Here is a 144,179-nt window from a genome sequence, read left to right as displayed (position 1 = left end):
TTCCCAGTGTAAGAATTGGCTTTTGTAGTTTGGTTTGCCCTGTTCCCATCATGCACTGGGACAGGAACAGACTAATTTGCATACAGCCAGGTTCTGAAACTGGGATGGTGCAGTGAGCTAAAAAACGGTGTTGGATCTAGCCCTGATCTCTTGACTGGGTGAGAGCTTTCTGCTTAATTCAGAGACTCTGTCCCTCACCACCCCTTGTTGTAAATATTTTTGTCCACCCTAAGCGTGGAAGGGTATTCTCAGATGTGAGACCCTTGCTCATTGCACCATCAGGATTCAAGCAAACCGGGCCGAAGACGGCTGTAATGCCAGAAACCGGTCCCCGGGAGCTTGTTTCCTTCCCAGTGTAAGAATTGGCTTTTGTAGTTTGGTTTGCCCTGTTCCCATCATGCACTGGGACAGGAACAGACTAATTTGCATACAGCCAGGTTCTGAAACTGGGATGGTGCAGTGAGCTAAAAAACGGTGTTGGATCTAGCCCTGATCTCTTGACTGGGTGAGAGCTTTCTGCTTAATTCAGAGACTCTGTCCCTCACCACCCCTTGTTGTAAATATTTTTGTCCACCCTAAGCGTGGAAGGGTATTCTCAGATGTGAGACCCTTGCTCATTGCACCATCAGGATTCAAGCAAACCGGGCCGAAGACGGCTGTAATGCCAGAAACCGGTCCCCGGGAGCTTGTTTCCTTCCCAGTGTAAGAATTGGCTTTTGTAGTTTGGTTTGCCCTGTTCCCATCATGCACTGGGACAGGAACAGACTAATTTGCATACAGCCAGGTTCTGAAACTGGGATGGTGCAGTGAGCTAAAAAACGGTGTTGGATCTAGCCCTGATCTCTTGACTGGGTGAGAGCTTTCTGCTTAATTCAGAGACTCTGTCCCTCACCACCCCTTGTTGTAAATATTTTTGTCCACCCTAAGCGTGGAAGGGTATTCTCAGATGTGAGACCCTTGCTCATTGCACCATCAGGATTCAAGCAAACCGGGCCGAAGACGGCTGTAATGCCAGAAACCGGTCCCCGGGAGCTTGTTTCCTTCCCAGTGTAAGAATTGGCTTTTGTAGTTTGGTTTGCCCTGTTCCCATCATGCACTGGGACAGGAACAGACTAATTTGCATACAGCCAGGTTCTGAAACTGGGATGGTGCAGTGAGCTAAAAAACGGTGTTGGATCTAGCCCTGATCTCTTGACTGGGTGAGAGCTTTCTGCTTAATTCAGAGACTCTGTCCCTCACCACCCCTTGTTGTAAATATTTTTGTCCACCCTAAGCGTGGAAGGGTATTCTCAGATGTGAGACCCTTGCTCATTGCACCATCAGGATTCAAGCAAACCGGGCCGAAGACGGCTGTAATGCCAGAAACCGGTCCCCGGGAGCTTGTTTCCTTCCCAGTGTAAGAATTGGCTTTTGTAGTTTGGTTTGCCCTGTTCCCATCATGCACTGGGACAGGAACAGACTAATTTGCATACAGCCAGGTTCTGAAACTGGGATGGTGCAGTGAGCTAAAAAACGGTGTTGGATCTAGCCCTGATCTCTTGACTGGGTGAGAGCTTTCTGCTTAATTCAGAGACTCTGTCCCTCACCACCCCTTGTTGTAAATATTTTTGTCCACCCTAAGCGTGGAAGGGTATTCTCAGATGTGAGACCCTTGCTCATTGCACCATCAGGATTCAAGCAAACCGGGCCGAAGACGGCTGTAATGCCAGAAACCGGTCCCCGGGAGCTTGTTTCCTTCCCAGTGTAAGAATTGGCTTTTGTAGTTTGGTTTGCCCTGTTCCCATCATGCACTGGGACAGGAACAGACTAATTTGCATACAGCCAGGTTCTGAAACTGGGATGGTGCAGTGAGCTAAAAAACGGTGTTGGATCTAGCCCTGATCTCTTGACTGGGTGAGAGCTTTCTGCTTAATTCAGAGACTCTGTCCCTCACCACCCCTTGTTGTAAATACCTGTGTGTGGAAACGGCATCCTTCTGCAGCGGAATATGCAGGGAGTTGTTTGACGGCGATTTTGGAGATTTATGACACCAACTGAATGCTTTCTCTGTCAGGCTCCTGTGACGCTCGTTTCCATTACGGGCGGCCGCCATTTTCCCGCTTCTGACGCAGCTGGCATTTTCTCTTCAGAAGTGCCGCCTTGGATACATTATTGCCGGTGGTGGTGGCTGTCCAGGACATTTCTTCTACGATGCCTAAAGTTGGTAACATTTCTTTCTTTTTTCTGCTATTTTTTTGCTGCTTGGCTGGATATTAAGTTGCTCATGCGCTGTTTTTCTCAGTGCAGCTATTTCTTACTGGTGTAGATCTTTTTCTTCATAAGTCATTGCTAATCCCTCCTGCTCTATTTGGGGCTTTATCATTACTCTGATACCTGTCTGCCCTGCATATAAGTCCGCCGTTATTATTTAATTGGCGCCCATTGAGCTCAGTGTGCTGTATCTCTCTTTTTGGGTACAGACTACGCAGTTTTTTTTGTTCTCCTCTTCTCCTCAAGTGGCTGTGTATTTTTTCTTCAAGGCTGCTCCTTCATGGCTGCAAATATGGGTCGTTCCTTGAACAACAAAGACTCAAAAGATGTTGGCACTTCGCTTAAGAGACTTAAGTCATTGTCTCCTACGCCTGAGTCTACTCAGTCAGACACTAACTCCACTTTGGACACCATATTAACGCGCCTTAATGAAGTACATGATATTGCGCAGTCAACGAAAACCAATACAGATTTATTACAAGTGGAGGTGTCTGCTATTAGAAATGACTTTAAAGCCCTCTCTCTTCGTGTATCTGCTACAGAATCACGAATCAGTTGTGCAGAGGATGGTATGCAAAAACAATCCAGATCCCTCAGCCACTTGGAGCGCTCAATGGCGGCTTTGCGAAGAGATCTCACTGAGCAGGAGGACCGCAATCGTAGATCTAACCTACGCATTTTTGGTCTGCCGGAAGATGCAGAGAAATCATCTTCGTCTATGATTGAGTTCTTATCTCATTGGCTTCCGGACACCTTACAAATCACCTTACAAATCTCATTCCATAGTCAGAAGTTAACATCTTCAGCAAGTTCTATTTTGTTAAAATAGTACAACTTGCCTTCTAGTGGGATTATTGATTAGGGATACCCCTTTGTGAGCACGGCCCCACAAGACCTACAGTGCATAGTTCTGTTAGCTAAAAAGCAACGTGGAGGGCTGGAGGTCTCCCACCTACCTTGGGACCACTCTGAAGCTGCACTCAACGCTAAAAGAAGGGCATTGTAGTTCTTTATAACACTGCCAACTACACAACAGGGTTTCAAATGAAATGTACACCTACATGGAATGTGGGCCATTTGGCTGTGTGATTTGAACACTTCATTCACAGATCCTCTATAACCTTACCTCTGAGGCGGAAGCCGGAGGAAATGCGCGCTAATGTTTTAAAACTGTTATTTTGTGTTTGACATATTTTAAAACTTTGTTTCCTGCCCTGAGCTCTGTGCTGGGCTGCTTGCCATTAAAGTATTCCACTTTCAGCGGACTCTAGCGCTGCTTCGTGGAGATTGTTGTCATCTGCCGCCATCGCCAGCCGCGAGGCCACGCCCACCTGATAGGCCACGCCCACCCCTCCCGCCTATAAGAACGTGCTGAAACACGAGTGCGCTCTCTATAACCTTACCTCTGAGGCGGAAGCCGGAGGAAATACGCGCTAATGTTTTAAAACTGTTATTTTGTGTTTGACATATTTTAAAACTTTGTTTCCTGCCCTGAGCTCTGTGCTGGGCTGCTTGCCATTAAAGTATTCCACTTTCAGCGGACTCTAGCGCTGCTTCGTGGAGTTTGTTGTCATCTGCCGCCATCGCCAGCCGCGAGGCCACGCCCACCTGATAGGCCACGCCCACCCCTCCCGCCTATAAGAACGCGCTGAAACACGAGTGCGCTCTCTATAACCTTACCTCTGAGGCGGAAGCCGGAGGAAATACGCGCTAATGTTTTAAAACTGTTATTTTGTGTTTGACATATTTTAAAACTTTGTTTCCTGCCCTGAGCTCTGTGCTGGGCTGCTTGCCATTAAAGTATTCCACTTTCAGCGGACTCTAGCGCTGCTTCGTGGAGTTTGTTGTCATCTGCCGCCATCGCCAGCCGCGAGGCCACGCCCACCTGATAGGCCACGCCCACCCCTCCTCCCCCTAAATGTGCTTCCCACGCAAGCGCAGCGGACGAGCGCAGCGGACGAGCGCAGCGGGAGCGCCGTTTGCACGCTGAAGGCGCGCCTAAGGCAAGCCCGTCTGCGCCCGTCATCGCCAGACCATCGCCTCTCGCCAGTCCCCCTGCTCAACTCGTACCACCCAAACTGCAGTACGATAGAAAATCCCTCCTCGCACTTAAACCAGACTCAAGATGCAACAAACTTGAAGGCTGCCTAGGACAAACAGGTCTGTACTGCAAGTCGTGTTGTTTTTTGACACCCTCACCCGGGCTAGCTAGCCACAATACCACTGCTTATAAGCAATACACCCTTTCCATCCTCCAACTTAATGTTAGATCCCTTGTGAAACACCACGCCGAGGTGTTCACCCTTATAACAGAGGAACATCCTGACATCATGTTTATCTGTGAAACCTGGCTCCACGATGATCAAAACAGCATCCTAAATCTCTCGCTGCCCGAGGGCTTCTCCATAAAGACCATCAATAGAGACTCCAGGGGGGGGGGGGATAGCTGTTGTCTACAAATCGTCTTACAACTGCACTTTTGAAAAGGAAGCCATTTGGGGCTGTGAAAGCGCAAGATTTAAAATCTCCACTAGTCCCCAGTTCACCCTCTCCGGACTATATATCTACCGGCCCCCTGGCCCCACTGCCAGGTTCGTTGAGGAACTTCTAGATGTCGCTCACACTCTAGTGATATCCTCTCCCAATTTTACCATCCTGGGAGACCTTAACTTACATTTCGACTCCCTGACGGACCATACCATTAAGAACCTTCAGGCAGACCTTACAGCCCTTCAGCTACACCACCCACTCATCCAAACTCCCACTCACTCTGCCGGGCATTTACTGGACCCTGTGTTTTCCAACCTCTCAGATGCCTCGGCTGCCACCCCCAAACCCATGGGGTGGACTGACCACTCCCTTATCAAATTCTCCCTGAAGATCAGAGACTCGATTGTGAAAAACACCTCCAGTTCCCGATACAAGAGGCCTTGGCATAAACTGGCACCTAGTGACCTTACTAGTAAACTAGGTAACCTCCACCTTAACCTCTCAGACGGAGACATTAACTCCGCCTACGCGGCCTTTCAAAATTGGATTAACCTAGGACTAGACTCCCTAATACCAGCAAAATGGACTAAAACCCGTAACACGCCATCTAACCCATGGTACAACGAAAATCTTCTAACCATGCGGAAAGACTGCAAAAGGGCTGAACGCCAGTGGAGGAAAGAATACAAGGACACCGATAAAGCTGCCTACCTGCTAAAATTGAGGTCATACCACAAGGCGGTGCGCATCACCCGTGCATCCTTCTATGCGGAAGAAATCAGCTCCAGGGAGAATCCCTCTAAAACTATTTTTGAACTTGTTCAAAAACTTAAAGATAGTTCTAATCCTACCCCGGGCATAACCTCCGCACAACAATGCGATGAACTTGCCACCTTCTTTACGGAAAAGGTAAAGAAAATCTACACCTCCTTCCCTCAGAACCTCCCGGATACCTCCAAACCACGTGAGCCTTCGCCAGACAGTCCCAGTTTGTCTCTCATCCCCAGTTTAACATCTGACGAACTTGCCAAACTGTGCACCAAAGTCAAATCTGGCTCGCCCACAGACGCCATGAGACCCGCCAAATTCCTAGAATCTCTCGAGTTCTTCCTCCCTCCTCTGACTACCCTACTTAACCTATCATTCTCCTCAGCAGTGGTCCCCACATGTTGGAAGCAGGCCTGGGTCTCTCCAATTATAAAAAAACCCACCCTAGACCCATCACAACCAGGAAATTTCAGACCAATTTCATTGCTTCCATGGGCCTCTAAATTGGCAGAAGCCCATGTGAACAAGGTTCTAGCCAACTACATGACGCAACACCAAATTCTAGACCCATCACAAAATGGCTTCAGGCCAGGATTCAGCACCGAATCCGCCCTGCTGACCACCATTGAAAACTTACGGAACATCCTGGACGCCGGTCAAAGTGCTGCGCTGATTTTACTTGACCTCAGCGCAGCCTTTGATACGGTCTCCCACTCCATCCTACTAAAACGTCTCGAAGCCATAGGTATTAAAGACCTTGCTCTAGAATGGTTCCGATCATTCCTAACAGACAGATCTTTCCGGGTCTCTGCCCCCCCGTTCACATCCCAGCCTCACCCCATAGAGCAAGGTGTCCCCCAGGGATCGGCGCTCAGCCCGTCCCTATTCAATCTTTATGTCCAGCCTCTCGCCGAAATAGCTAAAGAATGGGACCTGACACTAGTGTCGTACGCTAACGACACCCAGCTCGTCATCTCCCTGACTGAGGGCCCCTCGATCTCAGCGGCGAGATTCAAGAACGGGCTAGAGGCAGTTGCTCGCTGGATGTCACACAACTGCCTCCAGCTGAACGCTGGCAAAACAGAGGTGTTGCTTTTGGGTAAAAACCCTGACTACTGGACTGATCACTGGTGGCCGTCCGCACTGGGCCCTATCCCCCCGCCCAAAACCGTGGTAAAAAACCTTGGTGTCTGGGTGGACGCATCTCTTAACTTCCAGACCCACACTAAGAAACTGGCTGCCACCTGTGTGGGCCTGTTGAGGAGCCTCCATCCTATCCTTGGCTTTTTTGATCACCATACGCGCCAACTGATAGTCCAATCCACCATCCTGGCTCGACTGGACTACGCCAATGTCCTCTTTCTTGGCCTTAATAAAGCTGAGATGGCGCGGCTACAACGTATTCAAACCTCTGCCGCCAGGGCAGTTGTAGGCCTCCCTCGGAGGTGCTCTGCAAGAAACACCATCCAGAAACTACACTGGCTGCGCATGGAAGCTCGAGTCCAGTTTAAAGCCCTCACTACGGTCTTCAAAATTCTCAAGACTGACTGTCCTGGTCTCTTGCGTCCACTCCTAGAGCCCTACACCCCTCAGCGGGCCCTACGCTCCTTGGGTCAAAACTTGGTTGTTACCCCACGTATAAGGCTAAGCAGAATGGGCGGTCGCTCTTTCAGAGTCCTGGGGGCATGGCTCTGGAACTCCCTTCCACTTCACATTCGCTCCATAACTAATCTGCTGGCCTTCCGCAAAGCGATCAAAACATTCCTATTCTCCCCATCCTAATCTCTTACGGCCCTTCCTTTCCTTCTCCCCCCTCAGGTTTTGTTATAGTTTAGCGCCGGGACGCCTCGTTGCTGGGGCAGCTGTTCGCGCTCAATAAAACGTTATAACATAACATAGAGAATTTGAGTTAGAAAGAGCACATCGTGTTCCAACGTTTCGATCTAAATCGGCAACCCAGCCAAGAGCGATAATTTTTAAGCCACTGCGACACCAACATACTGAACAGATTCTTTCTCATATGCGGAAAGCTAAACAGGTCGTCTGGGAAGGTCATCGAATCTCAATCTCTCAGGACTTTGCCAGAGATACGGTCATCAGGAGAAAGGGCTTCCTTAATCTTCGAAAGCGTCTTTCTGAGATGAATATTCCCTTTTCGTTTTCTGGTCCATCGAAGTTCCGCATTACTTACAAAGGACGTTCCAGAATTTTCGATGAGCCGGCCGACTTAGCTACATTCCTGGACAATCAGTTGGAGATAGAGATGGAGATTCAAAGAGCGACAACGCAAGATCCTGGTGCCTCGGGCACTTGAAATGTCTCCCTGTTTCTTCTGGATGTGGTTTTCTATATGCCTGTTTTTCTCCTATCTTCTGTTGAGCTTATATTCCGGTCTTAACCTCTAACTCCGTTATTGGAGTTTCTCTGTTCTCCTTGTGTCCGCACTGTCTTCTTTTTGTATCCCTCTTCCTTGGAGTTGTTCTCTTTGGATCTCTCTCTGTTGCTCTTTCCATTATCGTTCCTGTTTATTTCTCTATAGTTTTCTCGATCTTCTATTTTACTCTTCTCCTTACCATTTCTCCTTTCTCTATTCTTCTTCTCTTTCAGAGTCATGTCGTTTACTCTATTTTTACATATCATTTTCTTTTCTTTTTCTCTTGTCTCCAACCCTTGTAGTCTGTATTTCATGTCACTGCTTATTTCAGGTCAGTTTTTCTTTTCTTGATTTTTTTTCTATTACTAATAGTTACCTCTCTTTTTCTGCTATGGGTCATTTTCTATATTTCTTCTTTCTTTCTCTTCTCCTATTTTCTTCTTTTCTTTTCTTATATGTCCATATGTTTCTGCATTTTTAATTTCAGTTACATGCTGTTAACTCTATACAATTATAGATTGTTCATTAACTACATATTTATTTCTAGGTTATACATATTTATCTTCATGCATTCCTCTTTTGTTCATGCTTTACCACATTGTTTTGTTTCCTTATCAGATTGTCTAGTATTAGTATTTAGTATAGATATAACTCTTGATATTGTAGTACTAATTCACTGTGATTGTACGAATTTCTTGATTACATTTTGATTATTTACACTATTAAGCTGATTTTCGTTGCTACTTGTGATTGTTTCAGTTCTTATCTTAATGCCATCAGCTAAGTATATTTTTGGGGCTATTGATATCACTTATTTTTCCTCCTTGTACGAGTCCCTTGCTCGCCTTTCCACGTTCTCCCTAGTATGAATTTGGTCTTTTTTAGGCCTTCCCTCCTGCTTCTTCTCTCCCTTCTCTCTTTTCTCTTTTCTTCTTTTCTTTCTTTTTTTCTATTTCGGATTCCCCACATGGATTCTCCCTCTTCGTTTCTTATGTTTACTGGTTGATTCCTTGTCTCTGTGAGGTTGGTTGTTTCTCTGTCATCCATGGTGTCTTTTTTCTAATTTTTATGTACTTCCATGCCAGGTTTAAATGTCTTGTCCCTTAATGTTAAGGGTTTGAATCATCCGGTGAAGAGGTCAAAAATTTTAGATTATTGTAAATCTCTGTCTTCTGACCTGGTCCTTTTTCAAGAGACCAAGATCACTACTAGAGAAGTGTTGTTTTTGAAGAAGGAATGGGTTTCGGATGTTTGCTGTTCTGATGCCTCTGGCAAACGAAATGGGGTTGTTACGTTAATTTCAAAGAATTCTGGTTTATCTAAACTTTCTTCTGATCATGATTCTGAGGGTCGTTGGTTGTTATCTAAATTATCGGATGGACATCATGATCTTTATGTGATGACTATCTATGCTCCTAACGTTGATGATCCGAGTTTTTGGAAATCGGTTACCAAAAAATTGAATGACACCCTGCATTCTGGAAACCTTATTGTTGGCGGAGAATTTAATTTACCAATGGACCCTCTCTTAGATAGGAATTCTGCATTTCAGTTTCGCCCTCCTAAATCCCACAAACAAATGCTTAACATGTGTTCCTTTACTCAGCTTCAAGATATATGGCGTCTTCATAATCCCACTGGTAGTGACTTTTCTTTCTTTTCTTCGCCTCATTCTTCCTTTTCTCGTATTGATTATCTCCTTGTTCATTCTTCTCTTGTTTCATCTTCCTCTTCTCCGCTGATACATCCTATTTTGATTTCTGATCACGCTGCGGTTTCTTTTACGCTAGCATCCTTTGCCCCTAAAGCACGTGCTCGTTCCTGGAGATTGAATACCGAAGTTTTGCATGATGCTTCTCAGGTTAACGAATTCTCCAAGGTTATAGAAACCTCTTTCCATGAGAACGAAGGATCTGTCTCTTCCCCAATCGTCCTATGGGATTCGTTTAAATGCACTTTCCGTGGTCAAGTCATTAAATGTATGTCCAAACGGAATTCTGATCTTAAAAAGGAGCTTACAGATTTATCATCTGAAATTAAAACTCTGGAAGCCACCTTTAGGCAATCAAAGGATTCTTCTTGCTTACAGCTAATAAAACAACTAAAATACAAATATAATACTATTGTTACTAAAAGAGCCCATATTGGAGTACAAGCGCAAAAATCCAAAAAATTACTGTTAAAAAATCGAGCTGGGAAGATTTTGGCTGCTACATTGAAATTCCAGGATTTCTCCTTTAAGTCCTCGCAAATTTCTTCTATAAGTGACCACTCGGGTTCTAAAAAATTCCAAACTGGGGAAATACTTGAGGTCTTTCGTGATTTTTACAATAAATTATATACTCCTTCGAATCAATCCTCTTTTGATCAATGTCAGGATTTTTTAAAATCGGTCCCGGTTCAGTCGGTCTCTGAGGATGATCGTATTTTTTTAAATAAGCCAATCTCCCCTGAGGAAATTGTTACCGCAATTAAAGCTACTCGTTCTGGCAAGGCCCCAGGCCCTGATGGTTATCCTATTTTATCTGATAAAACTTTTCTCCCTGCGCTTGTTCCCAAATTGCAATCTGTCTTTGATTCTTTTGTTAAAGATGGGTCTGTTTCCGGTACTGCTGCTTAAGCTACTATAGTAGTCATCCCAAAAGAAGGGAAAGACCATTCGGATCCCAAAAACTTCCGTCCTATTTCTCTTCTTAACATGGAAGCTAAGATTTTTGCTAAATTCCTGGCCAAACAATTGGAATCCTTTATCCCTCATCTTGTTCATCCTTCTCAAACCGGTTTTGTGAAAGGTCGTCTTGCGCGAGACAATATACGCACTTTTTGTCATATTCTTGGTGCTGCCAAACGGTCTCAACTTCCTGCCGTGGCCTTGGCCCTTGACGAGGAAAAGGCCTTCGATAAGGTCTCTTGGCCGTTTCTTCGTGCTGTTTTATGCGCACATAACCTTGGCGACTCTTTCATTAACATGGTAATGTCCTTATATTCTCAACCTAGAGCTAACATTCGAGTTAATGGTGCTACGTCGTCTTTTTTTAATCTTCGTCAGGGCACTACACAAGGTTGTCCTTTATCCCCACTTTTATTTTTATTTTCTATTGATCCTCTTCTTCGATTAATTGAGATACACCCAGATATTAAAGGTTTTTCTTTCGGACCTCACTGTATAAAAACTGCTGCCTACGCAGATGATGTTCTTATTTTTTCAGATGATATCGCTTTGGCAATCCCTGCTATTTCCAGTACCATTTTCCTCTTCTCATCGGTTTCAGGCTATACCCTAAATAAAGATAAGACGGAAATGTTCCCTTTGAATGCATATTGTTTCCCTTCTCATATGGGCTCTGCGGGCTTTAAGTGGCAGTCTACACACCTGAAATACCTAGGGATTTATTTCTGTTCTACCCTTTATGCCACTACTGCCTATAATAAATCCCAGACTCTCCTTAAAGTGCGTCGTCTTTTGGATACATGGTCTCCGAAACATATTTCCTGGTGGGGTTGCCTCCAGACTCTCAAAATGATGATCACACCGATTATTAATTTTGTTTCCTCCATGCTTCCGGTTAAATTATCAGATTCCTTTTTTCGCAAAATTGATGTTCTGACATCTAAATTTCTGTGGAATGACAAACGTGCTAGACTTGCATACAAATTTATGGGAGGTTGCCATTTTCCTGATTGGGAAAAATACCAAACTGCCTTTTTGGCCTCTCAAGGTGCTTTGTGGTTTTCTCCTCCATCTCTGCATGTTCCTTCTTGGTTGCTCATAGAGCAGGACTTAGCATTTCCTTTGCCTACTGCCTCTTTTTGCACCGCATCTACTTTACATATCCTGTTTTCTCGTTCTATAATTCTTGACACAATTGCTGCGGTCAGGAAAATAGATAAGAAAGTAGCAATTCCTTTACATAAAACTAGGTGGTCGTCTATTTGGCGGAATTCTAAAATTAAACTCAACATTACTCCCAGCCTCATGTCTTATTGGGCAACTAAAGGAATATCTCTTGTTAAACATCATTATGGAGCTTCTGATGAACCATTACCTTTTTCTACCTTAGCTCAAAAACACTCTTTAAAAAATCTTGATTTTTATACTTTTCTTAAAATTAAAGTGGCCCTTGCTAAGGTACGTCTTCATCCTACCTCTTCTACCATCTCACTTTTCTATATCTGGATTAAATCTGGTCACGTAGCCTCCAAGATTTATAAATTTTTATCATCTGCCTCACTACCCGCACAGACGGTTGCTCAACAAAAATGGTTACACCATTTTGATCATGACATTACGGATCATATTTCCTCAGATACTTGGCAATTAATTGGTAAACTCTCTCTTCGCAATAAAATCGCCCCATCTTTAATGCAGTCTAAATTTTTCTCTATTAATCTCCTTCATTGGACGCCTGTACGTCTACATTCGCTCAATCTTAAAGATGACAATCTATGTTGGAGCTGTGGATTGTTGGCGGGCGATTTTCAACATATGTTTTTTAGTTGTTCCCTGCTTCAGCCTTTTTGGAACCTCATCCATAAACATCTCTCTCTTATCTTTGGTATTGAGTTCCAACTCTCTTTCCCTTTAATTTTATTGGGTCCATTGGCTGCCCCTACTCCTCTCCCCTTAGATCCAATGGAAATTCAGTTGATGGATCTTCTTCTGACTGTTGCGGTGAAAATCATACTTATGGAGTGGAAATCCTTCTCTTCGGTTTCCTATCATACATGGTGGGCTTGGGTCTCCTTTTTGCGCAGCGCTCACACTTCGGTTGATCAAGCTCATCTCTCTCCTATCTCTAGTGGGGTTTGGAAAGCTTTGGATGATTATATGGAATTGTCATCAAAAGGGTTGGTTGCTCAGTTTCCTTTTGATTTGTCTGTCTAACTGATGTCTTATGTTTTTTGTCTTTTTGTTGGGTTAGTCATGTGGGAATCCTTCTTTTTCCTTCTTTTTTCTTCTTCTTTTTTCTCTTTCCTGTCCTCTATCCCTTTTCATCTTTCCTATCGCTCTCTCTTTCTTTATTCTATTTCCTCCCCTGTCCCTACCTCAAATTTGATAGTGATACTTTTGTTTAGTGCATTGATGGTAGCCTTCACCTAATCGTCTTCTGTAATTTATAATAGGCTACTTTTACTTTTATATGCATTTACTTTGCTTACACCTCAATTTTAGCCCCTGATTGTGTATTGATCTTGTTTCAATTGTATCACTTTTATTGTATTTTGTTCCTTCTATTCTTTGTCACTTCTTTATAAATAAAATATTTTGAAATCCAAAAAAAAAAAATTAAATAAAATAACACACCAGAAAAAATAAGAAACTCAGGACGAAATTTACTATGTTTTTGCTGTGTTTGCGTCACAAAAGTGATGCAAAATGGCACAAAATCTTTTTTCTCAATTTACTTTCCAGCGCTAAACTTGTTTAGCGCTGGAAATATTGGAAAAATAACGTGAAGCAGCGGTATGGATTCCATTGTGCAGGGGTTGAGTTTTTTAGTAGATTGATGTTTCAACCAATTTTCTTGGATGATTTTTGGCTTTGTCTGGTTGAACTCTGAAGAAATTTACTTTGGAGTTTCTGATGTGAATATTGTAAATGTTCCTCAGTGATCTCAGGTGCTTGATGTGTTGTAGGGACGGCGAAAATCTCCACACTCGTTCGGCTGATCTCAAATTGCGTCTTTCTTCATTTCGGCTCCCTTTGTACCATGGTTTAGAGTCTCTAGTGGATAGTCTTTTTAGCTGTAACGGCGCAACGGTATCAAGAATGGTTGTCATGGAATTGTTGTAGTGGTTTGTAAGGTCATTGACATCAGACATGTCCGCTGGAGGAGGCAAAACGTTATTGCTGAGAGATTTCAAGTCATTAAGGTCTATGTTATGAGTGATCCTTTTCCATTGTTGGGTTTCTTAAGTTGCGGTTAGTGTGTCCTCACTAATTCAGTGATGAGAAAGGTGATGCAGTGGTGATCTGTCCAGTCACATGGGATGATAGACTCGAGTTGAATGGTGTTTGCTTTAGCTCTGATTAGGTCCAGGGTCTCACCCAGGTTGTGCGTAGGGCTGTCACAGATTTGGTTCAGGTTAAGGTCCACTAGAAAGGATTTTAGGCTGTTAACTGAGGGGTCATTAGGATCGTTCCAATGAAGGTTGATGTCTCCGAGGAAGATCTGGGAGCAGTGTTGACCTATGTTGGCAGTAATGATTTCCATGATTTGTTCGATGATTGAGAGGTTGTCACGTGGAGGGTGGTAGATCACATGTAGTGTACATAGTGGTTGTTGTTACTCGCAATGTTTAGGCGAAGGTATTCACAAGCGGATAACTCGACGGTTTGCAACTGGTTCACCTCAAAATCACTGTGGTATATATGGCAATGCCTCCACCTAGTCCATTCGGTCTGTCCAATCTTGTAATGTCTTAGCTAGGTGGAACTAATATGTCTAAGATTGGTGCAGAGGAGTCATTTAGCCACATTTCTGTTAGGAGTAAGAGGTCAAGCTTGTGGGCAAGGATGAGGTCAGCAATGTCCACTGCATGTTTCATGGCCGATCTGCAATTTAGAAGCATGCATTTCAGGTGTGGTTTGGTGTCTACTGAGGTTGTCGGTACAATGGGGACCTGCTTAAGGTTGGACTTATTTACTTCTCTGGAGTTAGGCCTGGGCTCTCTGTATGGGTTTGAGGAAATTGTTAGTATGGGAGTCAGGATGTCTGGGTTTTCATGGTGTGCCAAATTATATGTGAGGAGAAGGGAGTGTATGATAGCGAATTCTTAAGCCTGTCCGGCCTCGTGGGGGCGTTGTGGTAGGGTATTGTTTGCCAACTTGTGAGAGGGTGTGAGGAGATGGTTGCCAACCTGTTGAAAGGAGTGCCTGTTTGTGGTAGCCGTGAGTGGGATGTGTTGGGTTGTAGGTGGATGTGCCTATGACTTTCTGGAGTCCTTTTTGGCTATCCATTATAGGCCAGCTGTGACATTAGTCTCTTTAGGTCATACTTGAGTTGGTATAGGTCTTGTGTAATTTTGTCAAGTCTAGATTCTATTGAGGCGTGCGAGCATGTGGCTGTAGTTTGGGTCAGGGGGCCGGGAGGTAGAAGGGTGCTTTAGATTGTGTAGCTGGGTTGGTGCAGGTCTGAGGGTGATGGTAAGGGGGAAGTCTGGCTAGCGATGGTTTTAGGCTTGTATTCTGAAATCGGGGTGGGGCGAAGTGGAGGAGATATATTTGTTGCTGTGTGACTCGGTGGCAATTGTTGTCGCAGTGATTTGTGGGCACGTATTGGTTTGGTGATTCGATGGGAAAGACTCTGGACCATCATGGGGTATGGATGAGTTGGTATTGTGTGGGCTCATTGCTATGGTGGGGTGTGTAGGAGATAAGAGTTGACTGTTTAATGTGGCTAGCCTGGGCAAGGACAATATTTGGGGTGCATGTCGGTCGTCTATAGATACAGGATGATCTAGAGAGGGGGCTGAATCTTTATTAGATACTGCGTGTTTGATTATGGGGAAAAATGTGTTGAATGTATCTAGGTTGCGATCTAATGACTGGATGAGGATTATCCCATTATTATGAATTTAGATGGTTATTTTTGCAGTGAAGGTGGGTGAGGGAGAAATATATAGTCTTAAGCTGTGCAAGGTTTTCCTGGATGTAGAGATCAGGAGCGTCTACTAGATGGCTTTCCTCCATTGGGCTCTTTTCTTTGTGTAAAAGATTAGATCATTTATTATGGTTCCTTTAGATGCACAGTAGTAGGGGTCAGAGATAAGGGTTTCTGGGTGCAGATTGAGAAGTCTGTGGTTGAAGTTCTTGGAGGCCTTTTTGATTAGATTGGGCGGGTATTTAATTTTATACGCATTACAGCCTTCAAGTTCCAGGTAGGTGTCTATTGCATCGAGTGAAACGGGATCCATGTCTGATAGGGAGCTGGACGCAGATGGACAAATTAAAGAGCAACAGGAAGTATTCTGATTGGAGTGGAGTATAGCAACATACCGTTAGAGCCGGGAAAATGTCAGATAATGGATTAGATTAAGATCACAGGTTACTTGTATGGAGAGTTTTAGAGTCATTACTGTTTTGAGGATGGAGAATGTGAACCTGAAAATGGTAGTGCGGACCTTCCTGGTGTGAGAGAGGTACCATTAGGCATGTTCAAGTGTATAGGAAAAGGGGTGGGAGATGGGAGATGATCGTGATCGGATCAGCAATGAAGGAGTTCTGAGGAACAGTTCAGTTAAAATAATAATAATAATAATAATTCTCTCTATCGCAATTGCCTTCATTAAAGTTCACTAAGAACTGTTTTCTGTCATTTTTTTTTTATGAGCAAGGGGCAAGAAGGAGGCTCTATTACGATTACCTTGGTTTAGAAATGTTTATCTGGCAGATGTATAAAAAAAGGGCCAGAAGATGGAGCTGAATCTTCATTTTTCTATTCTTGCTTTCCTTTTCAACAGTGTGCACTGTTTTCGAAGCCATAGGAGCCAGAGTTTTTTGATGTTGGAATCACAGATGAAGTTACAAAGGATGACGCTCACAATTGGCAGACCAGCCGGAAATTTCCCGGTGTATTTTGATCCTCGAAGCAGAGTAGACAATTTGTGTTGCACTATGCAGCTCCCACGTAGTCTACCATTTGGATGAGGTGTGCCACTGTAGATTTTCGTTTATTTTGAAGAATTTCAATTTTTTTGTGCAATGGAAGACACTGGTGGTTGCAGAAAAGTTACTGCAGCGCAGAACTGTAGTTAGGGCTCTCCCCTTTCCTATTCCGCAGGAGTAGGAAAAGAGCCCTAATGCAGCCAAACCATACTTAAGGCCAAGGGATTTTGGGAAGTGCACGCCTCGTGCACGATCTTGCCTGAGCCTTCTGCCTATCAGCCTGCCAGTTCTCCTCTCCTAATTATTCACTTCACTGACTCTGGCTCTTCAAAGGCTCTGCTCCCCGCCCCCCGCCTGCACTTCACTGCCGCTTGTTGCATTCACAGCTCTCCACTTTCCTGCTTTGTCCATCTTGCTAAAAACACCTACTCCCCTCTTCCTCTCTCCCTGCTGTCTCCAGCTCACTAGGGCTGCACTCCCTGACCTTCCCTGCCCTCTCACCCCACCCGCACCCCTCTGCATTCTACTTGCCTCCCCACCTGTCCTCATCGCAGTGCTCTGTATAGCATAATTTCTTCATGTTCTCTCTCTGCCCACACTAATTACTGTGCAGCTGTAGATACTTTTCAATGCTGTCCACGTTCTGTGGTAATGGTGGCCCTTCCGGAAGGTGTGGCATGCGTGGGTTATTCTTCACTCGTGGCCAGGGATCCTACTGTACAGATAGACGCCTTCCAGGTTGGGAGTTAATTACATGGCCCCAGAGCTCTGCAATGTTTGTCATCCTTGATTTTTTGTGTGTACACAATTGTGCATGCAGGCCTCCATCCACAACTCTCGCATAACAAGAGTTTAAAATACTGCATCTGCTGTCAGGGGCACAATTAGACACAAACTTTAGTGGGGGACTAACAATTTGAACGGGGGCGGGCTTTCTTCAGAACCCATGGACAATTACTTGCGGGGTCCTTTCACTCTTGTGGCACACTGCATAATAAGGGACGTTCTTTCTGAGCTCATATTTAGTCAATAATGTACCACAAGCCACTAATGTTGGTGTCAGCTACATATTCTTTACAGGGGTTTAGGGTTTATCTAAAGGAGTTGTAACAGAATGGCCGAAAAACGCTTCATTTTAAACACACTGGGCCGGCGGACCAAGCAAAATTGGGAAATTCTGGTTCTTTTGTCAGGGACAATCAATGGCACATTCTTATGGTCTAAAAGACTCTAGGGGTTGTACAGCAATATTTTTACCTCTATGTGATTGTAGGTGCTCGGAAGGTATTTGTGTAAAACAGCCACATTACTGGAATTTGTTGCTGAAATAAACAGCACCCACATGCCGGCCACTGGTATTGTATTTGAACATTTAATCCTGTCGATATCTCAATATATACTCCATGCAGACATTTCAATGGCCAGAGTGTCAGGCTTTGGGCGAGAGGCACATAAAGCCCCACGTTAACAGTCTTTGAATTACCTCTGTGATGTTAGTTCTCCCCTGCATGTGTGATTCCATAGCCAGCATTGCAGTTGTGTTTGCTTTTTCTGGACCATGTATTGATGCCAGTTCACATAGTGCATGAAAGCACTTCACCATATGTGAGTTCAGATGCCAGTTTTACAAAAACAAAACTTTATATTAGTACTACTTAATGCAGTTCTGTGATATGCCTAGTTTATTATCTCTTCCTCCGCATCGCTGGCTCGCTCTGCCTCTGTCTTGCTCGCTCGTCCCCCTCCACCGAGAGTCTTGCGGTCCTTATTGTCACCGCGGCTTGCATTCACCCCTCCTTTCTCCCCTTTCGGCCGCTTTGATCTTCTCAGTGAGCCGTGCGCAAATGCTTGTGTGTGATTACATGCCGGAGACTCTGGGCCGGAGCAGGCGCCTGCTTCAAGACTCCGCTTGCCTCGCCTCTCTGTGTTAATTTGTTAGGTCACCACTTCTCAGCATCCCTCCTCGCCGTGCCACAGCGCAAAATGTAAAAGTAATCTTCAGGACTATTGATGTCTTCAAATGGCTCAAACTGAGCTATAAAACATGGTACTTCGCTTTTCCGTAACACCTAGAACTGCCAGAATTAAACGAAGGCACTAAAGTATAAGAAGCTATCTGTGCGTTTGGCATAGCGTCACTTACATGCCGGCATACTGGTCTCCTGATTTGTTAATAGATAAGAAGTACAATCGCAATTATTTTTACTAGCCGGGGAAATAAAACAAAAGCGAAATTGAAACTTCTACTAAAGCTTTCCAGTTCTTGGGTGCTTCATAAACTGCAGGGCAGGGAGGTATGCGCTCTGCTGGCAAGGTTGCTCCCAATTGAACCTCAATAGCTGGGTTTTAACCGTGGCTTTGGCATTTGATCAAATATTGTGAACTTCTTTACAAATGTTACAATCCGCATTCACGAGTCACCAACCTGTCTGGCTGGCCGGTAATGTGCCACGCAAACGCCTCTGCGTGAAGCAGTCACGACCACGGGCCACAGCTGGCCTGGGACACACGCATAACCTAGCTGCCCAGAGCCCTTACTAGATTCTGTGAGCGTGGTCCCTGGTTGCAGCAAGTACTGAGCTGCACCCACGCAGAGATGGCACCCGACTATGACCTGCTCTTTCCAGGTTGTGGCCACGGCCTGCATGCAGGAATACTGGAGGTGCAGCTCACTGTAATTAGCCATATTCACATTCTAGGACGAGGCCCTTGGTACTTGTGCTTTTGATTCCTGCATGGGAATCAAAGTTGCCCCAACTGCTTGCACATCTGCTGCATTTTTTTTCTTGCATGCTATAAACAGGGCTCCCGGTTTTATGGCATTTTTTAAAAATAATTTCCCAATGTATTTATCCATAGTTATTTTCTGGCCATCTTACTGGTATTTATCCATATTTATTATGTGTTTTGTGAATTAATGAAGGTGTAAAATGTTATATTTCGGCATTTAACTGATAAACATGCACACTTACTTTGGTGCCTGTTGTGTTTTACCAAAATAAGCAGCCAAATATACCATTACAACACATAACAATAAACCCACAGGTACATTTTTTACCACCAGGCACACACACCACGAGCTAGCAGTGCACACTTCCACCAGGCCCACACACCACCAGCCATCAGTGCACGCTTTCACCAGGCACACACCACCAGCCGTCAGTGCACTCTTTCACCGGGCACAAACGCCACCAGCCGTCAGTGCAAGCTCCCACCACACACACACTACCAGACGTCAGTGCACGTTTCCAGACACACACACCACCGGCCGTCAGTGCACGCTTTGCCACCAGGCACACACACCACCAGCCGTCAGTGCACGTTTTCAACAGGCACACACACAGCACCAGCCGTCAGTGCACGCTTCTACCAGGCACACACACCACCAGCCTTCAGTGCACACTTCCAGACACACACACCACCAGCCGACAGTGCACGCTTTCAACAGGCACACACACACCTCCAGCCATCAGGGCACGCTTTCATCAGGCATACACACCACCGGCCGTCACTGTACACTTTCACCAGGCACTGACACCATCAGTCGTCAGTGCACGCTTTCACCGGGCACAAACACCACCAGCCATCAGTGCACGCTTTCACTGGGCACAAACACCGCCGGCCGTCAGTGCACGCTTCCACTAGGCACACACCACCAGACGTCAGCACCACCACATTATCACTCAGCACCACCACAGCACCACTCAGCACTACCACAGCATCACTCAGCACCACCACAGCATCACTCAGCACCACTACAGCATCACTCAGCACCACCACAGCACCACTCAGCACCGCCACAGCATCACTCAATGCCACCCCAGCATCACTCAGCACCACCACAGCACCACTCAGCACCACCACAGCACCACTCAGCACCACCAGAGCATCACTCGGCGCCACTCCAGCATCACTCAGCACCACCACAGCACCACTTAGCATCACCACATCATCACTCAGCGCTACCCCAGCATCACTCAGCACCACCACATTATCACTCAGCACCACCGCATTATCACTCAGCACCACCACAGCACCACTCAGCACCACCACAGCATCACTCGTCGCCACCACAGCATCACTCGTCGCCACCACAACATCACTCCACGCCATCACAGCATCAATCTGTGCAACCATTCAACAACAACTGGTTCAAATATGTTCTCTCAATGTTTCAAGCTTTATTACAAATGTCACAAAAAGATGTTAATATTTCACTTCTGTTCTTGGATTTTCATTACAATAAAATACACCGAACATAATCTTCACAAAAAGTTATTTACAAAAGTTTAAGCTATTGCCGTTTTAAATTACAATCACTTTTATTTAAGTATTAATTATTTAAAAAAATTAAAAGCCATTGTTATTTGTAATATCAATACATCTAAGTCACGTAAATACAAAACATGTTGCATTACAAATGCTATAGGTGTCACATATGCGAAAGTTATAACTATTGGCATTGTAAATGACAAAGCTATTAATTTAGCGATTTTCAAAATCAACACATAAATAAAAAAATTGTCATTTACAAGACCAATAGCTCAAACTTTCCTAATGCGAGACCTATTGCATTGCAAATGCTTGTTTAAGATTGCGCCTAACGACCTCGCCTAACGAAATTAATGTGTTCCTCTGTAATGCAAATGGTGCTCATGTAAAGCGCTTTGATACCTTCGAGTGGAGTTCACGCTATATAAAACTAAAAAAACAAAAATACGTTTTTACTCGGGTTTTAACCCGCGCTTAGCCCTTTTGGTAGGAATTTGTGAATAATGTCTGAAATGTTACTGATCAATGAGCAAGCGAGGGTTTATCGGTCTTTCTCTCTGATCCTCATCATGGGTCTGTTGAATGTGGGACGGAAGATGCACAGGTTGCTTATTAGAAGTTGCCCTGACCCAATGAACAAGCAAGTTTGTCGGATTCCTTTCTGGTCGTGAACTCACGAGCCTCACTGTTCCGTCAATCGTCAACAATAATAATTTTTTTGTACATAAGTAAGACTGCCACTCTCGCCTGCAACTTTGAATTGGCATAAAGGTCCGTAATTGGAGGCGGCTCTTGGCCAATGAGTAGATTCGCTTCATTCTACCTTTCCACCCTGTATTTACCGAGTTTGACATACTTAGACACTGTATGGAGGGGACCTATTGAATGGTACTTTTGTCCAATGAGAAGGCCTCGTTGGTCACCCTCATGGCCGTTTCAGGAAGTGTGGATGATACAGAGGCTTGCTATTGGAAGATTTCTTGATCCAATGAGTACACTGTCAGTCTTTTTCCTCTCTGGTCGGTGTCTTTCGCTTGTGGACAATATTGTGGGTTATAAACAGACGAGTTCTGAGGTTTTCTCACCGGTCCGCACCAATCCTGTATGTTCACAACTTTGATTAGAAATTTGTGATTGGAGGCGGCTCTTGGCTAATGAGTGGGCTAGCTTTGTGCACTTTTCGTGGTGAAAATAACGAGTTTTTTCACACTTAGACACCTTCTAAAGGCGTGCTACTTCATGGCATTTTTAGGTTGAGCCTAGACAGTGCATCATGCGCTGCTGCTCTGCATGGGAGATAATGGGACAAATGCATCAAGGTAGGCAATTTCGATTATTAACCCCTCCCCTGCTGATGACGGAACCGGTCCGTCATCAGCTGCGGTGGCGCTGTGCTGATGACGGAGCGGTTCCGTCATGGCCCGCCCGACGCTCCTGCGCGGCGCGAATTCCGCGCCTGTGTAATGGTACAGGTTTCTCTTAAATCATGACAGGACACTGCTTTGTTGATACGCTGCTTTATTGTACTCTACACACTCAGAGAGCGCCGAGCCGGTAACGTCTGTGCTCCTGCACTCGCGCCTATCCTCTGGGGATGCGCGCGCATCCCTCAAAATGGCCGCCAGCACGTCGCGTTGTGACACGACGTGCGTACACTAGAACGCCAACATTACATATCTCCCTTTTTTCCAAACAATGGAAATTTATTAACTTACAGTCCGCTGCTCATATCAAAGTCTTGAAACCTGGCTGGTCTCATCACTATTCTTCCCCTCCGGGTCAGTCTTACCGGGGTAGCCGTGGTCTCTCTCTCATGAGTCTCTGCACAGCTTCCTTCACTGCTCAGCGCGGCAGAGCTCTCCATAGATCTCTTCGTGTTCATCCCTCGCTCCGTCCCGGGGCTGCCATTGTCGCTTTGCTCCTCACTAATTTCTCTTCTCTCCATGTCCATTTCCTCATCGAATTGTTCATGTCCTGCATTGGTTTCCCCCGCACCTTCCGGATTCAGTCCACCTTGGTTCCATTGTAATACTTTATTGCATCTCACCATGCGGTCCTGAGACCACACATTGCCGTCACTCAACAAGGCTGCTATGTCATACACCTCCTTGACCTGCAGAGGTTTACTGTGTTTGCTGTCCCCTTTCCTTTGCATTGTCGCCACCTTGACTCACACCCACCCGCCTTCTTCTAGTCCGGTGTCCCTCACGTTCCTACGCTTGTTGTAGTATTTAGTGTATACTGCCTGTGCTTTCTCCAAATTCGCTTGTACCACTGCAGGGGACCATTTGCTCATTATGGTTTTCTCTTTCCATACTCAATTGTCCTTCGTGAAGGGGTCACGGCCCCTCAATATTTGGAAGGGGCTGTATCCGGTTCCCGTGGGGGTGATTCTGTACCCCCATATCATGTTCCATATTTCTTTCTCCCAGTCCTTGTTGTTTGATATCGCTGCTTGCACTGACCCCATCACCACTCTATTGAAACGTTCTACCAGTCCATTTCCGGCCGGGTGATAGATTGAGGTGTGTTTGGAGAGGATGCCATTTCTTTCCATAAAGCTGGTCCACTTGTCTGATGTTGAACTGGGGGCCATTATCACTTAGGATGGCTTTGGGAATGCCCTCTCTCACGAACGTGTCATTCAAAAACCTTAAGATAGTCTCTGTGTCCATTACTTCCTCCACTTTCATTTCAGGCCATTTCAAGTATCGGTCGATGAGGACACACACATACTTTTGGATGCCTTGTCCGTCTAAGATCGGGCCCAATATGTCTATGGACAACTCCTCCCAGGGGTCCTGTGGGGGGTCAAATCTTCCTAGCGCCGGTCGCAGCGTTTTGAGTGTTTTGTCCGCTCCCTGGCACTGTGAGCAATCCCTGACATACCGTTCAGCCCGTAGGTCCATGCCTGGCCACCAGTATCCTTGCTTGGTCCTCAATTTCATCTTACCTATCCCCAAATGGCCTTCATGGAGTATCGCTAATAGTTTTGGAATTATTCCTGCTGGGGGAATGACCTTGTCTCCCCTATAAACAAACACTCCTTGATCGTCCATTGACAACTCTTCCCTGACCTCGTAGTACAGCCTTAGGTTTTCGCAGGTGTGTTTCTTTTCTGGCCAGCCCTTTACTATGCATTTTTTCACCTCTTGCATGGCCTGATCTTTGCTGTAGGCTTCGTTCCACTCCTGGTTGCTGATGACCTTTTCCTGGTCGTCCGTCAGGGCCACCATTTCTTCCCCACCTGTCTGGTCCTCTTCTCTGGGTTCCATGGCGGGCGCCCTGCTTAAGTAGTCTGCCACTTTGTTCCGACTGCCTGGAATGTTCTCTACGTCATATCTAAATTCCAGTAGCTTCAATGTCATTTTCGAAATCCTGGGGGTGGCACTCGCGTGCCCACTTGACGTTAGTACCTTCACCAAGGGTTTGTGGTCCGTCTTTAACTGAAATCAGGTGCCCCACAAGAATTTGCGAAACCTTGTCGTTGCCCACACCACAGCTAGCATCTCCTTTTTAATGACGCTGTACTTCTTTTCTGTTTCGCTCAATGTGCGAGAGGCAAAACTGAGTGTTTCCATCACGCCTTGCCCTCGGTCCTGCATCAACACCGCGCCCAATCCTTTATCGCTGGCGTCTGTCGTGAGTACAGTCCTACCCTGAGGATCGTATCCTTGCAGGGGTATGGCTCCTACAACGTCTTTCTTTATGCTCTCAAATTCCCCCTGTGCTTCTTCCATCCAGCAGAACACTGAGCTCTTTCTTGTCAATTTTCTCATGTGGTGCGTCTTTGTTGCAAAATGCTGCACGAATTTACTGTAGTATTCTGCCATTCCTAAGAAGGACCTGACATCTTCTTTGCTGGCGGGTGGTGGTGCATCACAGATCGCTTTTACATTTTCAGCCTTTGGTGTGATCCCTTGCACTCCAATTTCATGCCCTAAGTAGGTCACTGATTCCATGCCCAGGCGGCACTTTGCCCACTCCGCTGTGAGGCCTTTTCCTTCCAACACTCTCAGCACTTTGGTTAGTTTTGCATCGTGGTCTAACCTGTCTCGCCCCATCACCAGGATGTCATCCTGGAAATACTGAATGCCATCCATGTTCTTAAATAGTTGGTGCATCAATTTCTGAAACACTGCTGCCGCCGATGCTAGTCCGAACGGCATGCGATGGAACTGGTAGCACCCGAAGGGGGTAATGAATGATGTCAACTTCCTGCTCTCCGGGTGCAATGCGATTTGATGGTATGCTGAGGCAGAGTACCACTTGATTCCTCTCGTCTTGGCCAACATCTCTTCGATCCTTGGTAAGGGGAGCTTCTCCACCACAATGTTCTTATTCAATTCGCGCAGGTCCACGCATAATCTGACCTTCCCGCTGGGTTTCATGACCACCACCAATGGCGCCAGCCACTCAGCGCACGTGATCGGTTCAATGATTCCCTTCCTTTCTAATTCTTGCAGCTCTTCTTGCACCGCCTCTCTCACTACGAGGGGTATGGCTTCTGCTTTGAGAACAATTTTGTGCGCAAACTTTTCGAGTCTCCCCACAGTGCCTCCGAATACCTTGGGGTACTCTCTCTTCCACTTGTCCAGGTCTGGCCAAACTTCGGGTTCAGTGAGTAGGAGCTGCTCTTTCCCTCCTGGGTCCAGTTTGATGCCTAGGTCGCCCTGATCTAGCCATCCCAGCATCGATGGTCCCCTTTCGGATATGTACAGTTTGCAGTTGGCGCTGCGTCCTCTGAATTTAAACTTTAATGGCCTGAATCCTACCCTGGGTATGCGATCACCATTGTACGTGACTTGCCGTATGTCCAGTCTCTCCAGGTCCGGGCCCAAATGTGGCTTAAAGGTTTCATTCCACACCGATCTCTGGACTATTGTATAAGGTGACCCGGTATCTGCCACTATACTTATTGGTACTCCTCCGATTGTCATGTCCAGCACCAGCTTGGTTGATCTTTTGTTGTCTACACTTAACACGTGGTCGTAGATGCAGAGTATGGTGTCATCATCTCCATCATCATTCTCCTCCCGGTCCTCTTGTCCTTGGTCGATGTATTTCGCCATGTTCTTGGAGGATTTTCCTGCGGCACACTTTCTCGTAGTGCCCTACGATCCCACAGTACATACATTTGGCACGAAACGCCGGGCACTTCCTGTCATGGGCTTCGTGTGCCCAGCTTCCACATCTATAGCAGGCCTTCTTGTTGCTTCCGGTCTGTTTCCCCGGTGGTCCTGGATTACCTAGCCACCTGCTCGGTCCCTTCGATGAGGATCCTTTGTTTCTGCTGTCCTTACGGGGCTCCTCTTCTTCTACCCTGTTCACCATCGGACTTGCTACGGTCTCTCTCTTTGCCGCCTCCGTGCACCTTCGCGCCAATTCCGCCCTCTTGACTATTACCATCACCTCTTTCAGCGTGGCGTTGCCGCTAGCCCACAGCTTATCTTGCACGGCCGTGCTCGTGGTGTGCATCACGATTTGATCCTTGATGAATTCGTCTTGGAAAGTATCATATTTACACGTGGACGCCAGCTTCCTCAACGCCTCCACCTACTCTTCCACTAATTCCCCTGGTCGTTGCTTCCTTTGCTGAAAGTTGAATCTGTCGATCGAGACACAAACCGCTGGTTTGTAGTGTTCGTTTAAGTCTTCAATAGCGTGGGCATACACGTCATCATCTGTGCTCCCCCGTTGTTTGGGTACCAGATTTTTGAAGATTCTGAGCCCCTCCGGGCCTAGATTATGTAACAGTATCACCTCTTCCTCTTACTGGTGAACTTTTCATCGTTCTCATCCTCAAGCACTTCGATGAAGTTGTCAATATAGTCTCTCCAATCTTCCCACTTCATGAGGGGTTCCCCTGGTTTGGGTAAGAATTGCACTGGAGCTGTCGCATACGCTGCTTGTGCGCACATCTTTTCGCGCCTTTCTGTGGGTGGGGTACCACCGTGGCTTCTGGGGCTGCCAGGTGCACTGTTTTCCTGCTGTTTCTCGGTTTGTAGCTGGGGGCTCTCTGTGTCTGCCCCTTCACTCTTCCCTGAGGTAGCCAGTGCTGTGGCCCTAGTTGTGTGGTGGTATGAGGTGTCTTGGGTGCTTTTCCCTTCTGCGCGCTCTTTTGCTTCCTCCCCAGTGCTCAGTTTGGCTCCTCAGTGGGGGTGTGGGCTCTGCCGTGCTCTCTGGTGTCCAATAGTTTATGTGTGGTCGCTTACTTGCAGGTTGACGCTTCAATGGTTGTGTCTGGTGTCTGGTTTAGACTGGCCTGTCTTCTCTGTCCTGTCCGTTTTTTTTTTTTCTTATGGATGTTTCTCTGGTCTTTGTCCCGACCTCGTCGCCATTGTAATGGTACAGGTTTCCCTTAAATCATGACAGGACACTGCTTCGTTGATACGCTGCTTTATTGTACTCTACACACTCAGAGAGCGCCGAGCCGGTAACGTACGTGCTCCTGCGCTCGCGACTATCCTCTGGGGATGCACGCGCATCCCTCAAAATGGCCACCAGCAAGTCGCGTCGTGACGCGACGTGCGTATACTAGAACACCAACATTACAGCCTGCGCTGAGCGTTCTATTGAGCGGGCGGGGCCATGATGGAACCGCTCCGTCATAAGCACAGAGCAACCGACGCTGGTGACGGAGCGGTTCCGTCACCAGTATGCGCCCGCCGCATTTCTGCCCCACCCCCTTAGCACTGCGGCGGAATAGCCGCCGCAGTGAAGGGGTTAAGTAATCGCAATTATAGAATCAAAATTGCCTATGCATGTAGGTTTTCGCAAAAATATTAGCGATTCCTACATATTCCTTAATTGAGAATAGAAAATTGCGATTCACAATTAGGAATAGCTTCCCATTCATTCTACGCAAATTGCTAGTACCAAATAGGTACTCTCAAATTGCGCATGCATTTTCAATGTTGCAAGGGGGCCAAAAGTCCACCCTGATGCACCACCGAAATTGGCATGTGTGCACGTGGCGCACACACATGCCCCAAGGGCTTGTGTGTGTGCCACAAGGCACTTTGAAAAATGCACTTTTGTGCATTTTCAAAGTATTTGCAAATTACCATCAACTTGTTGATGGTAATTAGCGTTTCCTAAATGTGAAGTCGCATTTAGAAAAGGCTTGTTGCATCCCAAATAGAGAATTGCAATTTGCGATTCCCTAAATGCATTCGCAATTTAGGTAATCACAAATTTTGCGACCAGTATTTTGGTTGATGCATGTGCCCTAATGTTATTTCCATGGCTTCTGACAATGCTGGCTAGGAAGGTCGTGTAGGTGTTGAATAGATTAGGGCATAAGGATAAACCAAGAGGTAGCACCACAGAGGCTGTTCTTAAGCTCCGATGTGAATGGTGGGAGGCAGATCCTCTGTGTTCTTCCAGTGAGGAAGTATGCAATACATTTGAGGATGTCCTCTTTAATTCTGATTTGTTGAAGTCTCTTGTTCAGGGTGTGATGGGAGACCATGTCAGAGGCTGCTGAGTTGTCCAGGAGGATAGGTGAAACCACTTCTCCCCGGTGAAGGAAGGTTCTGATATCATCAATGGCTGCGAACAGGACAGTTTTGTTGCTGTGGTTGGAGTGGAATCTTGATCAAGAAGATCGGTGCTCTTAAGGTATTATGTGAGCTGGTGGTTGATGGCCTTTCAAGGACTGACAAGAAAGGGAAGCAGGGAGATGGGCCAGTAGGTTTCGAGCTTGTCGAGTTCTGCGTCTGGTTTCTTGATGAGGGGTTTGACTTGAGCATACTTCCACTCATCTGGGAAGGTGATGGATGATGGATGTGCTGAAGATGACTGTAAGCTTGTTGCTGGTGGTCTTGTTTCTGATGTTGAACATGTGGTGGGGACACGGGTCCATGGGTGCTCCTGAGTGGACATAGAGCTTGATGTCAGTGGTGCTCTGTGTGATGAATTGGTCCCAGGCGGTGATCCGGTAGTTAGAGGTTACGACTTGGAGGGTGAGGAGGCTGAGGATGTTGTCGTCGTCGGGCTGGGGATCAAAGTTTTTGTAGATGGTGGGGATTATGTCATGGAAGAAGTCTTCCAGGGTGTCGCAGAGTTCCTGATAGGAGCTAATCTTCTTTTATCTTGCTGAAGTGTCGGAGTACTGCTTGATGATACTGAAAAGCTCTTTGCTCTGGTTGGAGCTGGCTTTGATGGAATCGACTAAGGCATTCCTTCTCTTTTCTTACAGCAGTTGGTGGTACTGGTTGAGCGATGTCTTGAAGGTAGTCTGGTCGGTGGGCTCCTTGCTGGCGCTCCATTACCTCTCCAGTTGCTTGCATTTGCGTTTAGTGGTTCTCAGTTCCGGGGCGTACCAGTTGGTATGTTTGATGGATCTTGGGAGTTTGGTGTGTTTGATACACAGATTACAGCAAACGCCATCAGAGTGCAAGCTGCTCACTCACACAAAATACGGCTACAGCACCAGCAGTTCACACAGAGTAAACGGGCACAGTGCAGGATCAGACATGTTGTTATATCCTGATCATCTCCTTCCCTGCTGCTCAGCCTGTGTGTGTGTGATGTCATTGGAATGTTCCTGTGTGCATGGTTTGAATGTGTGGTCAGTTTGATTGAGAGGGCTGAGCAGCTGGATGCTGCTCCCGGTGGGGCCTCCTTCCTTCCTCCTTCTTACCTTCCTTTTACCTATTTTACCCAATAAATACCAACTTAAGAATACCAACGTCTACTGGATCTATTTACATAATTAAGTACTTTTTTGAATGCAATAATGGCGACGAGGCAGAAAGAACTACGTGTGCAGGAACTACACTTGAAAAATGGAACTACAAAGATTGAAAGTAAAGCTTTTAAAAGAAGACAAGCAACGCTTTTGATGCCCCACCGGTGTCATGTCACATCTGACAGCCTACAGGAAACATCAATAAAGGTATGTTTCAAGCGTTGGTCTTTGTGGAGATTATTGAATTTTAAACTGGGAGATTTATTGGCAAGAGCGTCAAAATTTCAAGTTATGACTGTTGTCAGAGTGAAACGGTGGAAAACTTAAATATATTTCGTCAAGATTTTCAGAGCCCAACTTTAAATGACTATTTATATTTTAAGGGCAAAGATGTGAACCTTTCAGCAATCTAAAATGACTATTTATAATTCAAGGGCAAAGATGTGAACTTTTAAGCAATTTAATTGAGGCGGCTGCTTTCATTTTGTCTATAACCTGTGAAGATAATTGTGACAGATATCTGGATTATTTAAAAGTAAATTGCAGCTGTGAAACAAATGAGCGGCGCGTTCATGGAAAGATAACTGCCTTTTCTACTCATTGTCTGCAAGCATGGTGTACAAGCTTCTTCCAATCTCGTTAAATGAAGAAGAAAATCAGAGCAGTGTTTAGAGATAACTGTGTGCCAGCGCGCTCAACTTAACGGAGCATTTCATGTAAAACTCTGACTTTTTCAAGTAAAACTCTGACACTCACCGTCCTGTCTGGGGATGACGGTTGAGTTGTCAGTTGGTCTCCAGCGATCCTTGCCCTTTCCCTGCTTCAGGCTGTTTGATGACGTCTTCCGAGGGTACCGAGGAGTTGGTGAAGTGAAGCCCTCCTCGCGTTCTGCTGCTGATGTCAGTCGATGAGTCACCGCCTCTGTTCAAGCTGCTGCTTATGTCAGCCTATGAGTCACCGCCTTTATTTCCGTGATGTCAGCCTATGAGTCACTGCCTTTCTTCAAGCACATTTTCGCCGTGAGCCCTCTGGCGAAGACGTGACAGCGTGATGCTTGCTGCTTGCTGTCGTCATAAATCAAACGCTTTCATTTCCACAGCGTTTCCACAGCGTTTCTGTCCTAATGCTTTGCCTTTCTAGGGTCTGCCATCGTATTTCATTTTCGTGTCACAGCAAATGGCACGCTATGTTATTTTGAAACCCTGCAAGTCTCCTGGATGTTTTCGTTTATTTTCAAAGAGACAAGGTACTGTTTATTTTTTTTTTCAGGTCTCGCAATTCACAACGTCTAGCATGACAACGGTGACTACTTTTATTATTTTAGTTTCTTATTTTCTATCAGTCGCTACATAATATATGTTTTGATGTACATGTTGTGTTCTGAATGATTTATGGAACTGTTATCTGCTGAAATTGATGGATTAATTTATTTGTGTTCTGAGTGATTTTCTTATTTACTGTTACTGCAGGAACTGTTATGTCCTGAAATTTATGAATTAATTTATTTACACTTTGCTGTAAAGGTCGATTTTAATGGTCAAGTTTTGATATGCTGAGTTCTGGCAATGTTTGAATTTATTTATGGAAATGAACCACATTTGTGCTCAATTAATTTGAGGTGTTCATTTGGTTGTTGATATTCATATATGCTGATTTTTGATGAACCACTTATTTAATAGTGCTCTATTTTAAATAGAGGAGTTCACACTTTACTGGGATTAGTTGTGCAGAGTCTACATTTATTGCTGAACTTTGAGGAGTTCAATGTTGGTGTGTATTTTCTTGAACTTTGAGGAGTTCAATGCTAGTGTGTATTTTGATGAACTTTGAGGAGTTCAATGCTAGTGTGTATTTCGGATTTGTTGCGGAGCCACATAAGTGCTCATTATTGAGGTGCTCCATTTATTTTAGATCAAATTGTTTGAGGTTGCAGAGTCATCAGTTCTGTTTATTCATGTTTATTTTCCTGAACCACGCAAGTGCTCTTTTCAGTTAGAGGTGTTCAGTTACAGAGAGTCGTTAGGTAGCCATGTACCCATGCATTAGGTGTTATGCGCTTTGTTCTTTATACTTTATTTAAGTGTGTTTTGGATAGCGTGGTAACTCCTACGTCCTAAATTGGTTATTCTATTGGGACGCCATTTTGTTTAGTTTGATTCCCTTTTATTGCTTTTCGTGACAGTCTGGCCAACTGCCATGATTGGTGATATTTTGGGTTTTTCTTTGAGATGGGGGATGGTTGTATGTGATTTCTCTCTGGTTTTGTGCGAGAAGATATTATTCCTGGTTTTGTGCGAGAAGATATTATTCCTCTCTTCATCTTTCATGATGATATATTGCTATTTCATGATATTATTTACAGTTATTCATTTTCTATGTTGACTGCTCATTTCATGATATTATTTACAGTTATTCATTTTCTATGTTGACTGCTTATTCGTAATCCTGATTTTGTCACCATCAGGACATACTGTATTTAGTTTCACTTTCTCTCTTTTGTTTTCATTGTTCTAAAAGAGGGAGATGTGTTATATCCTGATCATCTCCTTCCCTGCTGCTCAGCCTGTGTGTGTGTGATGTCATTGGAATGTTCCTGTGTGCATGGTTTGAATGTGTGGTCAGTTTGATTGAGTGGGCTGAGCAGCAGGATGCTGCTCCCGGTGGGGCCTCCTTCCTTCCTCCTTCTTACCTTCCTTTTACCTATTTTACCCAAGAAATACCAACTTAAGAATACCAACGTCTACTGGATCTAATTACATAATTAAGTACTTTTTTGAATGCAATACATGTACAGACAGATCAAGCTTACTTAACACACAGGATTGTAGTAGTGCTTACACATGGAAGAGGCACAGTGTCAGGTCATATAGGTAGAGGTAGATCATGCTTCCTCCGCACACAGGATGAGCACAGCAGCAGCGCAAACTTCTCTTATGCACGGAACAGTCAGGACACAGCCATACCTGCCCATGTTTGGTAAAACGCAAGAGGGGGACTTTGAAACCCAAGGCACATTAAATCTGCCCTTGGCTAAATTTGAGAAAGTAATAACATGCAGGTGAAAAAAATATGACTACAAACTTCCTCACACTCATAAAACAGTACGAACAGCACAAGCAACGGCACACAGAAGCGATGCAGTCCAGACACAAGCGGTGCACGCTTCCGTCACACAGTAGAGATGTAGCACAGATCGCATCAGTGCAAGCTTCACTCACACAGAAGAGGTGTAGCACAGACACCAACAGTACAAGCTTCCCTCATACAGAAGAGGTGCAGCACAGACACCAGCAGTACAAGCTTCCCTCATACAGAAGAGGTGCAGCACAGACACCAGCAGTACAAGCTTCCCTCACACAGAAGGGTGCAGCACAGATAACAGCTGCTTGAGCTCCCCTCACACTAAAGTACCAAAGACAGTGATGGATGAAACACTTGAAATATTCTCAGTCTCTGGAAATCACTTGGTGCTGCATTCCCGTACGTTATTAGTTTGCACATCACGCCGCCACAGTATGGACTTAGCTGCATGAAATTATTCTTAAGTCTGTTCCAGCCCAAAGATACCCCCTAAAACAACAAAATCAACTCAGGACTGGTATTACCCCTTCTTATTGGCTCATCAGCCGGATAGTGCTTTGTTCAAGTGACACAGTGTGCAAGGGACCCATGTCTGGTCATCCCTGTTCCAGTTAGGGTGACACACTATAGAATATAAATAAGCGATGGATAGAATGATTGAATTAATCTCAGCCACTGACAATTACTCGGGCCACATCCCAATCCATTGCTATTCTGCACACAACGCCACCTCAGGTGCAAACAGAACAGCAGTAGCACAAGCAACAGCGGTGCAAGCTTCCCTCACACACAGAACAGAAGTAGCACAAGCAACAGCAGTTTAAGATTCCCTCACACAAAGAGTGCAACACAAGCAAAAACGTGCAAGCTTCCCTCACACACAGAGACAAGGGACAGCACAAACAACAGTAGTGTCAACTTCCTTCACATACAGAACAGATACCTAACAGACAGCAGCAGTGCAAGGTTCCCTTACACAGAAAAGGTGCAGCACAAGCAAAGGGAGGTCAAAGTTCCCTCCCACAGCGAAAAGATATAGCGCAGACAACAGCAGTGCAAGCTTTCTTCACACACAGAACAGGTTCATTATAGACAATAGCTTGGCTCTGATGAGGTGCAATACAGGGAACCATTCAAGCTTTTTTCACACAGAACAGGTGCAGCACAGTCAAAAACAAGTGAAAGGTTTACTTACAAAAAAGTTCAGAACAGGCACTGTGTTTCCCTCTCACACACGCCAGGTACATCAGGCAGCAGCAGTGAAAGCTTCCCCCAAACCCAGAACAGGTACATCAGGGCATCAGCAATGCACTCTACCCTCATTCATAGAACAAGTACATCGGCATCAGCAGTGCAAGCTTCCCTCACACACAGAACAGGTACAACAGGACATCTGAAGTTCAAGTTTCTGTCACAAAGAAAAGGTACATCAGACAACAGCAGGGCACGCTTCCCTCACACACAGCCCACGAGCATCACAAGAAACAGCTGTGCAGGCTGTCGTGACGGAGAGGTTGGGATCCGACAGTGTGGGCGACTGACAGTAGGGCATTAGGACCCTGTGGGTCCTCAGGCAGAGTGACCAGGTCACCGGACACCAGATCCGGTGACGGGACAGGAAGGGGACAGACGATGACTAGGACAGGGACGTGGACGGACGTGGGGACGAGCAGCTGCACGATGCGTGAATAAAGAAATGGTTAACTAACCTGCGTCCTGTGTGTGGTGTACATCCCTGCTCACAGCATGAACACGACAACTGGCGACGAGGGAAAGTGACGAACGACGCGTGGATAACAGAGCGGAAAATAGATGGCTGGAGACACACCAGGAGCCCACCCTGGAAGTGTAGAAGACAAAAAGAAAGAATGCCCATTGAGCAGCGACGTGGGAGCACACCCCGACTATCACCGGTGAAGACGAGCGCGGATGCGGTAAGCGCTGAGAAAAAAGGGGAGTGTGTTGAAGAGGCTGGCGCGAGCCGTCGCGAGAGTATCCAGAGCCTCGGCAGCCATATTTGAATGGGGCGAGTTGAGAGAATAGCATTGAGAACAGCAGTGGGCCGGCCCCAGCGAAAGGGGTGCAGAGATGCTGACTCTTCACTAGTGGTTGGCTGTGCTTTGGGGGAGACCTACGTAAACACGGCCAAGTGATCTCGTATGTCTGTGTCAGCCAGGGCCCAGAATTGAGGGCATCTAGAAGACCGCAGTGGCTGGATTATCGCTGAGAGCATAATTGACTGTTTTATCCGAAATGGGAAAAAAAAAAAAATAGAAGAGGAATTACATTTGAAGTGCCGGCCATCTTATGAACAGGCAATGCGATTGTGACCGTGAAATTGCGTGAAAATAGCGGCGGCCATTTTAGATGAGGAAAGAAGGACAAAAAAATTTGGAGCGGCCATTTTAAGGCCAAATAACGTCGGAAAGGAAAGACAACTAGAAAATAGAAATAAAGAAAACAAAGACAAAATAAGGAAAATAAAGAGGCATAATAAGGACAGAAAGATCAAAGATCATACAAGTATTGTGAGAACGACGGCGGACATTTTGAATGGGGCATTCGAGAAAAGAGCAGAGGAAACAGCAGAGCAGCCATTTCGAAGCCAGGCAAAGGGCAAATAAGAAGAATAGCATAAGACAAGGTGAATTAAGGAGAACGCGAATAATAAAAAGGAATAGAGAAGAAAAGACAGAAAGAAAAAGAAAATAAGAATGGAAAAGGTCTGAAAAGAGAAAGAAAGGAAAATAAAAGTTTTGAGGGAAGAATAAAGGATAAATAAAGAGCAAAAGGGCGCACAAGTGAAAAAAGAGCAATAAGGCAAGGAAGAAGATGGTGCATTAAGAAAAGAGAAAAATAAAGAATAATGAGTGGAAAAAAAGAGAAAGGACATAGAGAAAAAGAGACAAGGAAGAAATATATATATACAAGAAAGAAGCAAAAGCGAGTGGAAGAAGCCAGAGAAGGCTTAATAAAAGACAGGAAGAGAAATAACAAAGAAAAGAAGAGAGAAGAAAGAGAAGTAAAATAACGAGGAAAGAAGAGACAAAGACAACCAAAGAAAAAGAAAGAGAAAAGGAGAACACGAAAGAAAAGAAAACAAAAGGAAAGACATAAATATAAGAATAAGTCGCAGGAAGGATGCAAATATAAGAAAAAAGGAAATAAAGAAGAAGAAGACTAGGAAAGCCCAGAAGAGGCCGAATAAGAAAAGAAGGAAGGACAAACAATAAAGAAGTAAAAAAATAAATAAAGAAAAAGCCAGAGATAAGGCCAAATAGAGGACAGAAAAGAGAAATAACAAAGAAAAGAGTGACAAAGATCACCAAAGAAACAGGAAAGAGAAAAGGAGAACATAGAAGAAAAGAAAACAAAAGGAAAGACACATAGACAAAGGAAATAAAATGGCTAAAAAGGAGTAACGTGACAGGACTTTGGCGCAGGAGAAACAGCAGCAAAAGGAAAGGACAAAGACATACAATGAGCAGAGCGGACAGGCGCCACCAAAGAAGATCAAGGCAAGAGACACCGCAAGGCCAGGACCAAAGGTGGTGAGACAGAAAGAAACAATATCGATATTCAGACAACAGGGTCTCCAAAGATTCACTGGCGGTGACGAAAGTGAAAGGATCGATGATAACGGCTGTCTCCGACGACAACGAACAACAAGGAAAAGATCGCGTTTCAAGGAGCTAAAGGCGGATGAAGAAGAAATGGCAGCGGCAACTGCAGCCACATGGAAGGAGGAAGATAGAGGACAAGGAAGCGATGGAGACACTAGATCACAAAGGACATTCAGTAAATAACAGAGACTCATTGAAGAGATGTAGAGTGACAAGTACTCTCTCTCTCTCTTCTCTCTCTCTCTCATTCTTTCACCTTCATCAATATAACTATGAATGAGGACTATGATAAATTTGTCACGAACATTTGTTTGCAACAAGGGGGGAGATGTCGTGACGGAGAGGTTGGGATCCGACAGTGTGGGCGACTGACAGTAGGGCATTAGGACCCTGTGGGTCCTCAGGCAGAGTGACCAGGTCACCGGACACCAGATCCGGTGACGGGACAGGAAGGGGACAGACGATGACCAGGACAGGGACGTGGACGGACGTGGGGACGAGCAGCTGCATGATGCGTGAATAAAGAAATGGTAAACTAACCTGCGTCCTGTGTGTGGTGTACATCCCTGCGCACAGCATGAACACGACAACTGCTTTCCTCACACTCAGCACAGGTTCATTATAGACAACAGCAGTTGCAAGTTCCACTAAACAGGTGTGGTTCAGGCAACTGACAGGCAGCAAGGGTGCAAGCTTCTCCCTCCCAACAGGCACTGTGTTTCCCTCTCACACACGCCAGGTACATCAGGCAGCAGCAGTGAAAGCTTCCCCCAAACCCAGAACAGGTACATCAGGGCATCAGCAATGCACTCTACCCTCATTCATAGAACAAGTACATCGGCATCAGCAGTGCAAGCTTCCCTCACACACAGAACAGGTACAACAGGACATCTGAAGTTCAAGTTTCTGTCACAAAGAAAAGGTACATCAGACAACAGCAGGGCACGCTTCCCTCACACACAGCCCACGAGCATCACAAGAAACAGCTGTGCAGGCTGTCGTGACGGAGAGGTTGGGATCCGACAGTGTGGGCGACTGACAGTAGGGCATTAGGACCCTGTGGGTCCTCAGGCAGAGTGACCAGGTCACCGGACACCAGATCCTGTGACGGGACAGGAAGGGGACAGACGATGACTAGGACAGGGACGTGGACGGACGTGGGGACGAGCAGCTGCACGATGCGTGAATAAAGAAATGGTTAACTAACCTGCGTCCTGTGTGTGGTGTACATCCCTGCGCACAGCATGAACACGACAACTGGCGACGAGGGAAAGTGACGAACGACGCGTGGATAACAGAGCGGAAAATAGATGGCTGGAGACACACCAGGAGCCCACCCTGGAAGTGTAGAAGACAAAAAGAAAGAATGCCCATTGAGCAGCGACGTGGGAGCACACCCCGACTATCACCGGTGAAGACGAGCGCGGATGCGGTAAGCGCTGAGAAAAAAGGGGAGTGTGTTGAAGAGGCTGGCGCGAGCCGTCGCGAGAGTATCCAGAGCCTCGGCAGCCATATTTGAATGGGGCGAGTTGAGAGAATAGCATTGAGAACAGCAGTGGGCCGGCCCCAGCGAAAGGGGTGCAGAGATGCTGACTCTTCACTAGTGGTTGGCTGTGCTTTGGGGGAGACCTACGTAAACACGGCCAAGTGATCTCGTATGTCTGTGTCAGCCAGGGCCCAGAATTGAGGGCATCTAGAAGACCGCAGTGGCTGGATTATCGCTGAGAGCATAATTGACTGTTTTATCCGAAATGGGAAAAAAAAAAAAAATAGAAGAGGAATTACATTTGAAGTGCCGGCCATCTTATGAACAGGCAATGCGATTGTGACCGTGAAATTGCGTGAAAATAGCGGCGGCCATTTTAGATGAGGAAAGAAGGACAAAAAAATTTGGAGCGGCCATTTTAAGGCCAAATAACGTCGGAAAGGAAAGACAACTAGAAAATAAAAATAAAGAAAACAAAGACAAAATAAGGAAAATAAAGAGGCATAATAAGGACAGAAAGATCAAAGATCATACAAGTATTGTGAGAACGACGGCGGACATTTTGAATGGGGCATTCGAGAAAAGAGCAGAGGAAACAGCAGAGCAGCCATTTCGAAGCCAGGCAAAGGGCAAATAAGAAGAATAGCATAAGACAAGGTGAATTAAGGAGAACGCGAATAATAAAAAGGAATAGAGAAGAAAAGACAGAAAGAAAAAGAAAATAAGAATGGAAAAGGTCTGAAAAGAGAAAGAAAGGAAAATAAAAGTTTTGAGGGAAGAATAAAGGATAAATAAAGAGCAAAAGGGCGCACAAGTGAAAAAAGAGCAATAAGGCAAGGAAGAAGATGGTGCATTAAGAAAAGAGAAAAATAAAGAATAATGAGTGGAAAAAAAGAGAAAGGACATAAAGAAAAAGAACAAAGAGAAAAAGAGACAAGGAAGAAATATATATATACAAGAAAGAAGCAAAAGCGAGTGGAAGAAGCCAGAGAAGGCTTAATAAAAGACAGGAAGAGAAATAACAAAGAAAAGAAGAGAGAAGAAAGAGAAGTAAAATAACGAGGAAAGAAGAGACAAAGACAACCAAAGAAAAAGAAAGAGAAAAGGAGAACACGAAAGAAAAGAAAACAAAAGGAAAGACATAAATATAAGAATAAGTCGCAGGAAGGATGCAAATATAAGAAAAAAGGAAATAAAGAAGAAGAAGACTAGGAAAGCCCAGAAGAGGCCGAATAAGAAAAGAAGGAAGGACAAACAATAAAGAAGTAAAAAAATAAATAAAGAAAAAGCCAGAGATAAGGCCAAATAGAGGACAGAAAAGAGAAATAACAAAGAAAAGAGTGACAAAGATCACCAAAGAAACAGGAAAGAGAAAAGGAGAACATAGAAGAAAAGAAAACAAAAGGAAAGACACATAGACAAAGGAAATAAAATGGCTAAAAAGGAGTAACGTGACAGGACTTTGGCGCAGGAGAAACAGCAGCAAAAGGAAAGGACAAAGACATACAATGAGCAGAGCGGACAGGCGCCACCAAAGAAGATCAAGGCAAGAGACACCGCAAGGCCAGGACCAAAGGTGGTGAGACAGAAAGAAACAATATCGATATTCAGACAACAGGGTCTCCAAAGATTCACTGGCGGTGACGAAAGTGAAAGGATCGATGATAACGGCTGTCTCCGACGACAACGAACAACAAGGAAAAGATCGCGTTTCAAGGAGCTAAAGGCGGATGAAGAAGAAATGGCAGCGGCAACTGCAGCCACATGGAAGGAGGAAGATAGAGGACAAGGAAGCGATGGAGACACTAGATCACAAAGGACATTCAGTAAATAACAGAGACTCATTGAAGAGATGTAGAGTGACAAGTACTCTCTCTCTCTCTTCTCTCTCTCTCTCATTCTTTCACCTTCATCAATATAACTATGAATGAGGACTATGATAAATTTGTCACGAACATTTGTTTGCAACAAGGGGGGAGATGTCGTGACGGAGAGGTTGGGATCCGACAGTGTGGGCGACTGACAGTAGGGCATTAGGACCCTGTGGGTCCTCAGGCAGAGTGACCAGGTCACCGGACACCAGATCCGGTGACGGGACAGGAAGGGGACAGACGATGACCAGGACAGGGACGTGGACGGACGTGGGGACGAGCAGCTGCATGATGCGTGAATAAAGAAATGGTAAACTAACCTGCGTCCTGTGTGTGGTGTACATCCCTGCGCACAGCATGAACACGACAACTGCTTTCCTCACACTCAGCACAGGTTCATTATAGACAACAGCAGTTCACAGTTCCACTAAACAGGTGTGGTTCAGGCAACTGACAGGCAGCAAGGGTGCAAGCTTCTCCCACCCACAGAACAGGTCATCACAGGCAGCAGCAGTGCAAGCTACCACCACTCACAGAACAGGTAATCAGAGGCAGCAGAAATGCATGCCTCCCTCATACAGAGAACAATTAATCACAGGCAGCAGTAGAGCAAGCTTCACTCACGCACAGAACAGGTAATCACAGGCAGCAGCAGTGCAAGCCTCCCTCACACACAGAACAGGTAATCACAGGCAGCAAAAGTGCAAGCCTCCCTCATAATTAATTAATTAATCACAGGCAGCAGTAGAGCAAGCTTCACTCACACACAGAACAGGTAATCACAGGCAGCAGTAGAGCAAGCTTCACTCACACACAGAACAGGTAATCAGAGGCTGCAAAAGTGCAAGCCTCCCTCATAATTAATTAATTAATCAATCACAGGCAGCAGTAGAGCAAGCTTCCCTCACACACAAAAGAGCAAATCACAGGAACTTGAGTGTAAGCCTTCCTCACACACAGAACAGATAATCGTATTCACAGGCAGCATCAGTGCAAGCTTCCCTCACACACAGAACAGGTAATCACAGGTAGCAGCAGTGAAAGCTTCCTTCATACAAAGGACCGTTAATCACAGACAGCAGCACAATCTTCTCTTAAACACAAAACTGGCCTGACTAGTATTTGTATGAAAGGCAGGAACAGATTAAAAAAATGCGGCAAAACAGGTTTTTTACAGGCGTTGAAACATAAAAAGGTAAACGCAGGAAGAAATTACGTCAAAAATATTTTACAGGTATCTGTACAATTCTTAAACAAATATTATAATCAACAGATGCAGACTTGACAGAGGAGTTTCCATAAAATTGGTCCTGTCACTTACAGAATCTGAGAGAAAAATCAAGAGACACAAAATTTAGCTGAGAAAGGATCCAATCCTAGAGTCAAAGCACAGGCTGCAGAGGAGTCAGTTTTCTGCTCTGTGACTGTAAGATGATCCCAGAAGTCCCAGCGAAGCCAGAGGGGGACAGACACACAGACACACCCGCTGCACACAGAGAGGGGCAGAGGCACAGACACACCCACTGCACACAGAGAGGGACAGACGCACAGACACACCCACTGCACAGAGAGAGAGAAAATAAAACTTACGTTTACTTCCTGCATTTCTGCATCATGGCGGCGGCAGCTCAGCTCGAGAACCTCAAGGAAGAGGCCACTTGTTCCATCTGTCTGGAATATTTTAAGGATCCGGTGTCCATAGAGTGTGGACACAACTTCTGCCGCTCCTGCATCACCCAGAGCTGGGAGGGAAGAGATGAAAACTTCCCCTGTCCAGAGTGCAGGGAGATATCTCCTAGGAAAAAATTCCGACCCAACAGACAACTGGGGAACATGGTGGAAATTGCAAAACAGTTTCATCTGCCCCCCGTGAAGCCCCAAGGGGAACATCTGTGCGAGAAGCATGATGAGGAACTGAGGCTGTTCTGTGCAGAGGACCACAGGATGATATGCTGGGTCTGCCGGGAGTCCAAGGAGCATACAACTCACTCAGCAAGTCCTGAAGAGGAGGCTGCAGAGGAGTACAAGGTACGTGTGTTAGCATTCGGGGATCACAAAGTTCAATGTGAAGAACTTGCAAAGCAAAGGGGTACAAGGTGTGTGTGTGGGTGCTCTGGAACTATAAGTGAAGATCACAGGGTATGTCTGTGGTCGGGCATTATAGAAGTGGCTGAAAGAGGCAGGATACGTCTGTGATCATTCGGGGATCATTCGGGGATCACAAAGTCGCACTGAGCCCCAATGAGGAACCTACAAAGGAGCGCAAGGTGTGTGTGGGTGTTCTGGAATGACATGTGACGAGCACAAGGCATGTCGGTGAAAACTGAGGGATCACAAAGTCACTTGATATTTTTCACCAAGGGGCAGGCGAAGAGCAGAAGCGACGGACATGAGTGTTCATATATCACAAGTCACCCTTTGTATAGGGTGGCCAGATGGCTCAGTGTCACAGGGACACCACTTTTCCATTTCAGGTCTTTGCTTTTTCATATCGATGTGTTGAAGGCATAGGGTCATGTAAAATTAACCAAGACCACAACTCCCAGAATGCACTGATATGTTGACTGAAAAATCCAGAATTTGAAACGTTGTGTCCCGTGGCATGGAGTCATCTGGTCACCCTCCCTGTGTTATGCCATTGAGGAGACTTCAGAAGAGAACAGGGTGTGTCTGTGGGTGTTCAGGGAATCACAAGGCACCGAAGAGTCAGTAGAGGAGGCTTCTGAAGAGAACAGGGTATGTGTGTGGATGTTTTTTGGTCATAATGCACCCATGGGCCCCAAACAGAAGTCTTTGCAAGGTGTGTGTATGTGGGTGTTCAGGGTCTACAAGTAAACTCATTTGTTAAGTCTTGAAGAGGATACAAAATTAGTTTTGGGGTGTTTCACCCTGCAGGTCCCCAAACGAGGAGTGCCCAGTGTATGTTAGTGGGTTCCAAATAAGAATAGCGCCTAAGAGCACATAGTATGTATGTGGGTGGTCAGGCTCTACATGTGATGAGACTCAGAAGATCTTTATACAGTTGAAAATATAACCACAAATGAAACAAGCAATAGTAGAGCAGCACATTTCTTAAGAGCCCCTGAACAACGACATCCTTACAAACAGATGGTAATGGAGAAAATATTCAGCATAATGAGAACATGCTGTATTATTAAAATTACTCAACATGCTGAAAAGTCTCATCATAAAAACATAACAAACAATACAATTATAAAATGCAAAATTAAGCGATTGTGCAATACTGTTATTTTTTGTAATGTACTCCATGTTCCAAGTGTAACCAGGCGCTATACAAGATGCTTTTATTATTATTATTATTATTATTATTATTATTATTATTATTACTCCAATATAGGCCTGACCAATACTTTCAGCGACATTTTCTCTGCCATTGAACTACATGACGGTTTTTGGTATTGACCTTTTACCTAGTTAGGTGCTGCATAAATGTTGTGTGCTTTTTGAAAACTAGCCTCATTTATTATGCATGAGGGTTCTCAGAATCACAGCAGGATTGCAATCTTCTGCACAATACCTATGTATAAGGGTCATCCCTTCCTCATACTCGCCAGACATGACACAGCAAGGTAGAACCCCTGAGGCTACCTTTTTTGGGTATAAAAACATAATATCTTTGCTGGGGCAGTCAGAGGAGAAAGACTTCCATGCTGACACTCTGACGCAAGAGGCTGAGGTTCCTGCACGCACACACTGCAGCTCGCAGTGGTCTGACATCCCTTGCGGGGTGTCCATCTCGAGACCAAGACCAGGTCCGACAGTCGCTCACTTCAGGTAACAGGGTTGGCTTTATCCTAGGGGGATTCTTGGCTTACACCTACATACATGCTAGGTACACTTGGGTACATCTAGTTAGGGTCGCATAGTAGGAGCACGCATTATTAGTGTCATGTATTTATATACCTGCCTATATTCATTGTTTTAGGACTACGGTAGGATCTACCATCCATTTACTCTGATAGGTACAATTGCTGGTTTCATAAGAATCTTTCCCAATATGCACCATCACATTTACCCACAGGCAAATAATGGATGAAACCCTTTGATACATCAGCCCTCTTTTCTAGCGAGTCAGTATTGATAGCAGGTGAATTGCCAAACACCCCAGACTTTACAAATTCAATGCAAGGTGTTGTGACAGGTATATGTGAAAAGGGTGCTTTCACCAAGCATCTTGAATAGTGGTTAAAACATGCACCAGACGTTTGGAAAACAAGTAACGCTGTTGGAAAGAATTCTTACCAAGTTCAACAAAGATTGGAGTGATATTGTTTGTATTTGAAATGATTCAGCTACATATATGAATACATTGTGTGTTGACCTGCAAAAAATGGATACCTGAGCTGAAGTGCTACCCTGTAAAGGATCCTTGCTACTTGCTAGATGGTAGGCTGAAAGCATCTTTACAATCTTCTGAGTTAATGAAGAATTCTATTGACTTTGTAGTCCATTCTGATCATCCAAACTGTGGCATTAAGCCAATAGTTCTCAGTCCTAGAAGCTGTGAATGGTATATTATCCATGTGGCAACTGTTTACATAATTTTTGCTTAGTGATGATGCCAAAGGCAAGAAATGTGAGGATCTTATTTTGTATATTGATAGTACAGGAAAGCATGACTGATTTAGTGGATATAATAAAAAAATTAGAGTCTGAAAACACCCTTGTCTACCTAGTATTCAGGGTAATTGGTGTAGATGTGAAACTTCTCCTTGAGAGAAGTCTGGACAACACTTTTAGTGACTTTGGCACATCAACATGTTCCATGGTTGAATGCTTGCCAGTTGGTAAGCAAAGAAATGCTGAGGTGCAATTCAGGAAATTTTATTTTAAAATGCATGAAAATGGCTTGCAAAGACGCATAGTAAAGTCCCTTCACCGGCCATGTCATTTGAAGTCCATGAAGCCTAACTGCGGTACACTGTACAAGTTCCATAAAGGGGAATTTTCTCCATACTGCTTCATTTTTGACTGCTTCAGTAACTCTGAGGGAATATGCGCCCAGTTCAATGCATACGTTGCAGAAGCTGTCCCAGAGAATTGCTATCTTTAGGTGCACCAGTATTGACATGGAAAGCTATGTCAGTGGCCAGAGTTAGCAAGTTATGTACTGGCTGTCTTGGCATTGCCCGTCTCTAGTGCCAACGTTGAGAGGGCCTGATAAAATCTTACGTGGGAAGGAAAGAGCAAGCCGCACGACTAAAAACTCACCGAAGAAATATTGTATGGAATACTACATAAGTTTGATTTGTAAATATGTATTCGGACCTCATATACACTGTACATACACTGTCAATAAACCACGCTCTATCAATGCAGAAGGAAAGCAATGATAAAAGGAACCTGTTCCATAAACACCGGAAAAACACTGTTTCTGTTGATTTTAATGGCTCAAAAATGTGTAACACTTGGTAACCAATGTTTTTTAAGGTATTGATATCACTGAGAAAACCCCACCAGAATTAACCAGAAATAGAATATGAAAACAGGAAAGCCTAATTATAGTGGATGAAACTATATTAGGAGGCTCCCATCACTGCAGAGGTCCGAATACCTGTATTCCAGACGTTAAATACAGAGGTTTCATGGGAAGAACCCAATTTCCATTTGTCACTCTAGCTATGCTCTCAGTGAGTGTGATGTCATCTGCAGGTCTTTTAAAATGTTTCCTCTATGGATGGAACTCATTCATGAGTTCTAATATTTTGGGAAATCGTCCATGTGCTGAGTCATGTGACACAGATTAGAATAGGGCAGACAATACAGGGTCATCAACCCTAGCACTAGGTTTGAATTGCTTTATTTTAACATAGCTCTGTTAGTTTTTAAAATTTAATATTACCCTCTTTTGCCATTGCTGCTGAATCTGAATTGTGAGCTGCACTTCTGTACTTTTGACAATTCCGGCGAGGTGGGAGCAGCTGAAAATGCGCTTTGCCTAAAAATCGTTTTTTTGTATATTTAGACAACTAGAGGCATCATATTAGGGCAGTATGTGCTCTATTTGTTTCCGACCACATGAATAAAACAGGGCGAGATGCAAGCCCGTCTGCACCCATCTGTGCCCACCTGCTGCCGGCAGCATCCTGGAAGTGGCCAGCACCAGTTATGCTGCCCAGTCTGTTAGAAGGTAATCCACTGAAAGGTTACAGCAGAGACCTTGTCTGGAGTCTCGCCCCTGTGAATAAATGTGATGTTCAATTGTATTTATTCCCAAGCACAGTGATCATTCCTGGCCTCTATGTGGCTGTCAGTTTACTCCCTCATCCTGGGGTAGGGACCTTGCCCCTATGAAGGCACATAAGAAAGGCAAGGTCCAGTTCTCTGCAGCCCTGATTAATGTCCGTACATTGCAGAAACATGCAGGTAACATCCTTGACCTGAATGAGGATACTCTTGATCCACTATTACTTATGGAGACTTACCTCTCTGAAACCTCTAATCCCTCCATTTATATGGCCACTAAAATATAACAGAATCAACAGACCGGCAGGGAAGGAGGGCTAGCTTTGATTCTCAAGGCTGATTCAGACAGGCTTTTGTGTCACTTTGTCACATCGGCAATCTGTGGCAGGTGTGTTAATTTACAGACCTCCATGGGCAGAGGGCCCATTTCTGAAATCTTTATTGAAATGCTGCAGCATACTTAGTGCTGAGTTATGCACACGTTATTCTCTTAAGGGACTTCAATCTCCCCACCAATAAGGTGCACGAAAGTGAGGCAAAGGAATTATAAGAATTGATGGCATCCTTGGATCTCATTCAACAAATATTCAATCCCACTCACCAAACTGGTCATGTGTTGGACCAGGTGTTATCTAATATTACTTTGCAAGCAGAAGATCCCACACCTCAGGTCTGGTCACATCACTCTCTAATTGGATTTTTTTGACAGGTCCTTAACCGCATTGCGGCGGCTGCTTTTACCGCTGTGTGCGGCGTTTTTGAAAATCCCGTGTTACATGACGAGCTCAGCTCTTCATCAGCATACGAGCGCCGTAGCTGATGACGAGCTGAGCTCGTCATCAGCATCGAAGGTGTTAATAAAACACACCTTCCTTCAACTAGCTCTCTACGCATATTGAAAGCATTTCATAAAAAACTGCTTGTGGAATTCACACGTACCCTGGAAGTTAGTACCCCCTTTCTGTTAGGCCACATGAAGAAGGATGATATAAGGCTATATCATCAGATTAGAGACTCCAAGGATAAACTGGCACCACCTCTCACTCAAAGATCGAATAGAATTATGGCCTCCAGTCCTTGGTTTTCTAATAGTCTCAAGGTAGAAAATAAAAGGTGTAAAGTCTTAGAAAGATGTAGTAAAGGAAGATGCACAGCCCAACTGTGTAAGTAGATAATCCTTTATTGTAGATTGCTTCTAGGATAGGTAAGTAGGAGAAGATAGGAAGTATAGATAAAACCCCACCAGGAGCAAGGTCCAAGCAGCTCAGCCTGAGTTGACCAACTGAGACTGTTAGCCAGAGGGTCACCCAGGCATTCCATGATGTCATGGTACATTCTAATTAGTGGAGAACAGTAGAGAATTAAGTTACTACAAAAGACAGTGGAGGAAAGCCTATAATATGAATGAAAGGGAAAGCTACACACTAGCACTCAAGAAATATCAGGCTGAAATTAAATCTGCTAAGTGGTACTTGGCGGATATGATTGCAAGAGCAGGGAACAAACCCAGGGACATTTTTATAATTGTTAAAACTTTTATGGCCCCTGCAGCTTGCGCTAGGTCGCACCATCCTTCGATTGACTGGTGTGAACAGCTGGCAACTTACTTCCAGTCTAAGATCCTTACCATTCAAAGCCAGTGTGTCCTCCGGCCCTCGGCCTGATGATGGGTTACTGGATATGATACAGACCAGCATGGTTTTTTTTTTAACTTATGCAATTTTCTCCAACTTTCATCCTATTTGGCTCTAGTGGTCTTTGATAGCCTTGAGTAACATTAAATCTGGCTCTCCATTTGACCCCTGCCCGCCTAACCTGCCAGCTTTCGGGGCTTGCGTAATTAACCCTTTAGCGTATAATGTGCTTAATTTGTCATTAACAACAGCCACGTGCCAAAATCTTGGGAGCAAGCTAAAATTCTGCACTTGTTGAAGAAACCATATGCTGATATGGTATAATTATATTCCTATTTGTTTGCTACCAGCGCTAGCCAAGATATTGGAGAAGCATGTGAATCCGCAGCTCCGTGTATAACTGGGATCCAAAAACCTGCTCCACCCTAGCCAGTCCGGCTTCACACCCAACTTTAGCACTCAGATAGCACTTGTGGAGGTTGCCGAATAAATCAAAGACACCTTAGATGTCGGTGGAAAACTTGTGCTATTCATGTTCTCCCATTCTAGTCTCCTGGCATGACTACAGTCCATTGGCATAGTGGGTCCTGCTATGGACAGACTTGTCTCTTTTTTGGAAGGCAGAAGTCGATAGGTTTGGGTTCCACCCTTCTCCTCAGAGCACGTGAGTGGACAGTGAGAGTTCCCCAGGGCTCTGCCTTGAGTCCAACAATATTTAATATATATATCTCACCCTCTTGCTCATGTCGCAGAAGCCCTGGGAGTGAAAGTTATATCTTATGCTGATGATACTCAGCTGTTGTTCTCATGTGGCAAAGGAGAAGAGTTTCCAGGGTGTCTGATTAACAGCTGCCTCAGGGCAGTCTTTAGCTGATTAGCGAAACATCACGTCAAGTGCAATGCCGAAAAAACGGAGATTCTTTTTTTGGGCAATACTTCTCCAGAAACCTGGCAGACTTTCTGGCCCGAAAATGCCCCCCTCCCCAGGCCTCCGCTCCAGGCCCACAAAGAGGCATTGCCAAGAACTTAGGGGTCAAATTTGATGATAGCCTGTCCTTTAGGCCCACATGAAGTCAGTGGTTGGCACTTGCTTTGGTGTAATGTGTTCTTTGAAAATGTTCTTCCTTGCAAAAAAAACAGTTATCCAGGCCTTGATAACCTCGAGGTTGGGCTATGGTAATGCTCTCAATTTTGGTCTTCCTGAGTACCTTCTGGAGAAGCTTCAGGTGCCCCGAAATGCAGCGTTTTCTTTTGAGTTTGCCACTTAGAGCGCGTTTGTCCCCTCATCTGTGCACTCTTCACGGGCTTTCTCTCAGGCAAGAAATCCTGTTCACGGCAATAAATGCTAGTTGACAGAGCACTGTATCAGACCGGTGCGGTCTACCTCAGAACAAGGTTCAGTTTCCATGTTCCATCAAGAAACCTGAGGTCTGCCAAAAACCTACTAGCAGTGACTCCCAGAATTTGGCATGCTAGAGCGGGAGGTAGATCACTGGTCCATCTTACACCTTCCGCTTGGAACAAGCTCCCTCCTGAGCCCCACGCTCTAAGCATCGTTGCAGAGTTTAAAGAAAGGCTGAAAGCCTGCCCTTTGTGCAGGATTGAAACGACTGGACCTATTTTCACTTCAGACTTGTGGAGAGCGACGGGACAGACCTTGGAGTAGCTGCGCGCGTTACAAGTCGCATTCAACATCAATCAAAATATCACACACTGTGTCGTGTGAACTCATTCAGAAAATTGCACACTGCACTGGTTCATGTGATAACATTCAGAATATCACAGATTGTGTCGTGTGAACTCACTCATATTACCAACTGCTGTGACATGTGACCAAGGACCCTGATTCGACAAATTGCCAGAGGTATTGGAAGTGACACCACACACTCTTTGAAGTGAATGGCATCACAGGAAATGATATCATATGACCTTTGACCCTAAATGTCCATTGGAAGTTGTGTCACATGACCTTAACCCTGAAGGCATTACAATAATTGACATCACTGAAGTTCAATAATAACTGCAGGCTAGTAATACACAGCACAGACAGGTGGCCATATTAGAAACCACCTGTGTTAGGGAGGTGACCTGATCTTTGGAAATGGTGGTATATTATACTTGTCCTATATTTTAGTGAGACAGAACTCTTCTAGTGGGCTCGGCGGGAGGGAAGGGGAAGGAGAGTTCCCAGCAATAAATGTTTTTAAAAATCGGAGCTAATAGTGTATTACAAAGCACAATTTAAACTTAAGTTTCACTAAAGCCAGCGGTTCTGAAAGGGTACTCATTTATATTCAACTACTTTCAAGGTGTGTCAAGCCAAAGAAACCTGACCCTCCCAAGTAGTTAAGCCCTTTGTTTTCAGGATGTGCTATGGATGCCCCCTGAGGTCAAAGATCAGCTTCATTGTGCCAGGGGCATCATTTTATCAGGGGTGCCCCTCATATGCCATACATGTCCCTTCATGCCACATATTACCTACAATATCCCAGTATCAGAATTTAGCAATTAATGCCATCACATACCTTAGGTTACCCTTAGGTCAAATGACATCTTGGTCATCAGGGATATAAGTCATGGTTGCCCCCCATATGACATGGTTTCCTCCCTTATGTCTAAAAGCATCTGCAATTAGCTAGTGCCAGCCTTTTGCCATGGGTGCCCCCATGCCAACAATTTCTTTAAGTGTGCCAGTATTTTTCAATGGCATCCCATCATGCCATGAATTACCTCCAGCATGCCAGAAGCAGTAGTTTTCACATGTGCCTGTCATGCTAACAATTCCCTCCAGTGTGCCAGCATTTTTCAGTTGGTTCCCATTATGCCATGAATTGCCTCCAGCATGCCTGCACCAGTATTTTTCACAGGTTCCTGTCTTGCTATCAGGCCCGGACTGGCCGTTGCGGGCACCGGGCAATCCCCCGGTGCGCCCGGTTTTGGGCCCAGGGGGCCGTTTTTGTAACAGGGCCGTTTTTGGAGCATAGTTGCAAAACGGCCCTGTAACAAAATCGGCCGAAAACCGGCCCCGCCAAAGAGCTCGGTCGCACCCTCAGGGGGCCGGCCGAGAACTTTGCCAGGGCCGGTTTTGGTTCTCAGTCCGACCCTGCTTGCTATCAATTGCCTCCAGGATGCCAGCAGTAGAAATTTTCCACGGGTCCCTCTATAAACTACAAATTACTTTTAATATGTAAGGGCCAATGGCAGACCAGCAAGCATAACATCACATTCTTACTCACATTTACTTACATTCACTCAACCACACTCATTCCCACTCACACTCAATCATTCATTCTCAATTACACTAATTTATTCTCACACACTCTAACTCACTCTCACTCATTCCAACTCTGACTCCAACATACTTACTCATCCTCACACACACTAACTCAGTCATTCTCACACACTCTCACTGACTCATTCTCACTAACATTCACTCTAACTCATACTTTCTCACTCATGTGCACTCACTCTTATTGTCACTCATTGTGACTCACTCATACTCAATGACACTTAAGCTAATGTATTCTCACTCACTACGGTTAAGTTGCTCTCACTCACTCCCTTTCACTGACTCTCACTCACTGATGCTCACAGACATCCATGCTCACACATACTGACACACACTTACAAGCACACGCTCTCTTTCACACAAATACACTCTCACCCACAAGCACACACACTACATACATTTAAAAACATATTCTACTTACAATATTCGTCACTGAAGTTCTGATTCTGGATCCTGGTGCTCCTTTTTGCATTACAATAATAGTGAATAATAAACTGTCTGTTATTCACTTTTAGCGTAATACAACATTGGCAGAAAACGAAGGTGGAGCAAGACTTCCATAAGGGCGAGATGCCTCTGTCTTCTTGGTACTCATTGTGCTACCTCTGAGGCCAGAGGTCCAAGCAGTGCCAGAGGTCACAATGGGCAAGCCAGGAGTTGCAGTTGTGACCCTTGGCATTCCCTTAATGATGTCCATGCATGTGACCCTGTGGAGAACATCATACAATGTGTCAAGTGACCCCACTCAGAATATCACAATGTGTTGTGTTTTGTGACTCCATTCAGAAAGACACTGTGCTATGTCATTACAATTAGGAATATCAGTTTTTGCTATGTAATGTGACCTCATTCAGAATATCACATTCGATGCCACTGAATATACTGTGTCATGTGATACGGTAAATGTTTTAAAACTATAGATGTTAAAAGTGTTTCACTCCCTAAAAATACTGCCATAACTTTAACAGCTTCTGTGGAAACTGATTTCACTATGTTTTTTCTCCTATTTTGCAGGATGTCAGAAGCACCCCGAGCAGGTAAGGCTGGTTTATTATTCTGCTCTCAGTGGAGAAGGTCTCACTGCTACAGTGTGTAAATTCCACTATTAAGCTCGCACAAAGTGCTAGGTAACTTTCAGATCCTCATCAAATCACTTTGCATCCTCAAAAAAAACCTGTAAATACCAGAAAATACCTCGAATTTCTCTGAAAATGTAAGTTCTCAAAATACTTCCTTGTGCCATCAGGAAACTCTCTTAAATGTCCCTAAATCCCTGCTAGTCCTGAAATAATTGCTAAAGAAATGAGCTGCTGCACTCACAAAACATATTTGCATCTTTATAACTTGACTGAAGTCCTCAAAAAAGTACCCTGAACACAGAAAACGCAAGTACATTCTGGAAACACCCTCTCAGGTTTTCCTCAATTAGAATTTGTGCAAAAACGAATTCAAAATTCCATAACTACCATACCAGTCTTCAAAACATCCATTCAGTGCCTCCAACATCATTGAAATGTCATTAAAGCCATATTCAGGCCTCATTCATAAGTAAATGCCCTCCAATAAGAAGAGGTCTTTTCCAGTTCTCTTAAACCTCATTGTAATCCTCAGATCTGCTCCTAATCCTAAGAAATCTCTCTCTAGTCTTCAGTGACCTCCCTCCGTAGCATCCTCTCGAGTCTTTAGAAGCCTCATTTCAATCCTCAAACCTCTTCCCGGGTCCCTGACCCCTCATTCCAGGCACCAAATCCTTCTTCAGGTTCTCAGAGACTTCCTTGTTTGTCTTCTAAAGTCGAATTTCAATCCATTTTTTCAAGGTCTTTATTTTTTATTTTTTTGGTAACAAGACAGATTCAAACAATAAACACCAATGGTTATGTTATATTATGTGAATTATTCTTATAAGCCGCAAGAGCTTCCCGAAGGTTTCCTGGCGCCGCCTGATAGAAGCAAAGAAGGAAAAAGATCTCTTGATTAAACAGCCAAGTTTGTAAGCCCTTTAGAAAATTGCCATAAACTCTTTCATTTCGAAGTTTCAGGGGGAGAGAATTCCACATTGAGGGGCCCAGGCAAGATAAGGACCGAACCCCCACTCGCGACAATCTGGTCCTAGGGACAGAACATGTGGCCAGCAACATTAGTCACATGTTGTCTATAATAGAAACATGGGGAATGCTGCGGGGCATTGAATCATTGTCATTTTTTAAAATTTCCGAAATATGATAAAGGAACATTTCTTAACAACTATTGCATCACGGTCACTCTGTTGGTGAGGGTGTTTGTCCACACACGTCTCCATTCCTGTGAGGTATGGAGGGGAGGAGCTGATTGCAGCCCTCGGGCCAACCTACCCTCATCCTGCAAAGACTGCCTCCCACATCTCGATTTCCTGTGGAGTGTCTCCATTCCTGAGGGATCCTTCCACGGACCTCATTTCAATCCTGTAAATAGCTTTACAAACCTTCACCATGAGGTGACGTATGCATGCTTGCTGCTTGTTTACTGGCTGGTCTTGCTAACTCATTATTAACAGAGCTTAATGAGACATCATGCTTCTCAGTGATGTATGCTGTTGTGTAGCTAAAAAGCTCAAAGCCTTAAAAGATACACGCCCTCTGGATCACTTAATGAAATAACCCAAGATAGCGGTGGATAACACAAAATAATTGCACAAGGTTTCAACACGGATCCAAGAATTGATGTTCCAGTCAGTTTCACAAGGAATGTGTGGCCTGGCTGTTTGGCTGTTGTGGCCCAGAAAGGTGCAAGGTAAGAAAGAGCAAGCGGTGTGTGAGAAAAAACTGTTTACTGCTTCCCAACATTTATATGTGAAGAAGATGTACATTATAGACCGTCTTGTGTCTCCTTGAGATTTTAGTAGTGAAGCGAGATTCCAAGTCTTGCTGCTCTGATGCAGTTTTATTCCCCTATGAGAGCCTTGCGCTCAGCAGACTTGAATCTAGCCTCCGTACCAGCGCCGGACTGGGAACCAAAACCGGCCCTGGCAAAGTGCTCGGCCGGCCCCCCCCGATTTTGTTACTGGGCTGATTTATGCTGCAAAATCGACCCTGTAACAAAAACGGCCCCCAGGGCCCAAAACAAGCCCACCAGGGGATTGCCCGGTGCCTGAAACAGCCAGTCCGGCCCTGCTCCGTACCCCATCACAGAAGAGCCAGACTGGGCGAAAGTTCTTTTTGTGTCCTTGCCCCAACCTTATAGAACTCTTTGCTATCCTCGCTAAGAAAGACTCAAAACCACTTACGTTTTCGGAAGCAACTAAAAGACCTGGTTCTTCTCCTCTTTAGCCGAGCCTGCCTTCCTCTGATGATGTCATTTTACCCGTGGCCAGCCCAGGAAGCCTTCTTCTGGGGGCAGCTGTGTTATCTTTTCAACATCATATAACATTCCTGAGCGCAAGTATAACTGCACGGGCACATAGCATACCTTCCTCCTGTGGAACGCAACAGCTTTAGGATGCTGCAGTGCGCCTGTGCAAACAGAGAGGGGCTTTGGCGCACATCTGGTGCAACACTTGGAGAGACTCACAGCTCACTGGGAGCTCTGGAGAGAAGTCCAATGGATGTGCCTTTGTTGCATTGTGCTACTGAAATGAAAAGTATACAAGAACCAATTTTGCAGGTGTGGTATTCCCTTTTCCTGTCTCTTTAAGAGTTGTTATGATTCTGTCTTGGTTCTACATTCTGTACATGGGAGTTGGGCAGTTTTAGCCTGTCTCCTGAAGTCTGTGGATGTCTAAGCTGTTATTCTTCAATAAACCTCCAATCTAAATCCACTTCTGTTTCCTGAATTACTACATAATTTTGGCGACGCTTTGGGATTTATTTTTAGAACACCATCTTTTCAAAGAAGTGGATACTTGGAGAAAGGATTGAAAACAGCGTTCACGTATACCTGAAGGTATTTATCTATTTTAAGTGTATATTGATTGCACCTGCGCCTGATTTCTCTTTTCAATGTGCTTTGATTGCACCAGCGGCTGAAATAATTTTCTTTTCTGAACCTTTCCTTCGAATTTTACATTTATTTTTTTAATGACTTCTAAATATCATTTTCTATAAATTTTCTTTATTATACCATATCGATCTTCTACCCAATACCGGAAGAAGTTTCAGCAGTTCGTCTATAGAAATTATTATACTTAATTTCTGAAAGCGACTTCACCCTGTTTTCAAGTACTGTTGCTGTCCAGCTGTGTACATTTGAATTTTCCCGACATCGCGCGAGCCCTGCATGTTTCGAATCTTCATTCTGGCTTCTGAGTTCATTACGTCTACACCGGAATTTTCACTGCATCATCATGCATCGCGCAGCGTCTGCAGCATTCTGCATCATCATGCTCTCCACCATTTTGGATCGCCTTGGCAATGCTCCTGAACGCTCTTCAATACCGATGCGCTTTTCAACGCCGATGCGCACGGCAGCCCTTTCATGAACCTTATATATTTCTCATTATTTACCACGATTCCAGCAAAGCGCTATTTGTCATTATTTACCACGATTCCAGGAAAGCGCTATTTGTCATTATTTATCACGATCCCTACACCAGCAAGTGCTACAACTCACCTTTATATTACTACATTACAACGTTTTGCTTCCTCAAGATAGACATCGGTGACTACCTCTTTTATTTTAGTTTGTTTTGTTTTTACTATTCATGTGTGTGTAATGTATTCTTGCTAAATTCTTCTTATTAGTGCTTTATTCTCTTTACATTATACTATATTATATTGCAAAGTGTTTTCCACTATGTCTAATAACATTGTTTCTCCTGCACATTTTTTACCTGTACCCGGTGATCCTAAAATGGAATGGGATATATGGTTCCCTACATTTTTAGCGTACGTTGATGTCGTAGAGGAGGATGGATGTTCTCCTAAAATAAAATTAGCTTTATTGAAAAACTCTTTGGGAGGTGTTGGTCTTAAAGAATTAGAAAAGTTACCTCCGCTTGAGGGTACAGGTGATATGAATATATTTGATGTTGTTGTTAAACAATTGGGTGCTAGATTTGGAAGGAGAATAAATACTGTTATGGAACGTTTTAAATTCTATTCGCGTGCACAGAAGGAAGATGAATCAATTGAGAACTATGTAGCTGCTTTGCGAACTCTCGCTGGTTCTTGTGCCTTTGAGACAATTAACTTTGAACAAGTTATCAGAGATCAAATTATGATGAGAACTAAGAGTAAGAAAATACAGGAACGTCTTTGGATGGGAACTGAAACTACCCTTAAGGTTGTGTTAAATATTGCTAAAGGCATTGAACAGTCTGAATTATTTGTAAACGAAATAAGAGGTCAAGATAGTAAAAATAAAGTAGCGATTCCTGAAGTTTCTGTGGTAAAAGAACCTTTCAATTTTAAAAAAACGCAGTTTGTTCCCAATAAACCACAATTTATTCCTAGTAAACAAAAAGAAAAAAGAAACCAAATTGTTTGTTACAGATGTGGTGGTGTCGACCATGTAGGGAGCTACAAAGGTTGTCCTGCTTGGAACAAAGTTTGTATTAAATGCAAACGTTCAGGCCATTTTAGTAAAATGTGTAGGTCTACTCAAAAAGTGAATTTATTGACAGATGAAGAATCTGATCCCATTGATGCCCTCGGAATTAATAGTTTGTTGTGTGTTGGTGACACCAAATGTAAAGGTTTTCCTAAAGATATAATCTTGATTGATGGGAATGAAATTTCCATGCTCATTGATTCGTGTGCATGGTACAGTATTATAGGTATGGACATTTTCAACAAATTTTCGGGTTCTGTGAAATTATCACCACCAGATGTACAACCCGGTGGTTATACTGGTCATAAAATTGATTTAGTTGGTTTCATGTGGGCTGATATCACATTTAAAGGCAAGAGTATTAAAGGAAAAGTTTATGTTGCTACTAATGGTGCTTCCATTTTCAGTTGGCCTCATCAGCATGAATTAGGTATCAAACTTGACCCCAATGCATCATATCCTGTGTATGTTATATCTCCCGAGGCTGATGAGTTTACCAAATTCATTAAGGGAAAGTTTCCTGCTATTTTCACTGACAAGTTAGGTAAATTCGAGAATTTCAAACATCGCATTATTCTCAAAGAAGGGGCTATTCCTGTGAGGCACAGAGTTAGGAATGTCCCACTAGCGTACCGTGATAAACTAAAAGTGATTTTATCCGATCTTGTTGCCAGGAAGATAGTGGAACCTGTTGACTCTTCTCCTTGGGTTTCGCCAGTAGTTTTATCCATTAAAAGCAATGGCGAACTTCGGCTATGTGTCGATTTCGGAGCTTAAATCAAGAGATTTGGGTTGATAGGCATCCGCTACCCAATATACATGAGTTGATTTCTACTCTCTCAGGTGCATGTGTATTCTCTACTGTAGATTTGGCAAGTGCTTACCATCAGGTACTTTTGCATGAGGAGTCTAAATTTTTGACTACCTTTATAACACCAGAAGGTATGTTTCAATTTTGTCGTATGCCTTTTGGCTTAGCCAGTGCAGCATCAGTCTTTCAAAGACTCATGAAAGAGGTTCTTGAGGGTTGTGAAGGAGCTATAGCCTTTCAAGACGATATTTTAATTTTTGGAAAGAATTTTGAAGATCATGACAGAAATTTAAACTCTGTATTTAAACATTTCAAGACAAAGGGTTAACTTTAAAATTCTCAAAATGCAAGTTCAGACAGAGTAAAGTGGAATATCTTGGACACGAAATTTCTTCCCAAGGTATTAATCCTAAAGTTAATCATATCCAAAGTATACTTAAGGCTCCTGCACCTTCTAGTAAAGAACAACTTGTATCTTTCTTAGGTCTCACTGAATTTTACAGTAAATTTGTACAAGATTATTCATCAAAAGTACATTCATTAAGATTGCTGTTAAAAAAAGATGCCAAGTTAGTATGGAATGTTGAACAACAATTTGCTTTTGATTTACTTAAAAAGACGATTCTCAATCCTCCTTTTTTAAGACCTTTTGAGTTGGGTAAAGAATGTATTGTATGTGTGGATGCGAGCAATGTAGGTTTAGGTTCTGTGTTAATGCAGAGGCACAAAGGTGAAGAGTATGTTGTTTCTTATGCCTCAAGGACTCTTCGGGGTGCTGAGTACAATTATTCTACTATTGAAAAGGAGTTATTGGCTTGCACTTGGGCTGTTGAACATTTCAGACAGTTTATTTGGGGAACCAAGTTTCGTCTACGCACCGACCACAAGCCTTTAATTAACATGCTATCTGCTGGTGGTGGTAGAACCTTGACTGCGCGTTTAGCACGCTTGGATGAGAAATTGCAAGAGTTTCAATGTGTTGTAGAATGTGTTACTGGCCGCTTGAATGTACATGCTGACTGCATGTCTCGTTTGCCTTTGGATTCACAGATTTCAAGTGTTCATAGCGATTCTGATGTGGTGTTTTCTATTGGGGATGTTAATGGCGAACGTAACAACAAATTGTCTGGCACTATTTCTGAAACTGAATGGAGAAATGCTATGTGTAAAGACTCTGGTTTATCAAGTGTGGTGTCTTACTTACAACATGGTTGGCCTGAGGAACGTAAATTATCTGGTGATGTCTTATCTTTTTATAAGATCAAGGATGAAATTATGTTTGACCAAGGTTTTGTAATCAGATGTGATAAAATTGTTCCTCCTTTTGACTTAAGGAAGAAATTTATCTCAATGGCTCATGAAGGTCATTTGGGTATGTCTAGCACAAAGAGGCGGATTCGTGAATTCTACTGGTGGCCAGGTATTGATTGTATGGTGGATAAATGGGTCAGTTCTTGTTCGCCTTGTTCTTTGAGTGACAAATCTGTCAAACCTTTAGCTGTTGGTGTTTCACCGAGTGAGTTTGTTGCTTCTCCTTGGAAAAAATTAGGAGTGGATATCGTTGGTCCTCTTGATTTGTCCTCTAACAAGGATGTTTTTATCTTGGTTTTGATTGATTACTTTTCTAAATGGCCAGAGCTAAAAGTTGTGGATAAAATAGGCTCGACTCAAGTTGTGGAGTTTTTGGATGAAGTATTTTGTAGAGAGGGCATTCCGGCTGAAATTGTTGAAGGTGTGGCATTGTTCACAAAAAAGTGTCAAATTATAATCCACAGGCCAATGGTCAGACAGAACGCTTTAACAGGGTAATTAAAGAGTCCATTCAACTTGCCGTTAAAAGCAATTTGAATTGGAGAGAAGCGTTGCGTGCTTCTCTTTTGTCTTATCGTGTTTCCCCCAATTCTGTTACGGGTTTGTCTCCTTTTGAGATGTTGAGAGATAGAAAACCGGGCTCCAAACTGTTACCATGGTAGATGAAAAATAGAATTCCTTGTCAGCGTTCATTTGATCCTTTCAAAGTCAAAGAAAAGGTGTTAGCTTATCAGGAAAAGATGAAGAGTAATAGTTTTAGTTCTGTTATTCGTAGTCCTAAAATCAAAGTGGGAGATTTTGTGCGAGTAAAATTTGGTAGACCTTTTGGCAACAAATGGAATAAATGGTCTGACCCGTGTAAGGTTACTGAGGTTTTTACCAAGGCTGTAACAGTTGAGGGCTGGAATTTTAGAAGGGTTTCTCTGTGTAAAGCTTTGGAGCCTAAAACTATTTCGCAATCTATCCATAGTGCTGAAGATAATATTACTTTTTCTGCTATGTTGGATACATTTGGGTGTGAGCCTCAAACTGGGAATGTTGATTCGCAATTTGGTGATGTTGTTTTTCCTTTTCACCATCCCACTACTCCTGATAATTCCCCTTTTGTTAATCCTGATCTTGCTGTTTCTGGACATGTTATTGAACAACCTGTTATTGAACAACCTGTTATTGAACAATCTGTCAATGATACATTAAGGAGAAGTGTTCGTTTCAAGTGTTCTCCTATCAAATTGCGTGATTACATTCATTAACTTTTTGGTTTTTTTGGTTTTTTTTCTTTTGTTTCAAAGAGGGGAAGATGTGTGGTATTCCCTTTTCCTGTCTCTTTAAGAGTTGTTATGATTCTGTCTTGGTTCTACATTCTGTACATGGGAGTTGGGCAGTTTTAGCCTGTCTCCTGAAGACTGTGGATGTCTAAGCTGTTCTTCTTCAATAGACCACCAATCTAAATCCAGTTCTGTTTCCTGAATTACTACAGCAGGCATAAGCATTTTTTATTTTATCAATGATGTCACCCTGGACTGAATGAATGGGCCCAGAGCCAAGGATCACCACTGGCTTCTGAAATGGCCTGAACCGTGGTACAGGCCCCCGATCTGACCATCACAGGCACCATTTTCGGGTGAATCCCGCCCCCTCTGAACTAAGCAGACCATGAGCAACAGACTGTTTGAAACTATAGCCAGCCTGTGCTGGGCTGCAGTTGCTGTTTGTTGTTGAAGTTTTGTAGGAATGTAATACTGATGGGGCCTGTACCATGGTTCGAATATATGATGTTACTATCAGACACCGCCAGCCATATTGCATGGGCCAAAACAGATGCCTTTCCGTGGCGGCAATGCCACCACGGAAAGGCAGGCGGTCTTCACTTCGGGGGCCCACTGCGGGCCCCCATGGTGAAGGCGAGGTGGGGGTGAACATGGCGGGTACCTGTAGTACCCCTCTGCATTTGCATACGCAATGCGGCAGGCACCGCGCGGTGCGTGCCGCTTTGTGTATGCAAATGCATACATGCATTTTTAGCATTGTGGCGGGCGGTGCTGAGAGCACTGTCCGCCACAATGTTAAAAATGCAGGTTGCGCCCGCCACTGTGGCGGGCGCATCCTAATACCCCCATGGGACCCCCGCCCGTCATCCTAATGACCCCCTAAATTTTCTGTATGACCATTGCTTGACATCTGTCTTTGTAAGTCCCTGGGCTAGATCGGTAAAGGCTGCCAAGTTCTTTATGTACTGACCACAATATGTGACCACGCCTCTTACTCCTATCATGAAAGTTGGTGGGGGTGCAGATTTGATGTCTTTGACTTTGGCTGGTTTCAGAGCCACCATTGTCGCTAAGCAGGTCTGTCTGTTAGAAGAAAGTGTATTGCTTTAGAAAGTTTCACTTGATTCTGTTTAACTTTAGGCCACTTGAAGGCACTGTAGGACTTTTCAGAAGCAATAATGACTGTCAACGTGTGTGCCAATCCCAACATGTCATCACTGAAGTTAATTACTCTAGTCAATTATTGCAAAACATAAATAAAGGTAATTGAAAAAAATAATTACTCTAGTCAATTTATATAGAAATTCTTGGATGGTGTTCTCCTAAACATCGGCTACTCTGCGGATTACAAATTTCAGTCTTTTGTATCGTCTCAGGCAAAGGTGTGTGGAGGAGGTCATCAGCAGGTGATACCCATACTGAAGATCTATTTTGGAGAAAAAGCCAGTTCCATTGATCTCACTTTAGTCCATCCACTGTATTCATGATATGCTGTTCTCTCTTGATTGCCTGATTCAGGAGGTGCATGTCCACACACAGCCACACCTCTCCTGGCTGTTTGGGTTTCCTGGTGACAACAGTTGTGGAAACCCAGGGGGTGGACCCCTAATCTCGCTAGATGATGTTAGCTTCTTCCAGCCTTCATAGCTCCTCTTCTGCTTTTGCCTGAAGATGGATCACCACTCGGTGATGCCAATAGATTGATCGATATGCAGATTTCCTTTCTTATAAACACACAAGGCCATGAAACAGGCTGTTATATTCCTGGAGGAGATTGTCCAGCTCAGCAGTGGAGGCAAAGTGAATCAGCTGAAGACTTTTAGCTGCCTGGCAGCTTATGAGCATTCCTGCACTCTTTGATAATGTGCACCTTTGCTCTGACTGCTTGCTTCTCATGAATAAAAGCCATGATAAAAACTCCTGTTAAGAGTAGTGGATTTGGATGTCTGTTGGCATACATTTTTATCTTCATTGGTTTTAGTGTTGGCTGAGGGGTTGTTTTGATATAATGTTGATTGACAAACCTGTGCTGATAACTGGTTGATTTACCACCAGGATATTGCATTGGGGACGGGCACGCTTCTGGTGTTGTTTGTGGTCGATGGTGTATGCCACATGGACTGTACCCTAGCCTTCATCCTCTGGTGGGACATCTGCATATGCTAGTGTGATAGAATTGACACTTGTTCTGCTTGGACAGATGGGTTTATCTACACACTGCTGCTATTTTACTTAATTTGATGCAGGCTGCACATGTTTTTGTACAGGCTGTACAAGCACCTGAATGGGGAAAACTTCCTCCCCAAAGCCCCCAAGGGCAACTCTGGATTGGGTTGGACGCCTGTTTGGTTGTTTTATCTGATCAAATGTAAAAGTTTGGTGAGGCACACCTCAGTATGGGAAGCGCTAGTTCTTGAGAGTTTGAAGGAGCACCAGAGTGTCAAAATATCAGGCAGTGACTTTTTCTCATTCTTTGCACCTTCGTTTCATAGATCCACAACCCTGTATGGATTGAGCTCAGATGTCCCCGGCTCCACGAGTTAACATGCACACACAGGCGAAGTCTTTTAGCCAGACATAAAACTCATCCACCTGCCCACCAAGGTACTGTCTCATTCGCCAGAGTGTGACATCTTCATAATTGGGGTGTACCAGTGGTGCAAAATATTCATTCAAAGCACTCACCGTGGAGTGTGAGGCAGACCGGACCCGACCCGACAAGGGTGTGTGAGAATTTGGAGCTCTCTCTTCCTCTCCTCCAAAAACGCTGGTGCCCTGCGAAATACATTTCTGTTCTGTCCAGCCACACCTTCCATTTCTCCTCTCTACAAGCCCTCTTGTAAATTTGAGGATATATCTATAGAGGGGTTTGTGTTTCAAATTTCTTGAGCAGTGGTGATGGAATTTGCAATAACAGAGGTTGTGTGCCTGTCCTTCCAAGGTTGTAGAAGAATGGTTCACATTTTTTTGAATGAATATGGCCATGCAGCTAAGTGAGCTGTAAAGCCAAGACACCTCCACCTGGAGTGTCCAGTGAATGCGTCTACTGAATATTTCCTATAGTTTTGGCCTTTTGTAGGAAGGTGAACCGCCCATTTCTCATCATGATAGAGCTGTAATCATAGGACATTGTGATTTACTTTGTTTTTCTACTGAGGCTGCCTTGCGGTCCATGTCCTGTCTACTGAAATCTCTTGAAGATCTGAGCCATTTTGATACTTTTGGTAGGCCACGACTAATTTTGTTTACAGATTTCCTTTCTCGCTAAGAATATCATAAAAATGATCAGCGAGGCCTGATCCGAGTTTAACACGTCTCAGTAAGGGCACGAGTACATCCCAAATAGGATCAGGCAGGGACTTACCTAAATTTCGCAGCCAATACTTTCTCAAAACACCTGACTTACCTAACCCCGGCAGAATGCCAATGACGGGAAATCCACGAACATGTGTATATCACCCGCCTTTGTGTCAACGCACTTTTTATATTTTGATGGTTCCAACATGATGTTAGCCAACTTCGCTGGTGACCTGTAAGCTCTATGGAAAGTAAACAAAAGATTCTTCTTAAGTGGTGCTGGTTTGACGAGAGTGTATAAGAGATTTAAAGATACTCGCCATAATTGCCCTTTAGCCAGTTCCAGAAGATCATTTCCCCAGTGCAGGGATGGAACTGCCATTTTCTCATTTGGGGCTGAAATATATATCCAGTACCAATGGGAAACCTCTTTCTTAGGTTGTTGCTTAACTCTCACTCGCTCGAGAAAATCATCCTGCAAGGAGCCGCTCACCTTCGACAATTTTTGGGATGACGACAAAGAACACAGCTGCAGGGAATCAAATTTGGAAAACCACCTACTTCAAAAGCTTAGAGAGCTCTTGTCATGTGACGAGGGCATCACCCTTCCTGAAGACACCCCAGGGGGAAAAGTTGTCATGTTGGAGAGGATAATTAAGTTTAACTTTAAGCCACTCAGGGATTCCAGGAGGACCCCAAATTAGTGCCAGGTCCATGTAGTAATCTATCCTGAGAATTTTCCCAAAGCATACCTACACCCTCCGTGCTGTTAAGCATACCTTCAACCTACCTTGTTTAAAAACTTTGGGTCCCCAAACTTGAACAAAAAACGTATTCAGGCCTAAATGCTTCAACATAGCTCTATAAAATTCACCCATGTAAGAATTATCTAGCTCTCCAGCCAAGAGACGGAAATTCTTGAACTGAAAAGCATAACAATAGGCTTGAAAATCCAGACGAGTCATCCCCCCCTTGCTTAAGTTTCCTCTGGAGCATTTGTCATGAAATCCTGGCGACCCTGGATGCCTGTATAAAGATGCTGACCCTCCCTTGCAACTTCTGCAAACGTTTTTTGGGGAAGGGAAGTGGTTTAGTGTTAAATAAGAAGATAGCCTTAGGAAAAACCAGCATCTTAATGATGTTCACTCTCCATAGATACAGAGGGGCAGATGTTCCCACCATCTTGTAAGGAGAGCACCCATATCATAGTGTTGCTGGTACATGAACAACCTTTGAAGAAAAGAGACAAGAGGAGTTTGACAAAACAGGAACAGTTTGTTTAATTAAACATAGCGGCCGGAAGAACAGTTACAGTAACGTAGTCTGAGGACTGCCTTAAATTGCAATCGAACTGTAGCATTCTTAAAAACAGTTCATTATAGGCAATAAAATATTTCTGACGATCCATGTATGGTAGGGAATGTTAGGTACTGCCTCTAGAGTCATAAATTAATTTTAATAGATAACCACTGTGGGCCTCAACGCTGTGTGGACACAATGTGGCCAGTGTGTGACGTGCCAGATGTCTGGCATGGAGAGCACGTGATCAATGCTTGTGCTGTGCTCTGATTAGCTTTTTGTTCCTAACTTATGTGGCATCTGACTTTATGGTGTTTTAGGAGTGCACATACCCTCTCTGGCTGATAAACAGACTAAATATCGAGTAGTAAATATCGACTTGCACCAATATTGAGTGTAGAAAATAGTTTTACCAAAATATTGATTGTCAGAATATCATCAACAAGAATATCGAGTCTAAGGTAAGTAATATCGTTTTTAACAATATCGAAGTCATTAACATCGTTTAAAAAAATATCAAAGTCATTAATATTGTTAGAAAAAATATAGTTGTTAAATATATCGTTTTTTTAGTTGCTGTTATGTATTTTAGTATGTATTTTACATGTAGGTGTTCTATTTTATTTTCTAAGTATTGCATTTGTTTTTTAATATATGTGTTACATTTTTAGAAGGTATTAATTTTATTTTAATTACATTTTGCGTTTTAGTTCCATAGCAGGTGTTGGCTTTATAGGGGAATAGGGTGGGAAGTAATTTAATTAAAATTAATGTATTAATATTTTTGATTGATTAATATTTATATGTTTACTAATTTATATAGTTATTTTTAGGAATTCATTAATTATTAATTATTAATTAATTGGTTGTTAATTTTTATTAATGAATTGTTAATTATGTTAATTGTGTCGTTTTTTTAGGAGCGGGTTGTGGGTTGATAGGGGAGTAAGGTGGAAGTGATTTAATTATAATTAATTCACATTTTTTATTAATTTATATTTGTTGATTTAATATTTTTTATTGTTAATTGTGGTAATTGATCTATTAATTATTTATTAATTATTAATGTGGTAATTATTATTATTCAATTGGTAATTATTTTAATTGTGTGCGTTGTGTGTTGATAGGGGAGTACAGTGGGAAGTAATTTAATTTTAATAACTTTTTTAATATATAATATGTTTATTTAATATTTTTATGGTGTTATTTGTGTAAATTAATTTATTGTTAATTGGTTTTATTTTGTTTGTTAAGTGTTAGTAAATAATTGATTCATTGTTAATAAATTATGTTAATTGTGTCATGTGTGGTGTCAATTATAGGAGAATGTGGTGGGAGGTAAAATATTTATAATTAAAAGTAGTAATTTGGTAATTAATGCTAAATAGTTAATTAAATATTACATATTCTAATTGTGGAATAAATTAGATGTGTGAGTTGTGGCGTTTATGTGTAAAAGTTGCTCAGACATATAAAAAAAATAATTCATAATTTATTGTTAATTTATTATCATAAATTTAGTTTGGGAAATTGTGTCAATATTTTTAGGTGTGTGTTGTTGTATTTATTGGGGTGGAGGGTTGAAAGAAATATACTTTAAATAAAATAATCATTAGTTGATCATTTATATTCATGCATTAATTGATAAAACATGTCAGTAATTGTTTTGTTTTTATTTTGTTTGGTGATTTAGGTTCAATAGCTGCTATGTTTTGTTTGATCCCTTCCGCTATTCAACATTAACACATCTTTTGCGCTTGCTGGAGTGGGAATAGTAATTTTTACCCCTCTGCTATCCAACACTTTCCCTACTGTTGCACTCCCTGGAGTGGGAATATTAATGTTTACCCCTACGCTATGCAACACTTTCTCTAACGTTGTATTTGTTGGAGTGGGAATAGTCATTTTTACCACTCTGCTATCCAACACTTACTCTATTGTTGAACTCCCTGTAGTGGGAATAGTAATTTTATCCCCTACACTATCCAACACTTTCCCTGCAGTTGCACTCCCTGGAGTGGGAATAATAATTTTTATCCCTACGCTATGCAACACTTTCTCTAACGTTGTATTTGTTGGAGTGGGAATAGTAATTTTTACCACTCCGCTATCCAACACTTACTCTATTGTTGAACTCCCTGTAGTGGGAATAGTAATTTTATCCCCTACACTATCCAACACTTTCCCTGCTGTTGCACTCCCTGGAGTGGGAATAATCATTTTTACCCCTATGCTACGCAACACTTTCTCTAGCGTTGTATTTGTTGGAGTGGGAATAGTCATTTTTACCACTCTGCTATCCAACACTTAGGGCATCATTAGGATGGCGGGCGGACTTTGTCCGCCCGCCACCTTCACGGTAAAAGGGACCACCCGCCATATGTGCGGGGGTCCCGTGAGTGACATTAGGATGTGCCTGCCACACTGGCGGGCGCATCTGCATTTTTACCATTGCTGCGGGCGGTGCTACGGTGCTCGTGTGCTCATGACGAGCGGAGCTCGTCATGACCACACCCAGTTCTGTTATGGTCCAGCACCGGAGAAGAATATCTGCAGCATTGATGAGGATAAAGATGAAGGTTTACCGTTCTTAGTTCATAGATGGTCTTGTAGTAATCTGTATTCAGCCCCACCAGGAGCAGCCTCCTTGCTGCTCAGCCCATACTCCAACTACAACTCCACATCCAGGCACCCTCACATTACTTCACCAACATTCCACAGCACATTCACAATGACTGGGCAGCTAAGACAGGGAAGCAGGAAAGATGCATTATATCATAAACCAGATACAACACAGATGTAACCTGCTGGTCAGCCCCCCTCTCACTGAGCTAACCACCGCTCCTAGAAGATCCCCGCTGAGGCACTCCATAGCACCACATTAAGCGCACTGATCTGACTGACCTATCTGCCTTAGAACACCCACATCCTGGCATAAGATATTAAAGGTACTCTGGGATATTGTTAGAGCTTTGGCTGTTGTATATGAACAGTAACTCACACTGAGCACTAGTCAGCAGGCGCTGCTCTTAATACTGAATCTTATTTCAAATATGGTTCTTATGTGATGTTCATCCTTTGTTCCTGTAGCTGTCATTGATCTTTAATACAAAGATGCTGTGTGTGTTATTACAGGTGTAATAATGTGAAGATTCAGTCCCTAGACGTGGTGAAGAGTTATAAAGGTAAATATCATTGTGATCATTAGCTCTGTATATTACTGTTCATGAAAATGATATGGTATGGTGTGACATGGTGTGGGGGCTATGGAATGATATGGTATGGATGTTATGGTGGTATGGTATGGTATGATAATGGATGTGATGCGATCATGTGGTATGTTATGGTATGGTATCTTATGGTATGTTATGGGATGACTCCTTCACTCCATGGGAGATACTTCAGTTGCCTTTGGAGGTCCACAGGGCCCTGCACGGACCCTGTATGGATCACGGACACTGGAGAGACTTGGAACAAATGGGGAAGATGAAGTCGAGTCCAATGGAGGTCCAGCTCAGTCCAGCGTGTCCAGATGGGTGAAGTGTAGTGTTTGTTTCTTGTAGAATCTTGTCTACGTAATATCTAATGTCCTATAGCCAGGTTACCCATTTTATATCCATGTGAGTCGGTTGGACAGATTCTAAGGACCCTCCTATGGGAGTGTCAAGACAGGGGGGAGGCTACCGCCATGTTCTTTGTCCAGTTTCACGCCAGAGCAGGAGCAAATGGCTCCCAGAACAGGTTTGAGCTGGACTATGCACAATGGTACCAAATGTGTTCTTGAGGCAGAGGTGTTGGCACTGAGACAGTGCACTCACCCAGCCCCAATACACTAAATCCTGTCTGGGGGTGATCACACCTCCCTGTGACAGGATGCCTATTGTCCGGCCTTCCTCTGGTCGAGCTCGGCTCAGCAGCAGGAGGGCAGACTCGTGTCTGTGGCTAGCAGCATCCATTTTGTGCTGTAAGGCTCGAGAAAGTTGGTACCGGTAGACTTAGGTACCCCCAGAACCATGGATCTGAGGGGAGGAATCATACCTCCAAGCCAGTTACTGGTGTGGAGGTATGATTTCAAGGTGTTTGACACCAAACACAATATACTTTGTTGCAGTTGTTTTTGAGATAGCATTTACTGCGAGGTTATAATGCACCTCTACCTATATGTCTGGTAGCATCACACTCAGCCAAGGAGAATGGTCTCTGAAGACTGCAGAGGGGCCCTGCTCATGCAGGAGCACCCTCTCACATACAAACTGGCAACCTGCCTTCAGGATTGATAAGGCCTGCTATGGGGCCACTTATAAGGTTTTAAGTGTAGTGATATTTATAGATATAGTGGACCTATATCTCTGATAAGTGTTGCAAACACCAGCTACACAGGCTGCAGTAGCAGACCTGAGGTTTCATTTTGCATGGACTCTCATAAGCTTCAGCCCATGGGAGGCCTCTGGGTACCTATGCCCTGGGTACATGGGTACCATATACTAGGGACGTATAAGGGTACCCCAGAACCCAACCTGGAGTTGTACAAAAGTACATACATTGCAATTTAAGGGAGGCTTGGGTCGTGAATAGTAGGATCCCAGCCAGACTAATCAAAACAGCGGGCGCAAAAAGCAAAAAGTGGGTGTAACCATAAGAAGCAAATCATACTTTCCTACAACTAACTAGTAGTACCTTCTTGTAGCCCTATTACTCTGTACCATCTGATATAGAGCAATGACTTGTACAGTACACCTTGAAGTAGCTCTGTCACAATGCGCCATCTAATGCAGTGTTCCTCCTAGTACTGTATACCTTGGAGTAGCTCTGTTACTCTGTGCCATCTAATACAGTGTACTGACTAGTACAGTATACCGTCTAGCAGCTCTCTCACTCTGTACCATCCAATGCACTGTACTGACTATTGCAGTATACCTTCTAGTAGCTCTGTCACTTAGTACCATCTAATGCAGTGTACTGACTAGTATTCTATACCTTGGAGTCACTCTGTCACTCTGTGCCCTCTAGTGCAGTGTACTGACAAATACAGTATACCTTGGAGTAGCTCCGTCACTCTGTACCATCTTATGCAGTGTAGTGACTAGTACAGTACAGTTTCTAGACTCTTAGTCACTTTGGAGAGAGGTGTGGCGCCGCGGCCAGGGCGACTGACGTTGGAATCTGGGGATCTGTGTTCGATCCCCGGCAGCAGATTAGCCCAGCACCATGTGACTCTAGCTGTGTCACTCTGTACCATCTAATGCAGTGTACTGACTAATTCTGTAAACCTTGGAGCATCCATGTAACTCTGTGCCATCTAATTCAGTGTACTGACTAATACTGTGTACCTTCTAGTAGCTCTGGTAGCCTGTACCATCTAATATAGAGTACTGACTAGTGCAGTATGCCTTGGAGTAGCTCTGTTACTCTGTGGTATCTAATGCAGTGTACTGACTAGTACAGTATTCCTTGGAGTGGCTCTGTTACTCTGTAACATTCAACACAAAGTACTCACTAGAACAAGTCAACTTCTGGTGTCTCTGTGCCATCTAATGCAGTGTACGGAATAGTACAGTATAACTTCTAGTAGCTCTCTTTCTCTGTCCTATCTAATGCAGTGGACCGGCTAGTACATTATACCTTCCAATAACTCTGACACTCTGTGCCATTTAATGCAGTGTCTGACTAGTAGAGTACACTTCTAGTAGCTCTGTTACTCTGTAACAGCTAATGCAGTGTACTGGCTAGTACAGTATATATGCGAGTAACTTTGTACCATCTTACGCAGTATTATGACTAGCACAGTATACCTTCTAGTAGCACTGTCACTTTGTATCATCTAATTAAGCGTGAGCGGAAAATCCATTCCGCTCGCGGATTTCGCGGATTTTCGGTAAATCTGTAATCCGTGAACTCCCGCGAATTTACCGAAAATCTGTGAATCCGCGAGCTGCGGATTCGGGGGCAAAAGTTCAAGCCTTCAAGCTTGAACTTGTTGTTGTAACTATTTTAGGATGGCGCCGGCCTAAAATAGTTACAGCCCAGGAAGATGGATGGGCAGCTCACTCAAGGGACCCCTGCGCCCTGCGGGGCGATTGCATAGTAACACACACATGGCCGCTGGAACTAGTTGAAGCTCAAATTCAGTGACTCATTCATCAGCCCAAAAACAATCGTGAGCGTCGTCGAGGCTGGGCAGGTGTGCCTTCTTCCCAAATCTACCGTCGAAAATCAGCTGTGATGCTGGATAGAGGCCTTTGTATCTTGACTTTCACGAGCGCAATCCTCGTGCTGTTCCTGTGGCCAGGAGCTTCTTTCTCTTCATCTTCTGCTCTGATCGGTCTCTGACCATTTATACACACAAGAGGCACTTGAACTCGCACAGAACATCCCCCCATTAAAAAAATCAGCAAAATCCGCGAATCCGAAAAATTAGCGGATTTTGCGGATCCGCGAATCCGCGGATCGTGGATCCGCGAAATCCGCCCATGCTTACATCTAATGCTGTGTACTGGCTATTACTTTATACCTTGTAGTATCTCTGTCACTCTGTGCCATCTAATGCTGTGTACTGATGAGTGCTATATACCTTTGTGTAGCTCTGTCATTCCGTACTATCTAATTCAGTGTGCTGACTAATATAGTATACCTTTTGATAGGTCGATTACTCTGTACCATCTATTGCAGTGCACTGACAAGAACATTATACCTTCCAGTAGCTCTGTCACTCAGTGTATCTAAAGCAGTGTACTGACTGTAAATCTATATCTTCTAGTAGCTTTCCCACCATGCACCACCTAATGCAGTGTACTGGCTAGTGCCGTATACCTTGGAGTAGCTCTGTTGCTCCGTGCCATCTAACGCAGTGTACTAACAGGTCCACTATAATGTGGAGTCGCTCTTCACTCTGTACCATCTAATGCGGTGTACTGACCAGGACAGTATACTTTCTAGTAGCTCTAACACTCTGTGCCATCTAATGGAGTGTATTTACTAGTACAGCACACTTCTAGTAGACTTTTCACTCTGTACCATCTAATGCAGTGTACAGACTAGTACAGTATGCATTCTAATAGCTATGTTAATCTGTACCGTCTAATACAGTGCAATGACTAATATAGTATACCTTGGAGTAGCTCTGTTTCTTGGAGCCATCTAGTCCAGTAGAGTAACTAGTCCATTACACAATGTGCTGCAGTGTTTGGTGCAGTACAGTGTGTGTTCTAGCACTGTGTGGTGGTGTAATGTAGTTGTAAAATTCCTCTTCACATGCTGTAGGATATATTTAGAGGTTTATTGCATGTGATTCTACTCCAGAACCACATAAAGGAGGCACCACACACATCTCTTCCTTATTTTTTACATGAATAATAACACTAAAATGTAAATGAGATTTCCTACCATAAGCTCTAAGCAATGACACAGTCTTGAGGATAACCTGATGGCACTCTTTTCCAATAACTCACTCTTCTTCTCTCCTGATTACCATTCAGACCATCCCAAGATCTTGCTCCAGATCTGGAGGTCACCATCTCGCCTACATCACTTCTTCTCGCCCAACCTAAAGTACTGTCACCATCACCATCATTCTTTACATTACCCAAATTCCTTTCATTTCTCATCTCTCTTTTAAACAGAACAACTCTGTTCGTGTTCCAAATCCTTGCATCAATTGTTTTTACTGCATTACGAAATAGCTTAATAACTTGTGTCTGTGTGAACTTGAACCAAGCAGCACAACCAACAGGTGCTTTAATTTCCACCACATCCCCAACATTGATTTGACACTGCAGACATTCTTTCTCTTGTCAAAATCTTCTTTTCTTTTCACCATGAGTCTTTGTCCTCAACCTCTCTCTGAATGTTATGCCTTTTTCCAAATCCATCCATCCTGGGCATAAGCAGGTGTTAGGCACTCTCCCTTCAGAGGGAGACTTCCCTGTGGTAATATGCGGAGACATGTGATACAGGGTTATCCTCTCCCGTAACTCATTTATCCAGTCTACATAGTCCACCCTGGCCAATTGATTTCTGGGGGAGATGGTGTAAATCTCGCGCAGGGCCGTACCCATATCCGCAGCAGGTCTCCAAGGTGAACAGCCTCTGGCATGTTGGAACAATGTAGGTAAGGGAAGTCGACCAGTCAGATCCGTAACTTCGGGATGAGGATGGGCTCTAAGGGCTGAGTCGGTCGGGGTGGGGCGCGAAGTGGGGCTGGGCGCACGCCGCGGCTGGACGAGGCGCCTTCCTCCGGGGCGGCAGCAACTCTGGACGCGAGCCGGGCCCTTCCTGTGGATCGCCCCAGCTACGGTGGTCGCCTTTTCCCGTGCCCCCTCCCCGGGGGCGCGGGGCCGGCATTCTGCCTCGGCCGACGCCTAGCAGCTGACTTAGAAAGAACTGGTGTGGACCAGGGGAAACCGACTGTTTAATTAAAACAAAGCATCATGAAGGCCCGAGGCGGGTGTTGACGTGATGTGATTTCTGCACAGGGCTCTGAATGTCAAAGTGAAGAAATTCAATGAAGCGCGGGTAAACGGCGGCAGTAACTATGACTCTCTTAAGGAGTGCTAGACTCTGCATAGAGAAGCATATAGAGACAGTCCAAACAAGGTTCTATCATGGCAGCGAGCGTGATAGTGAGAAATGGCGAAGCAAACGAACCCAATTCCAGATGGGGTAGTTCCTGGAGAATAAAAACCCCGTTAAGATGGCGTAAGGAGGTGCTGTCTTTCCCAGAAATCATTAACCTCCTCACCGAATTTGACAAACCAGCACTAGCTTCAAACAATGCAACAAATAACAACAATTCAGATCACGATATAGGCCTTAGTTCACTCTTTATAGCAGAAGACACAACAATAGACCTCAGCAAATCCATCGAGTTTGTGGCCACCTCAGCCAAGAATGACAGTGGTACAGCAAAATTTGAAAATCTTCCTGATGTGTACGAGGTCAGCAAAGATGTAATTACAAAGAAAAGTGATTACACAAAAAAAAGTCACTTATTGGAAGTACCCAAACAAAAAATATAAATGTGACTTGTGTGGAGACATATTGGGAACTTTTAAAGAACTGAGAAAACATGCCTCCAACAAGCACAAAGGCTTTTATCTCAAAACGTACTGCTCAAAATGTGACAGAGAAGCCGAATACCACAATATTGCATGCCATTATGCCAAATGTAAAGGAAGACCTCAAAAAGGAGGACTGCCATTCCTGTGCAGCTTCTGTGACCTCAGATTTGGAACAAAAATTGGTGTTTCTCAACATGCTCGGCATGCGCATCCAAGAGCGCAAAATGAGGCTAGACTAGTCAAGTCAAGTCAAGTCAAAAAGATTTATATAGCGCGCTACATACCCGGAGGGTCTCAAGGCGCTTGAAGAAGGGTGGGGAGTTACTTGTCGAATATCCAAGTTTTAAGTTGCTTTCTGAATGCTAGATGGTTCTGAGTGAGACGAAGGTGAGTGGGGAGTGAGTTCCAGGTTTTAGCTGCGAGGTAGGAGAAGGATCTACCGCCCATGGTGGTTTTATTGATGCGAGGTACGGTAGCAAGGGCTTGGTTGGAGGATCGTAGCTGGCGGGAGGGGGTGTAGAAGGAAAGTCGTGTGTTGAGGCATTCGGGTCCAAGTTCGTAAAGTGCTTTGTGTGCGTGGGTTAGGAGTCGGAAAGTAATCCTCTTATTGATGGGGAGCCAGTGAAGGTTTTTCAGGTGACTAGAGATGTGGTCTTTACGCGGGATGTCTAGTATGAGTCTGGCTGATGCGTTCTGGATGCGTTGAAGTTTTTTCTGGAGTTTTGCGGTGATACCGGCGTATAGGGTGTTTCCGTAGTCCAGGCGGCTAGTAACCAATGCATGGGTGACCGTTTTTCTGGTTTCGGTGGGGATCCAGCGAAATGTTTTTTTGAGCATGCGAAGAATGTTGAAGCAAGATGATGAAACGGCGTTGACTTGTCTGTTCATAGAGAGTGAGGAGTCCAGGATGACGCCCAGGTTCCGTGCGTGGTCCGTCGGGATGGGTGCTTTTCCAAGGGCCTCTGGCCACCAAGAGTCGTCCCAGGCGGAGGGGGAGGTGCCTAAGATAAGGACTTCTGTTTTGTCTGAGTTCAGTTTCAGACGGCTGTGCTTCATCCACTCGGCTACTTCTTTCATTCCTTCATGTAGGTTGGTTTTGGCGGTGTTGGGGTCTTTGGTGAGTGATAGGATCAGTTGAGTGTCATCCGCGTAGGAGATGATGTTGAGGTTGTGTTGGCGCGCGATGGTCGCGAGGGGGCTCATGTATACGTTGAAGAGGGTGGGACTGAGTGAGGACCCTTGGGGTACGCCGCAGATGACTTCAACGGCCTCTGAGTTGAATGGTGGGAGGCGGACTCTCTGGGTTCTTCCAGTGAGGAACGAGGTGATCCATTCCAGAGCTTTTCCTTGGATTCCGATGTTTCTGAGGCGTTGTAAAAGGGTGCTATGGCAGACTGTGTCGAAGGCAGCGGAGAGGTCGAGGAGGATGAGGGCGACTGTGTCTCCATTGTCCAGAAGAGTTCGAATGTCGTCTGTTGCTGCGATGAGGGCGGTCTCCGTGCTGTGTTTGGCTCGGAAGCCGGACTGTGAGGAGTCGAGGGATTTGTTGGTTTCGAGGAAGGCGGCGAGCTGGTTGTTGACGGCTTTCTCAATGACTTTGGCCGGAAATGGAAGGAGCGAGATGGGGCGGTAGTTTTTGAGTTCGGTGGGGTCAGCTGTGGGTTTTTTCAGAAGGGCGCTAAGTTCTGCGTGTTTCCAGCTTTCCGGGAAGGTGGCGGAGTTGAGGGAGCAGTTGATGACGTCTCGGAGGTGTGGTGCTATGATGGAGTCTGCTTTGTTGAAGATGTGGTGAGGGCAGGGGTCTGTGGGGGATCCTGAATGGATGGAGTTCATCAGGCGGATGGTGTCATCAGTGGAGATTGGGTTCCAGTCATTAAGGATGTTCAGGGGGGGTGAAAGTCCTGCAGAAGGTTGGGTGGGTTGGTCTCCGGGTCGGTTGTCGAAGCTGTTGTGGATGTCTGCGATTTTGTTGTGGAAGAACGAAGCTAGGGAGTCGCAGAGGGCTTGAGAGGGGGTGATGTCGTTGGAGTTGGCTGAGGGGTTGGTAAATTCTTTGACGATGTTGAATAATTCCTTGCTGTTGTGGGCGTTGTTGTCTAGTCGGTCTTTGAACGCGGCTTTCTTGGCAGATCGGATTAGTTGGTGGTGTATGCGGGTGGCGTTTTTGAAGGCGTCCTTGGTGTTGGTGTTTGGGTCTTTTTTCCAGGCCTTCTCGAGGGAGCGACAGAGTTTCTTCGATTTCTTAAGATCCTCGTTGAACCAGGAGGCGTTTTTGCTGCCTAGTTTGATTTGACGTTTTTTCAGCGGTGCTAGGATGTCGGCGCTGTTGGATAGCCATTGGGTGAGGTTAATGGCTGCTTGGTCGGGGTTTGAGGAGTGGGCAGGTGGGTTTTGAAGAAGCGATGAGGATATCTGGTCGATGGTGATTTTGTTCCAGTTTCTTCGCAGAGTAGGTTGAGGATGGTTGTGAGTTGTGGTCTTATTGTAGATAAAGTGTACGCAGCTGTGGTCCGTCCAATGGAGAGTGGTGGTGTGACTGAAGGAGACATGTTTGCTGGAGGTGAAGATAGGGTCGAGTGTGTGACCTGCGATGTGGGTGGGCGTAGTGACAAGTTGTTTGAGTCCGAGGTTGGCGAGATTGTCCAGAAGGGAGGTGGCGTTGCTGTCATTGTTCTTTTCCAGATGAAAGTTGAGGTCTCCCAGCAGAATGTATTCCTCGGAGGGGAGGGCGTGTGGGGTGATAAAGTCAGTGATAACGTCGCTGAATTGTGCACGGGGTCCTGGAGGTCGGTAGAGGAGTGTGCCTCTGAGTGTGGTTTTGGGGTCGGTGTGGATCTGGAAGTGAAGGTGTTCGGCGCTGGTAAGGTTGACGTCTGAGCTGGTTGAGATGCGGATGGAGTTCTTATGGACGATAGCGATGCCTCCTCCTGTTTGGTCAGTGCGGTCCTTACGGATGATCTTGTATCCTTCCGGGATGGCAATGGTGATGTCTGGGGCTGATGAGGCGTTCATCCATGTTTCTGTTAGGAAGGCGACGTCGGGAGAAATGGTGTCTAGTAGGTTCCAGAGGTCGATGGCTTGTCTGTGGACTGAGCGGGTGTTGAGCAGGATGCATTTTAGGTGGTTGGAGTCAGATATCTGTTGTGTGATCGTGGATGAGGAGTTTTTCTTGGTGCAGTCGAACTTGCAGGAGTAGCATGTGAAGGGTCCATGGGTGTGTCCAGGAGCGGCTTGGGCGCAGTTGGAGAGTCGGCCGGGGTTAAGGGCTAGGAGGGTGGAGGCGTCGTATGTAATGCGGGTGGGCTGGGCAATGCGAGGTCCAGGGGATCTGGCGCTGGGCGCGGTCCAGGCGCGGACGGACGTAGACGGGCTTACCTTTGGCGCACCTTCGGCGAGGCCGCAGCGCGTGGACGCTGCGCGAAGGACCATCTGACTTAAATGGATAGTGGAGGGGGCGGAGCATGGGAGGGGCAGCAGGGAGGGTGGGAGGAGACACGGGCCACGAGCACAACAAATGGAGGGAGGGAAAGTGAAACTGGGGCACGGACACACAGAAGGGGACAGCTAGAACCAATTAAATGCAGCCCAATATAAATAAAATATGCTTAAAGTGAAACGAATTTACACAGGGCAGGCAATGCAGCGCTATTACAATAAAGTGAGTTACAATGATATATTCCCAAAAACGATACCAAGCAGGCAAAGAGCGCTAGTCCGGCGTCGAGGCGCTAGAACTGCAGGCGATGTCAGGCAGTGAATAGCAGGAGTGTTTCCAGGTGGTCGGGGAGGTGAGGCAGGGAGCGAGAGGGAGCGACCGTCGAGGAGTAAGTCCAGCTGGTCACAGAGAGCCAGGAGAGGAGCGCTCTGACTCGGCCAGTGCGTGGGAGGGGCAGCAGGGAGGGTGGGAGGAGACACGGGCCACGAGCACAACAAATGGAGGGAGGGAAAGTGAAACTGGGGCACGGACACACAGAAGGGGACAGCTAGAACCAATTAAATGCAGCCCAATATAAATAAAATATGCTTAAAGTGAAACGAATTTACACAGGGCAGGCAATGCAGCGCTATTACAATAAAGTGAGTTACAATGATATATTCCCAAAAACGATACCAAGCAGGCAAAGAGCGCTAGTCCGGCGTCGAGGCGCTAGAACTGCAGGCGATGTCAGGCAGTGAATAGCAGGAGTGTTTCCAGGTGGTCGGGGAGGTGAGGCAGGGAGCGAGAGGGAGCGTCCGTCGAGGAGTAAGTCCTGCTGGTCACAGAGAGCCAGGAGAGGAGCGCTCTGACTCGGCCAGTGCGTGGGAGGGGCAGCAGGGAGGGTGGGAGGAGACACGGGCCACGAGCACAACAAATGGAGGGAGGGAAAGTGAAACTGGGGCACGGACACACAGAAGGGGACAGCTAGAACCAATTAAATGCAGCCCAATATAAATAAAATATGCTTAAAGTGAAACGAATTTACACAGGGCAGGCAATGCAGCGCTATTACAATAAAGTGAGTTACAATGATATATTCCCAAAAACGATACCAAGCAGGCAAAGAGCGCTAGTCCGGCGTCGAGGCGCTAGAACTGCAGGCGATGTCAGGCAGTGAATAGCAGGAGTGTTTCCAGGTGGTCGGGGAGGTGAGGCAGGGAGCGAGAGGGAGCGACCGTCGAGGAGTAAGTCCAGCTGGTCACTAGCAGCTCTAGCAAGCAGCAAACCGTCAAAATTATGGTCACAGGAAGAAATACTGCTACTAGCAGAATTGGAAAAAGTATATGAAAATAAGAGGAATATTAATGCGCACATTTTGACAACAAGAACAGAAAACAAATTGCAGAAAAAAGAGATAGAAGAGATAAAAGCAAAAAATCCACAAAAGATGTACTGCAAGCATCAAATGTTTCTGAAAATGACTCTTGCGATAAACCAGAGGTTACAGTGGAAGTAACAACAGAAAAGCACAGAGACTTTATCAATCGAAAACGTGCGCAAAAAATCAAGAACTTTGATAAACTGGAAGACAGAATATCAGAAATCGAGAAGTACACTCAAAACGTAGAGCAGCACGATGCTGCTATGGATCTGAAGGATGAGATAGTGACTTATATCGCAGAAAATACCACTGATATAAGTCCACCCTGGGGACCCTGCCACGCGGCAGGACCAAGGACGGAGCCCGGGGTGGGATGGCCGCCCTCCCTGTGGCCCCTGGGAGACCCTGAACCGAGCCAAGCAGGGGGAGGCTCTCCAGGCACGAGTGAACCCCATCCCGGCGACGCCCGGGTATGGGCCCGACGCTCCAGCGCAATCCATTTTCAGGGCTAGTTGATTCGGCAGGTGAGTTGTTACACACTCCTTAGCGGATTCCGACTTCCATGGCCACTGTCCTGCTGTCTATATCAACCAACACCTTTTCTGGGGTCTGATGAGCGTAGCATCCAAGGGCCTGGCGCCACCTGACCCCTTCCGCTCGGATCATACCACTGGGGGACACGAGCTGCCAGGGCCACTTGGTCTTCTCTCTGTTGGGTCGGGTGAATGACCTACCGCCATGCGGCAGGCCCTCCCTCGAGTTGGACGGTCCATGCGCGGTGGAAGCTATTCGCCTGAAACCAATAGCCAAGGCTGGCCAAGCTGTCCATCCCTAAATGGACCAAGAGTGCCCAAGCGATCAGAGTACAGCCGGGTCATCCCCTGGCAGGCCACCCTGCCCAGGTGGTATGCTGGCTTGACATCCCCTGCCTGCATGCTCCCAGGGCATGCAGACCAGGAGAAAAAGGACCATCAGTAGGGGGCCGAGAGGCAGGTGCATTCCCAGACCCCTGGGGGCCATGGTGGGCGGGTCAGGGTGCCGCATTCCCTCATGTCAGCATCGCCGGACCTCACGGAGGTCTGCCTGAGCAAACTCCGAGAAAAAGACCATCGTCAAGGGGCTGAGAGGCAGGTGGGTTCCCGGGGCCCCGGCGGGCGTGCCCGGGTCCCGCCTTCCCCCGTCTCAGCATGGCCGGACCTCACGGAGGTCTGCCTGAGAAAACTCTGAGAAAAAGGACCATCGCCACAGGACTGAGAGGCAGTTGCAAACCCGGGCCCCTGGGCGCCACGGCGGGCGGGCCCGGGGCCAACGTCCCCCATCTCATCATCGCCGGACCTCACGGAGGTCTGCCTGAGCAAACTCGGAGAAAAAGGACCATTGGCACGGGGCAGAGAGGCAGGTGCGTACCCGGGCCCCTGGGGGCCAAGGCGAGCGGGCCCAGGGGCTGCCTTCCCCTGTCTCAGCATCGCTGGACCTCACGGAAGTCTGCCTGAGCAAACTCGGAGAAAAAGGACCATCAGCAAGGGGCTGTGAGGCAGGTGTGTACGCGGGCCCGGGTGCCACCTTCCCCCGTTTCAGCTTCGCCAGACCTCACGGAGGTCTGCCTGAGCAAACTCAGAGAAAAAGGACCATCAGCAAGGGACTGAGAGGCAGGTGCGTACTTGGGCCCTGGGGACCCAGGGGGGCAGGCCCGGTTGCCACCTTCCCCCGTCTCAGCTTCGCCGGACCTCACGGAGGTCTGCCTGAGCAAACTCGGAGAAAAAGGACCATCTGCAAGGGGCTGAGAGGCAGGTGCGTACCCGGGGCCCTGGGGGCCCCGGGGAGTGGGCCCGGGTGCCGTCTTCCCCATCTCAGCATCACCGGACATCAAAGAGGTTTGACTGAGGAAATAAACTCTGATAAAAAGAACCATCAGGAAGGGGCTGAGAGGCAGGTGCATACCCGGGCCCCTAGGGGCCCCGGGGGGCCTGCCCGGGTTCTGCCTTCCCCTGTCTCAGCATCGCCGGACCTCATGGAGGTATGCTTGATCAAACTCGGAGAAAAAGCACCATCGGCAAGGGACTGAGAGGCAGGAGCGTCCCCAGGCCCCTGGGGGACCCGGCGGGCGGGCGTGCCCGGGTTCTGCCTTCCCCTGATTCAGAATCACCGGACCTCATGGAGGTCTGACTGACCCTAGTAATCCGGAGGATATTACCCCCCTTTCCTGTAATCCGTGCACTCGAGGGGACAGAGGGGACCCAAGGCGCGAAACCTCCTGGAGCCCTCGCTGGGATCCGGGAGGCAAATGGCACCTCATCGGGACTTCCAGGGAAGCTCGACCATCTGGTCGCCCCGTAGGAAAGCATTGGGTGCGACCAGATGGCCGAAGGGACAGGGGTGACCAGATGGCCAAAGGGGAAACCGTGCGATGGCCGTGGGGATAGGGGAAACCAGATGGCCGAGGGGGAAACAGTGCGATGAACAAGGGTGAAACGGTGCGACCAGATGGCCGGGAACGAAAGGGAAGCCATCTGGTCACTCTGTGGCCCAACGAAAGAGCGAGCGGGCGCCGGGGCATGGGGGACCGGAGGCCCAGGGCCCCAGCTGGGCCCCAGCCTTGGAGGCTGCGAGGGGGACACGAGAAGCCCTCTGACCCAGGGCCCGCGGACACCACGACAAGCAGGAGAGGCCTGCACGGGAACAACGGACCCCACCCCGGGCCTTTGGCGGTGCAGCAGCCCTGGGGACGGGGTCCAGGGCCGGAGCACCCGACCTGGGGCCCGGCGGGGCCCCTGGACCCAGCCAGGGCTTCCAGGTCCAGAGGCGCAGGGGAGCCTCCTCGGGCCCAGCGGACTACCTCCCGGGCACCCTGCCACGCCATGGGCCTGGAGATGGGAGCCCCGTACATCCGGGGGAGGACTGCCTGGGACCCATGGAGCCCATCCAGGGTACTTCTCCATGCCGTGGGCCTCGAGACGGAGCCCCGGATGCCCGGGGAGAGGACTGCCCGGGACCCATGGAGCCCGTCCTGTGTACTGTGCCATGCTGTGGGCCTGGAGATGGGAGCCCCGGACGCCTGGGGAAGGACTGTCCGGGACCCATGGAGCCCGTCCCTGGTGCTTTGCATGCCGTGGGCCTGTAGATGGGAGCCTCGGACGCCCGAGGGAGGACTGCCCAGGACCCATGGAGCCTGTCCCGGGTACTTCTCCATGCCGTGGGCCTGGGGATGGGAGCCCCGGATGCCCGGGGTAGGACTGCCCAGGACCCATGGAGCCCGTCCCGGGTACTTTGCCATGCCGTGGGCCTGGAGATGGGAGCCCAGGACGCCGGGGGGGTGACTGCCCGGGACCCATGGAGCTTGTCCCGGGTTCTTTGCCATGCCGTGGGCCTGGAGATGGGAGCCCCGGACGCCCGGGGGAGGACTACCCGGGACCCATGGAGCCCATCCTGGGTACTTTGCCATGCCGTGGGCCTGGAGATGGGAACCCCGGACGCCCGGGGGGAGGACTGCCCGGGACCCATGGAGCCCATCCTGGGTGCTTTGCCATGCCGTGGGCCTGGAGGAGTGCCCGGGAACCATGGAGCCGTCCTGGGCACTTTGCCACGCCGTGGGTTGGTGGAGGGAGCCCCCGGTCGGAGGGGAGGTGTTGTCAGGGAATAGCCCATCCGGTCCCGGCAAAGAACCACCAGACCGGTAGGGGTGTTCTTGCATAACCATGCCCCTAGGAATCCGGAGGAAGGTTTCTTCTCTTTCTGGGAACCTGTGCGCACTGTGAGACTCAGGGACCCTAGGCCCGGACGTGCCCGAAATCCTGAAGCCCTCGCTGGGATCGGGGAGGCGGACAAGCACTCATCTGGACAACTCCGCCAGGCCAGCCCGGCCCCAAAGCTGTCCCTGCTCGACTTGCTCTAGATGGCGCTCCAACATAAGGAATGTTCCAACACCTTCCCTGCTCGACTTGCTCTAGATGGCGCTCCAACATAAGGAATGTTCCAACACCTTCCCTGCTTGACTTGCGTTAGATGGCGATCCAACATAAGGAATGTTCCAACACCTTCCCTGCTCGACTTGCGCTAGATAGTGCTCCAACATAAGGAATGTTCCAACACCTTCCCTTCTCGACATGCTCTAGATGGCACTCCAATCTAAGGAAAGAATAGTTTTGGAATTCTCAAATTGCGATTCGGTAAAAAATCGGTATTACAGAATTGCAAAACTATTGTTTGCTACATCCGGCCCTTAATGTTTTGGAGGCACATGCTATACGTTTTTCTTGGCCTTTGATCTTTTGTGTCAACACCACTGCCAAACCCTTGGATTGCGTGTTACTCTAACTGCATGATCGAGGAATGATGTGAAGCTCTTTCAAAAGGAATGGCATGCGAACCTTAAATGATGCTCCAAACGAAAACGGATGACTACACGGAGGACATTGGCACCTTTGTGAAAAGAGGAAGCCACTTTCAAGGCAATGTTCAGGCTTTCCAAAACATTTCAGGAAACGAGCATTGGGATGAAAACGCTCAAGTGTGAGGCATGATAGTTATTTTGGGAACACGCATGAAAATATCCAGTACTCGGCCATTGTATCTCAAGCAAAAGAATAAAGATGCATAGCAGGTGCTAGTCACCTTTACACACATCAGATTTCATCGTGGTTCAGCCCTGACAATAATCCCCAAACACAGAGGGGGATTCGACACGCATCAGCTTTTTTTCCTTTCAACCTACGAGGGAATCACATTGTGTTGGACTGTTGTCAATCAATCAATCAATCGAGGTATTTATGAAGCGAGCTACATACCCGTGAGGGTCTCAAGGCGCTGAGGGGGTAGTGGTTGGAGAGCAGCTACTGATTGAAGAGCCAGGTCTTGAGACATCTTCTGAAGGCCAGAGTGAGAGTTTATCAACAAAAAATATACCGTAGAGAGAACAAAATTATTCATTTCCCCAGCGAGTCTGCTTTTGTGTTTTGAAAAACAAAAAGTGTAAATAATCTTGGCACAGGCAGGCTGATTATTAACAATATTGACTGGGATAACTATGTGAAAATGTCCAGGTGCCTTAATGTATTGACATTGTTTTAATGTTTTTGTTATATTTTGCACAAATTTATTTCACTTTGTTAGATGAATTCTTTTCTGAAAAATGAAATGTGTCACCTTAAATGCATCAAAGAAAAATGATGTTGCTTAAAGATGATTTAAATATATTACAAAATTAGTAAGGTAAAATGACTGAATGCATTGTATCTAAAATCTGCTGAATAAAAAAGCAGTATTGTGAACTGGAGGCCAGGTAATTTCCCTTTTTTATGAACCCTTGGAACTGGCATCCTTAAGAATGTGGGTATTTCCCCCAGAGTAAACGCCTGTAAGCATGGTAACTCATTCAAATCCGGTTTAATCGCTTTGAATTCTAGCTCACATAGATCACTCCAGACAAACTCATTGCCTTTCTTTACCAAACCTCTAAGTTTGACTGACTTTGCTGATACATTCTTCATATATCTCCCATAATATTCCACCATTCCTAAAAATGAACTAAATTCCTCTTTAGCCTGTGGTGTTTTCAAATTGTCAATAGTGTCAACCAAATCTTGTCTGGGCTTCACAAATCCTCCAGAAATGAGGTTCCTAAATAGCTCACCTCAACCATGCCACACTGGTGTTTACTTCTTTTGAGGGTAAGCCCTGCCTCTTTCAATCTCTCCAACATTCTACACACATGAACATTGTGTTCCTCCATAGCACTTCTGAAAACAGCCTGATGGCACTTCCCCCCAAACAAATCCTTTAAGGCCCTACATATTATGTGTTGAAAGACCGAGGACACTGATTTAAGGACAAAAGGCATTCTCCTGAATTTATAAGCACCAATGGGAGTTATGAAAGCCGTCAGGTCCTGCGACCCACCATCCAATTCCACCTAATGGCAAGCTAACGCTAAATCCAATGTAGTGAAGAACTTCACCCACCCAATGGAGAAATTATCTCCTCAATGTTAGGGAAAGGGGACTTGTCCATCACCACCTCTCTGTTGAGGGCTCTAAGGCCCACACATAACCTGATGTCTCTATTGCCTTTTCTCGCCACAACAATGGGGACCAACTACTCATTTGCCTTGACCTCTTCTATTGCCCTGCAGCTTCCTATCTCTTGAGTTCCACAGTAACCTGTTCTTGCAAAGCCAAGGGAATTCATCATAGTAACCGGATTCGCTCCATCTTTCAACTTTATTCATATTTTGTAATTCTTCAGGCACCCCAAGGATTTTTGGAAAACCTCTAAGAACTTACCAACAAAATCTGCATCTCTTCCTTGGATCTCTTTCACCTGAACTTGTGGCTGAGCCAGCATTGAGATTTAGTACTACTCCCAACAGCCTTTGATGTGGCCAACTCAATTGATTGTCCCATTTGTTGGACACATATACTTTGCCTACCAAGTACCTTCCTCCTAACTCCAAACACCCATCAAAGTAACCCAGCATTTCGCTGTCCACCGTACCCTCATAGATTCAAGTCCATTTAGTGTAACGTAATCCTCTACTCAAAACTTCATGCATAGCATTGTTTTGAAATAATAGTCAAATGCATACAGGTATCCAACCGCATTAACGCCTCTACCCCATCAATCACCACTTTCTCACTGGGATGTTCATCCTTTTCCTGTGACTTGTTTCTTGTGAGACCTCCTTAACATCTCTTCTAACATTTCTTCTGCTCCTATTATGACAACTTTTGTAGAAGTGCCCTTTCATTCCACATCCATTTCAATAGACACTCAGCTCTAGACGAGAACTCACATTTGATTTGTGACTACTATTGTTACATCTGAAACATTCCCTCATAAATCTTTTGCGTAATATGACATAACATGTGTATTTTCTAAAGCACACGTTCACCCGTAGGCATCTTGGTGCTGAATAACAGATGTTTATTGTTAACCAACGGTACTCTTTTTATAAACCTCAGATGGATGAAAGACTGAGCGGACCTGAGTGGACCTGCCAGCATTTGAAACTGTGAGCATGAGGTTGAACACAGGACCCTGCAGTGAACACATTAGTCCACTGAGCCACCAGACCCATAATTCTCTCAGTTTCTCCTTTACTACTTTCTTATCTCACAAACCATTTCTTCAACTTTCTCTGAGCTTGACTCCGTTTTCTCTTTATTTGCACTCACCTCACAGACACACTTTAGCATTTGTTCCACTCTCTTGGCTATCATAATCACTCCCTCCTAAGGTAGCTCATTCTTCAACCACAATTCCTCCCTGATCGTGTCACTCCAACACCTCTGCAAACAAACTGTCATAAATTCTTTTCTCAAGCGTTGCACAAAACTTGCATGTACTTTCCAATTTCCTGAGATGCGTTATAGATTCCTCCACCGTTCCATCCTTCACTTGTTTCTGCCTACCAAAATGATACCTCTCCATTATCGTGCTCACTCTGAGCAGAAAATGTCTGTCCAATCTCAACAAACACGACTCATACTCATTCAAATTTCTTTGTTCCTGTGCCCTCAAGTCAGGTAGATTCTCCATGACGTCCTGAACCTCGCCCCCCCAGACAATGCATTAATAGAGTATGTCTTCTTTCTGCAGTTACCGTTGGCCCACATACCCTAGCATAATGATTGAACATCTTTTTCCATTAGCTCCATGGTATGCTTGGCTCTGCTGGGCGGCTTAGAGAAGATGGAGTTGGTGTTACGTTTTGCATGTTTAAAGTATTATTTCACCTTCAACGTAGAAGCACCATAGCGAACAGAAGCCAGTGAGTACAATTCCATGGCAGTCCATGGAGGCTTCTGATTATGCTCCTTTTTCTTTACTGAAAAAACACAGCAGCCAATAAACCTGAACTAGCCTAACCCCGGACGGACAACCCCTCCATAGTATCCATCAATCACGTAACCCTCAACGGTATAAATGTCATTGTACACTATTCTTCTTCCTCTTTCTTTGCTGCTGCAGCAGCGAGATAAGCGCTCTTTACCTTCTTATTCATTGTTGTTTATTTGTATTGTTTGATACTGTTTAGAATATTATTGCTTAATTGAAGACTTGCGTTGTTGGGGGCGGGCAATTCATTCTACGTGCTCTGGCGCTCACTGGGCGAGTTGGTGTGGAGCGGGACAGACGTGCTCTGTGTGTCCCTTTTTGATGCCCATTTTGCGCTCGCAAGCGCGACCAGCTGGATCGTTTTTACATTAACGATTGGCTCCTCGCACACTTGTGCACTTGATCAATCCCCGGTCCCTACTGAAAGCCCAACGTGCCGATTAAACAGATTAAGGCACTGCCTGAGGGGAAAATAAGGGGTGGCTCCCTCCACAGAGAAAAATTGGTTAGCTGGGCAAGTAAGTTGTGGGAAGAGTGTCTGGTGTGATAACTAGGGATAGGTTAGTCAGGGTCAACTGAGTAAATTGCAATTGCAGTTTAGTTTCAGTTTAGTCCATATTATTCTCGACACCCCTGGGTTTTCTCCCCCCCCCCCCCCTGAATCTCCTCCATACCGCCTATAATACAATGGCGTACTACACCGGGGAGGATGGCCATTGGGTAGAGTTTGATGAGTATGCAGTTTACAAAGATGTGCCTTATGAGCACCAAATGGAAGAACAATTGGTGGAAGCTCTGGATACCCACATCAAGGGATCTGTGAACAAGGTGGTAATAAAAGTCTTCCAACCTTTCACTAAGGCCATAAAAAATGATGGCAAATGTAATTTTAATGCCTCTTTGGGTGAAGCTTCATGCCACTCCTCAGCTGAAGTTCTATCACGAATGGCAGCTAATGTAATTAAGGATCATGGTTATGGCTGCTCCCTCTCATCTAGTAATTCTTCATTCCTAACTCCAGGGGAGGCAGAGTAAGTCTTCTCCTGCCGCGCCGGACACATCTGATTCGGATCAGGAGCCAGAAGGTCCAAAAAAGGCGACAAAGCGTAAATGAAAGTCCCATAATGTGGAAGGCCAACAGACTAATAAACATTTATTGTTGGATCCCAGGAATATCGTACACCCAAGATCTACAGAGTGGGCACCATGTTTCGAGGTGGCACACTATGTGCAGGAAAACCTCAGGCAGAATTTTGAAGGTGAGGTTCACTCTATGCTGCGCACAGAGGGCCCGATTCACAGAACTAACTTAAGACAAAATCCTAAACTTACTACTTTTGGCATTCACAGAAGTTAGGATTTTGTCTTAAGTTTGTCTTAAAACAGACTTAAGACAGACTTAAGTTAGGATTTTGTCTTAAGTCTGTCCTAAGTTTGTCTTAAGACAAACTTAAGACAATATCCTAACTTCTGTGAATACCAAAAGTAGTAAGTTTGGGATTTTGTCTTAAGTTAGTTCTGTGAATCGGGCCCAGAGTGTCCAAGGCCTTCTCTGCTGGGAAAAGTGGCGGATTATCCGGAATTAGACTCTAATATGCCACATTCAAGAAAAAATTTGCCAAAGTCCCCAAGAAAGGGCTAGATCGAGCATGGAAGGGATGTCAGGATAAACTTATGGACATATCAGGGCACATCACCAAGATCCTTGACGCAGCAGTAATGGCTAAAAACTCGAATACACCTCTGGATCCCTCGGAGATCCTGGAATGGGCACAGAGGACATTATGCTTCCAAGGTAATAGAAATTGCACCCTCTCAACGGAAAGGAGGAGATCATTCCTTATGAGTATTGACCCGCAATTGGCAGATATGGCCACTACAGAGGCCGGCAACCTGGCAAATGGCATGCTCTTTGGAGATACATTTGTAAAAGAGATGGGAAAATATGTGGGGACGTTTTCAGCTCTAGACAAAGCTCAGTCAACCATAAAGAAAGTTTTCCATACTGGCCTTTTTAACAGGGCCAAGCGCTTCAGGGGTCGAGTGACTGGCCGAGGTTTTAACCAGACCTCTAGATGTTATGACAAATGTGGCCAAGGTGGAGCCCAGCGTTCCAATTTCTACCCCACCTGAAATCGTGGTTGCAGAGGCAGACAAAACAGAGGAGGTTACAAGGGACAGAACAATTCAGGAGACACCTCATATTCAGGTAAATTTGGCCGGGGACGTTATGGTGGGAGGTCGGATTGCCTTGTTCCATCACATGTGGGAGCACCTAACAAACGACCCGTGGCTACTTTAGACAGTACAGGGGTTTCAGATTGAGTTTTACGCCTCCCCTCAGCAAAAACACATTCCTTCACCCCTACATTTTTCCCACGTAGAAATGTCTTTCATAGACAAAGAAGTGGACTCATCGATGAAGAAAGGCGCAATTGTAGAAATGCTTCCACACCCTCAGGGCTTCATAAGCACAATATTTCTGGTCCTAATAAAAGATCACAGTTTCAGACTCATGTTAAACCTCTGAGATTTCAACTCCTGGGTAGTGTATCTCCATTTCAAAATGGAGGCCATACATGGATTTGAAAGATGCTTATCTGGCAGTGCCCATTTTCCCTCAACGTCGGAGGTTCTTAAAGTTCCAATGGAGAGACAGATAGTTGGAGTCTTCAGCCATGCTATTCGGTCTCTCGTTCGCACCTTGGTGCTTCACCAAATTGTTAAAACACGTGGTTCAATATCTGAGGATATCTGAGGAAAAGAGGGGTCAGACTCATATTTTATTTGGACGATATCCTTATTATTGCTCAGACTATGGACACAGTACTTCTTCATCTAACCTGGATGATCTGACTCCTGCAAGAGGTAGGGTTCGTCGTCTATTTTGACTCCGGCACAATCAATGTAATTCCTGGGGTTTCAAGTCAATCAATCAATCATTGACACTTATAAAGCGCGCTACATACCCGTAGGGTCTCAAGGCGCTGGGGCGGGGAGGGGGGGGGGGGGGGGGGGGGGGGGGTTTGCCGCTACTGCTCGAACAGCCAGGTCTTCAGCTTCTTCCTGAAGGAGAGGTGGTCTTGGGTCAGGCGCAGGTCGGGAGGGAGGGAGTTCCAGGTCTTGGCGGCCAGGTAGGAGAAGGACCTTCCTCCTGTAGTCGCTCTTCGGATGCGGGGGACGGCGGCGAGGGCGTGGTTGGCTGATCGGAGGTGGCGTTTGGGAGCGTAGAAGTTGACTCGGCTGTTGAGGTAGCTCGGGCCTTGGTCGTGTAGGGCTTTGTGTGCGTGGGTGAGGAGGTGGAAGGTGATTCTTTTGTTGACGGGGAGTCAGTGAAGGTCTCTCAGATGTCCGGAGATGTGGCTGGTTCGTGGGATGTCGAGGATGAGTCTGGCTGAGGCGTTCTGGATCCGCTGGAGTCTCTTCTGGAGCTTGGCGGTGGTCCCGGCGTAGAGGGCGTTGCCGTAGTCCAGTCGGCTGGTGACGAGGGCCTGGGTGACGGTCTTCCTGGTCTCGGTGGGGATCCACCAGAAGATCTTCCGTAGCATGCGTAGGATGTTGAAGCACGCCGAGGAGACGTTGTTGACTTGCCTGGTCATGGAGAGGGAGGAGTCCAGGATGAAGCCCAGGTTGCGTGCATGGTCTGTCGGTTTGGGTGCGGTGCCCAGGGCGGGAGGCCACCAGGAGTCGTCCCAGGCGGAGGGTGAGGAGCCCAGGATGAGGACCTCCGTCTTGTCCGAGTTCAGTTTCAGGCGGCTGGTCGTCATCCACTCGGCTACCTCTTTCATCCCTTCGTGCAGGTTGGCTCTGGCGGTGGCGGGGTCGTTGGTCAGGGAGAGGATCAGCTGGGTATCGTCGGCGTAGGAGATTATGCTGAGGTTGTGTTTGCGTACGATGGCCGCGAGGGGGCTCATGTAGACGTTGAAGAGGGTGGGGCTCAGAGATGATCCTTGGGGGACGCCGCAGATGACTTCGGAGGCCTCTGACTTGTACGGTGGTAGGCGGACTCTCTGTGTTCTTCCGTCGAGGAAGGAGATGATCCATTCCAGCGCCTTGTCCTGGATTCCGATGTTGCTGAGGCGCCGTACTAGGGTGCGGTGGCAGACCGTGTCGAATGCCGCAGAGAGGTCTAGGAGGATGAGGGCCGCTGTTTCTCCATTGTCCATCAGGGCTCGGATGTCATCGGTGGCGGCGATGAGGGCGGTCTCGGTGCTGTGGTTGGCTCGGAAGCCGGACTGTGAGGGGTCGAGGGATCCGTTCGTCTCGAGGAAGGCGGCCATCTGCTTGTTGACGGTCTTCTCGATGACTTTGGCTGGAAACGGGAGGAGCGAGATGGGGCGGTAATTCTTGAGGTCGGTGGGGTCCGCTGTTGGTTTCTTGAGTAGAGCGCTGAGTTCGGCGTGTTTCCAGCTCTCAGGGAAGATGGTGGTGTCGAAGGATGTGTTGATGATGTCTCGCAGGTGGGGTGCGATGACAGCGTCGGCCTTGTTGAAGACGTGGTGAGGGCAGGGGTCGGTCGGTGATCCGGAGTGGATGGAGTTCATCGTGCGGATGGTGTCTTCGGTGCTGATCGGGGGCCAGGCGTGGAGGGTGGTGGTGGGGGGTGGTTGTTCGGTCATGGTGTGCGTTGGTTGGTTGTTGAAGCTGTTGTGTATGTCCGCGATCTTGTTGTGGAAGTATGAAGCGAGGGAGTTGCAGAGGTCTTGCAATGGGGTGATGTCGTTGTTTCCTGCGCTGGGGTTGGAAAGCTCTTTCACGATGTTGAAGAGTTCCTTGCAGTTGTGTGCGTTGTTGTACAACCGGTCCTTGAATGCTGTTTTCTTGGCGGCGCGGATCAGCTGGTGGTGTTTCCGGGTGGCAAGTTTGAAGGAGGTCCTGTTGTCTGGTGTCGGTTCCCTTCTCCAGACTTTCTCGAGGGCTCGGCAGTTCTTCTTGGAGCTCTTGAGTTCGTCGGTGAACCATGGGGCCTTCTTGCTGCCGGGTCTGCTAGGCGGGGTCCTCAGTGGGGCGAGTTCGTCCGCGCAGTTGCTGATCCACTCCGTGAGGTTGTCGGCGGCCTGGCTGGGGATCGCTGAGCTGGCAGGAGGGTGCTGGCTCAGGGAGGTGGCGAGCTGGTCTGCTGTGATCTTGTTCCAGCTTCTGCGGGCGGCCTGTTGCTGGTGTTGGTGGGTCGTTGTTCTCTTGAAGGTGAAGTGGACGCAGCTGTGGTCCGTCCATTGAAGCTCTGTGGCGTGGCTGAAGTCGATGTCTGTGCTGGAAGAGAAGACTGCGTCGAGTGTGTGTCCGGCGAGGTGGGTGGGGGTGGACACCAGTTGCTTGAGTCCCAGGTTGGCGAGGTTGTCGAGCAGGGTGCTGGTGTTGCGGTCGTTGTTGTTCTCCAGATGGAAGTTGAGGTCTCCCAGGAGGATGTAGTCAGCGGAGGGGAGGGCATGCGGGCTGACGAAGTCGGCGATGTCCTCGCTGAATTGCGTGCGTGGTCCAGGGGGTCGGTAGATCAGGGTGCCTCTGAGGGTGGTGTTCGGGTTGGTGTGGATCTGGAAATGCAGGTGTTCGGCGCTGGTCAGAGTGTTGTCGGTGCTGGTCGTGAGACGGATGGTGCTCCTGTGGATGATGGCGATGCCTCCTCCCATCTGGTTGGCGTTTCGGTCCCTCCGGACGATCTTGTAGCCCTCTGGGATGGCGATGGCGATGTCGGGAGCTGAAGAGGCGTTCATCCAGGTCTCCGTGAGGAAGGCAACGTCAGGGGCTGTGGCGTCTAGAAGGTTCCAGAGTTCGATGGCGTGTCTGTGGACGGAGCGGGTGTTGAGCAGGATGCACTTGAGGTGGGTGCTGCTGGTGTTCGACTTGGCGGGTGCTGGTGCGGGGCAGGTCCGGGTGCAGGTGAACTTGCAGGCGTGGCAGCTGAAAGGTCCGTGGGTACGTCGTGGAGTGGCTCGATGGCATTCTGGGAGTCGGCCGGTGTTGAGAGTGGTGAGGGTGGCGGCGGAGTACGTCAGGCGGGTCGGTCGGGGTCCTCGTGGGCCAGGGGTCCTGGCACTGGGCGCGGTCCAGGCGCGGACGGGCGTAGACGGGCTTACCTTTGGCGCGCCTTCGGCGCACAATCGGCGCGCCCGCTGCGCGTGACCGCTGCGCGTTCGCACGGTCACCATTTAAGGCGAAGTGCACGGGTGGGCGGAGCAGCTGGGAGGCGGGAGCGGGGAGGGAACAGAAGAGAAAAGGGGCGTGGCCACAGGCGGTGGCGGGAGGCGGGAAGCGGGGAGGGAGAGCGGAGGGCGGCGAGGTAGGCGGGCAAACAGGAAGGAAACTGGACACGGCAAAGAGGATAAAATTACATTAACAGGCACAAATGGAGGGAAAAATAAGGCAATAACAGGAAGGAAAACGATGGTACAGCACAAGGGAATACAGGCACAATAGACGGGCAAAACAGAGGAAAAACAGCTAAAAAGCGATCGGACGGCACAGAAAAAAAAACAAGCACAAATTTTGGGCAAAAACACTGGCAAAACCAGAGGGGAACGGCCAGGCGTCAGCGAGGCCGGCGGCGAGGCAGGAGGCAGGCAGAGGGAGACACACGCAGCAGCTGGTGGCCGTGCGGCGCGGGGGTGTCCCACAAGTGGGTCACACTCACCTGCGTCGCACGGTCGCCATTTAAGGCCAAGTGCGCGGGTGGGCGGAGCAGCTGGGAGGCGGGAGCGGGGAGGGAACAGAAGAGAAAAGGGGCGTGGCCACAGGCGGTGGCGGGAGGCGGGAAGCGGGGAGGGAGAGCGGAGGGCAGCGAGGTAGGCGGGCAAACAGGAAGGAAACTGGACACTGAACTTGATTGTAGCTCAATTACTGTTACCACAAAAAACAAGAGTAGCAATCAAGAAGGAGTTGAAGAGAGCGCTTGCCTCTCCGACTATATCCTTGAGGACATTAGCTCGCTTGGTAGGTCCCTTAGCCTCATCAATTCAAGCGATATTTCCGGGGCCCCTACATTATCATGAACTTCACAATGATGTTGGATTTCTTCACGCCTGTAATAATGTTGGAGGTATATCCAATGAGTGGTATATTACAACTTGTGTTCTTTTTTCAGGAGACCAGAGTAAATCGACTTGAAAAATCAAGATGGAGTCCTATCGGGATGAACGGAAAGGTGTTCCTGTGATTAACGTTACGGTTTGAGCGATAAAGTAATTAGCGCCTTTCAACAGTCAAGTTAAAGGACTGTGTTTAATGGTTTGCAAAGAATGAGGAAGAAGAATAGTGTACAATGACATTTATACCTTTGAGGGTTACGTGATTGGTGCATACGATGGAGGGGGTTGTCCTTCCGGGGTTATGGTAGTTAAAGTTTATTGGCTGCTGTGTTCTTTCATTAAAGCAAGAGAAGCATAATCCTCGCCTCCGTCTCCTTAATAGATGTGAAAATTCTTGACGCCTCCGAAAGAATAAATTGTATTCTTTCTTTTGATAAATATTAACTCAGAAACACCTACTTAACAACACATGACATACTGTGCTGCCATTGTATAGCCATACCCCTTTACAAGGATATTGCTTGCTGATTCGAAACAACCACAAAAATATAATCTAGTATGCAAACTTGCAGTGCCCCATTAAATGTGCTGGTCACCAAATTCTCAAATAATGTATTCCTTCCAGAGACAAGCTTAGGTGAGACTGTCATCTGAATTCACAAATGTAGGTTTGATTTGATTTTGAAATTTACATAGCACATGAATGCGCAATGGCGTCCAGGCACTGTGCGGTAGATTGCCAGAAATAACAGAGACGAGAAACTTAGTTGGGGAACAGCCAGGTTTTTAGTGATTTTCTGAAAGAAAGCAACATATGGCTGATCTTGATAACTATTGGAATGAGTTCCACAATTTCACTGTGCCTAGAACAAAGCTTCTTCCACCCTCCCTCTCCCTCCCCCCCCTAGCGTGCCTTGTTGAATCTGGGGGTTTGGAGTAGTTTGCTCTGTGATGATCTTAAGTTTCTAGCAGGATGGTACCAGGAGATGTGTTGTTTCAGGAACAGAGGACCGTTCACACGCAGAGCTTTAAAAGCTAAGCATAAGGATTTAAAATATATCTTTTTTTCACTGGGAGGCAGTGAAGTTTTCTTAAACTTTGGGAGATAGACTGAAATTTGGGAATGTCCAACAGCAATCTGGCGGCTGCGTTTTGCAGCCACTGTAGTTTGAGCATATGCTGTTTTTGAAGGCCCACATACAAGGCATTACTGTAATCAAGTCTAGCCAAGGCCAGAACAGTCACAAGTGTTTTTACTGCTTTTGGAGGGATAAAAGAGCGAACATTCCTGATTGTCATTAGAGTCAGGAAGACCAAAGATGAGACCTTATTAATCTGATTTTGAAAAGTCAGTTTGTCATCAAAGATGATGCCTCAATTCTTCACCTTCTTAACTGGGACTGGAAAATCTCCAAGGCTAGCTGACCACCAACTCTGCGACCAAAAAGGTGTGTAGTAGCCCAGCAGGAGAACCTCCGTTTTACCTCCATTAAGTTTTAGGTAGTTTGTGCTCATCCACTGGTCCACACGGGACATACATTGGCTAAAACAGGTAGAGTCAAGCTTATGAAATCGGATGATTTCCACCTTGTTACACTACTTCAATTATGTAGTAACAGGCTTAGGTGTGCCTGTCACCGAAATTCCCAAATGCAGAACTACAAAAGTATCTGTTCCCGAGGAATGACACCGGCACAGCTGTACCTTCTGTCCAGAGGCAACCGTCATCGGAGGGAAAGCGAGTTCTCTGGCATCAGTCACCTCTTCCGTGGTGTGGCAGTCACTGCTGTTGCTTAGTGCTGGCAGCCGCTACCCCGAGCCGGAAATCACGTCAGTGCAGGAGGTCAAGCAGTTTGTGTTGTTAAACTATTAATTTCCTCACTAAAGATGGCTTCTGACCGGCCCCCTACGTTGATTTCTGCAGGCAGATGGGGCTTGCTTTGTTGTTTTCTTCAATGCTGGAACTTCCTTCGATATCACACGCCCACTGATAACTGGAACGCTCCTGCAGCCCAGCTCTACGCTCGAGCGCCACCTCCAATATACATAGGCCTGAACTAACATCTTTTAAACGGAGAACAGCTTACTTAATGCAGCTTTCCTTTGCTTCCAAAACAACTTCAGGTGACCATAAATAGTCCAAAGGAACAACACTGCAAGTGCTGGTAAGCTCATGCCAGATTCCTTCTTCTCGCCACAAGTCACCCAATAATTGATTTCTGCGCCGACTGATTTAACCGTCTACTCCAGGTTGAGGTGTACCACCATCCAGCTTTACCAGTGTCATATTCAATAAAATGACTCCTCACACACTGTAGGATAAATTACAAGGTTTATTAATGATACACCTCATCAATTGCCCGTTCTAAGCAACTGACCACTGGATGACACAAACATAACAGATATGGAACCATTCCTGTATATTAGTCATTTTATTACTTTGCATGTGGTTCTACTCCAGAACCACATGCAGGTGACATCACAGTAGCATTCTGTGTTGTGCAGTCCTTTATCTAATAACCACAGATCCCTTCATCCTCCTGCACCTTGGTTCTCTGAAGAATTAAAATTACAACGAGCCAAGTGCAAGGCTTTGGAAAGAAAATGGAGGCTTTCCTATTCTACCCCTGGTAAGGTGGCTTATAAAGTAGCATTAAAGAGCTACCATGCTAACTGTAAATTGGCCAAGGCCACCTTTACGGCATCCACGATCACTCAGGCACAGAACTGTCCACGGACTCTTTTTGCAGTGGTGAAGAAGCTAACGGGAGCAGACACGGTACCCTCTCCTCCGGCTTTGGATAAACCACAGTGTGATGCCATCGCAGATTTTTTTATCTCTAAGGTGGAGCGTATCCATGAATCCTTGATTACTTCCCCGCCACTTGCTGACTCCCTACCGGTGGCTACTTTTAGCAGTCCTCTTCCTCCCCCTTCAATGTATATTCACGACTGGCTTTTGTTTGCTGATATCACCTTCTCATCGTGCCTGAACAGTATTAGGTCAGGCTCCCCTCGGGATCCTGTTCCTGTGAAAATCCTAAAACTGTTGGACCTCGAGCCATGGAGAGTCCTAATGAGACTCCTAAATACATCTCTTACAGAGTCTCTGGTGGCGCAGGAGTGGAAGCATGCCATGGTTGTTCCCTTGCTGAAAAAGACCGGCGGGAACACCTCTAACTTAGCCAATTTCAGGCCCATATCCCTGCTGCCTGTATGTTCTAAAATCTTGGAACGACATGTGAACACTCAGCTTAATTCGTTTGTCGAGAACGTGGGATATCTTCATCCGTCCCAATCCGGGTTTCGCGCTCACTACTCCACTGAATCCGCACTCCTCGGGGTGACGGAGAGGCTTCGGCACGGTATCGATCGCGGGGAGACCTTTGCACTCATCCTTTTGGATTTGAGTGCAGCGTTCGATACCGTGTCTCATTCCATTCTTCTTGACTCTCTCCGCTCCCTTGGTGTTGCTGGATCTGCGCTGGCCTGGATTGCCTCCTTTTTAGGTGAGCGCACCTTTCAGGTGTTTTCGACAGAAGCTGAATCTGATATCTATCCATCGGCATACGGCGTCCCCCAGGGGTCGATTCTCAGCCCTCTGCTGTTTAATATCTATATCAGACCCCTTGCTACCATTGTGGAGGACGCCGGGTTGACAATCTATTCGTATGCCGACGACACGCAGATCGTGTTCTCTCTTTCCAGCAGTGAGGGCCATGAGGTCTCTGCCTTGAAATCTGGCCTGTCACACGTTGCTGCTTGGATGCATGACCATCTGCTCAAGCTCAACGGTGACAAGACCGAGGTTGTTATCCTGGGCAAGAATAAAGATCTGTGGGGCCCACGGCATTGGCCCAGTGATATGGGTCCTTTGCCGAATCCAGCCCCCGTCGCCCGCAACCTAGGTTTCCTCATAGACGATAGGCTCTCTATGAGACAGCAGGTAACAAAGCTCGCTGCAATCTGTTTTTCCACCTTAAGATGGTTGCAGAAGATCCTATGGATGCTGCCTTGCTCTACTCGGAGAACTGTCGTCCAGGCTCTTGTGATTTCTCGTATTGATTATGGGAATGTGCTCTATCTTGGGGCCGATAAGGCCACTATAAATAAGCTTCAAGTGGTGCAAAACTCGTCAGCTCGTTTATTGTGCAATGTACCCCGGAGATCCTCCGCAGTTCAGGCTCTGCGTGACCTTCATTGGCTTAAAGTCCCGAACCGTGTAAAATTTAAGACCTTATGCCTCCTCTTTAAAATCAGGCAAGGTTCTGCCCCTAAATACCTGCAGAACCTTGTCCAAATCTATAAGCCTGGTCGAACTTTAAGATCTTCCACTAGTGGCGATTTCTCTGTTCCCAGAATCAAACTGGCTAAAATGGGCGGCCGCTTGTTTTCTTATCTTGGCCCAAAGATGTGGAATGCTCTTCCGCCGGCTTTGAAAGCCGAGACTGATCTTCTCCCTTTTCGTAAAAAACTGAAGACCCTTTTGTTCAATTAATTTCCCTGCACTGTTTGTTCCGTTTTTGGGCCTTATGCTTGTTTTTCTGTCTTTTATCTATCTCTGGCGCCGGGAAACCCATTGAGGGTAGCTGCGCGCAATATAAGTTCAAATAAATAAATAAATAAATAAAAAATAAATAAAATAGTGTGTAGTAGAATTTCCTCTCCGTGGGCCCGATTCACAGAATGAACTTAAGACTCAATCCTAAACTTACAACTATTTTGGTATTCACAGAATGCACTTACTACTTTTGGAATTCACAGACTGAACTTACTACTTTTGGTATTCACAGAAGTTAGGATTTTGTCTTAAGTCTGTCTTAAGTCTTTCTTAAGTCTGTCTTAAGTTTGTCTTAAGACAAAATCCTAACTTCTGTGAATACCAAAAGTAGTAAGTTCATTCTGTGAATGCCAAAAGTAGTAAGTGCATTCTGTGAATACCAAAGTAGTAGTAAGTTTAGGATTGAGTCTTAAGTTCATTTTGTACATCGGGCCCTGTGTAGTGGAGTGTGCTGTTTAGTGTAGTGTGTGGTCTAGATGAATGCACGCTTTATTGAGGAGACTAGTGCTGTTTGCTCTCTAGCACACGGAAGATATGGTTTAAATTAATCATATGTAAAACAGAAAGCAGTAATTATGGCCTTTATTTGTGTCAATAAATCCTTATTATGAATCTCTTCTCTGCAGTGATGGTGACTCTGGATCCTGACACAGCTCATCGTGGGCTCCGCCTGTCTGACGGGTGGAGATGTGTGAGAGACACAGACACAGCCCAGCCCCTGCCGGACACCCCCAAGAGATTCACCTATTGGCCCTGTGTGCTGGGGAGTGAGGGGTACACCTCCGGCAGACATTATTGGGAGGTGCAGCTGATTCAGGAGGGGGTTAGGTGGCACGTGGGTGCTGCAGCAGAGTCTGTGAACAGGAAGGAATACTTCACAGTGTCACCTGAGGAGGGAGTCTGGGCTGTGGAGGGGTGTGATGGTAACTATGAGGCTCTCACCACCCCTGAGACCCCTCTGTCTCCTCGTGAGAAGCCCCTGAAGCTGGGGGTGTATCTGGACTACGAGGGGGGGCGGCTGTCCCTGTACAATGCTGACTCCATGGAGCATCTTTACACCTTCCCCCATATACCCTTCAAAGAGAGGCTATTCCCGATCTTCTATCTCTATGGAGGAGCAGAGATGAAGCTGGTGTGAGAGCTGCAAAGTATCAGCCCCTCTCCCCTGCCACTGACCCCCTTCTGCAGTGATAATAATGTAACAAGGAGCACAAGCAGAGACTCTTTCAAATAATTCAACTCTCCATTTTTGGGATAAGTCTCCTGGGAGGGTTAGTAATTCCAGTGACATAAAAAGAAGGTTTCTTTCATGTAGATTTAGTAATTAATAGATGTCAGGTGACCCCGATGTGCATAGCTCACACCTCAGCTGTCTATCCCCAGTTTAAACACCAACATTTCAAAGAATCTTCTTCAGAATGACCATCTCACATGTTGCAATGACAACCAGAAGCCTCACATCAAACTGGCCACTACACATCTCTTTTCCTTATACAATATTAAATCAAGCCCAGAAAATGTTTGCTATGTGGATCCTACACCAGACATCATGTAACATATGATAAAGTCTCTGTCTATGTTGCTTTGTGGACCTTACAAGCGCGAACTTAAAAAACTTAAAAAAGAGATAGGAGCACCAAACGAAATTATTATATTCCTATCTCCAATTTATTATTTGTTCGTTTTGGGTGTAAAGGAGAATGTACACAGGAGGAATACCCTATGCACACACATGTAAAATCATAACAACGTATACAGATAAATAAACAGAAGTAAAGTAAACAAGACCGCAGAAAATAAGGGATCTTTTGTGCAGTATCAGTCCATTGGAGTTCTTTAATTTTCCTTCACAAGAAAGCAGCCAGCCGACACGTGTTTCATCGCTTCCGCGAATCCTCAGGGCTGGGAATAACAAAAAATGAAAATGGAGTATCCCACATGTTGACAAACCTCCCCAATCAAAGACTTGTACTGAGTACATTCTTATAGATATGTCCACTAGTATCAAATATTAACTGGTCTTTAGAAGACTCCTGTGCACTCAATGATGTGCAGATGTCGGGTGTTGATATGCCGCCTTAAGGTATGTGCCGAAAAGTGTTTGTGTTCGAAGTGACTTGGAATTGTACATGAAGAAAAAGTGAACACAATCGATAAACATTAAAACAAACGGGAGTGCAGGCTGACAGAAGAAACAGGATAGTCATCAAGATAACATCTGTGTCTATAAGTGATCTGGTGCTGATAATCGTGGTCGGCGCATTCACACAGAGGTGTAACGAGCAGTGAAACGTAGCCAGTGGGGTGTGAAACACATTCTGTTACCGAAACAAAACATACCTCAAAATCGGCTGTATCTAGGGAAAAGGGTCTATGGGGTCAAGGAAAAAAAAGAGAGAAAAAAGAGGGGGGAAGAAGGAGGAGAGCCTTATCAGTAATCACCTAAAAGATAAAAACCTTATGAAAAAGCAGCAGAAAAAAAATAAAGACTTTTCGTGTGAAAGGCCACTCACCGCTCCGCCGGGGATATTTCCGACCCGGTAGGGCCCGTGACCTGGTCAGTGAAAGCGAGGAAGTAGATATGGCACTAGAAGCAAGGGTACAAAGAAATACCTCCGTTATGGAAAGGCAGACAATCGTGGAGAAAATCCAGCTTATGAAGGTCTCATGGTGTGTGAGAGGTTTTAGCGCCCATTTGGAACTGTAACCCCTGTTAGCTCTCGGGGGCTCGCAACTCCCTTCCAAGTTTATGTGGAAGAAAACGGATTATTGATAGCATAATCACGGCTGGGGTAGATAGACAGTTGCCCAGATGACCATCGATGGTATGTCCCTGAGTGAAGGAAAAGGTGTCATTGTCAATCCATTACTGTAACACCCAAGAATAACAAAGGGGTCAATCATAACTATTTTCTGTGTATGTAGAGGAAAATAACCATACCTAATACTTATTAATGTCCATAATCCTTAGGACAGATCTAGCTAAAGTGTGTTAGGCGTAAGATCGTATATACATGCTAGAAACCCTTCAAGAGCCCAAACACATTTACCAATTTGTTGCACGGACATGATTGTTATTCTTGGGTGTTACAGTAATGGATTGACAATTGTTATGATTTTACATGTGTGTGCATAGGGTATTCCTGCTTTGAACATTTTGCTTAGTCAGCGGTGCTGGTTAATCTTTGAGTGGTTACAAGGGTTTTTCCACTCACCCAGTTGCACCACCCACTCCTAGCACCCCATAACTTCTTATGCGTCCACTTATGGCAGAGCGCCCAGTGCTTCTCTGACACTTAAAACCTTTCTGTGCTAGCTCTGAGAATGTACACAGGATTTCATGGTTACAAGAGGCGTACGCCAAGGATGCGTATTTGCACCATTGTTGTTCTCCCTATATATCAATAATGTGGACTCTTTTTTGCAAAAGCAAAAAGCAGATTGCCCCAAAGTAGGAAGTCGCACTACCCCAGTACTACTCTAAGTGGACGACCCTGTCCTCTTGTCAAGGACAGCAAATGTATTACAATGTTTAATCGAGAAGTTCGCCCTGCATATGACAGAAAAGGATTTGCAATTAAATCTGACCAAAACGTTTGTCATGACATGTGGTAGGAGCAGACAACACAGTGTGGGGGGAGTGGCTATAGGTAGAGTTCCAAACTTTGTCTACCTGGGCCTCTGTTTTAATAGAATGGGCAGCTGGAGACTACATATTGATACTAGTAATTTGACATTTTTAAGAGTTGTGGAGGGAATTTTTAGATTTTCATCTAAAATGGAAAACAAGCCAGTCAGGGAGATACTTAGTTTGTATAGAACAAAGTGGGTGACTGGGGCCTGCTATGGAGCAGAAATTTGCAGAAAGAGCAAGTATTGATTCACTGCAAATACAACAAAATAAACTTTTGAAAAGAGTTTGGCAGTACCTAGCTCTACAGCCAATTACATTGTACATAGGGAACTGGCTGTACCATACATAAGTGATAATATTAGAATAGCCGGTCTCACTTTTTTTGCAAAGGCTGTGGGTAAAGGATGAGGCAAAATTGACGACTGATATAATAAAAGATTGCCTGACCCTCGACAATTGGAAAAAATCCCATGGCTCGAGTACATTCAAAACTTATTGAGGGATTGCAAGATATATTTTAACAAAGGGGACTTAATATCCATACCAGACATTAGAATAAATTGATTTGAAGCAGAGGTACATCTCGCTTATGAATGGTGTTTGAACTAACGAAGTCAAACACAAATACAACATTACTGCCTACTGCCGAATCCCTTCTGTTTCGGATTTACAAAGTTACCTAAAAATGATAGTAAATGTCCAACACAGATTTTATCTGACTAGGTTGAGATTTGGCACTGTACACTACCTTGTAGCATTTTGTGATAGGGAAAAAGGTTTCCAAAAGCTACCAAATTGCCCGTGTAATGGGAAAACACCTCAGTCTACGCTACACTTTATACTATTTTGCACTCTGTACAGTGATGTAAGGAAATTAATTATAAGACCCCTTTTTCTTGCCAATAGATTGTTTAATTATAAAAATGCTTTTAATTATTTATGTGGCCTGGATAATATGAAGAACATGTGCACCTTTGTACATTTCATCGTGCGTGCAATCAGGAAAAGAAAGGAATTGGCGCACTTAGATGCATTCGAAATTGTTACAACATATGTGTAGAATTACTTTCTTATAGTAATTGTATTTATATGCTTTTTTTCCACATTATGCTTCTGTGTTGCACAAGGCTCACCACATTACAATATTATCACATTCTTGCATAAAGTAAAAATATGTTATTAGATTGAATGTAAATATGAAATGTAGACTTTCATAAAATCCCAAGATTAACACATTGTATATAGAATAGTTTTAAATACCCAGTGATAACATTTGTATTTATTAAGGTTTATGAAATGTAGTAATTTATTTTATCTGTAACCCGGTCCCCGCTTACTCTGATTATTGATCATGTGGTTCCTTTGAAAATACTAACGGAAATTGTTTGTATTTTTAAACTCATATTCTGTATTTCGGATCAATTTAACTATGGTTTGTTTTTAGAATGCTTTTATGGATGTATATTTTCCTCCGAATAAAGCTGTTATGAATTGATAAAGTCTCTGTAAATTTAAAAAATGTGAATTTCTTGAACACGCGGAGCTTTTACATTAATTTATCACATTATAGTGCTGCCCTGAGAAGTATTTTTTGAAAGTGATTGTTTTTAAACATGACATTAGGAACCATTCCTGCCCCACGCAACAACAGTGCTAATATTAGTGACTTCAGAGGTAAGACAGTTGTCACATGAACCCAGATTCAGTGCCGCTTTAGGACAGTGCATCCGGTGCAGCCGCACCTGCGATAACCTGGGAGCGGCGATGTGTGCAGAAATAATGTTGAGTTTTAAAAGCACCTGTTGTTACCTTGTGTGTCTAGCAGGTTTCAGGCAACAAAAAAATGGCAATATTACACCGGTGAATGTTTCTTCTTGAGACAGATGGAAGTTTTGTCTGGTGGCAGTTTTAACTCATCATAAAGTAGCACAGAGGGTTAAAATGCCTGCTGCAAAGAACGTGTACATGCAGATCACAGAACAGTAATTCTCATTGGTTTGTGTAACATTTCCTATAGTTTGATTTACACTGTTAGATCTGGATGTCTCTAGTTGGCAATGGAATTCACCTTTGTCCAAATAGGGACCCTTAATTCTAAGTCATGATAAGGGGATTACACTCTTAAATAACCCCTTCTCACTCCCTTGGTAGCTTGGCATGAGCAGACAGGCTTATCTCAGAGGCAGTGTTAAGCATTTGTGAATATACACAGTAATACAGTGAAAACACTACAGATGGACACAACACAGGTTATATAAAAAATAAGTATTCTTTATATAGACTTAACACAAGACCACAAACTACACTTAAGATTGCTTTAAAGATGGTAATAGTTACTTAGTTCAAGTTGATGATAAATGCAACAAAGTACTCAACAAAGTACCTGGATGCGTAACGCAAAGTAAACAAACGGCTTGCAAAAGAGGAGATGCGTCGGGTCCGTGATCTGGGGGAGATGATGCGGCGTGTCTCAATGCTTACGCAGAGAAGGAGATGCATCGTAATCTTTACTGATACAGAGGTGATGCGTAGATTCTTGGCCTGCGGGCTCGTTGCGGTGCGCAAGATGGCCGCTTCCTACCTGGTGACTCAAGTACACCATGGAACCCTGCCTGATCTGGCACTTACTCTCCTTGATCATAAGTCCTGCCGTGCGCAGTGCCATCAACACTTCCCAGAGGTGGTGCTGACGTTCCTCCCAACTGGCGCTGAACACTGCAATGTCATCCAGGTAGGCGGCACTGAAATCCTCCAGTACAATCAACACCTAGTTGACCAACCTCTGAAAGGTGGCAGGGGCATTCTTCATCCCAAAGGGCATAACCCGGAATTGGTAGTGCCCATCTGGTGTGGAGAATGCTGACCTCTCCTTAGCCCCATCAGTCAAGGCGATCTGCCAGTACCCAGACGTCAAATCAAACGTGCTGAGATACCGTGCAGCCCCTAACCGATCAATGAGCTCATCAGCTCTGGGGATAGGGTGTGTGTCAGTCCTGGTGACTGAATTGAGCCGTCTGTAGTCCACGCAGAACCGGAGTTCAGGTGTGGCACCCGGCGTGGCAGCCTTTGGGACCAAGACCACTGGGCTGGCCCAAGGACTGTTTGAGGACTCAATGACCCCTAAAGCAAACATCTTGGAGATGTCCTCCCTAATGTAAGCCCTAACCTTGTCAGTCACTCTGTAAGCCTTGTGCTTCACAGGAGGACTGTCTCCAGTGTCCACATCATGGACGCACTACTCTGTGACACCAGGAACCAAGGAAAATAGATCATAGAATTGCCTCAACAGTTGGCGACAATCTTGCTGCTGATCAGGGGTCAGTGTGGCAGAGAGGCTGACACCATCCACTGACCCATCTTGCTCTGTTGCAGACAGGAGGTCAGGAAGAGGCTCAGTCTCCTCCTCCATTCCATCTTCTGCCGCTAGGAGCATGCCCACTTCTGACCTTTCTAAGTGGGGCTTCAGGCGGTTAACATGCAGGACCCGCAAGGGGTTCATGGGAGACTGCAAGTTCACCAGATAAGTGAGATCTCTCTTGCACTCCACCACCTCATATGGAATGGTCCACCTGTCCTGGAGCGCACAAGGCTCCACAGGGGCCATGAGTTGACCCAAACTTTCTGTCCAGGCTGAAGCTCAATCAGAGTGGCATTTTGATCGTACCACCACTTCATTTCCTCCTGGCTGGCTTCCAGATTCGCCTGAGCGAGATCTCTGAATCGCCGAGTCTGGTTCCTGAAGGCCAGCATGTAACTATGTACATCCTGAGGAGGTTTCCTGGGAGATTGCTCCCAGCCTTCATTGACCAAACTCAAAGGTCCTCTTACCGGGTGACCATGCAAAAGTTCAAAGGGGCTGAACCCTAGGGACTCTTGTGGCACCTCACGGTAGGCAAACAGAAGGCATGGCAAGAGGACATCCCACTTGCACCTCATTGGTTCCTCAAGACCCATGATCATGCCTTTGAGGGTCCGGTTGAATCTTTCAACCAGCCCATTACCTTGTGGGTGGTAAGGAGTGGTGAACATGAAGATAACACCACACTCCACACTCGGAACAAGATCAGTTGTACTAACGCCCCTTGCTGGTAAAAAGGAGAACAGAGTTGTATCCATCGACCTGGTAAAACCACAATCATGTGGCCAATAATAAGTAGTAGGCCCAGTGGACTCCCAAGAAATAGCAGAAGACCAAATCTTGCTACAATCCAAGAGGTTCAAACTGAGAGACTAATCACATTTGATAAACCTGCAGTGAATAAAAAAGGACTATGCAATAATGCCATGGAACTAGTGCCTCTTGAAACCCAAATAACAACAGTCCGTTAAGAAACACCAGTCTACAATGATGTAGCTTCTGACTATGCTAATGAAACAAAGAAAAGTGCAAAAGCAAATTAAAATCTGGAAAAAATTCCACCAATTGACAGAACTGCATCTGGCTACTTCATCAATTTCGACGACTTCTCTGAAGATCCAAGCGAGCATGAAGAAAAGCCTCCAACAAAAACTTTCAAAGACAAAGTAATTGAACTTTTTCACCAACTAAAAGAAACATATCTGATTTCACCATGGATTGAATTTTGGATTGTGTTAGGTGTACTTTTCCTCCTGCTTTGGCTCATCATGGTACTTTGTTTGGGAAAATTCATTGATGGAAAATATAGTACAATGGACACAGCAAGTCAGAACATCAACTTGGTCCTAAAGCCTCACACATCCTCTCACATAGAGAAGAGACAACTGACATCTGTAAGCATCTCAGCCAAACTAATACCCGGTGGGGTAGCATGGGACAGAACTGATTATGACATTTTTGGCCCGGTTGAGCTCTGGAAGTATCCACACCAGTTTAAGGTTTCATTAAGTGACTTTGTGACACCAAGTACCTTCTCTGATGACTGGGACTTTGAAAACAATAATAATATGATGTCAGATTTAGTAATGTCAGCCAAGTTTACAGAACATGATTACTTGCAGGGTTCATCGAATTATGAAGAGTTATACTGTTACAACCATTATGGTGATCACTTTTTGCATAAAACTGCTCAGCTAGAAATGTTTTATCTTATAACCAGTGGGAACACTGTCCAACTCCACCAAAAGGCAGTTCGAAAACATTTTATTAGAAATTCCAATACTTCTCAGGGTTTAATAACAGTGACCCAGAAACGTTTTATTTCAGGAATGAAAACAATGTTGACAAATACTAAACTGATTTAATCTGAAAAATGTTATGACAAAATGTCTACATTTGGTTTCGAATTTTGGAAAAACACCATTGAAACAAAAACGATCTGGGGTTCCAAAGATTGCCAAGTACAAGGCTTAGAAGCACTATTTAGGGCCTGCATGATCCCAGGACAAATAATATTCTTGAATGACACAATTCAACAAACTACTTGTCTTGGCCTAGCTAAGATAAAAGATTTAAATACACTGTCTATTCCAAAACCCATAACTGATAGTGACAGCACTACAGATGTGGAGATAGATGTATCCCATATTTTACACCAAAACAGAACACATCCTGATTGGAAAAAGTGCTTGATCTGGCCAACAGACACGAATAACTGTCAAGATAGATTTCTGAACAAAACACAGGGGTTCAAAATGACCAGACCAGACCCTAGATACTCCCAGAGACAACATCCAGGGATAGTTACAACATACAGTGTAGGGAAACTATGCCTTGAGTGGCTAGAGAAATCCACACTGGCTGAAATTAAGCAACACTTGACTTTACTTAAAGACAGTGCTGACTTGCGTGATTTCATAATGGGACCACGCAAACAGCGTCAAAAACGTTTCATAGCGGCCGGTATATACACTGCGTACAACGAAGCATGGAAAGTAATGCAAATTGAGACAGCAGAAAAAATACAAGAAATTAATCGTATACATTTGGAAAAATCACTTTCTGTTGTGGACAATGGGTTAACGACTCTGTCCTCCAGAATATATTCACTGGACAGCATTGTATCATCTGCTTTTGATATAATAGAGCAGGACTTACTAATGTTACAACATGGTCAGTCTCAATTACGTTCTATTGTACAGCTTGGTTGGACGTTGCAAAATCTGCGTTCAGGCTACGTACCATGGCGTTTAATCAACACAACGTCATTATTCGGTATCTTTAACCTTACTGATAAACAAATCAGTTTGGCACAAAAAAGAGCAGACTATACGATTCTGAGCATTGAAAAACTCGAGAGATTACCATTGACAATGTCAGAGAGACCTGTCATTGAATGGATAATACATGGAACGATTACAATTCCGATAAAAACTTTCCGGTTTAAATACTGTCAAGAGTATATTCCTGTAGGCCAGTATGAAAGGTTGGGTAAAGAATACATCAAATCAACCTGGGATTTACCTTATACACACAAATGTTATAGTGAAGGGAACAAGGAGGTGTTTCTTAGTGGTAAATATTGTAAAAAATCACTAAGCGGTACACTTCTGAGTCAAGGTATTAATGTATTAATGTGCATGGAGCCTGTGAAGGGTCTTCAAATAACCTTTCATGTCACCTGCATGGCACGCCTGCAAAACAGATAGAGCCATTTTTTAGACCACTTTCTAACAGCACTTACGTTTTAATAAGTGACCACAGCTGTTGTGGCATGCTGCCAGGAAAAGCCTATCTGAAACTGTATCTTCCAGGGCCATTTGCTGTATGCAAGTATTGTATCCACACAGCAATCCAGAAATGGGGGCTGCGTTATGGCCTCGGTTGAATATCTCTTCTATTCGAATTGATACTTTAAGCAGAATGAAGTCTATTCTTTTACAGACAACTGTGCCTTTAACGTCATCAAAAGAAATGTATGATCTGCAAGTGGCAAACACATTGGCAGAGATACATTCCCTTTTATCGACAAATTGCCCCGTGCATTTCGTAGAAATACTAAGCCAAATCTTAAACATGTCTGATACCAGTGGCATCGCACATGTATTTAAGACAATTTTTTCAGGACTGTTAGCACCCTTTGAAACAGTTCTGGGCATCTTCCCGAATTTTGTCCATTCTGTCTTTGACGGCCTACCCTTAATCTTGGGACTTGTGGCAGGAATTTTATTTTTGCTTCTTCTGCACCGATATGGCAAGCCAATCCACAGACAAGACTCTAACAACGATGGAAGAAATGATCCTAGCAATACGATACCGAGACCGTATCACTAAGGTCCTCGGATTGGCCCGGCTAAGAGATCTGAGTACAACCTGGTTTCTTTCATTCAGACCGATCTGGCAAGATTGCATCATACCTGTGCTTCGATGTCTGCTATGCGGAGAAGAATGCGTGTCGGACGCCTGTCTTACACTACAATCAGCAGTACCAATGGATATCGATACTTTGCTAGGTCCTGTAACGACTCATGCATCGTGTTGTCCCCAGCGGCTACCGATTCTGATGACAGCATTCGTTGAGACTTCACCACTATGAATAGGTGGTGGTGAAGTACGAGAGGAAAGCAGCACCAAACAGGTACAGCCTTCTGTGAGCATTGCTGATCCAACCATCGATGATAGCAATCACGCAGAGAACTGCACAGTTGCAGTATTTTCGAACTTTGTCGAACTTTCACCTGATGTGGTAGACCAATTTTTTGCGGGTCTGTCTGAAATAATGTTCTCTCCAATCAACGAGAATAACTCTTAATAAAAACAATGAGCACACAGCGTTCCCTGAACTCTGCATTCGGCCTTCAGCTTTTTTATAAACAAAGCTACAGAAAATATTTGGAACTCATTTTCCCCTGAAAGCGAAATTATTTTTGCCCATTTTTCAAAATATTTACCTTTTTTGGCACATGGTACTCTGCTTAAAGTAGAACTATTCTTAGAGAACAGAGCTTCTATTTTTAGGATACTAGAGGCAATATTTTACCTCAGCCTCTAGCACATATACAGCAATTTGTATAAATATGTGATGAAATGGTCTCAACCTTCTTTTCTGTATTTAGAGCCATTTCATGTGTAATTTTCGCAATTCATTCAGCTGATATATATATGCATTTATCTGAATAATGACACTGCTTGAAAAGCGTACAGTACTAACACTAAATTTTGTGTATTTCCCTTATACCATTTCAAATTCGAAATATGTATTTTGGGGTGGGTCAGAAAACACACATGCATCGTTGAATGTTTACTATTGCTTCGTTTTTAGTAATGATGGACATCAATCCGTGGAGTGGGTGTCGTGTTTATATCTAGGACCCTAATTCGATATTCCCGATTTATGACCTTATGAGGTTATATTTAATAATAATCCTGATAAAGGCATAAGAATCAGATCCATATTCAGTAATAGCCCATGCAGTCCAAAGCACAGCACGGCTACTCCCATCGACTCCTAGAAAGCACAACGCGTTCTTTAAACAAACCAAGCCTCCAGCAGCCCGGGAAATCCCCCCTGCTTTTGTTTTGATTTGAACAAGAACTCCTGAAGTCCAGAAAGAACTGTTAGTTCTTAGTGACGTCTTATGTCCAACCTTACGTCAAACCCGGCACCTTCCAGGTATAAAATACCAACAGTTGCCTTAAGCAAACACACAGTGGTTTGGAGCAGAGCGGCCATCTACTTGCCTGAGAGCCCAGCTGATGCGAGAGCCCACGGAAGCCGCCCCTCCTGTTTGACCCACTGAGAGAGACGCTGTCTTTTTCTCCAGCCGAGAAAATCCAGCTCCGGTGTTTCCAGCCTACCCTTGCGGGTTGCTGGGATATCGAGTCCTGAGGAAAGAGATACCAGACCTCCCACATTCTATTGCCAAGGTACGGAGCTGACTGAACCCTTAAGAGAATTCTTGATGCAGATTCTTGGCAAAATAATCTTAACCAACTTAACTTAAGCTACTACTTACTCATCCCTTCCCAAGTATTAGGCTTAGGTCAGGTACACCGGGGTAGGCTTAGTTAGAAGCACCAGTTGAGTACGTTAGTCAATGTATTTATGTATGTATATATTTTATCCATTTTAAAGTATCATATGGCTAAGAAACCATATCAATGCTTTTACAGTATTATTTCCTAATACTACTTTTACTGTACGCACTTTACTTTACTTTAAGTATTGCAATTGTGGCAATTCATTTCTCTTGCATGAGAAAGAAGACTGCTCAATAAATAACACATTTTATTGAAAACGCCTGTCTCTCTATTTCTCTGCATTCTGGTGAAACTAAGTATGCACTGCTGACTGAGTAAAATAGCTGTCTATTGTTTTCACACGACTCTAGAGATGTACTCTTATTCTGAGGGAGCAAAGTTGTCATGTTTATGCGGTTGTCGGAAACTGAATTCCTTCTTGTCTGAGCCAGGGGAGCTTGTCCCTCCCTATTCATTCAAGAAAGTTTCCAGTGACCTCTAAGCTAGCTGGCGCAAACCTAAATTAAGTTTAACATAGTCAGTAGAGACCTAGAAGACCTCAGTCCTACGTCTACACTGCTGTTTATGTTATTCCAATGCGCAGAGCCTATTGGGAAAATAGAAACTACACTACAGTATCACCATCAGAATCCCCATCAGCATCACCATCAGTATCACCATCAGTATCACCGTCTGTATCACCATCTATATCACCATCAGTATCACCGTCTGTATCGCCATCTGTATCGCCGTCAGTATCACTGTCTGTATCACTGTCTGTATCACCGTCTGTATCCCCATATGTATCAACTCCTGTATTACCGTCTGTATCACCGTCTCTATTACCGTCTGAAATACCATATGTATCACTGTCTGTATCACCATCTGTATCACCGTCTTTATCACCATCTGTAGCACCGTCAGTATCACCGTCTGTATCACCGTCCGTATCACCGTCCGTATCACCGTCTGTATCACCGTCTGTATCACCACCAGTATTACTGTCAGTATCACCGTCTGTATCACCATTTGTATCACCGCCTGTATCACCGCCTGTATCACCAGCTGTATCCCCATATGTATCACCTCCTGTATTACCGTCTGTGTCACCGTCTCTATTACCGTCTGAAATACTATATGTATCACTGTCTGTATCACCATCTGTATCACCGTCTTTATCACCATCTGTAGCACCGTGAGTATCACCATCTGTCAGTAGAGACCTAGATGACCTCAGTCCTACGTCTACACTGCTGTTTATGTTATTCCAATGCGCAGAGCCTATTGGGAAAATAGGAACTACACTACAGTATTACCATCAGTATCCCCATCAGTATCACCATCAGTATCACCGTCTGTATCACCATCTATATCACCATCAGTATCACCGTCTGTATCACCATCTGTATCGCCGTCAGTATCACTGTCTGTATCACTGTCTGTATCACCATCTGTATCACCGTCTATATCACCGCCTGTATCACCACCTGTATCACCAGCTGTATCCCCATATGTATCACCTCCTGTATTACCGTCTGTATCACCGTCTCTATTACCGTCTGAAATACCATATGTATCACTGTCTGTATCCCCATCTGTATCACCGTCTTTATCACCATCTGTAGCACCGTCAGTATTACCATCTGTATCACCGTCTGTATCACCGTCTGTATCACCATCTGTTTCACCAACCGTATCAACGTCCATATCACCGTCTGTATCACCTTCTGTCTCACCACCAGTATTACTGTCAGTATCACCGTCTGTATCACCATCTGTATCACCATCAGTATCACCGTCTGTATCACCACCAGTATTACTGTCAGTATCACCATCAGTCTCAACGTCAGTATCACCATCAGTATCACCATCTGCATCACTGTCAGTATCACCGTCTGTATCAACATCTGTACCACCGTCTGTATCACAGTCTGTATCACCGTCTGTATCACCATGTGTATTACCAACTGTTTTACCATATGTATCACCGTCTGTACCACAGTCTGTATCACCGTTCGTATCACTGTCAGTTTCACTGTCTGTATCACTGTCTGTATTACCATCATTATCACCGTCTGTATCACCATCTGTATCACCACCTGTATTACGGTCACTATCACCATCTGTATCACCATCTGTATCACCATCTGTATCACCATCTGTATCACCATCTGTATCACCAACTGTTTTACCATATGTATCACCATCAGTATCACAGTCTGTATCATCATCATCTGTACCACTGTCAGTATCGCCGGCAGTATCACCGCCTGTATCACAAACTATATCACCATTTGTATCACCTCCTGTATTACCGTCTGTATCACCATCTGTATCACTGTCAGTTTCACTTTCTGTATCACAATCTATATCACCGTCAGTATCACCATCTGTATTAAAATCTGTATCACCATCTGTATCACCATCAGTATCCCCATCAGTATCACCATCAGTATCACGGTCTGTATCCCCATCTATATCACCATCAGTATCACTGTCTGTATGACCATCTGTATCGCCGTCAGTATCACTGTCTGTATCACTGTCTGTATCACCGTCTGTATCACCGCCTGTATCACCGCCTGTATCACCAGCTGTATCCCCATCTGTATCACCTCCTGTATTACCGTCTGTATCACCGTCTGTATTACCGTCTGAAATACCATATGTATCACTGTCTGTATCACCATCTGTATCACCGTCTGTATCACCATCTGCATCACTGTCAGTATCACCATCAGTATCACCATCTGTATCACCGTCTGTATTACCGTCTGTATCACCGTCCGTATCACGTCTGTATCACCGTCTGTATCACCACAAGTATTACTGTCAGTATCACCGTCTGTATCACCGTCTGTATCACCGTCCGTATCACGTCTGTATCACCGTCTGTATCACCACAAGTATTACTGTCAGTATCACCGTCTGTATCACCACCTGTATCATCGTCTGTATCACTGTCTGTATCACCACCAGTATTACTGTTAGTATCACCATCAGTCTCACCGTCAGTATCACTATCAGTATCACCGTCTGTATCACCATCTGTACCACCGTCTGTATCATAGTCTGTATCACCGTCTGTATCACCATTTGTATTACCAACTGTTTTACCATATGTATCACCGTCTGTATCATAGTCTGTACCACCGTCAGGATCACTGTCAGTTTCACTGTCTGTATCACTGTCTGTATTACCATCAGTATCACCTTCTGTATCACCGACAGTATCACCGTCTGTATCACCATCTGTATCACCACCTGTATTACCGTCTGTATAACCGTCTGTATCACCATCTGTATCACCGTTTTTACAGTCTGTATCCCCGTCTGTATCACCATCAGTATCACCACCTGTATAGCCATCTGTATCCTGTCTTTATTACCGTCTGTATCACCGTTTGTATCTCTGTCTGTATCACCTCCTGTATCACCGTCTGTATCAACGTCTGTATCACCATCTGTATCACTGTGTTTATTACCGTTTGTATCACCATCTGTATCACCGTCTGTATCACTGCCTGTATTACTAACGGTATCACTTTCTGTATCACCATCTGTATCACTCTCGGGGGGATATTCTCAAGAACATTTGATAATTATCGCAAAATTAGCTTAATGCAACTTTGCATATCGCGGGAAAACAACACTGTGTCAACGTAGTATTCTCAACCCAGCAGCACCAGGCGATAGTCTAACAATAACATGTCAAATGACTGCGTTAAAATCAACGCAAGCCCAAAAAAATGCGAAACAGGAATGCGAAAAAATTTGGAATGTGTCTAATCGTGATACAAAAATCTGCGTTAAGCTGCGCTAGGCCTGCAATTGACACGCGTCAGGTGAGAAAAATCACTATAAAAATAGAATAAAAATACAAACAAAAGCAAAACAACTGCGAAGCACAATGGAAGGAGCTGGAGTAATTACAGAGGACAACCAGAACCCCACAAGCCCCCCGGAGACCCAGGCCGGGACCTCGGGGTCAGTTAAAGGCAGAAGAGGAAGACGTGGTACAGTCCGCAGGAACACAGGATCCTGATATGGAGGTGATAGAACTCCATCAACTACTGTTCATCACCTCCACTGTGTCATTGGCAACAAAAAATGGGATATGGCAGTCCACCGTGGACAAGGTGAATACAGTGAGAGTGCTGAAGAGGACCATGGAAGAGATCAAGAGGCGCTGGAATGATGTGAAGCACAAAACCAAGCAGAACCTCGCTAACAACCAGAAGACAGCAATGCAGACTGGAGGTGGCAGTCCAGCGCCACAGGAGGAACTGGACGAGATGGAGGAAATGGTGTCCACAGTCATCAGTGGGGAGACGGTGACAGGAGTTGGGGAACCTGACTCTCCTCAACATGACCTGACACAACAGCAACAGGCTGAGTAACTACCAGGGACTGGGGGGACGTGGGGAGATGGGCACAATGGCACACATGCACAATTAAGCATAGCACAGTGCACACCCACAACGACTCTGAGCATGTCCCTGATCCCCTTGGCCCCCGCAGCACACCTAGGAACAGCAAGTAGGCCCCTGTTGAGCATGCGCCCAGAGGGGGCCCGTGCCACACACAACCAATCCCACAACCAACCCATGCACATGTATCAAACCCAGCATTGTAGCCTGTCTGTGAGCAACACTGACAATGCAAGTCACACTTCATGACGAATAGCATTGCTGCAGTCAATATACCATGAAATGTTGCACGTAACATTGAGGTGGCTGAGTATAGACCACATCCGTAAAGGAGCAGGTCACACTCTGACACATCCACGTGCACAAACAACCCCTGACGTCAACAACACATCTGCGGACAAACCATGCCCCAGACCCCCAACTCCCACCAAGAGACCCATGTATCCAAGTATGCAACATCTCAGCACTGTAGAAACACAGAATGCAAAGGCACACCGCATGAAAGGGATAAGGGCCAGCAAAATCAGAGCTGCAGGGGCAACTCTCCCAAAATGCAGCACACACACATAACATGCAGAGCACATCAACATTGACAACAATCTGGGACAAACAGCAAAACGTCCAAAACAGAACAGGGGACACAACTGGGGCCGCTTGTCTTTAGAAACTGGCCAATCACATTTGGCATAGCAGGGAAATGTGAGTTGATGATGTACAGGTACAAACACACTTCCATGATGTTGTCGAAATGTCCACTATCCAGCACCAAATAGGGAGCTCCTCCCAAACAGTCATGGAGTCTATATGCAAATATGTGTAATGCAACACCTCCCGCTGAGCAGACCGAACCTCTCTTCTCTGATGATGAAGAGGACCTCCACACCTTCAACACCAACGCCCTCCAAGAGTTCATAAATAGCTATGTCAACTCACCTCCAGGAGCAGGGCAGCCCAGCTGCATCGATGAGACCCCAACTCCTGAACAAACCACCACGCAGACAGCACCCACCACCATGGCTGCCTCCCAGGACACCCACAAAGAGCACATGGCCTTCCAACACCGTGTGATAGGAGGCCAGGAGAAGCTTGCTGAACAGGTGCGAGTGGGGTTCGGCCGCATGGCAGCCAAACTAGATGCCATACGTGGGTGTCTAAGTCCCATCAGGGACCACTCACAGTCCCTAACGGACACCCACGCTCCATGCTCTCGAACCATCCATGGCTGACATTGTGTAGTAAGCCACTCAACAGCATCTGTTGTGTCAGTGTCACACAGTGTGGCAGACATTCCACGTCCGGCCCATGAGGTGTCACTGCCACACAGTGTTGGAGACAGAACACCACCACCCACATATGAGGAACATGAAACAGCAGAGTACGAGGATGAGGATGATTCTGCCTTTGTGGTAAGAAGGATGCAGTAGCATTCATCTCCACCATATGCCCGGTTTCTGTTTGGTTCTGCCCTCTTCATCATCACCTTCCACTTTCCCCCGATACACTCTGCGACACTCACCTTGGACATCGACATGGACTGCCATATCCTGTTTGTTCACCAATGACACAGCATTCAGACTGCAGACTGAACTCTTCCTCTTCCGATGGACTTGTCATTCCCTAAATGTGAAGTGGAGTTTGCATGGCCCTGTACTTCTCCAGCTACAACAGTCCGCTGAATGTGCATTAAACATTCATATTCACACAGATGTGTCATGTCTATGGTCAGTCAAGTGTGGAAGTATGGGTGAAAGTAGGGTCAGTGATTCCCCCTTACGTCCATGTTGCTCATGTCGTTGGACTTGGCTCATATGGTGACACATTGCCGATTGCGGACCGGGTGGTGCCAACACAACAACAGAAACACACGTATTAGTCATTTACTTGTCCGGCCCATGATGGAACCCTGCCCAGAGCCCGGGGTCATCGTTCACACCCTTGTGCTGGACTGGCATACGCAAGGCCAGCCCACTCCAATTATGCTCATGGGGGGGGGGCAACGATACATGTACCAGATCCTCCCTGTATTGATCTGCTGATCACAGCTCTAGTTGTCAGCATGCCACTGCCACTACCTCATGGCTGGTTTACACCCACACCACACCCATCCAGCAGAGGAGTCAAAGGACGGATATATGATGTTACAACGCGTACTTTTAGCATGCATACCATTACAACGGATTTTTTACAACGCAGGTCATTTTACAACGGATACCTTTACAACGCAATACACTACAACGCACCTACTATTACAACGCATACCATTACAACGTATTTAATTTAATTATTCATTATTTATTTATTAAATAATTATATTAATGAAATTAATTTTAATTTTAGTATTTGTAAATATATATTAAAAATAGCCCTGTACCCCAAAACCCAAACCCAGCCCTAAAACCTAAAAATACCCCAGTACCCCAAAACCCATACCCAGCCCTAAAACCTAAAAATACCCCTGTACCCCAAAACCCAAACCCAGCCCTAAAACCTAAAAATACCCCTGTACCCCAAAACCCAAACCCAGCCCTAAAACCTAAAAATACCCCTGTACCCCAAAACCCATACCCAGCCCTAAAACCTAAAAATACCCCTGTACCCCAAAACCCATACCCAGCCCTAAAACCTAAAAATACCCCTGTACCCCAAAACCCAAACCCAGCCCTAAAACCTAAAAATACCCCAGTACCCCAAAACCCATACCCAGTCCTAAGACCTAAAAATACCCCTGTACCCCAAAACCCAAACCCAGCCCTAAAACCTAAAAATACCCCTGTACCCCAAAACCCAAACCCAGCCCTAAAACCTAAAAATACCCCTGTACCCAAAAAACCCATACCCAGCCCTAAAACCTAAAAATACCCCTGTACCCCAAAACCCAAACCAAGCCCTAAAACCTAAAAATACCCCTGTACCCCAAAACCCATACCCAGCCCTAAAACCTAAAAATACCCCTGTACCCCAAAACCCAAACCCAGCCCTAAAACCTAAAAATACCCCTGTACCCCAAAACCCAAACCCAGTCCTAAAACCTAAAAATACCCATGTACCCCAAAACCCATACCCAGCCCTAAAACCTAAAAATACCCCTGTACCCCAAAACCCAAACCCAGCCCTAAAACCTAAAAATACCCCTGTACCCCAAAACCCAAACCCAGCCCTAAAACCTAAAAATACCCCTGTACCCCAAAACCGAAACCCAGCCCTAAAACCTAAAAATACCCCTGTACCCCAAAACCCATACCCAGCCCTAAAACCTAAAAATACCCCTGTAACCCAAAACCCAAACCCAGCCCTAAAACCTAAAAATACCCCTGTACCCCAAAACCCATACCCAGCCCTAAAACCTAAAAATACCCCTGTACCCCAAAACCCAAACCCAGCCCTAAAACCTAAAAATACCCCTGTACCCCAAAACCCAAACCCAGCCCTAAAACCTAAAAATAACCCTGTACCCCAAAACCCATACCCAGCCCTTTTAAAAAAAAGATAAACTTACCTATAATAATACTTACGTTGTAATGGTATGTGTTGTAATAGTATGTGCGTTGTAGTGTCTTGCGTTGTAAAGGTATGCGTTGTAAAATGACTTGCGTTGTAAATGTATGCGTGGTAATGGTATGCGTTGTAAATAATCTGTGGTAACAGTTACATACCGTATCCGTGTGGTTATTATTTATGCATCAGGGCCTAGGGCACTACCACATTACATTCCCCACTGCTGGAGGTGACATAATGGCGTCTGCACCACGATCCCCAATAATAGAAGGTCCATGACTTGTGGTACACAGACTTGGTTGCACCGGATACACTGCGGCCAGCACAGGCACACCGCCACGGGATGGTGTCTTTCGGTGCCCTGAGGTAGGAGTACCTAAAGAGCTGAGCGGGCTGTGCAGCCTGTGATGATGCCCTGTCCTGGTGGTCCGGACTGGTAAGGATTTGTGTGTGCCCTGCTGGACCGCAGTGTAGGCCGGAGCCAGACAGCAGCACATGCCTACCGCCACGTGGCGTTGCCTCACAGTTCACAGAGTTAATGTCAACTAAAGGGCTGAGCGGGTGTGCAGCCTGTGATGATGCCGTGTTCACTGGGCAGACACCAGAGCTTACATTTTTTCCTGAGGCGGAAGCCGGGAAAAACGTTATTGAGCGCCTGATTTTTACAGCCTGTTTTTAAAATTGTATTTCTGTGTTCGCTTGCACTGCTTTTTAATTGCCAATTAGCACAGTCATTATTTCCGCCACTCTTCACACTCGAACCCCGGTCCCCTGCAGCTGATTAGGCGCTGCCGCGGGACGCACAGGGGTGAAGCGGCCATGTTAGGAGGAGCTTTGGGAGCGGACTAGTTGTTGAGGAGCTCCCGCCCTCGCTGCTATAAATACCCGTGCTTCCCCCACTTGTGCCGCCAGACGCCAGAGCTTACATTTTTTCCTGAGGCGGAAGCCGGGAAAAACTTTGAGCGCCTGATTTTTACAGCCTGTTTTTAAAATTGTATTTCTGTGTTCGCTTGCACTGCTTTTTAATTGCCAATTTGCACAGTCATTATTTCCGCCACTCTCTGCACTCGAACCCCGGTCCCCTGCAGCCGATTAGGCGCTGCCGCGGGACACACAGGGGTGAAACGGCCATGTTAGGAGGAGCTTTGGGAGCGAACTAGTTTTTGAGGAGTTCCCGCCATTACTGGGTATAAATGACGATTGTTATTCGGCCGCCCAGCGGGCGCGCCAAAGGCAAGCCCGTCTGTGCCTGTCCGCGCCCAGACAGGACCAGGGGCCATTCCCCTTGCGCAAAATCGCAATACTCGGATCTCATACTCAGGTGACCAATTGCTTTTTCTAAGACCACCCATAAAGTCTGACTGCATCGCCCTTGATCGGAATGCTAGGGCGCCTAGGGCTTGCAGTAACTGTACTTTTCAGGTAGGGGCCACACAGCCTTGCCGATGTTGTGCGCCTCAGATCAGGACTTCTCGTAATACCACCTTTACATTTATTAGCTTAAACTGTCGATCTTTAGCCAAACACAAACAGGAGATCTTTGATATTCTTGTGGACGAGTGCCCTGACGCTCTGTTTCTCACCGAAACATAGCTGCACGACAGTTCTGGGCCTGACATTGCCGAAGCACTGCCAGCCAACTATATTATCCGAAGGTATGATAGACCTGATAGAATGGGAGGAGGCATTGCGATCATAGTTAAGAGTAACTTTCAATGCCTATTGGAACCGACAAATCTTAGAGACTGTGAGGCAGTCTATTTCAAACTTGCCCTCCATCCCAAGTATACCCTTTCAGGACTCTTAGTTTATCGCCCCCTGGCCCCGCAAGTGTCTGGGCCTCACAGTTCTCAGACTATGTTGCCACTATATTGCTACACTCAAGCAATTTCTTGATCTTAGGGGATCTCAACATCCATCTGGATGACCCCAAGAACAATGGGAGTTTGAATCTAATTTTCGACCTTGCAGCCATGAACATGGTACTGCACAACTCTGGTCCCACTCACATAGGAGGCCATTTGTTGGACCCTATTTTCTCCAACCTTGCACATATACAATGAAGTCCAGCACTACCCATTCATTGGTCAGATCACTCATTGGTCTGTTTTAACCTCTCCCTCACGGACAGCTTGGCGCAGCCAGAAACTCCCTTGAACATCCTCAGGAGAGACTGGAAAAAGCTTGACCTGACTTCTTTCAAACAGATCCTAAATTCTCATCTTCCGACTGATCTTGATAAGTCGGACGATGTAGAAGCAGCAGCGGTAAGAATCAATTCTTGGCTTTCGGAAGCCATCAATAGCTGCCTCCCTCCGACCCGTAAGAAACCAGTCACACATAATACGCCTGCGCCATGGTTCAATGAACAACTAAAAGCAGGCAAATCTTACTGTAAAAAACTGGAAAGGATCTGGAGAAAGGATTACTCCACTGCGGCAGGTCTGGCCTACAAGAACGAGCTGAAGCGCTGCCACAGAGTGTGCGGCCAGGCCAGAGCCACCTATGTCGCCAGACCCATCGACGTCGCAGTAAACAAATCTAAAGTGCTCTTTAGGTTAGTCAAGGATCTAGCAGGAGCCGGCACAGTGGCCAAACCACCGCCCCTGGACAGAACCCAGTGCGAAGAACTTGCCCAGTTCTTTACCTCAAAAATTGAGAAGATCTACAATGATATATCTGATCTGAACGGCGGCATCCTGTCCCCTTCGTCGGCTGTTAGCCCGAGCTACACTAGTAATTTGCCAATTTTCACATATTCTCCCATTCTTGAATGGCCTGACCTTCACCCTACTGTCTTTGTAGAGCATTTGATTAAAACAAAATCCGGCTCACCCTCCGATCCTCTTCTGGATGAGTCACAGCTCTCCCTGATCTGCTCTACACTCAATCTGTCACTGCAATGCGCCAGTGTTCCAGCCTGCTGGAAACACGCCATAGTGTCTCCCTTGTTGAAGAAACCCACGGCGGACCCAAAAGTTCTCTCCAACTTCCGGCCGATCTCATTATTACCGGCATTTTCTAAGGTCATGGAAAGGCACATTCACCAGCATTTAGCCCAGTTCTTCGCCACCAATCATTTATTGCACCACTCCCAGTCGGGGTTCCGCCCGGGCTTCTCGACGGAGACAACGCTCCTGGGCGTCACTGAGAACCTCCGCCTCGTGATGGATAGAGGAGACACAGCCGCACTGATCCTTCTCGATCTTAGTGCGGCTTTCAACACTATTTCCCACTCTATTGAAGTAATTTGGGGTTCCCAAGGCCTACACGCTCCAGAGATAACCCACTTACACTTAAGAACTGTTGGCACGGAAACTGTAAAAGGCAAAGAACAAGTTTATTAAGACCCCATGGGGTGGTGGTACACTCAAACAGCACCCTTCGGTAATGCAAGAGGTATCACACCGAATACCGGTGTGACCCCGTTTATATACAGTTTGGGGCAATAAAAGATAGGCGGCACGAGTAAAAACACATTTTAAGGACATATATGGTCATGTTTCGGAATACTGCCAGCTCATTGGAGGGGGCACAACTCTGCTGGTCAGTTTGGTGCACATTCCAGAAGGTTTACGGGTCAGTGGGAACTGCGCATGTGCGGCTTGACCAGTACTAAAAATAGCCTGTTGCTGGGCAGATAGAAGTGGTCAGCGGAACGGACAACGGACTAAAGGGCACGCCGGCCACGAGGCCGCTCATGATCTAAGATGGCCGCTGCAACATTTAAAATGGCGTTTTCATATATAGCCAAGTTAAGGAGGACAACGTGTAGGTTCAGCTAATCGCTAATGCGGCCGGGCCAATTACGACAGACGACCCTTTTAGCGTTTAGCTGAATCTACCTCATAGTGAACATAATCAGGATGTTCGTCCTCGATGTCTATTAACATTATTTGTGTTACCTCTTTGTGAAGCATCATTTTGTCATGGGCAAGAGCTCGCCTTGATGGTATGCAAGCTGATAAACACATTGAACATAAAGCTGGGCCACATTGAATACATAGGCATATGAAAAACATGGCTCCTACAAGTATACAGAGAATCGTCAACAGTTTCCAGCCCCAAATTGCAAGCATGGACCAGAACCATCCCGAAAGTGTCCAAGTTCCATTATCCGGGTGTATTTCAGCTGCTATTTTATGAAGCTTAGAAATAGCATCGTACACAGATGGAGAATTGTCCGGAATGTATACGCAACAGCTGCTTCCAATAATTCTACATGCTCCCCCACGATCAGCCAAAACAACATCCAATACCATTCGATTTTGGAGGGTGACAATCCTGGAAATCTGTAGTTCCTCGGTAATATTCCCCAGAGCAATGGCAGTGTCATTTGCAACAGCCTCGACAACACGTGTCAGTCGTCTGATTTTCCGGCTGTTCAGTGCAGCCCCCACAAAGGAGAATAGTCCCAGATTAAAGTCCACATATTGTTGTAATGCAGTGTCCGTTTGGTCAACGTCCTCCAGGACAACAGTTCGCTTAACCCTATTCAAGACGAAGTCATGGTACAACGTATAATCATTGTGATACATCGGAGGAGCAATGAATACAGGAGGTAACACAAACGATACATAGCACGTGCCCAACCACCCCAATGGAAGCTGATGGTAGCCCTTCGTTCCACAGATAAAATATGTACTTCGTGATGCAACAAATGAAATGCCATTCGGGCTATCAAACGTGAGAGTAGTATTACATTCGCTTTTCCCCACTGCAATCGAACCCTTGTTCCTGATACATAAATCAGCTTTTGTAGCAATGACATTTATAACATGGGCACTAGAGACATTGATGTTCCTCTGATTGCTGTATACACGTGGGGCAGACACATTATCAGGCCTGTACTCTTCCCATTCGAAACGAGTGCCTTCAGCCCGGGGAAACCCATCCTTGTCGTGGAAACATACTTTATTCAAACGGAAAAGCACCCCCCCTTTTGTTGGCCATCTCATAGTAAAGAGGAGGGTGTACCAAGCGTTACATGACCCATTATGCGAAAACGGGAGTGGAATAAGTGGGGTGCCCCCTCTTTTCTGGTGCCCTGGCAACATCCCACACACCCAGCAATTTGAAGTATTGGTCATGTTATGTGTGTGGTGTAGAATCTGAATGAAGCTGTTATTTAAGTACGTTTGGCGGTGTCGTTCTTCATGAAAGGGCAGTGTAAAATGAAAATGTTCAGACGGAGCCGGGGTAGTCGGCAGCAAATGTTCACGTGCAGGCACCACAAGTTCAACTACCCAGGCTATAACAGCTATCACCACAATGGTCAAAACAAAGAGAAAGGCACCCAATATTTTCTTATCACGGGATGCCGTTGATGCCATAGTTCAAGAATGTTCGTGCAAAGTCTCAAATGGCACACTGTTCACAAATTGTTCACAAAAGTCTCAGATACACGTACATATATACCTAAAAAAGAAAAATACGGTGCGAAACTCCGAGGTAGCCGTTGGTCACTCGTACTGCGGTGCGGGTCGCAAGGAGGACCTGCTCGGGGCCCTTCCACCTGGGCTCCGGACTGCTTGCTCTCTCGAACGAGCGTATCATAACATGATCCCCAGGACGAAGATCGTGGCCCTCTCCAATAGAGTTATCAGGGAGCGCTTCTCGAACCTGTTGATGAATAGAGAGCAAATCATTTGTTAATCGTGCCAAATAATCATTCATCATAACACAAGGCACATCATGTATTAATCACGGCTTGGGCACCCCCCAAATATTCATCGGACGGCCAAACACCACCTCATAAGGCGTAAGGCCAGTTCGTGAGTGGGGTACTGATCTAAGAGAGAGCAGTGCTAGCGGCAAAGCATCTGGCCACTTCAACGATGTAGACGCCACAATTTTGGCCAGCTTAAGCTTCAACGTAGCATTGTACCGCTCGACCAAACCTGCTGACTGAGGGTGGAATACAGCGTGGAACTTCTGCTGAATCCCTAGCCCCTTCAGTACATATTCCACAATCTTTCCAACAAAATGGGGCCCATTATCGCTCCACAAAAATTTGCAAACTCCAAAGCGAGGAAAGAATTCCTTAAGCAACACCTTAGCTGTTGTCAAAGCCGTATTGTCTTTCGTGGGGTAGGCCTCAACCCATTTGCTAAAAGCACACACCACCACTAGGACATACTTCAGGTTATTGCAGCGCTCGAGTTGGATGTAGTCCATTTGAAGAACTTCAAACGGTGCAGAAGGTGGAACGAACCCTCCTTTCGGAGTATGGGTCCCCTTTCCAGGATTGTGTTGCAAACATACCAGGCAGGTCTGCACTACTCTCTTTGCAGTATTAGCAATCTCGGGATGTTCCCAAACTCGTGTTAAAAGCCGAGTGATTGCAAGAGCTCCGACATGAGCCAGTCCATGTGTCATCTGGACCATCGCCTGTAAGTAAGCCGCAGGCAATTTCCACTTCTCCATGTCTTTGCTTCTCCAACAACCCTCATCATCTAGTACCCCATCTGCTGCCCAAGCCGCAAGTTCAGATTCAGTAGCTGATTTTTGAATATCCAATATTTCTGCTCTAGCATCATTCCATCGCTCAGCCTGCGATTGTACTAGGCGTGGGCGGAAAATCCGTTCCGCTCGCGGATTTTGCGGATTTTCGGGAAATCCGCAATCCGCGAGATTTGCGAATTTCCCGCAAAATCCGCAAATCCGCGAGCAGCGGATTTTGCTCGCACTGCTCGCACTGTTAGCGTGAGTTCGCGCCCCGCGAATAAGTGCGAAATTGCAGAAATACGATCTTGGCAAAACTGAAAGTAACTACTTACCAGGTTCAAAAGTTCAGGCACATCATTAGTAGCCATTTCCTGTAGGGCTTCCTGAGGGGCCCCTCCAGAGTTCAGTTGCCAGTTGAAACTATTATGTGACCCTGCTCTGAACCTCAGAATAGTTACACATATGCCACAAAGGTCCTGAATTACAGCTAAGGGAGACAAGCAGGAGCCAGGCTGGAAGTTAAAATCCATTAATCAGCCCCTAATTCATTATTGTCAGTTGGGGCAGGGCAGGTGTTGTAACTAATTTTGCAACAATGAAAGCACTTAGCAAGTGCAAAAGATCACTAATCAGGGCGCACTAAGGAAGCAGGTGCCAGCTAAAAAAATATTCTGTGACACATTAATCAGCCCCAAATTAATTCAGGTCACTTGAGGCAGGGAAGGTGTGCTTTGCTTTGCCGAAAATAATGTACACTGGACAACCAGAGGGTGTAGTGATGAAACAGAGGGTGGCATGGGTGGGCCAGAGGGTGGCATGAGTAGTCAGAGAGTGGCAGTGGTGACAGAGAGTGGCAGTGATGAAGAAGAGTGTCCCAAACAGGCTGGACACGTAGAAACAAGTTCGCAAAACTTGCGACCCGACAGGTAAGTTCGCAAATTGCGAAATTGTAAAAACCCTCGCGAACTGGCAGAAACACGGGCGAACACAAAAAAAAAAAAAATCCGCAAATTCGCGGGAATTCGCGGATTTTGCGGATTGCGAATCCGCAAATCCGCAAAATTCGCGGATTGCCAATCCGCAAAATCCGCTCATGCTTAGATTGTACCACATACATGGGGGAGCTAGTTCGGGACATAGCCGTTTGTCTAGCTATGCTGTCTGCAAAGGCATTTCCTTGACCCACTTTATCCGTAATCTTTTTATGGGCACTGCACTTCACTATCGCTACTTTCTTAGGGCCAAGCAATGCATTTAGGAGATCACGCACTAGCTCTCCGTGCATAATGTGCTCTCCGTGTGATGTCAGAAACCCACGTTCCCTCCAAAGTAGCCCGAAGTCATGGGCCACTCCAAAGGCATACCGGCTGTCCGTGTATATGTTCACACATAAACCAGCGCTCAGTACGCAGGCTCTTGTTAAGGCTATCAGCTCTGCTGCCTGAGCCGACTTTTGTGGTATCCTAGCTGTTTCTACCACTGTCTTAAGTGTCGTGATCGCATATGCTGCGGAAGTCGTACCATCTGGCAGCCTTAGACACGATCCATCAACCCACAGTTCCCCATCCACATCTGGAAGTGGCACATCCTGTAAGTCGACACGACCCTTTGTCTGTTCCTCGGTCAGGAAAACACAGTCGTGATGTTTTTCTTCCTGACCCTCCTCGGCCGGATAGGGCAGTAAAGTGGCAGGGTTCAAAGTAGCACATCTTTTCAATGTAATATGTGGCGCCAAGAGTGTCAGCTCATATCCTGTTAGCCGTGCACTCGTGAGATATTGGGTCTTGGTTTGGTTTAACAGGGCATCTACTGCGTGAGGAACTAACACCAACAATTTGTGTGATAACACTATTCCCTCACTCTGTCGTATGGCTACTGCAGTTGCTGCTACCGCTCGAAAACACCCGGGCAACCCTCGTGCTACAGGATCCAAAATGGCAGAGAAGTATGCACATGGTCTCTGCTTATCCCCGTGCAATTGCACTAACACTGACAACGCGCACCCATCATTCTCGTGCACGTACAATGTGAAAAGTTTCGTATAGTCTGGTGTACCTAACACGGGTGCGGAACAAAGGGCCTGCCTTAACTGCTCAAAAGCTTTCTGACATTCATCTGTCCACTCAAGAGGCATTGGTGTAGCTTTGGACAGTAATGCTAGCAAAGGTTTTATGATATGTGAAAAGCCCATGATCCATTGCCTACAAAAGGACGTCAACCCTATAAAGGCACGTACATCTCTCTGCGTGCGGGGGACTGGTGTGTCTAAAATTGCTTGAATTCGATCAGATGTTAATGCACGCCCCTCCTTAGACAACAGATGACCGAGATAGGTCACCTGGGGTCTACAGTATTGAAGCTTTTTCTTGGAAACCTTATGATTGTTTTGTGCCAAAAAGGAAAGCAACGCAAGTGTGCTCTGTTCACATTGTGCATAGGAGTCAGCGGCAAGCAGAAGGTCATCCACGTACTGGATGAGCGCAACGCCAGACTGCAATTTAAAAGAATCTAGCTGCCTTTTCAAAGCCTGGCTGTAGATGCTAGGACTTTCAGTATATCCTTGGGGAACACGACAAAATCTACACGATTTATTATTGAGCGTAAAACCGAACAGATATCTGCTATCAGGATGAACAGGGATGGAAAAGAACGCATTCTTTAAGTCAATAACACTAAAGGTGGTGGCTGTCGGTGGAACCAAGGTAAGCAAGGTCGTAATATCAGACACCACCGGGTATTGGGGAATGACAATTTTGTTGATCTCTCGCAAATCAATAATAAATCGATAGATTTTGCCGTCAGTGTCTCTCTTAAGAATCGGAAGAATAGGACTGTTACAAACATTATAAGGGACCTCCTCCACAACCCCTGCAGAAATCAAATCCTGAACAATATGTATCAATGCAATTTCACCTTCTCTCGAAATCTTATACTGTGGCACTCGTGGTAGAGGGGCCCCTTCCTTAACAGTAATGTGTATTGGTGGAATACGCATCTCTCCCACATCCGTATCTGAGGTCGCCCACAACGTATGCGGTAGAGAGGCCAAAGCTGGAATGTCTAAAATAGCATAAAATCTGTCAGGGTCAGGGTAATTGTCGTTCAAGATAACCCGCACTCCCTCTGGAGCGCAACGTATTGTCGCTCGAAAATATTTAAGCAAATCAATGCCCAGGATATTGTCTGGGGTATGGGGTGATAACAAAAATTGGCCGAAACTAAAGTATTTGTCTATACATAGTGCAAGGGGCTTGGACAATGGGCTGGGGGAGGGTGTGCCATCAAACCCTACACACGTAATCATTTCGCCAGACAGGGGAGCCCTCGGAACCAAATTTTTCGACAAAGCGCTCCGAGTAGCTCCTGTGTCGACTAGAAATTGATCAGTAGAACCCAGAATGCCCGCTGTTACATATGGACCTTGCTGATCTACCGGTACTTCAACTGATTCCTTACCCCATCCTACGCAATCCTATGCATGCACATAATCCTGATGTTCCACATTCTCTCCTTCCGAAATCTGATATTGATTCCGTCTATCAAACGTATTTCGTTTGTCCTGGCCACGGCCCCTCTCCTCAACCTGTCTAGGATCACCTCCGCCACCCCTCGCTCCAGTATAACCTCCTCTTGACCTTCCACTTCCTCGACCACGCTGACTACGCTGTTCACGAAGTACCGGACAATCTTCGGCCCAATGCCCAAACTCCTTACAATAAGCACACTGATCCTCCGCAATATCCGTACGACCATACGATGCGTTTCCTCCACCTCGTCTACCTCTATCATTCCCTCTACCCTGTGTTCCCCGAACTTGCGCCATCATCACCTTCGTTTTCAATTCCTTCGCCTTTTTCTCTACACTTTCTTTAGCCTCCACTTCCTGTCGCTCATAATACTGAGCCATAGTTAACAAGGACGCAGGGGTCGCCGTGGCCCAGGAACTTTCACTCGACTTCAATCGTTTTGCAATCTCTGGTAGGAGATTAGCTACATACTTATCTACAAACAAATGCCGACCCGTATCGTCTGTTAAAGATTGACCACTGTAATCATGAAATGCTTCCTCGAAGTGTGTAAAGAAATCTGAAACCGTTTCATCGGGTTTCTGCTTACACGACGTTAGCATAGTCCAATCAATCTTTTTGGAGGGAACAAGCGTTTTTAATTTATTCAAAATGGCTGCCGGCAGATCTAGAATTAACTGGCAAGGCTTACATGCTGGTTCTCTATCTAAATCTGCAGCATTTATTTCTTTCCATGTTCCCCCCAATATCTTTTCATCATTATTTTTACGAATTTGCCGCCACATATCCGGTGGCAGAATTAGCCCAAAAAACAAATCTATATCCACAAGAGTCATCACACAAGATGATATAGCCCCCTCCACCCCCTCATAAAATGCCGCCGGATTCTTCCGAAGATCAGGTAGAGAATTTTTCAATGCCATGACATCTGCTCTATTCCACGGCGTATATACCCAATTATACACAAAATATCCTTTCGCATCCTTCGACAATTTATCATCATCCGTACCTTCCCCTTTTGGTGGAACATACAAAGGTGCGGCTTCACGCATAGGCATAACATGCAACGCAGAACTCTTATCTGAACCACGGAGAGAACACTCTTTGGCCTGCCCATTTTTCTCCAATTCGGCCTCCTTTTGCCTCTTTTTCCGTTCCTCCCTCAATCGGGTTGTCTCATCCCGCAGCTTGATCAATTGCGCAAACAGGTCATCAACATCTGAAAGATCAAAATCACCTTTAGTCAAATTTTCACGATACACTGACAACGCTTTGGGCTCAAACATATCAGAAAGGTCACGATATGCGCCTACAACTTCATCCGCCAGACTAGACAAAAAATACATCAATTCAAGATCCGACCACCCTTTCTTTTCTGTTAACAATTGCTCCTGAGTAACATTACGCTTGTTCACTTTACGAGCCCAACTGCGTAGATGAGCGGACCTCTCCGCAGTAAACCTGAGAGCGGATATACCCTTCTTGTCCGACTTATCCCGTCCGTCATCCCCTGAATCCTCAGCCGGAGCCGTCGGCGAAACATACGGAGGCGGTGACCGTTCTAACAAAGAAAAATCATCAATTTCATTATTAAGGACAGGATAAAGTGGTCGGCGAATAGGAAATTGACCAGTCGTTTGCAATTTACGTTCCCGTTCCTCCCTTTCTTTCTTCTCCTGAGCCTCCTTTTCCTCAAGCTGTAAAGCCTTATCCCGAGCAGCCTTACGCTGCTCTTTGTCCGCCAAGGCAACTTCTCGCTTCATTCGCTCACGCGCCGCTTTCTCCCCCATTCGCACACAATCAAACATATTTTGTCTAGACCTGCGTTGAAACAAACATTGCTCTACAAATTGTATTTTACTTAAATCAAACGACCCGTGTAGAGGCCATTGCAATTCAGGATCGGCCTTGGTGTACTTATGCCATAATTTACTGTACATAATAGGGGGAAGGCCAAATTTTATATACATGTCCCTATTTGGTGTTCCCTCTGGGGGAGCCGGCTGTGCTTCTGCTAACCTAATTGAGGTACCTTCTCCAAGACAACACATTCCTCGGAGTGTGCTGAAAACAGGCATGTTCAAAAAGTATCACGAAAACGTGACACCACACAAAATGGCACTTATAGTTCTTTACACAAGTGTGCCGTTCAGAGGGAAAAAAACAAAGTTAGAGAAACATCTCTACATGCCTGCCTATGTGAAGTGCACTACACATATAAGTTCAAAGATCACAAATTCACAATGTTAGCTAACTCAAATCAAAGACGTAGATCGTAGGGCTTCGGCAAGCGTCCGAGGACTGCCTTACCGATCACAAATCACAGAACCTCAGTAAGCGTCCGAAGACTGCCTTACCGATCACAAAGCTTACCCAAATTCCCAAATGTCCAGATTCCAACTGCCAAGGTCTTGTGAGCCAAATCAGCCAAACGGCACTTTCTCAGCGTAGCAGACACTTCGAAAACTCAGTCGGAGACCGGCGCCACCTGGAAGGTCAGATCGGAAGGAAAGGAAAAGACACCGTGGCAGCCAAGACTCGAGTCACTCGTGGCAGCGCGCGCCCATGGCGGGTTTCCAAGCCTTCGTCACGACCTCTCCTTCGGGCATCCGAGTCGCCGATGAGTCCCTTCGTGGTCGCCAATTGAAGTAATTTGGGGTTCCCAAGGCCTACACGCTCCAGAGATAACCCACTTACACTTAAGAACTGTTGGCACGGAAACTGTAAAAGGCAAAGAACAAGTTTATTAAGACCCCATGGGGTGGTGGTACACTCAAACAGCACCCTTCGGTAATGCAAGAGGTATCACACCGAATACCGGTGTGACCCCGTTTATATACAGTTTGGGGCAATAAAAGATAGGCGGCACGAGTAAAAACACATTTTAAGGACATATATGGTCATGTTTCGGAATACTGCCAGCTCATTGGAGGGGGCACAACTCTGCTGGTCAGTTTGGTGCACATTCCAGAAGGTTTACGGGTCAGTGGGAACTGCGCATGTGCGGCTTGACCAGTACTAAAAATAGCCTGTTGCTGGGCAGATAGAAGTGGTCAGCGGAACGGACAACGGACTAAAGGGCACGCCGGCCACGAGGCCGCTCATGATCTAAGATGGCCGCTGCAACATTTAAAATGGCGTTTTCATATATAGCCAAGTTAAGGAGGACAACGTGTAGGTTCAGCTAATCGCTAATGCGGCCGGGCCAATTACGACACTATCCTCCTCAGAGCATTGGCCGCCCTGGGCATCGGCGGCAATGCATTAAAATGGCTGGCATCATTCTTAACCGATAGAACTTTCCAAATCTTCTCCCAATCCTCGACATCTAAGGTTCACTCCTCACCTTACGGAGTGCCCCAGGGCTCAATTCTCAGCCCTCTTCTTTTCAATCTGTATGTCACTCCATTGGCCCACATTGCCGAGCGTGCTGGGCTCACGCTCTTCAGCTATGCAGATGACTCCCAGATCGCTTTCTCCCTATCACAATCTGATCCGGCCTCCACCTCCCTTCTTCAGTCCGGCCTCAAAGAAATTGACATCTGGATGAACCATAACTTGCTCAAGCTGAATGGAGGGAAGACGGAGGTTCTGATCCTTGGGAGAAAGCAAGATCTGTGGATCTGAGCACGTCCGCAACTTGAGAGTGACTTTAGATAGTGAACTATCAATGCGAGCTCAAGTAAAGAAGGTGGCGGCCACATGCTTCACTATCTTGCGTTGGTTGAAGAAGATTCTGTGGATGCTACCTGTGAATTCACAGAGGTCGGTGATTAATGCCTTGGTGACCTCCCGGCTGGATTACGGCAACGTGCTCTATCTGGGGGCTACCAAGGCAGTCACCAGGCGCCTCCAACTGGTCCAGAACGCTGCAGCATGATTGCTTTGTGGCTGCAAGAGAAATGAACATATCTTAGGGCGCCTCAGGGAGCTTCACTGGCTCAGAATAGAGAGCTGTGCGAAGTTTAAGGCCCTGAGTTATATGTATAAAATCAAATCGGGCACAGCTCCCAGATATTTGCAATCGCTGGCAAACATGTATTCCCCTGCTCGCACCTCCGTTCATCCTCTCAAGGGCCTTTTTGCGTGCCAAAGGTCAGACTTGCAAGGATTGGCGGTAAGTCCTTTCCTTTATGGGTCCCAAACTCTGGAACTCTCTTCCCTTGGACATCCGCTCTGAAAGATGCTACGGTCGCTTCCGGAAAGCCATAAAAACCTGGTGTTTAATCAGTAACCTCTGGCCTCGCTGTGTTACATGGCTCTTGTCTCCGTCAGCACCGGGAAACCCTTTTTGGGTAGCTGTCGAGCTCTATAAGCCGAAAAAATAAATACATAAATAAAATAAAATTTCTGCCATTGTGAAATGAAAACCCAGAATCAAGTGTGTGACTTGGTAGCCAGTAGTGGAAGGCTGCATGATGTGGAGGCTGCCAAGGTCGGGGGCCTCTGGCTATGAGCTATGCACCGCCATGTGGTGGGCCCTCTTGGAGACACGCCAGTGGTGAAAGATGAGCATTGAAGCCTGTGTGCGCAGGGGCGGGCAATCTCCGCTGGGCGGCAGGAGTGGATGGGGTGCAGCAGCCTGTGTGCGCGGGGGCGGGCAAGCAATGATGGCACGTCCAATTAAATGACCTCTGCCATTCATGAATCTGGACTCTGTAGCAGATAAGGGACCTGGTGGACTGCAGTTTATACCGGCACATGGTTGGAGATACACCAGTGGCAGCAGGTGAGCAGTTAGCCCTGGGTTCACAGTGTTGGCACTCTCTCTCCCTCTCCCTCTCCCTCTCTTCCTTTCACTGTCTCTCTCTCTCTCTCTCTTCCTCTCTCTCTCCCTCTCTTTCTCTCTCTTTCTCTCGCTCTCTTTCTCCCTCGTTCCCTCTCTCGCTTTCTCTCTCTTTCTCTCTCTTCCTCGCTTTCTCTCTATCTCTCTCTCTCTCTCTCTGTCCTTTGATGAGCGCTTGACGCACCTTCTTATCTTGAAATATTTCTTGTAGGCTGTGACTTACAGATTGTCTTGAGAAGACCCGCCATGGCTCTTCAAAATAGTTGTTTTGAGTTTAATTTTAATAAAATGTTTTGTCTGGTTATTTGATGATGTATGAGTGTGTTTCCTTTTTCTGACCACACATGTATGTGAGGTGTTGTAATTGTGCGACATCAGGCGAATTGTTTTGTTCATGATTTTATAAAGTTTATGTACCATATCTTTGTCTGTGGGGGAGGAGCCCAGGGGGGTGGGGGGATTGGGGGTGGTGATGGGGGCTGTTGTGGCCCTCTTGGGTGTCTGAGCTGCATGATCAGTAGCTCCATGGCATCTGCTGTTCTTCTGGTGAGGCTCTGGGCTGGGCTCCCTTTTGTGGTGCAGGCTGTCATCCGACTTTACACGAGGTAAGAGCAGCTGTTAAATTCCTGCTGCTAAGGTGGCTTATAGCCTGGTTTGAGATACTATCACTGATCTGGCTGGTCGTTGAGAATGTTGCGGAGTGTTGTTTTCACCGCTTTTTTCACGGGAACGCCTACTCTGCATCTCATTAGCGTTAGTTGCCGGGGTGATCTGTCCCAAGGTTTTTTGCGGATGCTATCACAGGTAAACTGATGGTATAGGCTGTTAGTGCCAGCTTCTGAATGGGGTGATAAATTTATCACCACTTTGGGTGCGATAAAGTGCCGATAACGCAGCGATAAATCCTTGAGAAAATGCCCCTGAATATCACCATCTGTATCACCGCCTGTATCACCATCTGTATTACTGTCTGTACCACCATCTGTATCACCATCTGTATCACCTTCTGTATCACAATCTGTATCGCCGTCAGTATCACTGTCTGTATCACCATCAGTTTCACCGTCTGTATCTTGATATGTATCACCGTCTGTATCACTTTCTGTATCACCATCTGTATCACTGTCTGTATCATTGTCTGTCTCACCATCTGTATCACCTTCTGTATCACTGTCTGTATCACCGCCTGTATTACCGTCTGTATCACTGTCTGTATCATCATCTGTATCACTGTCTGTATTACCGTCTGCATTTTCATCTGTATCACCACCTGTATTACCATCTGTATCACCATTTGTATCACCGCCTGTGTTACCGCCTGTATTACCATCTGTATCACCGCCTGTATTACCATCTGTATCACCGTTTGTTTTACCATCTGTATCACCGTCTGTATCACTGTCTTTATCACCGTCTGTATTACCATCTGTATCATCGTTTGTATCACCACCTGTATTACCGCCTGTATTACCATCTGTATCACCGTCTATATCACCGTCTGTATCACTGTCTTTATCACCGTCTGTATCACCGCCTGTATTAACACCTGTATTATAGTCTGTATCACCGTCTGTATCACCATCTGCAATAAGAGGGATGATGAACTGTGTATTCAGTTCCATCGCCTCGTTTGTATGGGCAGTATGGCCATGCATGAAAGAGATGTTAGCGCTATCAGAAACTGACCACGGGATGATAAGCATTTCCAACTGTATAGCAGATGTTAAGATCGCATCGATCACTCCCTGGTGACACAAACTCGCACAAGGCGCCTAGCCGCATACTGGCCCAGCGGGGACGTACTCTTAAATCTGTGCGTATTCTAATGACGCGGCGCTGAGGTCATTGGTGCCCCAAGGTTATTCCATTTGTTTTAACGCTTCTGAGGCACATACATTAAAGGTGGAAATATGTAACAACAAAAGGACAGGGAACCGTGTTTTGATCATCATAAATGATGAACTGTATTGCCGATACTGGAATCAATTCTAGAGGTAAATTCAATCCTCTACCCCTCTTAAGAACCTGAACTTTGATACCTTGGTGGTGTCGGTTGCATGTTGACTAAGGGTGGGCGTAGTTCGTGAAGTAGCGCTTTGCGAAGCTACGCGAAGTGCACTTCGCACTATGCGAACTTCACGTAGCACTACGCGAGCTGCGTAGTAGCATGTTCGCACTGTTCAAGATGTGTTTTCAATGAATGCACAGTGCGGACAAGCATCCGGCACTGTGCAATCATTGAAAACGGCATCTTGCACAGTGCAAGCTGTAGTTTTCTGCTGCTCGAGTAGATTATTACTCGAGCTGCAGCTTTCTCAACGCGAACTGGTAGTTTCTCATTGAGAGCGGTCGCGAGCATGCGCAACCACTCACAATGAGAAACCTTACCTCCGCGCGTTGAGAATCTCCCCGGGATGTAATTTTGCTTGCTCGCGGTCGCGAACATGACGTTCAGGACCGCAAACAAGCAAAAAATGAGCGCTGCACTACGCTACGCTGCACTACGCGTGCTCGCACTGTGCTATGTGCAGCTCGCATAGTGCGAAGTTGCGCAAACTTCACAAACTCCGCGAGCGTAGCGTAGTGCTTCGCCCAGGGTTAATGTTGACCTCACTCTGTAAACGATGTTAGGTGCGGGGTTGTTGTTTTATGTGTTTTAGTTGCATTCATTTTATGTGACTATTTTATGCATCAATTGTAAGGCTGTCACAGTAACAAATATTGATTAAGGGGGGCACCAGAGAACGTCCAACCGAGGTCCACAGTAGCCCTTCTCCTGTTGGCTTCCATGAATTGAATCCTGTCTGAATACACAACTCCTGTGATGGGTCTGAAACGAGAGAGTAAACTTGAGGGTGGAGAAGGTCTTTTTCTATCTGATACATTACTTCAGAGTCCCTATTCACAGACTGAATGTTTGTGGTGAAGTACAGTTTCTTTGCCTCCTTGATTAGATTATGCTAACTCTTAAGAGATGCTCTGTAAGTAGCTTTATCATTGGGGTGATAACTAGACCAAAGACTGGGGGTGAGTGCTTGCAATGTTTAACACTCCGTCCATCATCACCTTTGGTTTTGCATTGTCTGCCATAAGTTGGCAGGGTTTGCCCAGACGTGGGTCCCTTGCTCACTTTGCCACAAAGCTAACCTAACTGATGACGGCTGATTAGCCAGAAACCGGTCCCAGGATTCTTGTTTCCGGTCCAGGGAAGACATTGCTTGGGAGTTGGGGCTGGACTGTTCCTATGAGGCACGGGGTCAGACTGATTTGCATATGGCCATGTTTGAACTGGGGTGGCGGAGTGAGCTAAAGCATGATGATGGACTAAACCCAGATCAGTTGACTTGGGGTGAGTGCTTGCAATGTTCAACACTTCGTCCATCATCACCTTTGGGTTTGCTCTGTTCGCCCTAAGTTGGCAGGGCATGCCCAGATGTGGGTCCCTTGCTCACTTTGCCACTGGATTCAAGCTACCCTGGCTGATGGCAGTTAATTAGCCAGAAATCGGTCCCAGGATTCTTGTGTCCGGTCCAGGGAATACTGGGTGTGAGTGCTTGCAATGTTCAACACTCCGTCCATGATCACCTTTGGTTTTGCTGTGATAACTAGACCTCCATACCCGCTCCAGCTGTTTCCAGGCTCTTCTCTCCTTGGCCAAGGAAGGCGAGAAACATGGGCGGAGGCCTTCCGACTCTTTGCTGAAGGGAACCCTGCAGTACTATGTCATCTAGGGCTTCAGGTATCCAATTATTAAACATGTCTAAATCTGGGATAATGGTCCCTACAACAGTGAGAGGGGAAGCAAGTAAGGCAGTGGATTATGGTGGAACTTTGTACTTTGCTCCAAAGACGGAAACCTTGACCATCGTTACCTATACATCTTCCTCGTAAGACTCAATCCTTGATGGAATAAACTTGTGGCTGGACCAAATCTGAATTCGAGTGGGTTTTAAAAATGAGTAAAGACTAGGGGAAAAATTCACAAATTTAAGGGATAGAGATTACCTAATTGCGGTTAACTGCGAATGGCAATTAGAAAATCACTATTCCTAATGTATGAAACTCATTGAACTTCTTATAGCGATTCCTAGTGGGTTCCAAATCGAGCTACCTTATGAATATTAATGGACCCTATGATAGTGAGAGGGGAAGCAAGTAAGGCAGTGGACTATGGTGGAACTTTGTACTTTGGTCCAAAGACGGAAACCCTAACCATCGTTACCTATACATCTTCCTCGTCAGACTCAATCCTTGATGGAATAACTTTGTGGGTGGACCAAATCTGAATTCGAGAGGGTTTGAAAACGGGTAACGACTAGGGGAAAAATTTACAAATTTAAGAGATAGAGATTACTTAATTGCGGTTTACTGTGAAAGGCAGTTAGGAAATCACTATTCCTAATGTATCTAACTCATTGAACTTTTTATAGCGATTCCTAGTGGGTCGCAAATCGAGCTACCTTATGAATATTAATGAGGTAGGTCGCAGTTGCGACCCATTAGGAATTGTAGCCATCACAAGAATGGTGGCCTGCTGGGGTCAGCAGTCCACTGTGTTGGTGATTGCTTTTTAGTAAAGCAATATTTTCATTTAAATATAGCCCGTTTTCCTCAAAGGAAAATGGGATGTGTTTCAAAAAAATTGATGAAACGTAAATGTTTATTTTTTAAGGGAACACTGCCTGCTCTTAAAAAATATATTTGCATCTACCTTCTCAAAGGGAAATTGGTCCCAACAGGAGCCCTTCCCTTATGCTTATGTTTACCACCACCTCTGAGATTTCAGGGCAAAAAAAGAAAGTTATGCGACCATAATCTGGTCGCAAAAAAATTATAAATTCCACTGCAAATGGTTATTAGGAAGAGATGCTCTAAACACACCCCTTCCAAACTCCGATTGACAAACACAAATTGCAATTCAGTAACAGGATACCAAATCTCAATATGGCTTTTGTGTATTTAGTAACCTTTTTTTGCGGTCAGAAAAGGCCTGGTTTTGCGAATCGGCCCATTTGTGACTTCAAAAAAGAAGGGCGAAGATGTTGGAGATGACATTGCAAAAGGCTGGTTAAGTGTCTTGGGGTCTGTAGGCATGGTGCCTCTTTCTGTGATCTTAGCGTTGATTTGTAGTTGGAAGTTGAGGTGTTCTATGAGGGGCATAGGGACATCATTGGTGGCACTGCAACAGATGGTTGCCTTGAAAATAATGGCAATGCCACCACCGTGTTTGTTGGAGTGGTTCTGATGTATCATCTTGTAGCCATCGGAGGTGGCGGTGGCTATGTCAGGGTAAAGGGTGATGAAGGTTTCCCAGATTTCCATGGCATGTTTGTAGAGGGAGCTGCTGTTGAGCAGGATACACTGGAGTTGTTTTGGGTTGCTTGTGATCCTCAGTGCAGAGGTGGCATGGGGTCTGGTGTACATATGGCACTAAGTCAGAATATGCCCAGCAGAGTGAATCAGACTAGTTATTAGTTGAGAGAGGTTGAGAACCACTTGATTACCCATAAGAACCTTAGCAGAGGATATGGTGGCATCATCAGTATGGCAATTAAGGTCTCCATGGCCGGTGAAATTAAAATACCATAGCCAATGGGGGGGGCAATGACTTTTTCTAGAGAGTTAAGAAATTGGGAAGTATGACCCACCCCTCCCCCATCCCCTCACCCCGGAGGGTAATAAAGTAAGATACCAGAAAAAGAACAATGTTCGCAAAGCAAAAATCAAGGCTTTCAGCTCCTTGGAGATAATCTATGTGGAACACAGAACAGGACAGTGAGTTTTGGAAAATTGTGGCATGACAATGCCCCTGATTCCTTTTTTCTCCAGTTGGTGGAAGAAATAACTGGCTGGGATACCGATTGCTATATCAGGGTTTGAAAATTCCTGTACTGATGTCACAATCAGAAACAGGAAGCTTACATTTTTATCTCCTTGTAAACTGTGAATCTCTTGCGCATGTATTGAGAAGGATCGAACATTCGAAGCCTGGGACCAGAGTTGGGGACCTAAATATTAATACACAATATAGACAGTGTAAAGAAAGTATGCCCCATCACTGCCCCATAGTGCATCACTACTTGCCAACGCCGCTGTATGACAAGGTAGATCACTTATTATGTTACACCTTTCTGTCCAGAATCACCGGGTATTGATCTGAAGACATGCTTCAAACCTGGGTCCCCCATTCAAAAATTGGCGGCTTTGACTTAAGGGTCACATATCCTCACCCTGAGCGAAGGTTTGTTTTCATCTCATGTTGTTGCTGCCTCTGATGTCTCAGACGTGGAATCACAGAGCCACCACAGCTTGTTTGTGTGTGTAAATCAATTAATCAATCAATCAATCCATCAATCCACATTTGTATTGCTCAGCACTTTCTTCTCTAGGGTTATTTGGATGCTGAAGGTGCTCCGTCTCCATCGAAAAACCAGGTCTTGAGTGTCTTCCTGAAGTCCGCCAGGTACCGTGCTGCGCTGAGGTGGAAGAGCAGGGCCTTCCAGATCTTGACAGCAATTTAGGGGAAGGAGCAGCCCCGCTGCAGCTATGAAGGATGCGAGGGGTGTGTGCAAGTGCAAGAGAGGTGACTCGCAGGTGTCTTGCAGGTAGGTGGAAGTTAGGTTGATGGTTGATGTAGGAAGGTCCTTGGTTGTGTAGGGCCTTGTATGCATGCATGAGAATCTTGAGCTGGCATCTCTTCTGGATAGGTAGCAAGTGGAAGTTTCTGGGTTGGGGGTGATGTGGGTTCGTCTGGAGAGGTCCAGTATGAGTCAGGCCAGGGTGTCCTCTATGGTCTGGGGTCTCTTGAGGAGTTGGGTCGAGAATTCGGCATAGAGAGGTGGCTGGTTACGAGAGCCTGCATGACTGTCTTTCTGGTGTTGATTGGAATCCATCAAAAGTTTCTGCGGAGAATACGATGAATGTGGAAACGAGAGGAGGTGACCGTGTTGACTTGTTGTTTCATGACTAGTTGGCTGTTGAGGATGATGCTGAGGTTGCATGCTTGTTCTATCCGTGTGGGTGTTGATCCGAGTTTCACCAGCGATTAACTGTGGTACCTTGCAGAGAAGTTGTTCCCAAAGATCAGTACTTATGTTTTGTCACAGTGGAATGAGAGGCAGCTGTCCTTCGCCCATTTGGCTACATTGGTCATGGTGTTGCCGAAGTTGCTTTTGGCGTTGAACGGGTCCTTGGTGAGCGACAGGATGAATTAAGTGCTGTCAGCGTATGAGATTATGTTGAGTCCGTGGGATCTGACAGCGTCCTCGAGCGGGGTCATGTAGAGTTTGAAAAGTGTGGGGCTGAGGAATGTTCCTAGTGGTATGCCCCATATAATGTACTTGGATGTGGAGGTGAAAGGAGGCCGTCGGATGCTCTGTGTGCATCCTGAGATGAAGGAGGCAATCCACTTTAGGGCGTTTTGCTGTATGTCCATTTTGTGGAGTCTGTTTATGAGGGTGTGGTGGGATACAATGTTGAATGCTGCAGAGGCTGAGGAAGATCAGGGCCATAGTTTCTCCATTGTCGATGGTGCACATGTTGCCTTTGGCGGCAATCAGCGTTGTCTTGGTGGAGTGGTTAGCATGGAATCCTGATTGTGAGTCTTCGAGTAGATGGTTGAGTTCCAGGTATTTGGAGAGCTGTTGTTTGATGGCTTTCTCAAATACTTTGGCTGGATAGAGGGGGGCAAGGAGATGGGTCGGTAATTTGTTAGGTCGCGGGGTTCAGTGGAGGGCTTCTTCAGGAGTGGTCTAATCTCTGCGCATTTCTATCCATCTGGGAAGGTTGCAGTGGAGATGGAGGTGTTGAGGTGGCTGGGGAGTTCCATGCTGATTGGGTACGCTCTGAGGTGGAAGAGATGGTTGAGCAGTGGTTGGTAGGCACCCCAGAGTGAATAGATGGCATGATGGTTGTAGTGGTCTGAGTGGTGAGTGAAGACTCGTTGGTTATCATTGGACTGTTTTTTTCTGGTTGATTGCGATTGTTGAAGTCGAGGGCAGTCTGTTGGGGGTCGGAATTGTTGTATATGGTGGTGATCTTGCTGTGGAAATAGTCAGAGAGGGTGTTGCTGAGTTCCTGGGAGGGGTGAATGGTGTTCTCTGTGGCTGATGGGTTGGAGAGTTCATTGACAATTTTGAAGAGTTCTTTTGTGTCGTTTGGGTCGTCGACGTGGAAATTGAGATCGTGAGCAGGACATTGTGATCCGAATCAATGGCAAGAAGGGCAATGAGGTTGGAGATGGCATCGCAAAAGGCTGGTTTAGTGTCTCGGGTTCTGTAGGCAAGGGTGCCTCTTACTGTGGTCTTAGCGTTGATTTGTAGTTGGAAGTTGAGGTGTTCCATGAGGGGCATAGGGACATCATCTGTGGTGCTGCAACAGATGGTTGCCTTGAAAATAAAGGCAATGCCACCACCGTGTTTGTTGGAGTGGTTCCGCTGCATCATCTTGTAGCCATCGGAGGTGGCGGTGGCTACGTCGGGGGAAAGGGTGATGATGGTTTCCCAGATTTCCATGGCATGTTTGTAGAGGGAGGGGCCGTTGAGCAGGATACACTGGAGTTGTTTTTGGTTGCATGTGGTACTCAAAGCGGAGGTGGCGTGGGGTCTGGTTCAGGCAGGTCATCCGGTGTAGCAGGAGAAGTGGCAGTGGTGGCAGGTGAAAGGAACAAGGTTTGATTGTGGAGAGGATGTGAAGCAGCTGTTTTTGCGGCTACCGGGATCGAGGGCCAGGAGCTTCTTGGGGGTGTATCAGGGGATGGTGTGAGAACCAGGTATCCTGGTACTGAGCACGGTCCAGGCTTGGGTGGGCACAGACAATCTTGACTTTTGGGGCACCTTTGGTGCAATAGTGGCACAGTTGCGCAGCATCCTTCATTTGTAGAAATGGGAGCAGCTAGCAGGGAGGTGGAAGGACGGGGATCGGGAGATGGCAGAAAGGGAACAAACAGCCCGAGCAACCCTAACCCAATCCATTGGGATAACCCTGAGGCAAGAATTAACCTAGACCAAAACTAATAAAGTGAAGAAATGAAATAAAGTGAAGCTAGCTGGAGTGGCGGCCTAGGGACGACAGGAGGGCATCAGAGTGGCGGCGCACTGACCAGGAATTGAAGATTGCACATTCTTTTAGGTGACACAGTGACATTGCCGATTACACATCATGACCAGCTATAATCTCTTACCAGGGGTCTTTAGATTTACAACTGTATAAGCCACACTAGTTCAAAGAGAAGTGAGAGTGAAGAAAAGTAGAAAGAGACAGGAAAGAGGAAGAGACAGATACAAGAAGAGGAATAGACAGAAGGAAATGATGGGAGGATAGAAAGTGCGAGGATAAGAGGAGGCTAGAGTGGTGAGTACAGGGACAGACACCAGCCAAGAGCCACAATATGGCCTGTCTCTTTATTGTCCACATTGCCTGTCGTCAGATTATGCTTTATGGGGGCTTTCAAACTCTTGTAAAATAAACTACATGCTCCAGATGTCAGCAGTGACTGGTGCTGCTTTGCTGTGTTGTGTAAGTGGAAGTGTGAACAAAACAAAGCCAGTTGTTGTCCCCCTCTGTTAGAGCTATGAATAATGTAAATATATTGCCAGTGGAGATGCCAGTCCCTCAGCCTGGGGGGTGACATGGGCACATTAGCAGCACCATTGACACCTTAGAGTTTAGGCCATGAAGTAACCCTTCTAAATCATCTAAGTCTGTGTGTTTTTCTTCATAATTCAGCTCTCCAGCCCTCCCTTTTTCAAAGACTTCCTATCGGCCAATCCCAGGCACTGTACTGGACTTTAAGGAGAGAAGCCACCCATCCATGCACTGCAGACACAGAAAGCGATGGATAAAATGCTTGAATTAATCTCAGCCACTGGTCATTACTCAGTGTTGCATCCCAGTCCATCGTTACCTGGTTGATGATTCCATAAAAAGGGTTGAACTGGTCCAGGGTTGCTTGTGTTCCGGTTCAGGGAAGAACAGATTTGGCAGTTCGTGCTGGACTGTTCCCACTGGAGCAGGGTTAAATTTGATGTGCATATAGCTGGGTCCAAACTAAGGTGGCATGGTGTGAAAAATAATGATGGTGTGGACTGGGATGCTGCACGAGTAATTACCAGTGGCTGAGATTTATGCACCAATCAATGTCTGTATACTTAATCTGCAGATACTGACAGCAGAAGATGAGCATCTTGTATTCCATTCTTAGATTGGTTGATGGTGATATCAAGGTTATATTCCTAAATTACTGAAAGGCAATCATTGCTTTCACTTCCAAAGAAAACTTTGATTAAACCCATTGTCTTAGATTCCACTCCCTCAATATAATCCAGTCTTATCAAAATGATTGCAGAATACCTCTTTTCCCTACTTTAAACAAACCTATTCAATAATTCCTTCTTGGGTCTCTTCACTCACATGGAGCTGAAGCTGTAGTAATACATTCCTGAGCATCTCAATCCCAAAACATCCTGTTTCCATCACTAGTGTTGCACTCGCTGATAAAGCGTTTCAATACCTCTTGGAGGGTAGTCGGTGCTATAGGAGTCAAAGTACCCCCAGAACACTCTCTCAGCCCCACGTTGTTCAACATCTACATGGCTCCGCTCACATCCATCGTCAGATCACACAGACTCAACATCGTGCCATATGCAGACGACACCCAACTCATCCTCTCCAATGAGGCCAACATCCCAACACAACTTCCTGCTACCACACCCTCTGCATACTCTGAAAGACCTGCAACTGGATTCCCCTTGAACACAGGCAAACCGTCACCCACACCCTCATCAGCAGCAGACTGGACTACGGCAATGCACTCTTTGCTGGGATCAACAAGAACATCACCAGCAAACTCCAGAACTTCCAGAACGCTGCCACCAGACTAGTTCTCAACCTACCGTGCCACTGCCACATCACCCAACACCTGCAGAGCCTACATTGGCCCCCGTACAGAAGAGAATCATCTTCAAGCTTCTCAGCCCCGCCCACAAGGCCCTTCACAACACTGGACCCACGTACATGAACCAACGCCTCTCGTTCCACAAACCCCAAAGATCCCTCCGCTCAGCCCAGCTTTCCCTTGCGACGGTACCACTCATCAATCAGACCAGAACAGGTGAGCGCTCCTTTTCTCTCCCCGTGGCCAAAGGATGGAATTCCGTCCCTCCACACATCTGACAGATACCAACACTCGTAAACAAACAAATGGAGGAGTACCACCACAAGACCTGTCGAGGTCTCAGCAAAGTGGGGAGAGAGAAGAGAAGCACAAGAAAAGGAAATTGTCCTTTTCTAGGAAGACCCCTCACTTACCAACCTAGTGACACCAACACTCTTCAAGTTCTTGAAGGACCTCAAGACCTGGCTCTTCGAATCACTGTGAACATCCAGGAGCTACGCGTTCCCTTCCCTCAGCGCCTTAGGAATCTTTCGAGTGAGTAGCTGCGCTCTATAAATTCCTGATTGATTGATTGATATATAATTAGTTGTTGTTACAATACAATACTGCACCATGACTTTCTTGGTTTTGACCAGCTTGGGTTAAGGTCGTGTG

General features: G+C 45.8%; 1 protein-coding gene across 1 annotated transcript; it reads left to right on the top strand.

Moving 5' to 3' along the window:
- Positions 1 to 41,132: 41,132 nt before the first annotated feature.
- LOC147710210 (E3 ubiquitin-protein ligase TRIM39-like) lies at positions 41,133 to 102,506 on the top strand. The gene is made up of 4 exons (XM_086920886.1): positions 41,133 to 41,546; positions 51,663 to 51,685; positions 67,296 to 67,345; positions 98,061 to 102,506. Exons 1-4 carry the CDS (start codon positions 41,133 to 41,135, stop codon positions 98,570 to 98,572), a joined length of 999 nt encoding a protein of 332 aa, XP_086777012.1. The 3' UTR covers positions 98,573 to 102,506.
- Positions 102,507 to 144,179: the final 41,673 nt, after the last annotated feature.

This window comes from Lissotriton vulgaris, chromosome 5 (genome assembly GCF_964263255.1).
Source record: "Lissotriton vulgaris chromosome 5, aLisVul1.2, whole genome shotgun sequence".
Classification (NCBI taxonomy): Eukaryota; Metazoa; Chordata; class Amphibia; order Caudata; family Salamandridae; genus Lissotriton; species Lissotriton vulgaris.
Note: the sequence above shows the minus strand (reverse complement) of the source record. Positions and strands in the feature narration are given on the sequence as shown.

Excerpts from the sequence above, each read along its gene's own strand:
- LOC147710210 (XM_086920886.1), top strand. The coding sequence starts at position 41,133 with ATGGCGGCGGCAGCTCAGCTCGAGAACCTCAAGGAAGAGGCCACTTGT. Across the intron at positions 51,686-67,295 it reads GTCAGAAGCACCCCGAGCAG|GTGTAATAATGTGAAGATTC; the intron begins GTAAGGCTGGTT and ends GTGTTATTACAG. Across the intron at positions 67,346-98,060 it reads CGTGGTGAAGAGTTATAAAG|TGATGGTGACTCTGGATCCT; the intron begins GTAAATATCATT and ends TCTTCTCTGCAG.